The sequence below is a fragment of the Pseudophryne corroboree genome, chromosome 1, assembly GCF_028390025.1.
Source record: "Pseudophryne corroboree isolate aPseCor3 chromosome 1, aPseCor3.hap2, whole genome shotgun sequence".
Taxonomy (NCBI): Eukaryota; Metazoa; Chordata; class Amphibia; order Anura; family Myobatrachidae; genus Pseudophryne; species Pseudophryne corroboree.
The window spans coordinates 696,932,555-697,076,733 of NC_086444.1; the positions used below are offsets into that span (position 1 = coordinate 696,932,555).

Here is a 144,179-nt window from a genome sequence, read left to right on the forward strand (position 1 = left end):
ATTCATTTAACTCATCAGATGGGGGAAAAGTCACTGGCTGCTTTTTCTCCCCAAACATAATACCCTTTTTTGTGGTAACCGGGTTAATGTCAGAAATGTGCAACACATTTTTCATTGCCGTAATCATACTTCGGATGGCCCTTGTGGATTGTACATTTGTCTCATCCTCGTCGACACTGGAGTCAGACTCCGTGTCGACATCTGTGTCCGCCATCTGAGGTAGCGGGCGTTTTTGAGCCCCTGATGGCCTCTGAGATGCCTGGGCAGGCGCGGGCTGAGATGCCGGCTGTCCCAAAGCTGCGTCATCGAACCTTTTATGCAAGGAGTTGACACTGTCGGTTAATACCTTCCACATATCCATCCACTCAGGTGTCGGCCCCGCAGGGGGCGACATCACACTTATCGGCACCTGCTCCGCCTCCACGTAAGCGTCCTCATCAAACATATCGACACAGCCGTACCGACACACCGCACACACACACAGGGAATGCTCTGACTGAGGACAGGACCCCACAAAGTCCTTTGGGGAGACAGAGAGAGTATGCCAGCACACACCAGAGCGCTATATAACAGAGGGATATACACTATACACAAAGTGAATTTCCCCCCTATAGCTGCTTATATCACAATTTGCGCCTAAATTTATGTGCCCCCCCTCTCTTTTTTACCCTTTCTGTAGTGTATACTGCAGGGGAGAGCCTGGGGAGCGTCCTTCCAGCTGAGCTGTGAAGAGAAAATGGCGCTGGCTGTGCTGAGGGAGATAGCCCCGCCCCTTCAACGGCGGGCTTCTCCCGCTTTTTATAACGTTAATGGCGGGTGTTTCTGCACATATACAGTGTTAAACACTGTATTATGTGCTTTTTATTGCCAAAAGGTATATTAATTGCAGCCCAGGGCGCCCCCCCCCCCCCCGGAGCGTGTGGTGTGCTGTGGGAGCAATGGCGCACGGCTGCAGTGCTGTGCGCTACCTTATTGAAGACCGAAGTCTTCAGCCGCCGATTTCCTCCGGTTTCTTCCGTCTTCTGGCTCTGCAAGGGGGACGGCGGCGCGGCTCCGGGAACGGACGATCGAGGTCGGGCCCTGTGTTCGATCCCTCTGGAGCTAATGGAGTCCAGTAGCCTAGAAGCACAAGCTAGCTGCAAGCAGGTAGGTTTGCTTCTCTCCCCTAAGTCCCACGTAGCAGTGAGTCTGTTGCCAGCAGATCTCACTGAAAATAAAAAACCTAACAAATACTTTTCTTTTTAGTGAACTCAGGAGAGCCCACTAAGTGCATCCAGCTCAGGCCGGGCACAGATTCTAACTGGGGTCTGGAGGAGGGCATAGAGGTAGGAGCCAGTGCACACCAGATGTAGTACCTAATCTTTTCTTTAAAGAAGTGCCCAGTCTCCTGCGGAGCCCGTCTATTCCCCATGGTCCTTACGGAGTACCCAGCATCCACTAGGACGTCAGAGAAAACCCAGATGATTTTTAGTGTTACATGTATATTAAAATGTATTAAAAATGCATGGAACCACCATAGTTCAAACTTCAGTTAGTATGTAACAGCTCTCCCATTGTGAGAAAGGCGATGTAATTGTATGGCAAGTAGAATCATTATTCATTACCAATACTACTAATGACAATAATTTGGCATGAAATTAAGGGCTGTATCTTTGTCATTTACAGGTAATTATTCACCACCCAAGAAATGATTCTCAGAGACACAAAGTTGATCCTATATTATTCTTCAATAAGAATATGGAGATGTTTTACAAAGGATTCCGATTCCCAGTACACACAGTGTGCAAACCATCTGCATTAAGGCACTCTTGTACGCATCACAAATCTTTTCACACGGCCATTACAACTGAAAATGCAGCAGCTGAATGTTTCGGTCTATGGCCCTCATTCCGAGTTGTTCGCTCGCTAGCTGCTTTTAGCAGCTTTGCACACGCTAAGCCGCCGCCTACTGGGAGTGAATCTTAGCTTTGCAGAATTGCGAACGAAAGATTCGCATAATTGCGAATAGAAATTTCTTTGCAGTTTCTGAGTAGCTCGGGACTTACTCTGCCACTGTGATCAGTTCAGTCAGTTTCGTTTGACGTCACAAACACACCCAGCGTTCGCCCAGACACTCCCCCGTTTCTCCAGCCACTCCCGCGTTTTTCCCAGAAACGGCAGCGTTTTTCCGCACACACCCATAAAACGGCCAGTTTCCGCCCAGAAATACACACTTCCTGTCAATCACACTCCGATCACCAGAACGAAGAAATTTCTTCGTTAAGCCGTGAGTAAAATACCTAACTTTTTGGCAAATTTACTTGGCGCAAACGGACTGCGAACATTGCGCATGCGCAGTTTGCGACAAATCGCTCCGTTGCGAAAACCACTAACGAGCGAACAACTCGGAATGAGGGCCTATAGCTGAAGTCAGTATACAAATCTGCTCAAAAATCAGCAAAGTAAACAGGAATGTAAAATTTCTAATGGAGACGGTGCAGCAAATATTTTATATATATATATATATATATATATATATATATAAAATATTAGTTTGGGGTGTCCTTTATTGCAACTGCAGAGATGAAAACTGTATAGAAGCTAAATAATATGTATTTGGAATGTTTAGAAAAACAATTGTTGGAATGCTTTGCAAAAATAAATTAAATTTAGCATATTCCTCTTTATATTGTATGCCATTATTATAGGCACAGACATTTTGCTGGATTTAAGCAGCTTTGTGGCTATCATCTACCCAAGACATCACCTGAAATCACAATATATTTTGGCTCTTGCTCCAGATACTAATCTTGAGTTCGGCTTCTGGATCATGGCGAGGAAACCATTTTCATGAAATGTGATAATGACCCATGATGAGTTAAAAACGAATGTCTATGGTCCCAAGTGTAACATATAAATGTCTGCTGGTTGATAATATCAGATTATCAAAAGTATTTTAGGTATGCCATAATGAACTGTTATGAGGATCTTGAGTTAACAGTATTACAAGGAGCCACTGAAGATCTTGTAACTGTAAAAAACAGAAAAAGGGAGTTCAAGGCCACTGTCCACCTGCAGGATAGCTTGGCACTGTGGGGTACTGGGGCAAAGTGGGCCCATCAAAATTAGAATACTGCTCTTCACGGGTGGGTGGACTCTTCCATGTTCCGCTATGCCACTCATCTTGGGCTTTCTGGAAGCTTCCACCTCCTCCTCTGTACAGTCTATGCACCTTTGAGAAAAGAGTATTACAGGTAATTTTTTGCTTCTTCATGTTAATGCAGTACAGTACATTTTACTAAGCATTTCTACTACTTTAAATCTTTCAATATCATAATCTTTGCCGATGGACTAATCTTTATGTTTAGCCACATCTACAATTGTATTAATTTCTCTTCTGTATTTAAGCTCACTATGGGCAAAGATCCGTATAGTAAAGGCAATATTTATATCTTCAAACTGGCTGAGATTGCCACAAAAAAGGTGAAATCAAGCAATTTTAGATTAATAAAGCCTGGTGTGAAAATAATTTTTCTTTAGAAGTTTGTCAATGATGTATAAAACTCCCTTCCTATTTGTGCACACATCTACAGTACATAAACATTTTTTTTAATGTAAAGGATGAAAGAAAAAACTATTTGTCATGGAGTTGTAACTATTTTCTTCTGGTGCCCTAATTCCATGTTTGAGAGTTATACTATTTACACAAAGAGAGCACAGGCTGATGCTTTCAGGAGTTATGGCAACCATTCATGACATTTTATACAATGCCTATGGTTTTATATTTTATGTCCAGCTCTTCACTTACGTACAGCTCTTCACTGTAAAAGAGCTTGTAACTACTGTAACAGGCTATTTATCGATTGGCTGATAACTCATGAATTAATCCATCCTTTATTATATTAAGAGAGTACGGATGGGGAGAGGGGGGGAAGAAAAGCTATTGTGACTGGCAACATCAGTCAAAACAGCTAGCGACCCAGTGAATGATGGGTCTAAAAGACTAGTTTTTAAAGGATACATTAAAAGTACTGACATTAGGATATCAGTAAGCAAATTTAGCTAGAATTTACTTGTATACATTACCCAGTTGTAAAGCGCAACGGAATTTGCTGCGCTATATAAGAAACTGTTGTTAATAATAATTATAATAATAATATGCATTAAATTACCAAACGTGCAACTACTATGTTTTTTTTTCTCCAATCTTTCTATACCATTTTAAAATATAAATACTTTCCTCTTATGCTACTTAAATAGAACAGAAACAAGTACTTACTCGAATCAATACTAGAGCAGTTACCACAGCACTAACTGTAAACATCACAGCTGGGAATAACATCACTATTGCAGCCCCAACATTACTGTTGAAAAAGGTCACCGCAGCCAGCCAGCCACTGCAATGTGAACAAGAAGAGAGGTCAGACAAAAGAGATCAGAAGATTGGAACTTATGTACTGTAATACAAGAGAAAAAACAAGCCTGTGGTAAGTAACCGCAGATTTTATTATGACAACTGCACACATTAAAACCAATTATCGGAAAGAAGTGTTGGCGAGTTGTTAAATTATTACAGTATTAGGACTACTATTAGAAATACATAGGGCAATGTAGTGTAAACTGTAAAAATATAAGAAGTCATGGTGGAGATCCATGGATCCGTTGTCAGCGTTTGTGCTCACAGCCATTTACACATCTATCCATTGTGCGTTCCTCTACATCAGGCATGCCCAACTTCGGTGGTTAAATCAAAGTAACTGAGGTACCAATTAAGTCACCTGTGCTCAAGCATGGATATCACTAAAACGTGGACCTTTAAGTGTGCCTTGAGGACAGAGGTCGGGAATGCCTGCTATACATTGTAACTGCACAGTGTAATACCCCTTTCACACCGCCAATGCTGGATCCCACCCGGGAATTGGAAACGGGTCCTACCCGGGTGGGATCCGGCATTGGATGCTGCTGCTGGCTTCCCCGACTCGGGTTGTCATATCAGCGGGGGCGGAGCCGGCAGCGGGGGCAGAGATGGCGCTGGGAGATAAGATCATCTCCGCGCCGACCTCTCCCTGTTATAGTAAACGGGTCCTGGGAGCCCGTTTACGCTGCAATTGACCCGGTTTTTAACCCGGTATAACACTGCTTTATTCCCGGGATGAATTGCCGGGTCAGGCGACCCAGAATTTCCAACATGGCGCTTTCACACAGCACACTGACCCGCGTAGACCCGGAAATATGCCGGGTCGATACTGGGTTATTTGTGCGGTGTGAAAGGGGTATAAGTGGGGCTCAAGGTTCACCCATCATGCTTTTATGTTCTCTAGAAGGCGAGCACAGTTTAAGAGAATCAACCACTACAAGAAATACCTCATGTATACTATCAGGGAAGAGGACAATCTGAAAATGTAACAAAATGCATTGCATGTGCTCTATCAGACATTTGGTACACACTTTAACTTACATTAGGGGATTATACATTGCACTTCAGTATTAGAGTATGGAGCAGCTACTGGAACTCTTTGGAAGGGAAAGGAGGGACATGATAGAAACTTTCAAATATATCAAGGATTTTAGCAAGGTACGGGGGGAAAACACTTTTCAAAAGGAAGAGAAATATTAGGACAAGAGGACATACACTGAAACTGGAAGGAAGTAGGTTCAGAGGAAATATGAGGAAAAATAAGAATTTACTTACCGATAATTCTATTTCTCATAGTCCGTAGTGGATGCTGGGGACTCCGTCAGGACCATGGGGAATAGCGGCTCCGCAGGAGACAGGGCACAAAAAGTAAGCTTTTAGGATCACATGGTGTGTACTGGCTCCTCCCCCTATGACCCTCCTCCAAGCCTCAGTTAGGTACTGTGCCCGGACGAGCGTACACAATAAGGAAGGATCTTGAATCCCGGGTAAGACTCATACCAGCCACACCAATCACACCGTACAACTTGTGATTTGAACCCAGTTAACAGTATGATAACAACGAAGAAGCCTCTGAAAAGATGGCTCACAACAATAATAACCCGATTTTTGTAACAATAACTATGTACAAGTATTGCAGACAATCCGCACTTGGGATGGGCGCCCAGCATCCACTACGGACTATGAGAAATAGAATTATCGGTAAGTAAATTCTTATTTTCTCTAACGTCCTAGTGGATGCTGGGGACTCCGTCAGGACCATGGGGATTATACCAAAGCTCCCAAACGGGCGGGAGAGTGCGGATGACTCTGCAGCACCGAATGAGAGAACTCCAGGTCCTCCTTAGCCAGAGTATCAAATTTGTAAAATTTTACAAACGTGTTCTCCCCTGACCACGTAGCTGCTCGGCAAAGTTGTAATGCCGAGACCCCTCGGGCAGCCGCCCAAGATGAGCCCACCTTCCTTGTGGAGTGGGCATTTACAGATTTAGGCTGTGGCAGGCCTGCCACAGAATGTGCAAGTTGGATTGTGCTACAGATCCAACGAGCAATCGTCTGCTTAGACGCAGGAGCACCCCTCTTGTTGGGTGCATACAGGATAAACAGCGAGTCAGATTTTCTGACTCCAGCCGTCCTTGAAATATATATTTTCAATGCTCTGACAACGTCCAGCAACTTGGAGTCCTCCAAGTCGCTAGTAGCCGCAGGCACCACATTAGGCTGGTTCAAGTGAAAAGCCGAAACCACCTTAGGCAGAAACTGAGGACGCGTCCGCAGTTCTGCCCTGTCCGAATGGAAAATCAGATATGGGCTTTTGTACGATAAAGCCGCCAACTCTGATACTCTCCTGGCTGAAGCCAGGGCCAGTAGCATGGTTACTTTCCATGTAAGATACTTCAAATCTACCGATTTGAGCGGCTCAAACCAATGGGATTTGAGAAAATCCAAAACTACGTTGAGATCCCACGGTGCCACTGGAGGCACAATCGGGGGCTGTATATGTAGTACACCTTTGACAAAGGTTTGTACTTCAGGCACTGAAGCCAATTCTTTCTGGAAGAAAATCGATAAGGCCGAAATTTGAACCTTAATAGACCCCAATTTGAGGCCCATAGACAATCCTGCCTGCAGGAAATGTAGGAATCGACCCAATTGAAATTCCTCCGTTGGGGCCTTCTTGGCCTCACACCACGCAACATATTTTCTCCAAATGCGGTGATAATGTTGTGCGGTCACTTCCTTCCTGGCTTTAATCAAGGTAGGAATAACTTCCTCTGGAATGCCCTTTTCTTTTAGAATCCGGCGTTCAACCGCCATGCCGTCAAACGCAGTCGCGGTAAGTCTTGGAACATACAAGGTCCCTGCTGAAGCAGATCCCTTCTTAACGGTAGAGGCCACGGCTCTTCCGTGAGCATCTCTTGAAGTTCCGGGTACCAAGTCCTTCTCGGCCAATCCGGAGCCACGAGTATTGTTCTTACTCCCCGTAGCCGTATAATTCTCAGTACCTTTGGTATGAGAGGCAGAGGAGGAAACACATACACGGACTGGTACACCCACGGTGTTACCAGAGCGTCCACAGCTATTGCCCGAGGGTCTCTTGACCTGGCGCAATATCTGTCCAGTTTCTTGTTGAGGCGGGACGCCATCATGTCCACCTTTGGTTTTTCCCAACGGTTCACAATCATGTGGAAGACTTCTGGATGAAGTCCCCACTCTCCCGGGTGGAGGTCGTGTCTGCTGAGGAAGTCTGCTTCCCAGTTGTCCACTCCCGGAATGAACACTGCTGACAGTGCTATGACATGATTTTCCGCCCAGCGAAGAATCCTTGCAGCTTCTGTCATTGCTCTTCTGCTTCTCGTGCCGCCCTGTCTGTTTACGTGGGCGACTGCCGTGATGTTGTCCGACTGGATCAACACCGGCTGACCCTGAAGCAGCGGTTTTGCCAGGCTTAGAGCATTGTAAATCGCTCTTAGCTCCAGTATATTTATGTGAAGAGACGTCTCCAGGTTCGACCACACGCCCTGGAAGTTTCTTCCCTGTGTGACTGCTCCCCAGCCTCGTAGGCTGGCATCCGTAGTCACCAGGACCCAGTCCTGTATGCCGAATCTGCGGCCCTCTAACAGATGGGCACTCTGCAACCACCACAGAAGAGACACCCTTGTTCTTGGTGACAGTGTTATCCGCTGATGCATGTGCAGATGCGATCCGGACCATTTGTCCAGCAGATCCCACTGAAATATTCGTGCGTGGAATCTGCCGAATGGAATTGCTTCGTAAGAAGCCACCATCTTTCCCAGGACTCTTGTGCATTGATGTACTGACACATTTCCTGGTTTTAGGAGGTTCCTGACAAGTTCGGATAACTCCCTTGCTTTCTCCTCCGGGAGAAACACCTTTTTCTGAACAGTGTCCAGAATCATTCCCAGGAACAGCAGACGTGTCGTCGGGGTCAATTGAGATTTTGGAAGATTCAGAATCCACCCGTGTTGTTGAAGCACTACTTGGGTTAGTGCTACTCCGACTTCCAGCTGTTCCCTGGACCTTGCCCTTATCAGGAGATCGTCCAAGTAAGGGATAATTAATACGCCTTTTCTTCGTAGAAGAACCATCATTTCGGCCATTACCTTGGTAAAGACCCGAGGTGCCGTGGACAAACCAAACGGCAGCGTTTGAAACTGATAATGACAGTTTTGTATCACGAACCTGAGATACCCTTGGTGTGAAGGGTAAATTGGGACATGCAGATAAGCATCTTTTATGTCCAGGGACACCATGAAGTCCCCTTCTTCCAGATTCGCTATCACTGCTCTGAGTGACTCCATCTTGAACTTGAATTTCTGTATGTACAGGTTCAAGGATTTCAGATTTAGAATAGGTCTTACCGAACCGTCCGGCTTCGGTACCACAAATAGTGTGGAATAATACCCCTTTCCCTGTTGTAGGAGGGGTACCTTGACTATCACCTGCTGAGAATACAGCTTGTGAATGGCTTCCAATACCGTCGCCCTTTCTGAGGGAGACGTTGGTAAAGCAGACTTTAGGAACCGGCGAGGGGGAGACTTTTCGAATTCCAACTTGTAACCCTGAGATACTACCTGCAGGATCCAAGGGTCCACCTGTGAGCGCGCCCACTGTGTGCTGAAAATCTTTAGTCGACCCCCCACCGCCCCTGAGTCCGCTTGCACAGCCCCAGCGTCATGCTGAGGGCTTTGTAGAAGCCGGGGAGGGCTTCTGTTCGTGGGAAGTAGTTGCTTGCTGCACCCTCTTACCCCTTCCTTTGCCTCTGGGCAAATATGACTGTCCTTTTGCCCGCTTGTTCTTATAGGAACGAAAGGACTGCGGCTGAAAAGACGGTGTCTTTTTCTGTTGGGAGGTGACCTGAGGTAAAAAAGTGGATTTTCCGGCTGTTGCCGTGGCCACCAGATCCGATAGACCGACCCCAAATAATTCCTCTCCTTTATACGGCAATACTTCCATATGCCGTTTGGAATCCGCATCACCTGACCACTGTCGCGTCCATAAACTTCTTCTGGCAGATATGGACATCGCACTTACTCTCGATGCCAGAGTGCAAATATCCCTCTGAGCATCTCGCATATAAAGAAAAGCATCCTTTAATTGCTCTATAGTCAATAAAATACTGTCCCTATCCAGGGTATCAATATTTTCAGTCAGGGAATCCGACCACACCACCCCAGCACTGCACATCCAGGCTGAGGCTATTGCTGGTCGCAGTATAACACCAGTATGTGTGTATATACTCTTCAGGGTAGTTTCCAGCCTCCTATCAGCTGGATCCTTGAGGGCGGCCGTATCAGGAGACGGTAACGCCACTTGTTTTGATAAGCGTGTGAGCGCCTTATCCACCCTAGGGGATGTTTCCCAGCGCGCCCTAACCTCTGGTGGGAAAGGGTATAATGCCAATAACTTCTTTGAAATTAGCAGTTTTCTATCGGGGTTAACCCACGCTTCATCACACACGTCATTCAATTCCTCTGATTCTGGAAAAGCTACAGGTAGTTTTTTCACACCCCACATAATACCCCCCTTTGAGGTACCTGCAGTATCAGAGATATGCAAAGCCTCCTTCATTGCCGTGATCATATAACGTGTGGCCCTATTGGAAAACACGTTTCTTTCTTCACCGTCGACACTAGATTCATCTGTGTCGGTACCTGTGTCGACTGACTGAGGTAAGGGACGTTTTACAGCCCCTGACGGTGCCTGAGACGCCTGGACAGGTACTAACTGGTTTTCCGGCCATCTCATGTCGTCAACTGACTTTTGCAGCGTGCTAACATTATCACGTAATTCCATAATTAAAGCCATCCATTCCGGTGTCGACTCCCTAGGGGGTGACATCACCATTACCGGCAATTGCTCCGCCTCCACACCAACATCGTCCTCATACATGTCGACACACACGTACCGACACACAGCAGACACACAGGGAATGCTCTTATCGAAGACAGGACCCCACTAGCCCTTTGGGGAGACAGAGGGAGAGTTTGCCAGCACACACCAAAGCGCTATAAAAATGTATATAAACAACCCTAAAAGGTGTTGTTTCTGTTATATGCGCTTAATATATAAAAATATCGCCAAAATATGCCCCCCTTCTCTGTTTTACCCTGTTTCTGTAGTGCAGTGCAGGGGAGAGTCCTGGGAGCCTTCCTCACAGCGGAGCTGAGCAGGAAAATGGCGCTGTGTGCTGAGGAGAATACGCGGGCTCTTCTCCCGGAGTTTGCGATATATGGCAGGGGTTAAATACATCCATATAGCCTCAAGGGCTATATGTGATGTATTTTAGCCATAGAAAAAGGTATTATACATTGCTGCCCAGGGCGCCCCCCCCAGCGCCCTGCACCCTCAGTGACCGCTGGTGTGAAGTGTGCCGACAACAATGGCGCACAGCTGCAGTGCTGTGCGCTACCTTATGAAGACTGAAAGTCTTCTGCCGCCTGTTTCCGGACCTCTGGACCTCTTCAACTTCGGCATCTGCAAGGGGGGTCGGCGGCACGGCTCCGGACTCCATGGCTGGGCCTGTGTTCGATCCCTCTGGAGCTAATGGTGTCCAGTAGCCTAAGAAGCAAATCCATCCTGCACGCAGGTGAGTTCACTTCTCTCCCCTAAGTCCCTCGTAGCAGTGAGCCTGTTGCCAGCAGGACTCACTGAAAATAAGAAACCTAAAAAACTTTTTCTAAGCAGCTCTTTATGAGAGCCACCTAGATTGCACCCTGCTCGGACGGGCACAAAAACCTAACTGAGGCTTGGAGGAGGGTCATAGGGGGAGGAGCCAGTACACACCATGTGATCCTAAAAGCTTACTTTTTGTGCCCTGTCTCCTGCGGAGCCGCTATTCCCCATGGTCCTGACGGAGTCCCCAGCATCCACTAGGACGTTAGAGAAATTACTTCACAAAATGGGTAGGGGATAAGTGGAATAGCCTCCCATCTGTATGGGGCGTTTTTTGACTATGCTGAGACATTTTATATATACAGGTTGAGTATCCCTTATCCAAAATGCTTGGGACCAGAGGTAGTTTGGATATGGGATTTTTCCGTAGTTTGGAATAATTAGATGCCATAATGAGATATCATGGTGATGGGACCTAAATCTAAGCACAGAATGCATTTATGTTACATATACACCTTATACACACAGCCTGAAGGTCATTTTAGCCAATATTTTTTATAATTTTGTGCATTAAACAAAGTGTGTCTACATTCACACAATTCATTTATGTTCCATATACACATTATACACACAGCCTGAAGGTCATTTAATACAATATTTTTAATAACTTTGTGTATTAAACATAGTTTGTGTACATTGAGCTATCAAAAACAAAGTTTTCACTATCTCACTCAAAAAAGTCTGTATTTCGGAATATTCCGTATTTCGGAATATTTGGATATGGGATACTCAACCTGTACATACCTCCCAACATGACCCTCTCCAGGAGGGACAGAATGCTCTGCTCCTGGACTTCCCTCTTAATGTATGATTGCCATCACCTATGCTGAAACACCTTTCTTATCCATTACCCTGTTCCACACAGGTGCCAGCAATCATACATTAAGAGGAAAGTCCAGAAGCAGAGCATTGTGTCCCTCCTGGAGACGGTCATGTTGGGAGGTATGTATATATGTACTTTTATATGATATCCATGCTTTGCAGACACATAGGCACCAGCTAGAAATAGAACTCCACTTGAAGTAACAAGCGGTTTTTCACCTTTGACCTAGTGTGAAAATACATAGTGAGTGGGGAGTGTAGACAGCTTTTAGGCTGGCTGATTACAATAAATATATGTTCCTATTATTAGTATCGGAGATGGAAACCATCTAGTATGCTGTTTGTGGTATTATGTTCCTATGTGTGTGAAAGGGTAACATGTCAGGTTTAAGATAAATTAACCTACGTGAACGACTACTGCACCCAGCTTCACAGACACTGAAAGTAATATCTTTTAAGACTATGTTAGAGTGTTCCTAAAGTGCTATAAAGCCTATAGGTTTACACATAGCAAATCAGTTCCGAATGGAGCCAGTTCTGTCTGCAGCGGAATTATACCCCTTTACCACCTGTAGCAAGGGTCGCAGCCAGGAGCCTGACACGGCTGCGACCCGTGCAACAGCTCCCTTTTCCACAGCGCTCACCAACCCGGCATATTGCCGGGTTGGTGACGCTGCTAGTGATGCAGCAGGGGCGGCGCTGGGAGATCACATGAACTCCCAGCGCCGCCCTTCCATTCACTGTGAACGGGAGCCGTGTCACATCGACACGGCTTCCGTTCACACTACACAGCTTACCGGGTTGAACACGTGTTCAACCCGGCAAGATACCGGGTAGGATTCCTGGATCACTTGATCCGGGAATTTGCAGAGGGGGCCGTTTCCACTAGGAAAAAACACAGGTAAATGCGCGCCCCGCGCATTTACCCGTGTTTTAAAGCTAGTGGAAAAGGGGTATTAGTTTTCCTACAAACTGACTACAGCTTATTAACTCAGACGGAGTTCTAAAATGGGACCCTGAAGATGACTGAAACAAATTTATTTGAAACTACTTATAATCCATGACCATTTTCAGGGACAGTCCTTAAACATCTGAAAAACAGCTGCGTATTTCTTATTCTTTTAATTATTGTTACTGAATATAACTTGTTATTACTTGTATGTTTTCATTGTTGTAACTTGGATAAATATATTTTTAATCGTTTTGAAATGTCCTGTGTCAGTCTCCATATTTAACACACTGTGGGCCTAATTCAGACTTGATCGTAGCCCTGCAAAATTTTGTAGGGCTACGATCAGGCACACTGACATGCGGGGGGACGCCCGGCACAGGGCTAGTCCGCCCCGCATGTCAGGCCCCACCCCGCAGAAGTACAAACGCATCGGACAGCGGCGATGCTTTTGCACTTCAGGAGTATCTCCCAGCCAGCGCAGCTTTTGCGTGCTGGCTGGGAGCTAATCGTCGCGGCCTGGGTCGCAGCGGCTGCGTCTGACGTCACGCAGCCACTGCGGCGCACCCCCCGCACAGTCCAGCCACGCCTGCGTTGGCCGTACCGCGCCCACAAAATGGCGGCCAAACGCTGCCGTGCCGCCCCCTCCCGCCCAGCAACCACCTCTGCCTGTCAATCAGTCAGATGCGATCGCTAGGCAATGACAGCCACCGGCGCACTGCAGCGCCGGCGCACTTCTGACCTGATCACTGCGAAGAACGGCAGCGTGCTATCAGGTCAGAATGACCCCCTGTATCCCTGAACCTGGTTGGTTGAGTTTTTCAACCAAAAAGGATATATTATGTTTAAAGTGCGCTATAAATGTTAGGAAGGCAGCCGTCACATATACCAAAAGGGAACACCTTATCCCTAAATATTGAAGCAGCCAGAAGAATAGATGAATATGTGCAAAAAAGGCGCCTAGATAACAAAGATGAATGATATGTTTATGAATAAAAACATATATCTTTATTTATCACAATTAAAAAAATCATAAAATTACCATATAGAACCAAGTGTATATTATTGCACTATCCCAAATGAGTTTTTCAACCGACAATACCATGAAGAGTGGTACAGTAGAGCAATTTAAGCATGCTTGGGATAGACATAAGTATATCCTTACAAAAAAATAAAGATCAAATATGGTATGAGGAAAGAATATAGTTAAAAAAAAAAAAAGAAAATGGAAAGACTAGATGGGCCAAGTGGTTCTTATCTGCCGTCAAATTCTAGGTTTCTATGTCACATACATCCATTACCAATAAGGTCAACTTTCTATTGACCACATCAATACAATATTTCATCATATACTGTAGTTCTTCGTTCTTGTATGCTCTATGAGGATTCAATTAAGGTATATGTACTATAAGTGTAAGCTCTTTTAGTATAATATGCCAGTAAGACTCAAGGTGTTGGGTCACATGTGCTTAACTGGTTCTCCTGCATTATGTTTACTAATTTGGTAGTTCTAGTGTCTATTACATTTAAATTAAACCTATTTGGTTGCCTACAGTAAACTATTGCACATCCACATTCTGCTTTTTCAGTTGTAAGTAGAGCCAGGATCAAAGTACTGCTCTATGGGGGTAATTCAGAGTTGATCGCAGCAGGAAATTTGATAGCAGTTGGGCAATACCATGTGCACTCAGATGGGGGCAGATATAATATTTGCAGAGAGAGTTAGATTTGGGTAGGTTATAATGATTCTGCGCAGGGTAAATACGGTCTGCTTTAATTTTACACTACAATTTAGATTTCAGATTGAACACACCCCACCCAAATCTAACTCTTTCTGCACATGTTATATCTGCCCCCCCCCCCCCCCCCTCCTGCAGTGCGCATGGTTTTGTGCAACTGCTAACAAATCTGCTGCTGCGATCAACTCTGGATTATCCCCTATAATCACTTTATGTTCTGTTCGTTCGGATGATCGCACAACCTGTTGCCATCCAGATCAGCAATAGAGGGTATATATGCACTGATCTTGTGGAAGACACTGACCTCTCCAATAGGTTCAGTTATGAGTTGGTGTACAGGGTTGTGCTTCGGTTGTCCACATATTTATTATTGACAGCCACCAGCTCTTAGTTTGCCAATTACATTGACCATAAATAATTTGATTTGGTCCTGGACCAGCATCCTGTGGCACCCACTGCACCGATACATAATTATTATTTTTTTAAATAAACAAAGTTTTAAAGGCAACTACAAAGCTTATTTTCAGCCAAGGATTACATTTTTCCTCTCATGGGAATTCATTCATTGTTTTAAAATAGACAAGAATATGAAATATATACAGGAAATTAATTTAAAGGTATTATGGTTGATGAACACAGAGGTACTTTTGATAGAGTAGACTCACCAGGCTCCCCATCCTGAAATCCCAATGGCCTGGATAACTGATAGGACAAACTGTGCCCCACACACAAAGAAGAAAGCCATGAAGTTGAAGGAGCTGTCAGATCTGAAGGAAGTTACAAAACAATATTCTGACATTAAGAAGGAAATACATGAATTATGACATCAAGTACTCTAGTTTGCACATCATTATCAGTGGGGTTTACGTGGCGCACGGGATCCCGGCAGCAGAATGCTGGCGGGGGGCGAGCGCAGCAAAGCCCCTTGCCACAGGTTCTATTCCGACTCTATGGGTGTCATGGACACCCACGAGTGGGAACAGCCCCTGTTAGCCGGTATTGTGGCTGGCGGCATTGTCAGTGTTCGGTATCCCAGCGTCGGTATGCTGACCACCGGGATCCCCGTGTGCCGGCCACGTAACCGCATCCAATCATGGTGGCGTAGGACTGGCGCTATCATAAATTGGAATAAGCGTGTCACATTATTGCCATCTTATCATTCATATTTGGTGTCATACCCAAGTAAGAGCACATAAAATCAACTTTTATTTAATTGTGGAACCTTTAATACTTTGTTCCCTTATGTATTTGTAAGTCATTTCTGATGCTGAAATTTGGACAGTATTCTGAAATACAGACAGGATATCGCAATTCCTGATAGATGATACATTTGAAGTAGACTAAGGATTGGTTTTATTGTAAGGTCGAATACATGATTATAAGCACACAAACATACAATCTGAGATCACAAAAACAATGGCCAAAGGCCATTTAAGTAAAGAAATTCGGAAAGTTTTTACATAAAAATGTTAACATAATAAAAGAACACAAAGAAACATATAGAAAATAGGAAGAAAAAAAAAAAGAGAAGAAAAATGGCCATGGCCAGTTGGAAAAACTAGGAGTTGAAGCATAGTTAAACCACAGTTCCCAAATCTCATAAAATGTATCCAATCTGCCATGTAAGGATGAAGTAATCTTCTCCATTGTAGCTATGAACCAGATTTTAGTCAGAGCCACGTGCATAGGAGGTGGTGATGGCTGCTTCCTAGAGTTAGCCACTGCCCACCTAGCTGAATGCAGAATTTGAAGTATAAGGTTATTACTATATACACTTAGGCTGTAGACTGGTAGTCCTAACAAAAGCAGTCCAAGGGCTTAGAAAAACATGATTTAGGAGTATACTCCCTAAGAGGGACTCAATATTAGTCCAATATGGGCGGATTTGGGGGCAATTCCACCAGATATGAATGAAGTCCTGCTTCCGGCCACGCCCTTGCCAACACAGTGGAGAGGATGAAAGGAAAATTTTATTCAACCTAGAGGATACTTAATACAAGCCGGTGTAAATTTTGTACTTGTTTTCTTTAATCAATGAACATAAAGAGGACTGTGCAACATTTTGCCTAATAATTCTCCAAGCATCCACTCCTGGAGGTGGGCCCAGATCCTCCTCCCATTTACTTTAATGAGGAAGGATAGAATCCAGATTTAAAGAACAGAATAAACCATATAAAACTGATATAATACCCCGTCTCATTGAAGAATATAGACACACTCTTTCGAAAGGTGTAAGCTGCCGGAAAACCCATGTTTTAGGTAATGGACTTAAAAATTAATGTAATTGTAAATATTCATAAAAAGCAGGTCTTTGATACTTATGGACTAACATAAGTAAGGAGCACCAAGAGTTGCCTTCGATGAAATCAAAGACAAACCTGAGGCGTCCCAGCAATTGAAACCAAGAATGTGACCAAAGAGAGGAAGAGCCCAGAGGAAAATCCGGGTTATCCCAGATTTAAGGCATCAGAAGGAATATGCACCAGAAGAGTTTGTATCAAATATAAAATTGTATACAGATCCATAGGAATTTGTAATAAATATACCTAGATATTTAATTGGTGCGCCAGGTAAAGGTAAGAATTTTAGCTATCAGGGACTTAGTCTCTTCTCTAATATGCAAAGGGAGAGAGCTTCTGATTTTGAGTAATTAATACGATAACCAGAGAAGAGAGAGAGAATAAGAAGATAGAGTCTGAAACAAATTGGGAAAAGATGTAAGTGGGAAGGAAAGGCTAAGTAAGACATCACGAGCGAATAATGATAGCTTAAATTCAGTATCCCCAACCGATATTCCCTTTATATCTGGATTAGAATGAATTAGGAATGCCAAGGGCTCTATAGTCAGTGCAAATATTAGGGAAGATTGCTGGGTGGAATTACTAATTGTGAAAAGGAGGATTTTGGTAGTTACCTATAAATCCCTTTTTCAGAAGCCATAGGGGACACTGGCACAACTTCAAGACCGTGGGGTGATGATGGTGGGTTACAGGGAGCTGGCACTTTAAATAATCCAAGAAGTGAAACAGGCTCCTCCCCCCTCTATCCCCTATCATCCCTCAGTTATGAATTAGCCGAGAGGAGACAGGAACAAGAGAACAGAACTATACGAGAGAAGAGAGCACATAATCAAAACAGAACAGAACAACAATGAAGGCAAGAGAGCAGCAACGGGCAGGCGGCCAGTGTCCTCTATGGCTTCCGAAAAAGGGATTTATCGGTAAATACCAAAATCCTCCTTTTTCTGTCAGCCACTAGAGGACACTGGCACAAGTTCAAGACCGTGGGGACGTCCCAAAGTTTCCCCCCTGGGCGGGAGATCGCTGAGGAACTTGCAAAACAAAAATGGCCAAACTGTGAAGATGAAGCCGCAAAAGTATCAAACTTGTAGAACTTGGAAAATATATGAATACTGGACCAAGTGGCTGCTCTACAGAGTTGAGACATGGTAACCCCCCTATTAGTGACCCAGGAAAACACAACTGAGCGTGTAGAGTGGGCCGCAAAGGATAATGGAGGTTGCCTAGATTGACGTAGATATGCTTGATGAATAGTCAACCGAATCCAGCAGGCAATCCTCGCCATGGAAGATCATAAAGCATCAGTCTTTTGTAACAGTGATGTCCGTTCCACGTAGATCTTCAACGTTCTCACTACATCCAGAGAAGGTGTCCCAGAGTCCTCCTGTAAGGACGGTACCACAATTGGTTGATGGAGATGAAAACCCGACACGACCTTGGGACGAAAGGAAGAATGTGTTCTCAACTCAGTCCTATCAGGATGAAAAATCAAGTAGGGAGGCATACAAGACAAGGCACTTGATTCAGATACCCTTCGGGCTGAAGCCATGGCTAATAGAAAATCAGTCTTCCAAGTAAGATAGTTAATATTGTGTCTTCCAAGGGTTCAAAACAGGGTGACTGCAGATAATCCAGCACCAGATTCAAGTCACAAGGAGCTGTAGGGGGAACAAACGGGGGTTGTACCCGAAGGACCCCTTGTAGGAAAGTTTGCACATCCGGTAGGAGCACCAGGCGTCTCTGAAAGAAAATCAATAAGGTAGATACCTGAACTTTCCGGGATCCTAGACGAAGTCCGGAATCTAAACCTGCCTGAAGAAAGGGCAAGAACTGTGAGAGACGAAAATAATCTTATTGAAACCCTTTTCGGTCACATCAAGAGATATAAGAACGCCAGATGCGATGGTAATGGGCTGCCGAGACAGGTTTTCCTGCACGAAACATCGTGGGAATTACACATTCCGGTATACCTTTGCGTTTTAGGATGTCTGTCTCAAGAGCCATCCCATTAAATGTAGTCATGGTAAATCTGGATACACGAAGGGCCCTTGTTGGAGTAGATCCGTTTGCAGAGGTAGAGGCCAAGGATAGTCCGCTAGCAGAAGGTGCAGGTCTGAAAACCAAGCTCTCTGAGGCAAATCTGATGCTACCAAGATCACTGTGATTGACTCCCGTTTGATTCTCTTGAGAATTCGAGACAATAGAGGAAACGGAGGAAACACGTATACTAGGTCGTACGGCCAGAGCGTCTACAGCTTCCGCCTGAGGATCCCATGTTCTGGAGATGTATCAAGGAAGCTGATGATTGAGATGGGACGCCATGAGATCCACCTCCGGACACCACCAGCACTGTGTCAGAGCGTCTAACACCTCTGGGTGAAGTGCCTATTCTCCCGGATGTAGATCCTGACGGCTGAGGTAGTCTGCTTCCCAATTGTCTACTCCTGGAACGAATACTGCAGAGAGGACTACATTGTTGCGTTCGACCCACTGAAGAATGCGTGTCACCTCTCGCATCGCTTGGCGACTGCGAGTTCCTCCCTGTTTGTTTACGTACGCTACAGCAGTCGTGTTGTCCAATTGAACGCTTAACGCCTTGGATCAAAGAATTTGGGCAGCTTTTACCAGCGCATTGTAGATCGCTCTCAGTTCCAACACATTTATTGGCAATAGTGATTCCTGTGGAGACCAATGGCACTGAAGATGGAAGTCCAACACAACCACACCCCATCCCCTGAGGCTGGCATCCGTCGTTAGGAGCGTCCAGTCCCATACACCGAACCGCCTGCCTGCAATGAGATTGTGCAGTTGGAGCCACCAAAGAAGCGAAAGTCACGTCTCTGGAGTCAGTCAAACTAACTGTTGAAGGTGTAGATGATACCCTGGCCATTGCTGTAACAGATCCAGCTGGAAAGGATGTGAATGAAAATGGCCGAACTCCAGAGTTTCAAAAGCTGCTACCATTTCCCCAAGCAAACGAATACATAAATGGACTGATACCAGCCTTGGCTTGAGGACAGCTTGGACCAGTTTCTGTATACCCAGAGCTTTGCCTTGACGCAGAAAAAAAACTTTCTGGACGTTGGTGTCCAAGGTCACACCGAGAAACTGGATATGCTGTGATGGCCGAAAGTTGGATTTCCAAAAATGGATTATCCATTCGTGTTCCACTAATACATTGTATGTTAATAGAGCATGCTCCTGGAGAATGAGATCTGATGGAGCTTTGAGGAGGAGATCATCTAGGTATGGTATTATTGTGACTCCCAATGATCTGAGGTTAGCAATTTTCACTGACATGATCTTAGTAAACACCCTGGGGGCTGTGGACAGACCGAATGTTAAGGATCTGGACTGAAAATGATCCTGTTGAATCGCGAACCTGAGAAAACGCTTGGTGTGGTTCGGAATGTGGAGATATGCATCCTTAATGTGCAGAGATATCATAAATTCCTTGGGTTCCAGGCTCGAGATCACTGAGTTGAGCGATTCCATCTTGAACCTGTAATAAGACCGAAACTGATTTAACGATTTCAGATTCAGAATTGGTCGTACAGTACTGTCTGGTTTTGGTGCTACGAAAAGATTGGAATAGTAACCCTTCTTTCGTTGAAGCAGTGGTACCGGCATTAACACAGCCGATTCTACCAAGCACTGTATTGCACCTTGAAGGGCCAAACGTTTGTCAGGAAGTGGAAGTCTTGTCGTAAAATATTTCTTTGGCGGCAAAAATACGAAATCTAACTTTTACTCTTGGGAGATGATATAGTGAATCCACACATTGTCTGATATCTCGAACCAGGTATCCTGAAAGTTTCGAAGCCGCGCTCCCACCGTATTTGGGCCCTGGTGCGAGGGGAGACCGTCATGCCACAGTATTTTCTGCAGACTATGGGTCTTGACGACGAGCAGCAACTGGTTGCTTGCTGCGACCTCTACTATTATTATTATTATCCTTTATTTATATGGCGCCACAAGGATTCCGCAGCGCCCAATTACAGAGTACATATGCATATAATTGAAAACAGGAAGACAGTGACTTACAGTTGAAGACAATATAGGATAAGAACAGGGTAACTAAGCATAACTACACCAGTAGACGACATAGAGATAAGTTTCAAGGTGGCCAAAAAAAACTGCAGAATATGGGCAGCTGAGGATTATTAAAGAAAGAAAATGATAAGCACATGAGGGAAGTGGGCCCTACTCATGAGAGCTTACATTCTAAAGGGGAGGGGCAGACAGACAGGGGTGACACAGATGGGGTAGACCAAGCATGGGACAGATTGTTAGGATGAGATTTGGCTGGGTTTGGTAAAGAAAAAGGTCTTAAGAGCCCGTTTGAAGTTCTGTAGGGAGGTGGAGAGTCTGAGGGGGGAGAGGTAAAGAATTCCAGAGAAAGGGAGCAGCATGAGAAAAATCTTGGTGATAATAGTGGGAGGAAGTAATCAGAAGACAGGAGAGTCGGCGTGTATTAGCAGAGCGAAGAGGACAGGTGGGAGAGTAAAGGGAGATAACGTCAGAGATGTAAATGGGAGAGGAGTGGGTGAGTGCTTTGTGAGTGTGAGAAGTTTGAATTGGATTCTGAAAGGGAAGGGAAGCCAGTGAAGGGCTTGTAGGAAAGGGGAGGTGGATGTAGTGCGTTTGGTGAGGAAGATGATCCGGGCTGCAGCATTGAGGATAGATTGGAGTGGAGAGAGGTAATGGTCAGGGAGGCCAGTTAGAAGGAAATTGCAGTAATCCATTCTGGAAATAATCAGTGAGTGAATAATGGTCTTGGTGGCATCCTGGGTGAGAAAGGGTCTGATCCTGGAAATGTTTTTGAGATGAAAATGAAAGGTTTGTGAGAGGAGCTGAATGTGTGGTTTGAAGGAGAGGGAGGATTCAAGGATTACGCCAAGACAGCGTACTTGGGGACTAGAGGAGATAGTCGTGCCATCAATGGACAATGATGGCAAGAGTGTGGCAAGGGTGTAGTTCTTCCGCGTCCTCTAAAAGGCTGAGTGGAACGAAAGGAATTCCAGTTTAAGAGCGCTTAGGTGGTCGCGGAAGGGTTGGTAAAAAGGTAGATTTACCACCCGTAGCCTGAGAAATTAATGAGTCTAGTTCTTTTCCAAAAAGAATGTCACCTGTAAACGGAAGTGCTTCCGCCACTCTTTTTGGCTCCGCGTCAACTTGCCATGTCTGAAGCCAAAGAACTCTTCTGGCTGCAATAGCTGCTGCTGAGATTCTCGAGATAACTTGTCCGATATCTCTAGCCACTTCTCCTAGGTATATAGCTGATTCCTTAATATGTTCCACTAAGATCAATACTTCAAACGGAACTTCCTCTTGTAATTCCTTTATCAATTTAGTGACCCAATGCTCCACTGCCTTGTTCACCCAGGAACTCACCAAGGTTGGCCTAAGTGAGACACCTGCGGCCGAATAGATGGACTTCAACATGGTGTCCAGGTTCCGGTCAGACGGGTCTTGCTCCCAGAACAGGTAATGCAGTCTTTTTGGACTACCTGGATAGAGAGGAGTCCACTCGAGGTAACATCTCCCATTTATCAGTCATAGCTGATGGAAATGGATAAATACTTAGAAAACATTTAGGCATCTGAAACCGCTTGTCCGGGTGTTTCCAAGCCTCCGTCAGCTGATCATCCAGTTTCTTGGAAAAAGGATAAGTGACCGATGAACGCTGCTTTCTTCCAAATAAAGCAGTATATGGTGAATCCGGTGTCGTAGTCTCGGAAGTGTTCAAAACTTACCTTATAGCTAAAATAAGAGGTTCAACCCCCTGAGAAGCTTCCTGTGGAACTTCGTCTGGGTCAGTAATTTCGCCCAACTCACGATCGTCCTCTTCAGCTTCGTCCTGAGAGAGAAGACCTGCCACCCAGGGTGGTTCTGTAGCAATAGAAAGTACATCATTTTGAGGAATCTCCTTAACCGTATTTCGTAAAGAAGACACCTCATTATGTAATTGTGAGATGGTTCCTGTGTGCGCTACCGCCAAATTAGCATCTTGGGACGGATTAACTAACATAAGCTCTGAAGCACATGCTTCACAAAAGGGAGGAATTGTCTGTGTGAGCTTTTTTTTTTATTTTTACACTTAGCATAGATAAATAGTTTTTGTGGTGCCTTATTAGCCGATCCCTTGTCTGCCATTGTGACGGACAGAGTGAAGGCACATACAATTCACACCAGGAGAGAGAGAGAGCGAGAGCGAGAGAAGGAAAGAAACAGAGCTGATCCAAGAGGCAATGCTCGCCAAACTTTGTGCCTACCTGATGTCTTTTTATCATGTCTGTTATACTACTGAACTTCCATGTTACTGAAGTGTACCTGGTGTACTAAATAAAACTGCACTGAATCTTTTTCTGGTGTCTATCTGAGTTCTCAGGAACCCTGTTCCCTCACATTTCATTACAGGGACAGCGAGATCACTCTTTGACTAGGCAATGGGGAATATGAGAAAAATAAACCAAGGTGAGACACAGTAGCCAGGTATATGGAAGTACCCTAAGGCACTGCTTTGTGAGCAGCCAACTGAGACTGTCAAGATGTAGTCAGTGGAGTAAATTTAATGGTATGCTGTGCAATGCTGAATAAATATATCTAGAATGGATCTGGAGAAATTCTGTCACAACCAGGGGACTGTGTTTAGCCACACAGACCTCAAGAAGACACTGGCCCAGTAACTGATTCACTGGAAGAGAGAGGATCTTGATGAGCAGGAGGATGATGATGTTGAGTCATATGTAGAGGCATTAATTACTGTAGGTATTAAAGTTTGGAACCAGTTAGAGATCTCCAGGAAGAGGTGAAGAATTTTAATAGAAGCTAAAAATAGCAAAGTATATAAAAATAGGATTTTAATACCTACCGGTAAATCCTTTTCTCCTAGTCCGTAGAGGATGTTGGGGACTCCAAAAGGACCATGGGGTATAGACAGGATCCGCAGGAGACATGGGCACACTAAAAAGACTTTTACTGTGTGTGAACTGGCACCTCCCTCTATGCCCCTCCTCCAGACCTCAGTTATAGGAACTGTGCCCAGGGGAGACGGACATTTCGAGGAAAGGATTTTTGTTAAACTAAGGGCGAGAGACATACCAGCTCACACCACAAACACACCGTACAACTGGATCAGCAGGAAACCAGATAACAGTATGAACTAACAACAGCAACAAGCTGAATATAACTAATACACAACCCTCGTGTAACCGAAAATAACCAGTATCAATACAACTGCAAGGAACAGTCCGCACTGGGATGGGTGCCCGGCATCCTCTGCGGACTAGGAGAAAAGGATTTACCAATAGATATTAAAATCCTATTTTCTCTTACGTCCTAGAGGATGCTGGGGACTCCAAAAGGACCATGGGGTCTATACCAAAGCATCAGACCTGGCGGGAGAGTGCGGACGACTCTGCAGCACCGATTGAGCAAACATGAGGTCCTCCTCAGCCAGGGTATCAAACTTATAGAACTTAGCAAAAGTGTTTGAACCCGACCACGTAGCTGCTCGGCAAAGTTGAAGTGCCGAGACCCATCGGGCAGCCGCCCAAGTAGAGCCCACCTTCCTGGTAGATTGGGCCTTTACTGACTTCGGCAACGGCAGCCCAGCCGAAGAATGAGCGTGCTGAATCGTATTACAAATCCAGCGTGCAATAGTCTGCTTGGAAGCAGAATTTCCAATCTTGTTGGAAGCATACAGGACAAACAGAGCCTCTGTTTTCCTAGTAAGAGCCGTTCTGGCGACATAAATTTTCAAAGCTCTTACGACATCAAGAGGTTTTGGGACTGCCACAGCATCCGTAGCCACAGGTACCACAATAGGTTGATTTATGTGAAACGAAGAAACCACCTTCGGCAGAAATTGTTGACGAGTCCTCAATTCCGCTCTATCCACATGAAAAATCAAATATGGGCTCTTGTGAGACAAAGCCGCCCATTCGGACACTCGTCTGGCAGACGCCAAAGCCAAAAGCATGACCACTTTCCAAGTGAGAAACTTTAACTCAACCTTACTCAAAGATTCAAACCAGTGAGACATAAGAAACTGCAACACCACTTCAAGATCCCACGGTGCCACGGGTGGCACAAATGGAGGATGGATATGCAGGACTCCCTTCACGAAAGTCTGAACCTCAGGAAGGACGGCCAATTCTTTTTGAAAGAAAATAGACAAAGCCGAAATCTGCACTTTGATGGAACCTAATTTCAGGCCTGCATCCACGCCTGCCTACAAAAAGTGGAGGAAACGACCCAAGTGAAACTCCTCCGCAGGAGCTGCTTTGGTTTCACACCATGACACATACTTTCTCCAAATACGGTGATAATGTTTTGCCGTGACCTCCTTCCTAGCCTAAAGGAGAGTGGGGCTGACCTCCCCGGGAATACCCTTCCGAGCTAGGATTTGGCGTTCAACCTCCACGCCGTCAAACGCAGCCGCGGTAAGTCCAGAAACATGCAGGGCCCTTGCAGTAACAGGTCCTCTCTTAGAGGAAGCGGCCAGGGATCTTCTACTAGTAATTCCTGAAGATCTGGATACCAGGCTCTCCGTGGCCAATCTGGAACGACGAGTATTGCCTGAACCCCTGTTCGTCTTATGATCCTCAACACCTTTGGAATGAGAGGAAGAGAAGGGAACACATACACCGACTGAAACACCCATGGAGTTACTAACGAAGGAGAGAACGACCTGGCACCGGTATAAATAGTGATAAAGTGAGGGAGACCAAAAGTGGACAATTGTTTGAAAGGAAAAACCTTTCAATTGCAGTCCCTATTGGTGGTGCGCCCAGAGCTAGAAAGTACATGTACTTGAAAACTGGAGAGAAAGAAAGCTCTTGTGTGGGCGCACTCTTGAGAGAAGAAAGAAGAGAAAATTCTTCAGATATGAATCGAAAAGATATTTAAAACATATATTTATTTAGCAATTAATTAAAAAGTTAATAGTATCCCACTGAGATCAAAAGAACAAGATTTTTTATTTTTTAATGGTTATATCAAATGAGAAAAAATATGCGAAAAAATAAGTAATGTTCTGGTCTAAATAGTCACATGAGACGGATTAGAAAGGTTGCAGACACCTGATAGTCTGACAGCCGTTTCTCCTGACCAGCACAGAAATTCTGTGTTAATAAGACCAAACAGGGAGATCCAATTCTATGTCTTTGAAAGACCACTGAAGGGGTCAATACTGGACAGATTAATGGTCACCTGTTGTACATATGGCACAATTTATCAACATATCTTATACATTCCTGAACGTTCGATGGTAGACGTGAAATTGGAAGGGAAAGAAGAGAAAGGCAATGAGACAAAGAAAAACCCAGATTGGGTAAAAGAATGGGGGAAAGGGAAGGAGTGAATATTGGTGATGCTGCTGTTGGTGTCCACCCTTCAAGTGAAGGGGAATAGTATCCTTCTCTACAACACCAGGTATTCCCAGGGAGTCTCCTCTCAGGTACTGACCTGGCCCACCGCTGTTTGGCTTCCAAGATCGGACGAGATCGGGCATTAACGGCGTGGTATGATAGTAGAGAAGCTATCTACCAATGAGAGTGCACCTATATAAGAAAAGTGAGAGAAAAAGATGATAGAAAAGGATACGGTCTGGTTAGTGTGTGGATCTGCTTTCCACGTTAGGCAAGGTGAGTTAGTCACCACATGGTGACGTGATACACCCTGGATCGTGGATGAGAGTCCACTGAAAAGGGGTAGGCCAGTGAGGATGGGAAAGAAAAAAAAGAAAGAGAAAGAGAAAGTATGTAAAGTAATGAAAAAATATAATATATGACAGTCAGTTTATGTGGATAAACATAAGATGATTATCCCAAAAAGAGGGAACAAATATCTATATATATGGCAAAAAATGAATAACATAAGAAAAAACGTCAGGTAAATTTGTGAATCACAATGAAGATAACAGATATGTTTTGTGCATGGGCACCTATGAGTACAGTGATATAGATTCACTATTGATATGAGAACAGTGCAATACACTGTTCAGGTGAAATCTGGTGACGGAATGTGCAACAGGTTAGTTAACCTATATGCATAAGGATTGATAAATTGTGATATAAATGGGAAATCCCACAAGTTGTAATCACTAGTATATCTAATGCATTATACACATGTCACCATAAAGATTTAAATATTGAAAATGATACTCATGGTGTCAGATAGTGTCAAATTCCGGGAACCAATGGTAACCAGCAATCCTCCATGGAAGAATCTCCTGCTGGGGTCCGTGGAAAACGCGTTTCGCACGTTGGGTTTGTTCACTTCCGGGATCTCGCATTTCCATTCTCAGTGTGGGGTTTAAAAACCCTGTTAATTGATATAGCAGCCAATAGAAATTTTACTTCCTGATTGAGCATGGGGGCGGGGATGATACGTATGTGTATGCGGGCTATGGGAGCGTATTACCAGCGCTTTCCAGCCGACGTCAGCGGCACGTGATCGGATCGAGGTAACATAGGAAGCGGCGCTAGTAAGCATGCGCAATGAAAACCTCCCTGTCGCCAAGGTAACCCGGTGCATAGAGCGGCGCCATATTGGGAGAGGGTATTCCAGGAGTTGATGTGAAAGTCTCACTGTCGTCATGGTAACTGTGGTACGGAGAGCGGCACCCTGTTAAGAGAGGGTATTCAGGGATTGTTGTGCATGTGAATTATAGTATTGAGGTAAGTAGGTATGTTATATAACATGAGAATTCAGATATGAGTTTTGGTGCTCACTATAGTGTCAAACCGAGGTTGTGAGCAGGTATTATAACTTATATGGCAGAGGCTGTGAAAAGGAGAACACTCTATTGAGTGAGCTGATCTGGGCATAGGAGTGAGACGACATGAACATATGGCCCTTTAGGATTCACCTGGACCAAAATATGGATAAATGAGAGATAAGAATATAAAATTAGTATATCATACATGGAATATATGATTAAAAAGTGTATAATACATTAAGTAATGGGATCATATAAATTATAGGAAGCTAAATTGGGAAATACTGACATTAGTGATGTTGGGAATGTTAAATTTTGGAGATTAGGGTGCTATCAGTGGGAACGTATGAACGACGCACACCAGATCTTTTGAAGTGGGCGTGTCTGGAGTCCGCAATATGGGCGGACGGTGGGGGGAAAAGGGGTGGGGGGTTTGGGGGGGGTGGGTCGGGGTGGGAGGGGGTTGGAACAGGTGTGAAGGGCGGGGAAGGAAAAAAGAACATACCTGTGACCCTGGTGATCGGGTCACAGGGACGTGCTGAAAAGAAATTGTGCCTAAGGTGCAAGGGGGTAGTGTCATGAAGGAACAATTGCGGGGACAACCTGGGTTGGAAGAAAAGAGGGGAGAGTGGATTGGAGGGGGTTGTGAAACCAGGTTAGAGAAGCTTGAAGTGTGCTGATGATTGCAGCGGGGTCCAGTAGAATGGGGTGAGGGGGGCGGTGGGCGAATTTGCTGATGAGGTAGGGGGTGACAGAGAGAGGTGTGTGGGGTATGATGTGCATTTGGACCTGGAGGGTGGATATGAACTGGGAGATGAGAACTGCAGTGGATGGGGTGCCCCCCTAAATGAGGAGGCCTTGGGTGTGGTGCAAAGTGATATCACTGTGATGGGGAAAGTTATTGGTAGGGATGGCGACAATAAAAGGGAATGTGAAAAATGTGTATATACAATGTATCAAGATTGTGTATAGGAGAGGCGAAAATAAACTGGGAGACACGATGATGGTGGATGTGGGGGGACCACCTGCATGGGTGAGTGTGGGTGAATGGTATGGAGTAAGTGGACTGGGATTGAGAAAATGATTTGAGGGATTGGGAAGGGGGGGGGGGGGGGTTGGTTTAGAAACTAGGAGTAGCAATAAATTGAAAATGATTGAAGGTGTGTGCCCTTGATAAGGGGCGAGGCTGGGGGAGGGTGGGAAGGGATGCAGATAAAGGAATAATGAGTGATAGTAAAACAACCAATTGTGACTGATCTACGGGGTTGGCGTGGACCCTCTACATTGGCGGGGGTAGATGAAGTGAGAAGAAAGAAAATAGATCCATTTGAAATCCATGGACATAATTAGAAGTGTTTATAGAAAAGCGCCATAATTAATATTTTCATTCAGTCCATGGGGTCTTAGAGTGCCGAGGCGAAAGATCCATTCGCTCTCTTTTTTGTACAATTCTTTGGTCATGTCGCCTCCTCGTATGCCCAAGTGAATACGATCTAAGCCAAAGAATTTGAGATCCTTCATCAGACCTTTGTGTTGAAAATGAAAGTGTCTGGCAACCGTGGTGAGTTGTCTCATACGTGCCAGATCTTTGGATGCGTTTCGAATATTCCCCAGATGTTCTAAGACCCTCTCTTTTAGTTTTCGTGTGGTCATACCGACATATTTCATATTGCAGCTGCAAGTAATGCAGTAAATTACCGCTTGAGTATTGCAGTTGAAGAAATGTGATATTGTGGTTGATTGACCATACTTGTCTGTGACCATATTGGTTTGAAGTATGTGTGTACATGCCTTACATTGGCCGCACGGAAAAGAACCCGTTGTGGCCGGCTTCTTACGTGCTGTGGTCAGCAGGTGGCTGCGAACTAGTCGATCTTGGATGTTTTTTGATCTACGCCAGCTCATCTGTACCGAAGGGCCCACAGCAGAGGATAGATCCGGATCCAGTTGGAGTATGGGGAGATGTTTGGTTATAGCATTTTTGAGCAATCTCCACTCCGGGCAGAAAGTTCCTATAAATCTAACTGAATCCGCATCTTCTGAAGTTGTCTTGTTGGTCCTGAAAATTAGTTGATCTCTCTTGACAGATGTGGTGGATTGGTAGGCTCGTTTTAGTGATCGTTTGCTGTATCCTCGGGCAAGGAGGCGACTGGTGAGATCCCAGCTCTTGATTTGAAAAATGTGATCCTCAAAGCAATTGCGCCGGAGTCTAAGATATTCTCCTTTGGGTATATTCTCAATGGTCGGCGGGAAATGAGAACTGGTTTGAAAAAGGAGACTGTTGGTTGCAGTCTCCTTCCGATATAGCTCTGTTTCCAAATAGCCCGTGTGAGATCTATAAATGTAAACTTTTTAATTAATTGCTAAATAAATATATGTGTTAAATATCTTTTCGATTCATATCTGAAGAATTTTCTCTTCTTTCTTCTCTGAAGAGTGCGCCCACACAAGAGCTTTCTTTCTCTCCAGTTTTCAAGTACACCCATGGAGTTACCAGGGCGTCCACTGCACAGGCTTGGGGTCCCTCGACCTGGAACAATACTTCGGAAGCTTCTTGTTGAGGTGAGATGCCATCATGTCTATCTGAGGAATTCCCCAACGCCTTGTCACTTCTGCAAATACCTCTTGATGAAGAGCCCACTCTCCTGGATGGAGATCGTGTCTGCTGAGGAAGTCTGCTTCCCAGTTGTCCACGCCCGGGAGGAAGACTGCTGACAGAGCGCTCACATGTTGTTCCGCCCAGCGGAGAATTCTTGTGGCCTCCGCCATTGCCGCCGCGCTCCTTGTTCCGCCTTGGCGGTTTACATATGCCACCGCTGTTATGTTGTCCGACTGGATCAGGACAGGGAGACCCTGAAGAAGGTTCTTCGCTTGCAGGAGGCCATTGTAAATGGCTCTTAACTCGAGAACATTTATGTGAAGACAAGATTCCTGACTTGACCATTTTCCCTGGAAACTTCTTCCTTGCGTGACTGCGCCCCAGCCTCGGAGACTTGCATCTGTGGTCAGCAGGACCCAGTGCTGGATTCCGAACCGGCATCCCTCTAGAAGGTGAGAACCTTGCAGCCACCACAGGAGAGAAATCCTGGCCCTGGAAGATAGACTTATTTTCCGGTGCATGTGCAGGTGAGACCCGGACCATTTGTTCAGCAGATCCCACTGAAACACCCGGGCATGAAACCTGCCAAACGGAATGGCTTCGTAAGCCGCAACCATCTTCCCTAGCACTCGAGTGCATTGATGAATCGACACTCTTGTCGGTCTCAGAAGCTCCCTGACCATGGTCTGTATTTCCAGAGCTTTGTCCTCCGGAAGAAACACTCTCTGTAGCTCCGTGTCTAGGATCATGCCCAGGAAGGGCAGCCGAGTTGTCGGGATCAACTGAGACTTTGACAAATTTAGAATCCAACCGTGATGTCGCAGAAACGACAGGGAGAGTTCCACATTTCTTAACAACTGTTCCTTTGATCTCGCCTTTATCAGGAGATCGTCCAAGTACGGTATAATTGTGACCCCTTGCTTGCGAAGGAGTACCATCATTTCCGCCATTACCTTGGTGAAAACCCTCGGGCCGTGGAAAGCCCAAACGGCAACGTCTGAAATTGGTAATGAGAATCCTGCACCGCAAATCTCAGGAAGGCCTGATGAGGAGGATATATCGGGACGTGTAAGTAGGCATCCTTTATGTCGACTGACGCCATAAAATCCCCCCCTTCTATGCTGGAGATCACAGCTCGAAGAGATTCCATCTTGAACTTGAAAATTTTCAAGTATGGATTGAGGGATTTTAGGTTCAGAATCGGTCTGACCGAGCCATCCGGCTTCGGCACGACAAAGAGGCTCGAATAGAACCCTTCCCCCCCGTTGGGACGGGGGAACCGGCACAACGACCCTCTGTTGACACAGCTTTTGTATCGCAGCATTTACCACTACTCTTTCTGGAAGAGAAACTGGAAGGGCCGACTTGAAAAAGCGGCAGGAGGGTATCTCCTGAATCTCCAGCTTGTACCCTTGGGACACTATGTCTAAGACCCAAGGATCCAGGGCCGATTGAAACCAGACCTGACTGAAGAATTGGAGACGGCCACCCACCGTAACGGACTCCCACAGGGGAGCCCCAGCGTCATGCGGTGGACTTGGTAGAGGCGGGGGAGGACATTTGGTCCTGGGTGCCTGACACGGCAGGCGACCTCTTTCCCCTTCCTCTACCCTTTGAAGCGAGGAAGGACGAGCCCCTTCCTTTTTTGTATTTATTAGGCCGAAAGGACTGCATCTGATGATGGGGCGCCTTTTTCTGTTGTGTGGGAACATAAGGAAGAAAAGATGACTTACCCGCAGTAGCGGTAGACACCAGGTCAGCCAGGCCGTCACCAAACAAGACACTACCTTTAAAGGGGAGAGCTTCCATATTTTTTTTGGAGTCAGCATCAGCATTCCATTGATGAATCCACAGCGTCCTCCAGGCCGAGACCGCCATGGCATTGGCTCTTGATCCCAAGAGGCCAACATCCCTCTCCGCATCCTTTAGGTAATCTGCAGCGTCCTTGATATAACCAAGAGTCAAAAGAATGTTATCCTTATCAAGGGTATCCATATCAGAAGCCAAATTATCAGCCCACTTAGCAATAGCACTACTCACCCATACCGACGCCACAGCAGGTCTGAGCAATGCACCAGTATTAACGAAAATGGGCTTCAATGTCGTCTCCAGCTTGCGATCCGTCGGATCCTTGAGAGCAGCCGTGTCAGGAGACAGAAGCGCCACCTTCTTGGACAATCGGGATAGAGCCTTGTCCACATTGGGAGACGACTCCCATTTTTCCCTGTCTTCAGAGGGGAAAGGATATGCCATCAAAATTCTCCTGGGAATCTGCCACCTTTTGTCAGGCAACTCCCAAGCTTTTTCACAAAGAGCGTTCAGTTCATGAAAGAGGGGGAAACTTCACCTCAGGCTTTTTCCCTTTAAATAAGCAAACCCTTGTGTCTGGAAAAGCAGGTTCCTCAGAGATATGTAAAACATCTTTAATAGCCACAATCATGTACTGAATACTCTTAACTACCCTTGGATGTAAAGTAGCCTCATTGAAATCGACATCGGACTCAGAGTCTGTGTCGGTATCTGTATCTGCCATCTGGGTAAATGAACGTTTTTGTGACCCTGAGGGGGTCTGTACCTGAGACAAAGCGACCTCCGTGGATTTCCTCCATGTTTGTGTCTGAGAATCAGATTTATCCAGCCTCTTAGACAATAAAGCCACATTTGCATTCAGTGTACTCAGCATATTCACCCAATCAGCAGTCGGCTGTGCCAACAGAGTCATTCCCAAATCCTTTTCTGCGCCCCCAGTAACCTCCTCCGGGGAGGAACACTCAGCCTCAGACATGTCGACACGTAGTACCGACACACCCACACCTGGCCAAATCAAGGGGACAGACCCACAGGGAAGCCTGCACAGAGAAACATAGTAAGCTCACACCCCAGCGCCCATATACTGCAAATAAATAATATATGTGGTTTCCGCTGAAATGTAAAGATAACAAGCACCAAATTGCATGTGCCCGCCCCCCCTCCGTTTAGCTCCCTTTTACCGAATATGCCTTCTGCCAGTCAAATTGACCCTCAGTAACTGCTGCCCAGGGCGCTCCCCCCCAGTGCCCTGCCACCTGTGAGTGCCGTTGGTGATGTGTGTGGGAGCATGGAGCGCAGCGCTACCGCTGCGCTGTACCGTTACTGAAGTCTTCTGCCGTCTGATGTCTTCTGTTCTTCTAATACTCACCCGGCTTCTTTTTTCTGGCTTCTGCGAGGGGGGGTGACGGCGTGGCTCCAGGAACAAGCAGCTAGGCGCACCAAGTGAACGAACCCTCTGGAGCTAATGGTGTCCAGTAGCCTAAGAAGCAGAGCCCTTAACTAAGAAGAAGTAGGTCTGACTTCTCTCCCCTCAGTCCCACGATGCAGGGAGCCTGTAGCCAGCAGGTCTCCCTGAAAATAAAAAAGCCTAACATAAGTCTTTTCCAGAGAAACTCAGTAGAGCTCCCCTAGTGTGTGTCCAGTCACTCCTGGGCACAGAATCTAACTGAGGTCTGGAGGAGGGGCATAAAGGGAGGAGCCAGTTCACACCCAGTAAAAGTCTTTTTAGTGTGCCCATGTCTCCTGCGGATCCAGTCTATACCCCATGGTCCTTTTGGAATCCCCAGCATCCTCTAGGACGTAAGAGAAAAGAAAAGAGCTATAAAAGTATCCGAATATGTCACAGTATGATGAGATACGAGGTACGGGGTATGGGGCAGTGGTTAGCCTCTCATTTCATCGTACCATGTATTGAATTTCTGTCCCTGTGGACAACCAAAGTACAGTTTTTATCATTAATGCCTCAAAGGCATAGAGAAATAATAAGCAATATAAAAAGGGTTATATAGCAAAGAGACAGAGTTAGGAAAACCATGCAAATGTATTAAATAAAAAAGTGAATAACTAAGTGTGCAATATAATACAATGTCTAGTCACTACACATACAGCAAGTAGTACATGATCTGCATTCCTCACTCGCACCTAAATTAACAACTAGAGCTCACCTGAATGCTTTATATACTGGACGAAACCAGCATACATAACCACATGGGCTGAACATAACCAGCCACAATATAGCCAATCCAAAATTTACCCCAGAGCCTCCAGCAATCCACCACGCAAGACATGCAACCAGATTCACAGCAAGGGACAGGCAATAAACTAAGGGAAAAAAAGAATTCAGATTAATCGCTACACACCATAGGTGATCATCTATATTATTATATACTTACTGGGAACCTTACATTTATTTATAGTGCCAGCATAGTACCCAGCACTTTATATATTATATCGTACATAGTAATAAAACAATATTCGGAATAAAAGGTTTACGATATATAGGAAACACAGGTTTACGATATAGGAAGAGAAGGTGTTTGCTACATGAGGCTAAGGTGGTTATAAAGGTTTGTTAGCAAGCCAAAAAAGCACACCAATGGGCAAAACCATGTTGCACTGCAGGTGGGGCAGATATAACGTGCAGAGAGTTTTAGATTTGGGTTGGTTATATTGTTTCTGTGCAGGGTAAATACTGGCTGCTTAATTTTGACACTGCAATTTAGATTTCAGTTTGAACATACCTGACCCAAATCTAACTCTCTCTGCACATGTTATATCTGCCCCACCTGCAGTGCACATGGTTTTGACCTTTAGTGTGCTTTTTTGGTTTGCTAACAACCCTGAATAAGGTCTTAAGTCCTACAGACTACATATTGGTCCAGCCAGATTGCAGTGTGAAAAAGTGCTTAGTCCAGTCACACAGCAATTCTGGTTTGGGTGTCAGTTGTTGACAGTAGAAGGAGAATAAATGTAACTCTGACGTTAATAATATAGAGCGGTAGTAATCAGAATTCCCACGGTGGTTGAAAGTATGGTTCATGAATATCATGAGCTTTCCTAAAGAAGGATTTAAAAAAAAAAAAAAAAAAGCTTTAAGGTTTGTTAGAAGATGAACGGAAGTCCACAAAGTGGGAGCAGCACGAATAAAAGGGGTGTAGTATGTGTTGCCGGCGGTCGGGCTCCCGGCGACCAACATACCGGCGCCGGCATACCGACAGCTGGGCGAGCGCAAATGAGCCCGTTGCGGGCACGGTGGCGCGCTACGCTATCTATTCTCCCTCCAAGGGGGTCGTGGACCCCCAAGAGGGAGAAAAGCTGTCGATATGCCGGCAGTCGGGATACCGGCGCCGGTATGGTGGTCGTCGGGAGCCCGGCCGCCAGCAACCTGAAGACCAGCCGAAAAAAAGCTCTGTAATTGGAAACAGATGCAAGTAATAAATGTGGTTAAGAGAAAGTGGTTAATTGTTTTCTACTATAACAGCCAATAATTGGATATTGTGTAAGTTTTTTCTTTTATCATGCTTTACCATGTATTGTCTTGTCTCCCGCTACACTTATGTGTTTCCATTAGGTCACTGATGTGTATTTTGTATCCACGCATACTTCATTACGCTACTGGAATGTTCCTGTGTATATGTGGCCTCTACGGGAATGTCAGCGTATGGACTATTTTGCTGTTTTCTGACAATGGTCATGTTGTACATGCTTTATTTTAAGAAATAAAAAAAAAAAGTGTGTGAAAAAAAATAAATGTGGTTAGGAAGCGAAAAAAGCGAAGTAGTAAAGGTGAGAAATCTTCTGATATAAGAGAGATGTATGTTGGTGTACTTTTGTTAGTGCCGTTCTATGGGGGGGTCATCCCGAGTTGTTCGTTCGTTGACAATTTTCGCTATACTGCGATTAGTCGCTTACTACGCATGGTTCGCAGAGCGCATGCGCTTAGTTATTTTACACAAAAGTTAGGTATTTTACACACGGCCTAACGAGGATTTTTCATCGTTCTGGTGATTGTGGTGTGATTGACAGGAAGTGGGTGTTTCTGGGCGGAAACTGGCCGTTTTCTGGGAGTGTGCGAAAAAACGCTGGCGTTTCTGGGAAAAACGCGGGAGTGTCTGAAGAAACGGGGGAGTGTCTGGGCGAACGCTGGGTGTGTTTGTGACGTCAAACCAGGAACGAAACTGACTGAACTGATCGCAATGTAGGAGTAAGTCTCGAGCTACTCAGAAACTGCTAAGAAATTTCTATTCGCAATTCTGCTAAGCTAAGATACACTCCCAGAGGGCGGCGGCCTAGCGTGTGCATTGCTGCTAAAAGCAGCTAGCGAGCGAACAACTCGGAATGAGGGCCTATGTTAGAAGTAGTATTTACAGGGAAGCAAGAGAGGTATAGAGCAGAAAGTAAAGACAGCAAGGCGATTTGAGAGATTATGAATTTGCAATGGTTTGTGTTAGATGAGTGTATATTCTACAGACAGTTCCGCAAGCTTGATGTTGTAGGGTTTTTGGTCAATGGAAACAGATATCTGTCGGTCGCTGCTCATCTTACACACCTTGGGGATTGATAAGGCTCGTTATGGGGGAGAAGCAGTATCAGCGCCATTATGTGCACTGATACCGCTTATTCCCCATGTATGAATGCGGGGAAGTGTGCTTAGTGACAGGGGTGTTGTGCTACAAGACAGCACAATGATATGCAGGCAATGTATGAATGGTAAGTGGCAATGACCATTCCGACAACTGCAGCTATCGATTTTGACAGCTACAGGTGTCATTGACCATTCACCACAGTAGGGGCAGTGCTGCCTCTGGCTGTGGCAGCTGCCAGCTCTGGGCTGCATAGGAGATCTCGCGTATGTGATACGGAAGAGGGGGAGACAGAGCGCATCAGCGCTAGGCTTAGTAACTGTGGGGGGGTGGGGAGTGTCTGGCAACGATCGCTGGAAGGGGGAGTTTTCACCCTCCCCCCCCCCCCCCCCCCCCACTTCAGCATCAGAGATAATAATACATCTCCACTTCAATTTTCTGCTTATCAGGACTCTACACGGGATGTGCACCTATTCTTGTGCAGGATCGTAAGGTTTGGCAGTCGGACGTATACTGAATTTGCCTACACTCACCTACATGTCATCTTAATATCTCCTAAAAGGCCCCCATACATCTGCGATTAATTGGGGAAATCCTGCCTTTTGCAGATGATTGCAATGATGATCTGACATCCCCAGGAAATGGAAGGGACTCCACAGCCCACTTTGATTCTGCGTCGGCTTGCCAGGCCCAGAGCAAGAGGGCGTGGTGAGCTGCCACCGAGGAAGCCGATGTCCATGGAGGCATCTCCCGAGTAAACAGCCGACTCACAAATCTGTCCGGCAAGGGGGATCAGGTCGGCTTACAGAATATTTGACAGCAGGCCCTCGACCAACTGTTCCACTTACTTCTCAACTGCCTTATTTACCCATGCACCAACTAAAGTCTGCCTGAGTAAAACCCCCGCTGCCCTGTACATGGATTTCAGGGTTGTTTCCAACTTCCTAACTGATCCATCTTGCAGAGATGTGGCCCCCTGGACAGGCAGTGTCATCTTTTTGGAAAGACGAGGAACCAACTAATCCACCGGATGTAGAGCCTCCCACTTGACTCTATCCGCATGTTTCCATCCTGCATACTGTAAATCTGAGAGGGAAGCAGGAGAATGGACAGCCAGTCTCTTTTCTTACCAATTAATGTGTCCTGTGACTCCGCAGCCTCGGAATCCGAGATCTTAATGACTTGGTGGACAGCCTGGACGAGGGCTTCTACTACCTGGGTACTCGTATCTGCCTCCTACAGTGAGGAATCCTCCTTTTCCGATTTCTCCAACAGCTCACCCTCCTTGATTGCAGTACCTCCGGCCACAGGATCTTCTTTAATGGCAATCATGCCGAGCGATATCTGGAAAAGGACCTCATTACCTGTACTAACCCCTCAAAAGAGCGGGTTAACCTCTGAACCCAAAGCTGGCTCCAACACTTATGAAGAAGGCAACCTTCTTCCCTAGCAGACACCCAAGGGGGAGGAGATGGGAGGCCGCCAGCTTATGAGACAGCTCGTACTTGACACCTGCTAATGTAGCAATCCATGGCGGAGTATCGGGGTGGTCACATGACCTCCTCCATGAGCCAGACGGCTCACTATCCCGATGGTCGGCATGCCGACCAACAGGGACTATTTCCACTCGTGGGTGTCCACGACACCCATAGAGTGGGAACAGAACCCGTGGCGACCACAGGTCGCCACCGAGCCCGCAAGGGGCTTGCTGCACTCGCCCCTCCCCGCCGGGATGCCGGCGTCGGTATGCTGCCGGGATCCCAGCGTCGGTAAGGTGACCGGCGGTCAGGAGACCGCCGGTCACCCGTACTACACCCGAGTATCGTACAGGGCAGTCACAGCATGGGAGGGACTCTCAGAGTCACACAGTGCCCCGCAAGTGAGCCTATAGCAAATTTTTTCTTGCACTTAGTGCAAGCAGTAAACCTTCTTGGAAGCAACTTTGTCTGAAGTGGAACTTTTCCCTGCCATTGCGCCCACAGGCAACACTCAAAAGACAACAGGCTGCGTAGTAGCTAGCTAGTGTAGGAGTAAAACAGGCAGTGAAACAACAGCACACAGTGAGAAGGTCTATCACATAGATCTAACAGACCGGACACTGCAGATACTCAGTACATACAGCAGTTAATATAATACAGCAGTAGAAAAAAAGAGAAGCAGCTATATGGGGAGGGGGGGGGGGAGGGGTCGGGTACACAGGAAGTGATTCCCACAATGTAGTGGCAAAGCTCTGTGCGTCCACACCCACAGCACCTCAGTGCAACTCATGGCCCTTGTAATCTGTAGCCCTGAAGATGCTGTGTTGCTGCTCAGCAGTGTCTGCTTGCTGTTTCAGCGTGTTCGCTGGTGCAGTGTGCTGCCAGGGAGGAAATCGATGAATGCCAGAGGTCACACGAAATGGCAAGCGTCCGCATGCAGAAGCAGACTAGCAGGGAGAAGGACGTTCCTTCTTGAGCCTCAGGATGGCCAGGCCAATGGGGAGTTCTGAAACACCAGAGAATCCTCCCGCCACAGCAATCCAAACAGATGTTGAGCAAGCAGATATTGACTGCATTGCTACTAAGCCCCCATATAGGGGTAGAAGCCAGCTACACTTCTAAAGGATTACATTTTAAGTGCCAGGGCTCCACTCCACACCAGTCTACACCCCATTGTAATTGCTCCAGTGTCCCCTAGTGGATAATGACGATAAATATGTGGGTCCTTCTTAACTGCTTCTGAGCCCCATCACAATACCATGCCTCTCACGTAGCCAACAAGTGCAGTTGGGACAACAAGCGGAAGTTGGGACAGTGCTGGGGGGAAGGAGGGAGTGTCGGGTGGCAACTTGGGCAGAGCTGAGGGAAGGTAGCAGTTGGGGTAAAGGGGTTGAAGGGCAGGTAGCAGTTGGTTTAGAGCTGGGGACTGACGCAGAGAGCAGTTGGGGCAGGGAGGGGGTAGAGGGGGTTGAGAGCATGCGGCCTGTGGGGATAGGGAGGTAGAAATAAGGGTAGATAGCATTTAGGGTAGTACTGTGGAGCAAGGAGGTTGTAAGGGTAGATAGCAGCTGGAGTAAAGAGGTGGTTAGAGAACACCAATGCTGGGGACAGTGAGGGGGTAAGTGTAGATAGAAGCTGGAGCGAACTGATGCAAGGAGGTGATTTGGGGCACGCAGTACTAGGGGCAGTGCTGGGGGTAGGGAGGAGGTGAGGATAGAGATCAGCTAGGGCACTACAAGGGCAAAGACGGTGTTAGGGACAAGCAGTACTAGGGGAGGCAATGGTAAATAGCAGCTGGGGCAGTAATGGGGCAAGGAGGGCGTTAAGGGCAGGCAGTTCTATGGGCACTGCTGAGTGGTGGTGGTGGATAGAGGGGGGAGGTAGCATCTGGGTCAGTACTTGAACAAGGCAGGGATTGGGGCAGGCAGTGCTGGGGGTACGAGGGGGTAGGGGTAGACAGCAGCATGGGCAGTACTGGGCAAGGAGGGGGTTAGGTGCAAGCAGTGCTGGGGGTAGGAGAAGAGAGCAGTTGGGGCAGTACTGGGGCAAGGACGGAGTTAAAGTCAGGCAGCACTAGGCCCCCAGCCGGTTCACTACAAAAGGTGGCATCTGGCATACAGTATTCCACATCTAGCTCAGCTGCTGCAACCGGAAGAGTCACAGGGTGGCTAGTGGGGGAGGCATGCAGAGCCTGAGGGGGAGGATGCAGAGGCGCCACTGAAGACCTGGGGGATTTTACTTTAGCAGAATGGTACACTGCGCTGGCAGACAGGAAGAGAGGGAGGGATAGAGACAGTTCAAGACGCGATTGGCTGGAGAGACAGTACAGGTGGTGATTGGTTGGAGAGACAGTACAGATTGTTAATGGCTGAAGAGACAGTACAGGCTGGTGATTGGCGGGAGAGACAGTACAAGCAGCGAATAGCTGGGTGCTGGTACACACAGCCAAATAGCGCGTCCTGTCATCTTCTAAAAGGGGTCCTAGGAATCCGTTTCACTGTAGAATACTTGCTATAGCGCGTATTTGCAATCACTGACCATATGCTTCTAGTGTGGTCTGCCTCACAGCTTATTTAATGGTGGCTTTTGGAGGTGGTGTTTCTCAAATTGCTGCACAGAGAAGCAGTAAATAGAGAGGCTTTCAGGTTAACATTAATATTGACCACATTAGTGCAATGTCTGCATTGTGTTTGGAACAAAAGCCTGATTTAATAGTACCTAATAGGTTGTGTGAGGAAAAAGTACCATGTGAGGCGAATGTAGGCATGTCTAGTGTTCACTCTAGTGGCAAGGTGCTGATCAGTGATGAGAGCATATACCAATTTTGAAGAGCAAAATTTTAGATGTGATGTATCGCTACAGTTATAGTAACAATGCATCACATCTAAAATGTTGTCCTCCAAAATGTAAATATGCCCTCGTCACTTGTACCTTGAGTGAACACTACATGTACCTTAAGAAGCTTTGAGGCACATGGGATATGAGGGATGGGACAGTAACCTAAGAGAGGATCTTGAGGGAACACGTTCTACTGGACAGGTATTTTAGAGGGAGAGGAGGAGGAAGAAACATCTTCATTTGTAGTATCCAATGAAGAGAAGATTCTAGAGGATACAGACAATTAAATGAGGAGACAGTAATATTTCATATTTAATCTTGTCAACTTTAAGCTTGAAGGCTTTGTGTGAAATGACTGAGTAGAAATGTAATTCTAATAAAGAATTTTATGGGGTTAGAAGCTTAATTCTATATGTATGGCAAAGTTCAGAGCATTTACTGTATGTAGAAATAGTAAGTCTATTTGAGAAAGCCATGAGAAGTATAGTATAAAGATAGTATAAAGTATATAGTATTTGCCAATGGTGTTTTACTTTGAGAGAGAGGTTTTGAAGCCATGTTAGATTGTAGTCAATGCTGTGAACAAAGAGTAGATTGATCAGGGTCAAGGTCAAGGGTCAAGAAAAGACCACTTGATCAGGGTCTTTTGCTAGGGCATGATTAAGACGTTGTACTATCAGATAAATGTACAAAAACAAAAGAAAAAATAAGGGTACACGCCAATAGATTGCTCAAACCGAACATGTTCAATAGAGCTATTGTATTTGAACTGGGTTTATTGGCATTAAAGGCCCATACACATTAGACGATGTCGCTGTGTGAGCGACGTCGTCTAATGTTTCCCCCTCCCGGGCCGGCCGGTCGGCGGCCAGCTGTACACACTGAGTGATATGACAGCTCATATCGCTCAGTGACGTCACGCTTCCGCCAGCCGTGCATGCTGGTCATGGACGACTGTCCAGATCCTGCATGCATGCCCTACCGACAGCGACGATCGTTGCCGACCCGCGGGGCCGCGCATCGGTCATCGCTGGCGGCATACACACTTGCCGATACAATGAGCGCCGTCGCTCAGGGAGGGGGAAATTGAGCGACGTCGCTCATGTTATTGGCAAGTGTGTATGGACCTTTAGCCTTATTTATTTATACATTGTACTTGGATTTGAGGTGATCTGATATGGAAGTGCAATACCCTTCCTGAAGGGAGGTTTTGACTTTTTCCTTTGGACTACCAAATCAAGGTAGGAGAATGTAGACATCGGGATCAGCAGAGGTAGGCGATGGGGAAAATGATTAGAACTCAAATTTCTGTGGGCATATTTAGGGAGCTTAAGCTGAATTACAAGGTAAATGAGGTTAAAATGTAAGAGAGATTTGGAAGTGAACAGACTGCGGTCCAAGAGAGAGGGGGAAAAAAGTGTTAAAGAAACTGAACAGAAATCAGGAGAAAACAAGATCTAGGTACTGTCTATCACAGTGAGTATTGCCAAAGGCTGAGAGAGAAGGTTGAGAAAAGTATGGAGGCACAGGGATAATATGGTTAATCAATTGGGATATTAAAATCACCCAGGATGATGTCAGTGGATATTGCATGGATCTTAGGGCCTAATTCAGACCTGATCGCTCCTCTGCAAATTTGCATAGGTCTGCGATCAGATAGTCTCTGCCCATAGAGAGTGAAAACCCCGGCCCGTACATGCGAATGCATGTGTACGCTGTGCGAAAACTTCGCTAGGCAGCGGACATCTGCAAATCCGTTTGCAACTCACTCACCATCTAATGATTTTTCCAGTCTGTGCATAGCCCAGGACTTACTCCTACAGTGCGATACAAATAGGCTGATTGGGGCCGGAGCTGACGTCTCACACCTTCCCTGAAAACGCTTCGGAATGCCTGAGTTTTTCCTGACACTGCCAGAAAATTGGCAGTTACCAACCCCAAACGTCCTCTTCCTGTCAATCACCTTGCATATGCCTAGCGATCAAAATTTTTTCACCATTCTGTCATTGTTTGGGCTCCCGTCTGTGCATTGTGGTGCATACGCAGTCATTCGATAATCGGACGCTGTGTGATTTCGCACAACAGCAATCAGGTCTGAATTAGGCCCTTAAATCGATAAGGATTATCTACCAGAAAAAAAAAAAAAATAATAATCTAAAAAAGGTGCATCTCTGCAGAATTTTTAGCAACCAGACATTCACCTTCATTGTCTAACTTGCACTAAACAGGTGACAGCTGTATGGTTGCAGGTTTTAGTCTTTGGACTTTTGAGAAATAGGACCACTCGTTGTATGAAAACGACGATACTTACCTTCATACATAACTTAATTATATATTTCTAGTGCTACTGGACTATAGCATAAAACAGCCTGAACATAGTAAAATGGAACACATGTAAAAGTAAAATTCTATGAAATGAAACATTTCTGAGGAGGTATTTTCCAACATTTGAAAAAGTTAAACATGTATAAGTAGGGAAATTTCATATACAACAATGTAAAGAATATAAACCTAATAGTCTCTCTCATGCCACTATACACTTGCAGTACTTACATAACCACAAGTGATAGATCCTCCGCACCAAGGTCCTGTGATCTGCAGGGATCTCATCCTCAAAATTTTGGTAGAAACAGGGACGAAGAGGGATGAACTTTGGCAATGGAGGGAAATTATTGGCACTATCTAGAGTGAGGGACAGAAAGAAAAAAATTCAAACATGTCTGCATATCTTGGAAAAGAATGTCCTGAAATCCTGGAACACAAAAATACATCCTGTTAACTCATAAAGGTTTTCTGAATCTCATAATAGCCAATACAAAAGCAAAGAACATATGCACAAGCAGTTTGGATGCAATTACCTTTCCCCCACTATGCCAAAACAGCATTTCCTTAGCACCGACACTCCTTTTGTATCTCGTTATCATAAAACATTTTGGGGGAGTAAGGAAAGAAAGGGTATATGTATCATATGAGAATGGTATGTAAATGTTACTTACACTGCTCGAGTGTGCAGAAGTGGAAAACATGCAATATAAGTGCCCAAATACATTATCTCCCGATTGAAATTTCATTTTATACAACATCTGTATCAGACTTAGGGAGTAATTCAGATCTGATTGTTGCTGTGCGTTTTCGCACAGCAGGCGATCAGATCCGAACTGCGCATGCACCACAATGCTCAGGCGCGACGGATGGCTGCAAAGTGGATCGCCAGTCAACGTTTGCAAGGAGATTGACAGGACGAGGGTGTTTGTGGGTGGCAACTGACCGTTTTCAGGGAGAGTCTGGAAAAATGCAGACGGAACCAAGCATTGGAAGGGAGGGTGTCTGATCTCAAATTCGGTCCCAAACAGGCTGATGTGATCGCAGCGGCTGAGTAAGTTCTGGCCTGCGCAGAGACTGCACAAAATTAGTTTGTACAGCTCTGCTACACATGCGTTCGCACACTTGCACAGCGAAAATACACTCCCCCTGTAGGCAGCGACTATCTGAATGCAGTGCTGCAAAAATCGCTGCCCAGCAATCAGATCTGAATTAACCCCTTAAAAATTCAACCTTGACCCAACCTATTTTCATCCAAATACCTTGTGCTCTTGCAAAGATGCAATGATCACATGCACAGAGAAATAGAGCTCATTATTAATTGTGCAAACACAAATTACACGAAATGTAACGCGCCTCATAAATTTAGTTTCATGGTCACCTTGGTATACCCCATGGGAGGCACCCCTGGTCAGGAGATCACGAGGCTGATTCAATTGTTGCTCACCACAGCTTCCACTAGATGGTGCCCAATGGAACAATTCAATTGTTGACCCGTTCAGCGCACATACTGCCTGGGGGGACACATTTCAGCTCGCGGTCTCCTGAGGTATGAGCTGAAATGTGCTAAAACAACATGGTTTGGGCGCTCAAACCATGGGTTTAGCCATTTTGCGCAGCTTAACCGGTACTAATGGGTGCACACACTGGGCACGCATGCCTAACTAGGGGGAATACTACGTTTGGCAAAATGCTTACACCTTAAATAGATTTTCTCTAATACAGATGTAGTCACGCTTAACTTGTTGCGATGCAGGATGCTGCATGGCACGCCGGCCTGTGACTATTCACAGCCGGCAAGTGCTGTATTAATTCCATTGGGAATTAATGGAGCAATCTCCGGCTGCGCATAGTTGCAGCCTGGCATGCCATGCAGTAAGCAGTGTTAAAGCATGCTGCAGCAAAGATGAGCATGGCTACAGCTGTAGCTCTTTCCTTTCTACTTCACCCTGTTGGATGTTTAACTTTGCCGACGGGGATCTATAACAAAACAGTAGTGACACAAACCCACCACTCCACCCCATTTCACCTAACATTAGAACATTTGACAAATAAATGGTTTAATTCAGCAGATCTTGAAGACCTAAGTCATGTGCTGGGAGCCATTTATAAAAACAGTCAAAAAAAAAACCCACATGGATTACTGTATGTACATAATAAGAAATTATTTTAAGGTTGTTTTGCTTCGCTAATAAAATTGTGAGAGATAGCCAATCAGCTTTTGTCTTACATATTACAGGTTGTGTTTGAAAAAATAAGAATTTACTTACCGATAATTCTATTTCTCGTAGTCCGTAGTGGATGCTGGGGACTCCGTCAGGACCATGGGGTTTAGCGGCTCCGCAGGAGACAGGGCACAATAATAAAAGCTTTAGGATCAGGTGGTGTGCACTGGCTCCTCCCCCTATGACCCTCCTCCAAGCCTCAGTTAGGATACTGTGCCCGGACGAGCGTGCATAATAAGGAAGGATATTGAATCCCGGGTAAGACTCATACCAGCCACACCAATCACACCGTACAACCTGTGATCTGAACCCAGTTAACAGTATGATAACAACGAAGGAGCCTCTGAAAAGATGGCTCACAACAAGAATAACCCGATTTTTGTAACAATAACTATGTACAAGTATTGCAGACAATCCGCACTTGGGATGGGCGCCCAGCATCCACTACGGACTACGAGAAATAGAATTATCGGTAAGTAAATTCTTATTTTCTCTAACGTCCTAAGTGGATGCTGGGGACTCCGTCAGGACCATGGGGATTATACCAAAGCTCCCAAACGGGCGGGAGAGTGCGGATGACTCTGCAGCACCGAATGAGAGAACTCCAGGTCCTCCTCAGTCAGGGTGTGCCCCTGACCAAGTAGCAGCTCGGCAAAGTTGTAAAGCCGAGACCCCTCGGGCAGCCGCCCAAGATGAGCCCACTTCCTTGTGGAATGGGCTTTTACTGATTTTGGCTGTGGCAAGCCTGCCACAGAATGTGCAAGCTGAATTGTACTACAAATCCAGCGAGCAATCGTCTGCTTAGAAGCAGGAACACCCATCTTGTTGGGTGCATACAGGCTAAACAGCGAGTCAGATTTTCTGACTCCAGTCGTCCTGGAAACATATATTTTCAGGGCCCTGACAACGTCAAGTAACTTGGAGTCCTCCAAGTCCCTAGTAGCCGCAGGTACCACAATAGGTTGGTTCATGTGAAAAACAGAAAACACCTTAAGGAGAAATTGAGGACGAGTCCTCAATTCTGCCCTGTCAGAATGAAAAATTAAGTAAGGGCTTTTATATGATAAAGCCGCCCATTCTGACACACGCCTGGCTGAAGCCAGGGCTAATAGAATCTTCACCTTCCATGTGAAATATTTTAATTCCACAGTGGTGAGTGGATCAAACCAATGTGACTTTAGGAAACTCAAAACAACATTGAGATCCCAAGGTGCCACTGGGGGCACAAAAGGAGGCTGTATATGCAGTACCCCTTTTACAAACGTCTGAACTTCAGGCACTGAAGCCAGTTCTTTCTGGAAGAAATTTGACAGGGTCGAAATTTGAACCTTAATGGACCCTAATTTTAGGCCCATAGACAGTCCTGTTTTCAGGAAATGTAGGAAACGACCCAGTTGGAATTCCTCTGTAGGGACCTTCTTGGTCTCACACCACGCAACATATTTTCGCCAAATGCGGTGAAAATGTTTTGCGGTTACATCCTTCCTGGCTTCGACCAGGGTAGGGATGACTTCATCTGGAATGCCCTTTCAGGATCCGGCGTTCAACTGCCATGCCGTCAAACGCAGCCGCGGTAAGTCTTGGAACAGACAAGGCCCCTGCTGGAGCAGGTCCTTTCTTAAGGTAGAGGCCACGGTTCTTCCGTGAGCATCTCTTGAAGTTCCGGGTACCGAGTCCTTCTTGACCCATCCGGAACCACGAGTATCGTTCTTACTCATCTCCTTCTTATGATTCTCAGTACTTTTGGTATGAGATGCATAGGAGGGAACACATACCCTGACTGGTACACCCACAGTGTTACCAGAGCGTCCACCACTATTGCCTGAGGGTCCCTTGACCTGGCGCAATATTTGTCTAGTTTTTTGTTCAGGCGGGACGCCATCATGTCCACCTTTGGTTTTTCCCAACGGTTTACAATCATGTGGAAGACTTCCCGCTGAAGTCCCCACTCTCCCGGGTGGAGGTTATGCCTGCTGAGGAAGTTTGCTTCCCAGTTTTCCACTCCCGGAATTAACACTGCTGAGAGTGTTATCACATGATTTTTCGCCCAGCGAAGAATCCTTGCAGTTTCTGCCATTTCCCTCCTGCTTCATGTGCCGCCCTGTCTGTTTACGTGGGCGACTGCCGTGATGTTGTCCCACTGGATCAATACCGGCTGACCTTGAAGCAGAGGTCTTGCTAAGCTTAGAGCCTTGTAAATTGCCCTTAGCTCCAGTATATTTATGTGGAGAGAAGTCTCCAGACTTGATCACACTCCCTGGAAATTTTTTCCTTGTGTGACTGCTCCCCAGCCACTCAGGCTGGCATCCGTGGTCACCAGGACCCAGTCCTGAATGTCGAATCTGCGGCCCTTTCATAGATGAGCACTCTGCAGCCACCGCAGAAGAAAACACCCTTGTCCTTGGAGACAGGGTTATCCGCTGATGCATCTGAAGATGCGATCCGGACCATTTTCCCAGCAGATTCCACTGAAAGGTTCTTGCGTGAAATCTACCGAATGGGATCGCTTTGTAAGAAACCACCATTTTTCACAGGACCTTTGTGCAATGATGCACTGATACTTTTCCTGGTTTTAGGAGGTTCCTGACTAGCTCGGATAACTCCCTGGTCTTCTTCTCCGGGAGAAAACATCCTTTTCTGGACTGTGTCCAGAATCATTCCTAGGAACATTAGACGTGTCGTCGGAAAAAGCTGCGATTTTGGAATATTTAGAATCCACTCGTGCTGTCGTAGAACTACTTGAGATAGTGCTACTCCGACCGCCAACTGTTCTCAGGACCTTGCCCTTATCAGGAAAGCGTCCATATTTCTTTTAGGAAGAATCATCATTTCGGCCATTACCATGGTAAAGACCCGGGGTGCCGTGGACAATCCAAACGGCAGCGTCTGAACTGATAGTGACAGTTCTGTACCACGAACCTGAGATACCCTTGGTGAGAAGGGCAAAATTTGGACATGTAGGTAAGCGTCCCTGATATCCAGTGACACCATATCGTCCTGGTTCGCTATCACTGCTCTGAGTGACTCCATCTTGATTTGAACCCTTGTATGTAATTGTTCAAATCTTTTAGATCTCACCGAGCCGTTTGGCTTCAGTACCACAATATAGTGTGGAATAATACCCCTTCCCTTGTTGTAGGAGGGGTACTTTGATTATCACCTGCTGGGAATACAGCCTGTGAATTTTTTTCCAATACTGCCTCCCTGTCGGAGGGAGACGTTGGTAAAGCAGACTTCAGGAACTTGTGAGGGGAAGACGTCTCGAATTTCCAATGTACACCTGGGATACTACGTGTAGGATCCAGGAGTCCACTTGCGAGTGAGCCCACTGCGTGCTGAAACTCTTGAGATGACCCCCCACCGCACCTGAGTCCGCTTGTATGGCCCCAGCGTCATGCTGCGGACTTGGCAGAAGCTGTGGAGGACTTCTGTTCCTGGGAATGGGCTGCCTGCTGCAGTCTTCTTCCCTTTCCTCTAACCCTGGGCAGATATGACTGGCCTTTTGCCCGCCTGCCTTTATGGGTACGAAAGGACTAAGACTGAAAAGACTGTGTCCTTTTCTGCTGAGATGTGACTTGGGGTAACAAAAGTGGATTTTCCAGCTGTTGCCATGGCCACCAGGTCCGATGGACCGCCTCTTTATACGGCAATACTTTCATGTGCCGTCTGGAATCTGCATCACCTGACCACTGTCGTGTCTATAAACATCGTCTGGCAGATATGGACATCACATCTACTCTTGATGCCAGAATGCAAATATCCCTCTGCGCATCTCGCATATATAGAAATGCATCCTTAAAATGCTCTATAGTCAATAAAATATTGTTCCTGTCAAGGGTATCAATATTTTCAGTCAGGAAATCCGACCAAGCCCCCCCAGCGCTGCACATCCAGGCTGAGGCGATTGCTGGTCGTAGTATAACACCAGTATGTGTGTATATACTTTTTAGGATATTTTTCAGCTTCCTATCAGCTGGCTCTTTGAGGGCGGCCGTATCTGGAGACGGTAACGCCACTTGTTTTTATAAGCGTGTGAGCGCCTTATCCACCCTAAGGTGTGTTTCCCAACTCGCCCTCACTTCTGGCGGGAAAGGGTATACCTCCAATAATTTTCTATCGGAGGAAACCCACGTATCATCACACACTTTAATTTATCTGATTCAGGAAAAACTACAAGTAGATTATTCCCACCCTACATAATACCCTTATTTGTGGTACTTGTAGTATCAGAAATATGTAACACCTCCTTCATTGCCCTTAACATGTAACGTGTGGCCCTAAAGGAAAATACGTTTGTTTCTTCACCGTCGACACTGAAGTCAGTGTCCGTGTCTGTGTCGACCAACTGAGGTAAATGGGCGTTTTTACAAGCCCCTGACGGTGTCTGAGACGCCTGGACAGGTACTAATTTGTTTGCCGGCCGTCTCATGTCGTCAACCGACCTTGCATCGTGTTGACATTATCACGTAATTCCTAAATAAGCCATCCATTCCGGTGTCGACTCCCTAGAGAGTGACATCACCAATACAGGCAATTTGCTCCGCCTCCTCACCAACATCGTCCTCCTACATGTCGACACACACGTACCGACACACAGCACACACACAGGGAATGCTCTGATAGAGGACAGGACCCCACTAGCTCTTTGGGGAGACAGAGGGAGAGTTTGCCAGCACACACCAAAAACGCTATAATTATACAGGGACAACCCCTTATACAAGTGTTTTCCCTTATAGCATTTTCACATATGTAATCATATCGCCAAATAAGTGCCCCCCCTCTCTGTTTTAACCCTGTTTCTGTAGTGCAGTGCAGGGGAGAGCCTGGGAGCCTTCCTCACAGCAGAGCTGAGCAGGAAAATGGCGCCGTGTGCTGAGGAGAATAGGCCCCGCCCCCTAAAACGGCGGGCTCTTCTCCCGGAGTTTGTGAGATCTGGCAGGGGTTAAATACATCCATATAGCCTCAAGGGCTATATGTGATGTATTTTAGCCATAAAAAAGGTATAATACATTGCTGCCCAGGGCGCCCCCCCCAGCGCCCTGCACCCTCAGTGACCGCTGGTATGAAGTGTGCTGACAACAATGGCGCACAGCTGCAGTGCTGTGCGCTACCTTATGAAGACTGAAAGTCTTCTGCCGCCTGTTTCTGGACCTCTGGACCTCTTCAACTTCGGCATCTGCAAGGGGGGTCGGCGGCACGGCTCCGGGACGAACCCCAGGGTGAGACCTGTGTTCCGACTCCCTCTGGAGCTAATGGTGTCCAGTAGCCTAAGAAGCAAATCCATCCTGCACGCAGGTGAGTTTACTTCTCTCCCCTAAGTCCCTCGTAGCAGTGAGCCTGTTGCCAGCAGGACTCACTGAAAATAAAAAACCTAACTTAAACTTTTATTCTAAGCAGCTCAGGAGAGCCACCTAGATTGCACCCTTCTCGGCCGGGCACAAAAATCTAACTGAGGCTTGGAGGAGGGTCATAGGGGGAGGAGCCAGTGCACACCACCTGATCCTAAAGCTTTTATTATTGTGCCCTGTCTCCTGCGGAGCCGCTAAACCCCATGGTCCTGACGGAGTCCCCAGCATCCACTTAGGACGTTAGAGAAATGACAGTAAGGAGCTGATTGGTTGGTACTTATCTCTCACAATTTTCTCTCTCTTCAAGTTTTGATAAATACCCCCTTAAATCACCTACCAATCCAAAAGATGCATAAACTAAACAAACACTGTAGAAATAAAAGTGCTAGAATCACTATATACTAAAAAGACAACAACAAAAAAAAGTATAATGTAAATGTGTATTTTACTTTATTTGCACTTTATTTTCCTTCCAGGAAAAGACAGTACTTACACATGGTTTGTTCAGCCCAATAAAATCTGGGGGTGGGGGAAAAAATGACATGTGGGTCATCCCTTTTTTTTAGGGTAACCAGCACTGGGCACTGCCAGCCTGGACTTCTGTCACCATAGACAGGGTCCCCACAGCGTCGGAGTTCCCTCACCAGGATCCACACGTGTTTCTTGTTATTTCACTTGTGATTCGGCGAGGAGACCTGGAACCCATGCGCTGTGTCCTGAGGACTGGATTTGGGAAACACTGGTCTATACCATACTTGCAGGTGTTTGTTTGATTAAATCTAAACATCCTGAACTTAGATTAAATTGTTCTGTATTAAACATTTTCGAGTTATTTTACTGAAGGCCCACAACTGCATTTTTTCTATCTATATTCACACAAAGTTTCTGGGATAATAAGTGTTTTCAAGCAATTTTCAATTATAATAAACACATCTCTCTGTTAACACTCCTCCCTCCACCAACTAGCAAAATAGTGAATTAGAACCATGTGTTTCAAGAGGAATGAAGACCTACCATTTTCTGCATTCCCATGATGTTTCTGGGATAGCGGAATGAATGAAAGCTAGTGCAGGTGCATCTGTAGGGATTTGAGTTAACTGCAGAATGTGAATCTGAGTAGCAGGGGTACCAGCAGGAATGTATTTTATCTGAGTTGAGTAGGTGTGGGGCAAAGTAAGCCCAGGTGGATATGAGAGCAGGAGGGGGAAGTCATTTTTCATGAAGACAATGCTTCTAAAATATGTATTCTTCTATATAAATTCAAGTAAGTTTATTACATAGGGTCCAGTTTGCTTTACCGGCAGACAGGATGTCGGCTGTCAGTATACCGACAGCGGTATCCCGTCTGCCGGAATCCTGGCAGCAAGTACCCTCGCAAGCTCGTTGCGCTCTCCACGCTCTGGTCCAGTGGCTCGCTTCGCATTCCACAGGTTACATTCCCACTCAGTTGGTGGCGTGGACTCCCCAACCAAGTGGGTATACCAGGCTGCAGGTGGGATTTCGTGTGTCAGTATTTCACCAGCTGTCAGGATTCCAGCGTTGTGCTCCTGAACACTTGGATCCTGACAGCCGGCATTTTAACTGCATCCCATTATATAAGAGTGATCACATTTTAGATGATTAGCATGCCTTTTAATGAATATAGTGGGGAAGGATTTGTTGTTGGAAACTGAGCTGGTCCTTTAGTACTTGCTCTGTCAAAAAGAAAAAATCCAGTTTGGGAGATTGCAGCGGTGGAGTGATCAAACTCCAGGGGGCAATGATTAATGGCAGTGAGGATGCTGATGTACTGTCACTGATGATCAAGTGTAATACCTGGGAGAAAGATGGACAGTGGGGTAAATTAAGATGTGAGTTCTATTTAAGATGGGATGTTGCCCATAGCAACCAATCAAATTCCAGGTACTCTCTTGTAGAAGGTGCTAGATAAATGAGACGTAGAATCTGATGGGATGTTGCCCATAGCAACCAATCAAATTCCAGGTACTCTCTTATAGAAGGTGCTAGATAAATGAGAAGTAGAATCGGATTGGTTGCTATGGGCAACATCCCATCTTAAATCGATCTCCCATCTTAGGGGTCTATTCAATTATTCCGCCAAGTCGGAAAAACTGCCTTTGTTGGCTGTGTAGTTAATTGATGCATACCTGGTAATGTATTGAGATATGGGAGGCAGTGGGTAATCCCATTGGTGGCAGGTCTATGAGCATATAAGAGGCATGTGGGAAGGACTGCGGGGCATTTAAAGGGCATATGTAAAGGTAAATCATGAGGGTACCTGCCTAATTCTAGTTGTTGTGATCACTTATACAAATCCGTAGGGCAGGGGTAAAAAACCTGTGGCATGCTAGCTACTGTGGGACTACACTTCCCAGCATGCCATGTCTTTGCTGTTAGGGCATGCTAAAACTGTGACCGGGCAATAAAAGATGCTTAGTTCCAAAGAAGCTAAATTGCCGAACCCTGCTGTAGGGTATGTTCATGCTGCTAGGAGTCATTGCTAATGCATTACTAACCAAGTAAACACTTTATTAAACATAAGTGAAAAATTCATACCTGCCATTGTGTTGTAGTGTATACAAAGAGCTGGAACACCTAAAAACACACAGATAAAGACAGTTACCATGAGCAATTGAGCTAGGAGTTACATTCTGTAACATGCCTAATCTACCACAACTGTTCCTACTTTTGTTGGAATTTGTATGTGTTCATGTGCCAAGATGGCAGTGCCTATGCAAAAATTACACCGTCCAATGGGACCAGATTGGCAGATCAGTGGACTGGCTTGTTGAATACACTTACTTTTATACGAACATAGGGGGTCATTCCGAGTTGTTCGCTCGGTATTTTTTTTTCGCAACGGAGCGATTAGTTGCTAATGCGCATGCGCAATGTCCGCAGTGCGACTGCGCCAAGTAAATTTGCTATGCAGTTAGGAATTTTACTCACGGCATTACGAGTTTTTTTTTTCCGTTCTGGTGATCGGAGTGTGATTGACAGGAAGTGGGTGTTTCTGGGCGGAAACAGGCCGTATTATGGGAGTGTGCGAAAAAACGCTACCGTTTCCGGGAAAAACGCGGGAGTGGCTGGAGAAACGGGGGAGTGTCTGGGCGAACGCTGGGTGTGTTTGTGACGTCAAACCAGGAACGACAAGCACTGAACTGATCGCAGATGCCGAGTAAGTTTGAAGCTACTCAGAAACTGCTAAGTAGTGTCTATTCGCAATTCTGCTAATCTTTCGTTCGCAATTTTGATATGCTAAGATTCACTCCCAGTAGGCGGCGGCTTAGCGTGTGCAAAGCTGCTAAAAGCAGCTTGCGAGCGAACAACTCGGAATGACCCCCATACTACAAAGATGTAATTTTGCAGGATGAGATCATAACATTATAGAAGGGAGCTCAGCCCTTTTCTCGCAGCTGAGAAACTTTCTAAGTCCTACTCTGGAGATCAGGATTTGTTTTATTGGGATGCACTTCATCTGTCAGTTACACAACTGCTGAAAAATAAATTTCTAGCCTTCATTAACCAACACAATAAAAACACCAAGCATATAAAAGTGACAATTGAAATAAAGCCAGCTCCTCTCACGGGCACAGTATAAATTACGATCAACCATGCAATACGTTACCAGTAGGCACATGTGTCTCACATCACACACACCGCTAATAACTGCGCTGCACAGTGAAAGAATATTCAATTGAATAGCCTTTTCCCTGCACCTAATATCAGGGATTACCCCATGTGTGTGGGTCATTGGGTCAACTCCGTCTAGGACAACAGTCGCTAGGTCGACCACTTCTGGTCGACATGAAAAAGGTAGACACAGGAATAGATCAACATGAGTTTTTTTAATACTGTTTATGGTGTCGTTTTCTCCGTAAAATCTGCGGGAACCCCAATTAGGGCACCATGTCCCCTCACCTGGATTGCTTCGGGCAGGATACATTTCCCAATCGTATTCCATGTGGATCGTAAAGTATGATTTTTTTTTTTAAATGGGGGTGGGGGGGACGACGACTCATGTCGACCTTTTCCTGTGTCAACCTTTTGTCAACGGCAACCTTTGAACCATGTGAACAAATAGTCGCCGACCTACTGACTGTTGACCTAACAACCGCATACCAGAAACTCACGGATTTCATGTAAGCTGTGGGTTATCCCCGCAGGTGAACCTCCAATTGTGCCTTTTTGTCACTGATTTTTCCTTGCAGCTCCTGAAGTTGCGAGAAAATAGAACACTATCGGGGATTCATGCACGGGTGATTCCCCGCCAATTGGATCGGGCCGGCGCAGAAATTAACCACAGGGCTAATTGATAATGTCCCACAATGTTACAAGCCAAAGAATATTCCAAAGCGCCAACGTCATTACAACATATATAAACGTTTCCAAAAATTATAATAAGAATTTACTCACCGGTAATTCTATTTCTCGTAGTCCGTAGTGGATGCTGGGGACTCCGTAAGGACCATGGGGAATAGACGGCTCCACAGGAGACTGGGCACATCTAAAGAAAGATTTAGGACTATCTGGTGTGCACTGGCTCCTCCCCCTATGACCCTCCTAAAAGCCTCAGTTAGGACACTGTGCCCCGAAGAGCTGACACAATAAGGAAGGATTTTGAATCCCGGGTAAGACTCATACCAGCCACACCAATCACACCGTATAACTCGTGATAGGAACCCCGGTTAACAGTATGATAACAACGGAGCCTCTGAACAGATGGCTCGCAATAACAACCCGATTTGTGTAACAATAACTATTTACAAGTATTGCAGACAATCCGCACTTGGGATGGGCACCCAGCATCCACTACGGACTACGAGAAATAGAATTACCGGTGAGTAAATTCTTATTTTCTCTGACGTCCTAGTGGATGCTGGGGACTCCGTAAGGACCATGGGGATTATACCAAAGCTCCCAAACGGGCGGGAGAGTGCGGATGACTCTGCAACACCGAATGAGAGAACTCCAGGTCCTCCTCAGCCAGGGTATCAAATTTGTAGAATTTTGCAAACGTGTTTGCCCCTGACCAAGTAGCAGCTCGGCAAAGTTGTAAAGCCGAGACCCCTCGGGCAGCCGCCCAAGATGAGCCCACCTTCCTTGTGGAATGGGCTTTTACAGATTTAGGCTGCGGTAGTCCCACCGCAGAATGCGCCAGCTGAATAGTGCTACAAATCCAGCGCGCGATAGTCTGCTTAGAAGCAGGAGCACCCAGTTTGTTGGGTGCATACAGGATAAACAGCGAGTCAGTTTTCCTGACTCCAGCCGTCCTGGAAACATAAATTTTCAGGGCCCTGACTACGTCCAGTAACTTGGAATCCTCCAAGTTCCTAGTAGCCGCAGGCACCACAATAGGCCGGTTCAAGTGAAACGCTGATACCACCTTCGGGAGAAACTGAGGACGAGTCCTCAACTCTGCCCTATCCATATGGAAAATCAGATAAGGGCTTTTATAGGACAAAGCCGCCAATTCTGACACACGCCTGGCCGAAGCCAGGGCCAACAGCATGACCACTTTCCACGTGAGATATTTCAAATCCACAGTCTTAAGTGGTTCAAACCAATGTGATTTCAGGAACTCCAAAACCACATTGAGATCCCAAGGTGCCACTGGGGACACAAAAGGAGGCTGAATATGCAGAACTCCTTTGACAAAAGTCTGAACTTCAGGCAGTGAAGCCAGTTCTTTCTGGAAGAAAATCGACAGGGCCGAAATCTGGACCTTAATGGACCCCAATTTGAGGCCCAACGTCACCCCTGCTTGCAGGAAATGCAGGAATCGACCCAGTTGAAATTCCTCCGTTGGGGCCTTCCTGGCCTCACACCAAGCAACATATTTCCGCCAAATGCGGTGATAATGTTTTGCGGTGACATCCTTCCTGGCTTTGATCTGGGTAGGGATGACTTCCTCCGGAATGCCCTTTTCCTTCAGGATCCGGTGTTCAACCGCCATGCCGTCAAACGTAGCCGCGGCAAGTCTTGGAACAGACAGGGCCCCTGCTGCAGCAGGTCTTGTCTGAGCGGCAGAGGCCTCTGAAAGCATCTCTTGAAGTTCCGGGTACCAAGCCCTTCTTGGCCAGTCCGGAACCACGAGTATAGTTTTCACTCCTCGCCTTCGTATTATTCTCAGTACCTTGGGAATGAGAGGCAGAGGAGGAAACACATAAACCGACTGGTACACCCACGGTGTTACTAGAGCGTCCACAGCGATCGCCTGAGGGTCCCTTGACCTGGCGCAATATCTTTTTAGCTTTTTGTTGAGGCGGGACGCCATCATGTCCACCTGTGGTCTTTCCCAACGGTTTACCAGCATTTGGAAGACTTCTGAATGAAGTCCCCATTCTCCCAGGTGGAGGTCGTGCCTGCTGAGGAAGTCTGCTTCCCAGTTGTCCACTCCCGGAATGAACAATGCTGTCAGTGCTAACACATGATTTTCCGCCCATCGGAGAATCCTTGTGGCTTCTGCCATTGCCCTCCTGCTTCTTTTGCCGCCCTGTCTGTTTACATGGGCGACCGCCGTGATGTTGTCTGATTGGATCAGTACCGGTTGGTTCTGAAGCAGGGGCCTTGCTTGGCTTAGGGCATTGTAAATGGCCCTTAGCTCCAGAATATTTATGTGAAGCGAAATCTCCTGATTTGACCACAGTCCTTGGAAATTTCTTCCCTGTGTGACTGCACCCCAGCCCCGAAGGCTGGCATCCGTGGTCACCAGGACCCAGTCCTGTATTCCAAATCTGCGGCCCTCTTGTAGATGAGCCCTCTGCAGCCACCACAGCAGCGACACCCTGGTCCTTGCCGACAGGGTTTTCCGCTGTTGCATCTGGAGATGGGACCCGGACCATTTGTCCAACAGGTCCCACTGGAAAGTCCTTGCGTGGAACCTTCCGAATGGAATTGCTTCTTACGAAGCTACCATTTTTCCCAGGACTCGTGTGCATTGATGTACCGACACCTGTCCCGGTTTTAGGAGGTCTCTGACTAGAGATGACAACTCCTCGTCTTTTTCCACTGGAAGAAACACTTTTTTCTGGTCTGTGTCCAGAATCATTCCCAGGAACAGAAGACGTGTCGTCGGGACCAGCTGTGACTTTGGAATATTGAGAATCCAGCCGTGCTGTTGCAGCACTTCCCGAGAAAGTGCTACCCCCACTACCAACTGTTCCTTGGACCTCGCCTTTATCAGGAGATCGTCCAAGTACGGGATAATTAAAACTCCCTTCTTGCGAAGGAGTATCATCATTTCGGCCATTACCTTGGTAAAGACCCTCGGTGCCGTGGATAACCCAAACGGCAGCGTCTGGAACTGATAGTGACAGTCCTGTACCACAAATCTGAGGTACTCCTGGTGAGGAGGGTAAATGGGGACATGCAGGTAGGCATCCTTGATGTCCAGAGAGACCATGTAATCCCCCTCGTCCAGGCTCGCAATAACCGCCCTGAGCGATTCCATCTTGAACTTTCTGATATACGTGTTCAAGGATTTTAAATTTAAGATGGGTCTCACCGAACCGTCCGGTTTCGGTACCACAAACATTGTGGAATAGTAACCCTTTCCTTGCTGAAGGAGGGGTACCTTGACAATCACTTGCTGTGAATACAGTTTTTGGATAGCCACCAACACTGCCTCCCTGGCAGAGGGAGTTGCTGGTAAGGCAGATTTTAGAAAACGGCGGGGAAGGGGGGGGACGTCTCGAATTCCAGCCTGTACCCCTGAGATACTACTTGAAGGATCCAGGGATCCACCTGTGAGAGAGCCCACTGTGTGCTGAAATTTCTGAGACGGGCCCCCACCGTACCCGGGTCCGCCTGTGAAGCCCCAGCGTCATGCTGTGGACTTACCGGACGCGGGGGAGGACTTTTGCTCTTGGGAACTGGCTGTATGCTGCAGCTTTTTCCCTCTACCTTTGCCTCTCGGCAGAAAGGATGCGCCTCGAGCCCTCTTGTGTTTATGGGGCCGAAAGGACTGTACTTGATAATACGGTGCTTTCTTTTGCTGTGGGGTAGCCTGTGGCAAAAATGTCGATTTCCCAGCCGTAGCTGTGGAAACGAGGTCTGAAAGACCATCCCCAAACAGTTCCACCCCCTTATAAGGCAAAACTTCCATGTGCCTTTTTGAATCGGCATCACCTGACCACTGCCGAGTCCATAACCCCCTTCTGGCGGCAATGGACATTGCGCTTATTTTTGATGCCAGCCGGCAAATATCCCTCTGTGCATCGCGCATGTATAAGACAGCGTCTTTTATATGCTCTACTGTCAGCAAAATATTGTCCCTATCCAGGGTATCAATATTATCCGACAGGGAATCTGACCACGCAGCAGCAGCACTGCACATCCATGCTGATGCAATCGCTGGTCGCAATATAATGCCCGTGTATATATAGCTTTTAGGGTAGCCTCCTGCTTTCTATCAGCAGGATCCTTTAGGGCGGCCGTATCCTGAGACGGTAGTGCCACCTGTTTTGATAAACGTGTAAGCGCTTTATCTACCCTAGGGGATGTTTCCCAACGTGACCTATCCTCTGGCGGGAAAGGGTACGCTGCCAATAACCGTTTAGAAATTATCAATTTCTTATCGGGGGAAGTCCAGGCTTCCTCACACACCTCATTTAATTCCTCAGATGCAGGAAAAACTACTGGTAGTTTTTTCTCACCGAACATAATACCCTTTTTTGTGGTACCTGGGGTACTATCAGAAATGTGCAATACATTTTTCATTGCCTCAATCATGTAACGGGTGGCCTTATTGGAGGGTACACTAGTCTCATCGTCGTCGACACTGGAGTCGGTATCCGTGTCGACATCTGTGTCTGCCATCTGAGGTAGCGGGCGTTTTAAAGCCCCTGATGACATTTGAGACGCTGGAACAGTCACAAGCTGAGTAGCCGGCTGTCCTATGTCGTCAAACCTTTTATGTAAGGAGCTGACACTGTCACGTAATTCCTTCCATAAGTCCATCCACACAGGTGTCGACCCCTCAGGGGGTGACAACACATTTACAGGCATTTGCTCTGCCTCCACATCATTTTCCTCATCATACATGTCGACACAGCGGTACCGACACACAGCACGCACACAGGGAATGCTCTGACAGAGGACAGGACCCCACAAAGCCCTTTGGGGAGACAGAGGGAGAGTATGCCAGCACACACCAGAGCGCTATATAACAGAGGGATATCACTATACAGAGTGTTTTCCCCTATAGCTGCTTGTATTATATATATATTGCGCCTAAATTTAGTGCTCCCCCTCTCTTTTTTTACCCTTTCTGTAGTGCAGGACTGCAGGGGAGAGCCAGGGAGCGATCCTTCCAGCGGAGCTGTGAGGGAAAATGGCGCCAGTATGCTGAGGGAGATGGCTCCGCCCCTTTTTCGGCGGGCTTTCTCCCGCTTTTTGGGTTATTCTGGCAGGGGTAATTTACACCTATATAGCCTCTGGGGCTATATATGGTGTCAGTTTTGCCAGCCAAGGTGTTAAAATTGCTGCTCAGGGCGCCCCCCCCCCCAGCGCCCTGCACCCATCAGTGACCGAAGTGTGTGGTGTGCATGAGGAGCAATGGCGCACAGCTGCAGTGCTGTGCGCTACCTTGGAGAAGACAGAAGTCTTCAGCCGCCGATTTTCAGGACCTTCTTGCTCCTGGCTCTGTAAGGGGGACGGCGGCGCGGCTCCGGGAACGGACGACGAGGTCGGGTCCTGTGTGCGATCCCTCTGGAGCTAATGGTGTCCAGTAGCCTAAGAAGCCCAAGCTACCACCACTTAGGTAGGTTCGCTTCTTCTCCCCTTAGTCCCTCGCTGCAGTGAGCCTGTTGCCAGCAGGTCTCACTGTAAAATAAAAAGCCTAAACTATACTTTCTTTCTAGGAGCTCAGGAGAGCCCCTAGTGTGCATCCAGCTCGGCCGGGCACAGAAATCCAACTGAGGCTTGGAGGAGGGTCATAGGGGGAGGAGCCAGTGCACACCAGATAGTCCTAAATCTTTCTTTAGATGTGCCCAGTCTCCTGCGGAGCCGTCTATTCCCCATGGTCCTTACGGAGTCCCCAGCATCCACTAGGACGTCAGAGAAAGATGGTTACTAAAAATGTCTTCTCTATTGTGAATATTTTGAGTCTGGAGATAAAGACATGCTTCAAAATTTTGTACTGTTATTCAACTATGGGAAAGTCTAACTCTGCAGACGGGGTTCATGCTCTAGAGGCCTAAGCTTTAAGGGGGTATGCAGACAACATTCAGGTTATCCAGTTGGAGAAGGTCTCGCACCAATCTTATGAGGAAAGGAGGTGGAGCAAGAGGTAATGAGTAGTGTAGTACATGTACATGGTAGTTGTGACCATTCACAGCTCCCAACATGACCCTCTCCAGGAGGGACACAATGCTCTGCTTCTGGACTTCCCTCTTAATGTATGATTGCTGGCACCTGTGTGGAACAGGGTAATGGATAAGAAAGGTGTTTCAGCACAGGTGATGGCAATCATACATTAAGAGGGAAGTGCAGGAGCAGAGCATTGTGTCCCTCCTGGAGAGGGTCATGTTGGGAGGGTATGTGTAAGACCGCTTAGCTAATGGTGTTGGCAGGCTTTTGTCTCTATGGATGGCTTGAGACTAAAGGGTCTATTTACTAAGCCTTGGATGGAGATAAAGTAACAGCCAATCGGTTCCTAACTGTAATTTTACAAACCCAGCCTGTGGCATAGCAGTTAGGAGCCGACTGGCTGGTACTTTATCTCCAGCGACTTTATCTCCATCCAAGGCTAAGTAAATAGACCCCTAATTCAGGAGTGGCATGATTATGGACAAGCCATACATGCAATTACCTACCAAACAATATTTAACCAAATCAAATAAATAAAACGACCTGAATTACCCAGGAGAAATATGTAGCCTTGTGACCTTGGCTCTGGTCTCCTGACTGAGCTGACATGAGCCTAATTAATGCATTGGTGTACAAAGGACAGTTTTAGATTAATTAATTAAGCAAGCTCAGTCATGAAACAAGCACAATTGATGTCTCAGCAATAACGAATGTGCATTTTTGTCATGTACTCTTAGTTCAAACGATAGTTAAGCCAGTATGTGGACCATGAGGGTTGTGCTCCGGTGTAAGCAAAACGCATCTGTCATGTGTCCATGTCAAATTCCCAAAGACATTGGCCCTCATTCCGAGTCGTTCGCTCGGTATATTTCATCGCATCGCAGTAAAATTCCGCTTAGTACGCATGCGCAATATTCGCACTGCGACTGCGCCAAGTAATTTAACAATGAAGATAGTATTTTTACTCACGGCTTTTTCTTCGCTCCGGCGATCGTAATGTGATTGACAGGAAATGGGTGTTACTGGGCGGAAACACGGCGTTTCAGGGGCGTGTGGCTGAAAACGCTACCGTTTCCGGGAAAAACGCAGGAGTGGCCGGAGAAACGGTGGGAGTGCCTGGGCGAACGCTGGGTGTGTTTGTGACGTCAACCAGGAACGACAAGCACTGAAATGATCGCACAGGCAGAGTAAGTCTGGAGCTACTCTGAAACTGCTAAGTAGTTAGTAATCGCATTATTGCGAATACATCGGTCGCAATTTTAAGAAGCTAAGATTCACTCCCAGTAGGCGGCGGCTTAGCGTGTGTAACTCTGCTAAAATCGCCTTGCGAGCGATCAACTCGGAATGAGGGCCATTGTAAATAGTGAAATGGAGATAATCAACTACCGACCAAGCGGCACCATTGCGCTGCCTCCGCACGCTCATATAAACAGCAGAGAATGGTACATCGCAAATGAAAGTATACGCTCCGAATAATATGACACTGCATACTTTCTACATCACTTCGAAGGCGCAAAGCGCTTCTATACCATGATCATTGACATTTTATTATTGCTGAGCTCACCGATTTCTCAAGTTCCAGCACAGCAGCAGGACCACTTCCCCACCCTCCGAGCAATGTATGGTGGGATCTGTAGTGCAGGGCAAAAATAACAGGACTCCCAGCACCCTGCACTACAGCTCCCGGCAGGCCCTGCGGCGGCCGCTGTATGACATGTGACGTGAGGCTCTTGGCTCCGGGGTTGCCTGGATACAACGTGACACTGTCAGGGAGGAGGAAGGATGCGGATGATTTTGTTGCTGCAGAGCTATTTACTCAGAGAGGATGTGTTATGATGTCATCAGAGCAGAATCAAGTGTTTGTTTTTCCTGGAGGATGACTAAAGCAGGGTTGTTCTAAATCTTTATTAGACCGGCTGCAGGGCTTTGCCAGTCCAGTACAGCACACACATCTACTGTGTATTTCTCTGACGTCCTAGTGGATGCTGGGAACTCCGTAAGGACCATGGGGAATAGACGGGCTCCGCAGGAGGCTGGGCACTCTAAGAAAGAATTAGATGTACTGGTGTGCACTGGCTCCTCCCTCTATGCCCCTCCTCCAGACCTCAGTTAGAATCTGTGCCCGGCTCGAGCTGGTTGCACACTAGGGGCTCTCCTGAGCTCTTAGTAAAGAAAGTATTTATTAGGTTTTTTTATTTTCAGTGAGATCTGCTGGCAACAGACTCACTGCTACGAGGGACTTAGGGGAGAGAAGCGAACCTACCTGCTTGCAGCTAGCTTGAGCTTCTAGGCTACTGGACACCATTAGCTCCAGAGGGATCGAACACAGGCCCAGCCTCGGTCGTCCGGTCCCGGAGCTGCGCTGCCGTCCCCCTTGCAGAGCCAGAAGACGGAAGATTCCGAGGAGAAAATCGGCGGCTGAAGACTCCAGTCTTCATTAAGGTAGCGCACAGCACTGCAGCTGTGCGCCATTGCGCCCCATGCACACCACATACTCCGGTCACTGATGGGTGCAGGGCGCTGGGGGGGGGGGCAATTAGATTACCTTAAAAAGGCAAAAAACACATAATATAGTCCAGTGCCGTAACTAGACATTTTAGCGCTGTGTGCAAGAAATGGCATCGGCGCCCCCCCTCCATTATGCAAAATAGGGGCAGTGCGCAGCGTCGGCGCGCGCAAAAAATATAGGGGCGTGGCTTCACAGGGAAGGGGTGTGGCCACACAATAATACCAATTCAGATTACGGTGCACAGTAGTCTCCATTATTCAAATTATGCCACACAGTAGCGCCACTACACCAGGTAACATTACGGCAGACAGTGTCCACTTTTTACACATCACGGCAGACAGCATCCACTGTTTACACATTACGGCAGACAGCGTCCCCCTTTTTACACATCACGGCAGACAGCGTCCACTTTTTACGCATCACGGCAGACAGCATCCACTGTTTACACTTTCCGTCAGACAGCGTCCACTTTTTACACATTACGGCAGACAGCGTCCCCCTTCTTACACATCACGGCAGACAGCGTCCACTTTTTACACATCACGGCAGACAGCGTCCACTTTTACACATTACGGCAGACAGAGTCCACCTTTTACACTTTACAGCAGACAGCGGCCACTTTTTACACATTACGGCAGACAGCGTCCCCTTTTTACACATTACGGCAGACAGCGTCCCCCTTTTTACACATCACGGCAGACAGCGTCCCCAGCGTCAAGTGAGGGTATATATATACATATAGATATATATATATACATATATATATACACATATATATATATATATATATATATATATATATATATATATATATATATAACACAGCAGAGGAAGGGATTCATATTCTCTATACAGCCCTATGCAGTGCTGCCCAAGTCCACCCCAGCCGGTAAACTGTGTAGCCCTGTCTCTTGTTTTACCTCTCCACCTCCTGGCTCTTCGTCTTCTGTATCGTTTGGGCAGCTCCTGCTGCCGCTGCCTCCGTGGATCTCCTCCGCCCGGCTCCCGCACACACAGTCCCCGTTTTGGCGCAGAGCCGCTGACGATGCTGCAGGCACTGGGGGAGAGGGAGGGGGCGCACAGTCGCACAGTGGAAAGAGAGGGACGGCTCTGAGCAGCGCCACCACCAATTAGTGCGCTGCTGCGGCTCCCTCCTCCCCCTCCCTCCACGTCCTTCTCTCCTGCCTTCGGCGCTGCTGCTCTTCTCTGGCGGCTTGTAATGAGTCAGTTTGACTCATTACAATGCCGCTGAGTAAATTAACGGGGATGCGGCCAGTTGCGCCCCCAGGGCGACTGCGCTGTGTGCCAGGCACACCTGGCACACACGTAGTTACGGCTCTGATATAGTCTCATAAACTATATATGTGTAAAAATCCCCTGCCTTAATATTGATATAAAGAGCGGGAGAAGCCCGCCGAAAAAGGGGCGGGGCTATCTCCCTCAGCACACTGGCGCCATTTTCTCTTCACAGCTCCGCTGGAAGGACGCTCCCCAGGCTCTCTCCTGCAGTTTCCAGGCTCAATAGGGTAAAAAAGAGAGGGGGGGCACTAAATTTAGGCGCAATACTGTGTATTATAGCTGCTATAGGGAAAATCACTTTGTGTAGTGTAAATCTCTGTTTATATAGCGCTGTGGTGTGTGCTGGCATACTCTCTCTCTGTCTCCCCAAAGGACTTTGTGGGGTCCTGTCCTCAGTCAGAGCATTCCCTGTATGTGTGCGGTGTGTCGGTATGGCTGTGTCGACATGTTTGATGAGGAGGCTTATGTGGAGGCGGAGTAGGTGCCGATAAATGTGATGTCACCCCTTGCGGGGTCGACACCAGAGTGGATGGATATGTGGAAGGTATTAACCGACAGTGTCAACTCCTTACATAAAAGGCTGGATGACGTAACAGCCGTGGGACAGCCGGCTTCTCAGCCCGTGCCTGCCCAGGCGTCTCAAAGGCCATCAGGGGCTCAAAAACGCCCGCTACCTCAGATGGCAGACACAGATGTCGACACGGAGTCTGACTCCAGTGTCGACGACGACGAGACTAATGTACATTCCACTAGGGCTATCCGTTGCATGATTACGGCAATGAAAAATGTGTTGCACATTTCTGACATCAACCCAAGTACCACTAAAAAGGGTATTATGTTTGGGGAGAAAAAACAACCAGTGGTTTTTCCCCCTTCAGATGAGTTAAATGAAGTGTGTGAAGAAGCGTGGGCTTCCCCTGATAAAAAACTAGTGATTTCTAAAAAGTTACTAATGGCGTACCCTTTCCCGCCAGAGGACAGGGTACGTTGGGAGACATCCCCGAGGGTGGATAAAGCGCTCACACGCTTGTCAAAAAAGGTGGCACTACCGTCTCAGGATACGGCCGCCTTAAAGGAGTCTGCGGATAGAAAGCAGGAGGCTATCCTGAAGTCTGTAGATACACACTCAGGTACTATACTGAGACCTGCTATTGCTTCAGCATGGATGTGCAGTGCTGCAGCTGCGTGGTCTGATTCCCTGTCTGATAATATTGATTCCCTTGACAGGGACACTATATTGCTAACCATAGAGCATATTAAAGACGTAGTCTTATACATGAGAGATGCACAGAGGGATATTTGCCGTCTGGCATCTAGAATAAATGCAATGTCCATTTCTGCCAGGAGAGTATTATGGACTCGGCAGTGGACAGGTGATGCGGATTCTAAAAGGCACATGGAGGTTTTGCCTTACAAGGGTGAGGAATTGTTTGGGGATGGTCTCTCGGACCTCGTTTCCACAGCGACAGCTGGGAAGTCGACATTTTTACCCCAGGTTCCCTCACAGCCAAAGAAAGCACCGTATTTTCTCTAACGTCCTAAGTGGATGCTGGGGACTCCGTAAGGACCATGGGGAATAGCGGCTCCGCAGGAGACTGGGCACAAAAGTAAAAGTTTTAGGACTACCTGGTGTGCACTGGCTCCTCCCCCTATGACCCTCCTCCAAGCCTCAGTTAGATTTTTGTGCCCGAACGAGAAGGGTGCACACTAGGTGGCTCTCCTGAGCTGCTTAGTGAAAAGTTAGTTTTAGGTTTTTTATTTTCAGTGAGACCTGCTGGCAACAGGCTCACTGCACCGAGGGACTAAGGGGAGAAGAAGCGAACTCACCTGCGTGCAGAGTGGATTGGGCTTCTTAGGCTACTGGACATTAGCTCCAGAGGGACGATCACAGGCCCAGCCATGGATGGGTCCCAGAGCCGCGCCGCCGGCCCCCTTACAGAGCCAGAAGACTGAAGAGGTCCGGGAAATCGGCGGCAGAAGACGTCCTGTCTTCAATAAGGTAGCGCACAGCACCGCAGCTGTGCGCCATTGCTCTCAGCACACTTCACACTCCGGTCACTGAGGGTGCAGGGCGCTGGGGGGGGGGCGCCCTGAGACGCAATAAAAACACCTTAGATGGCTAAAAATACATCACATATAGCTCCTGGGCTATATGGATGCATTTAACCCCTGCCAGTTTTTCCTTAAAAAAGCGGGAGAAAGGCTCCGCCCCCTTCTCGGCGGCCTATCTCCTCAGCACACAAGCGCCATTTTCCCTCACAGCTCCGTTGGAGGGAAGCTCCCTGGCTCTCCCCTGCAGTCCTGCACTACAGAAACAGGGTAAAACAAGAGAGGGGGGGCACTAAATTTGGCAGATTAATAATACAGCAGCTATATAAGGGAAAAACACTTATATAAGGTTATCCCTGTATATATATATAGCGCTCTGGTGTGTGCTGGCAAACTCTCCCTCTGTCTCCCCAAAGGGCTAGTGGGGTCCTGTCCTCTATCAGAGCATTCCCTGTGTGTGTGCTGTGTGTCGGTACGTTGTGTCGACATGTATGAGGAGGAAAATGGTATGGAGGCGGAGCAATTGCCTGTAATAGTGATGTCACCCCCTAGGGAGTCGACACCTGACTGGATGGTCGTATGAAAGGAATTACGTGATAGCGTCAGCACTTTACAAAAGACTGTTGACGACATGAGACAGCCGGAAAAACAGTTAATACCTGTCCAGGCGTCTCAAACACCGTCAGGGGCTCTAAAGCGCCCGTTACCTCAGATGGTCGACACAGACCCAGACACGGACACTGACTCCAGTGTCGACGGTGAGGAAACAAACGTATTTTCCAGTAGGGCCACACGTTACATGATCACGGCAATGAAGGAGGTTTTGAACATTTCTGATACTACAAGTACCACAAAAAAGGGTATTATGTGGGGTGTGAAAAAACTACCCGTAGTTTTTCCTGAATCAGATTAATTAAATGAGGTGTGTGATGAAGCGTGGGTTTCCCCCGATAAAAAACTGCTAATTTCTAAAAAATTATTGCCATTATATCCTTTCCCGCCAGAGGTTAGGGCGCGTTGGGAAACACCCCCTAGGGTAGATAAGGCGCTCACACGCATATCAAAACAAGTGGCGTTACCGTCTCCGGATACGGCCGCCCTCAAGGAGCCAGCTGATAGAAAGCTGAAAAATATCCTAAAAAGTATATACACACATACTGGTGTTATACTGAGACCAGCAATCGCCTCAGCCTGGATGTGCAGTGCTGGGGTGGCTTGGTCGGATTCCCTGACTGAAAATATTGATACCCTGGACAGGGACAGTATATTATTGACTATAGAGCATTTAAAGGATGCATTTCTATATATGCGAGATGCACAGAGGGATATTTGCACTCTGGCATCAAGAGTAAGTGCGCTGTCCATTTCTGCCTGAAGAGGGTTATGGACGCGACAGTGGTCAGGTGATGCGGATTCCAAACGGCATATGGAAGTATTGCCGTATAAAGGGGAGGAGTTATTTGGGGTCGATCTATCGGACCTGGTGGCCACGGCAACGGCTGGAAAATCCACCTTTTTACCCCAGGTCACCTCTCAGCAGAAAAAGACACCGTCTTTTCAGGCTCAATCCTTTCGTCCCCATAAGGGCAAGCGGGCAAAAGGCCACTCATATCTGCCCCGGGGCAGAGGTAGGGGAAAAAGACTGCAGCAGGCAGCCTCTTCCCAGGAACAGAAGCCCTCCCCCGCTTCTGCCAAGTCCTCAGCATGACGCTGGGGCCTTACAAGCGGACTCAGGTACGGTGGGGGGTCGTCTCAAGAATTTCAGCGCGCAGTGGGCTCACTCGCAAGTGGACCCCTGGATCCTGCAGGTAGTTTCTCAGGGGTACAAATTGGAATTCGAGACGTCTCCCCCTCGCCGGTTCCTGAAGTCTGCTTTACCAACGTCTCCCTCCGACAGGGAGGCGGTATTGGAAGCCATTCACAAGCTGTATTCCCAGCAGGTGATAATCAAGGTACCCCTCCTACAACAGGGAAAGGGGTATTATTCCACGCTGTTTGTGGTACCGAAGCCGGACGGCTCGGTGAGACCTATTTTAAATCTGAAATCCTTGAACACTTACATACAAAGGTTCAAATTCAAGATGGAGTCACTCAGAGCAGTGATAGCGAACCTGGAAGAAGGGGACTATATGGTGTCTCTGGACATCAAGGATGCTTACCTCCATGTCCCAATTTGCCCTTCTCACCAAGGGTACCTCAGGTTTGTGGTACAGAACTGTCACTATCAGTTTCAGACGCTGCCGTTTGGATTGACCACGGCACCCCGGGTCATTACCAAGGTAATGGCCGAAATGATGATTCTTCTTCGAAGAAAAGGCGTCTTAATTATCCCTTACTTGGACGATCTCCTGATAAGGGCAAGGTCCAGGGAACAGTTAGAGGTCAGAGTAGCACTATCTCAAGTAGTGCTACGACAGCACGGGTGGATTCTAAATATTCCAAAATCGCAGCTGATTCCGACGACACGTCTGCTGTTCCTAGGGATGATTCTGGACACAGTCCAGAAAAAGGTGTTTCTCCCGGAGGAGAAAGCCAGGGAGTTATCCGAGCTAGTCAGGAACCTCCTAAAACCAGGCCAAGTGTCAGTGCATCAATGCACAAGGGTCCTGGGAAAAATGGTGGCTTCTTACGAAGCGATTCCATTCGGCAGATTCCACGCAAGAACTTTTCAGTGGGATCTGCTGGACAAATGGTCCGGATCGCATCTTCAGATGCATCAGCGGATAACCCTGTCTCCAAGGACAAGGGTGTCTCTCCTGTGGTGGTTGCAGAGTGCTCATCTTCTAGAGGGCCGCAGATTCGGCATTCAGGACTGGGTCCTGGTGACCACGGATGCCAGCCTGAGAGGCTGGGGAGCAGTCACACAGGGAAGAAATTTCCAGGGCTTGTGGTCAAGCCTGGAGACATCACTTCACATAAATATCCTGGAGCTAAGAGCCATCTACAATGCTCTGAGCCTAGCAGGACCTCTGCTTCAAGGTCAGCCGGTGCTGATCCAGTCGGACAACATCACGGCAGTCGCCCACGTAAACAGACAGGGCGGCACAAGAAACAGGAGGGCAATGACAGAAGTTGCAAGGATTCTTCGCTGGGCAGAAAATCATGTGATAGCACTGTCAGCAGTGTTCATTCCGGGTGTGGACAACTGGGAAGCAGACTTCCTCAGCAGACACGACCTCCACCCGGGGGAGTGGGGACTTCACCCAGAAGTCTTCCACATGATTGTGAACCGTTGGGAAAAACCAAAGGTGGACATGATGGCGTCCCGCCTCAACATAAAAACTAGACAGATATTGCGCCAGGTCAAGGGACCCTCAGGCAATAGCTGTGGACGCTCTGGTAACACCATGGGTGTACCAGTCAGTGTATGTGTTCCCTCCTCTGCCTCTCATACCCAAGGTACTGAGGATCATAAGAAGGAGAGGAATAAGGACTATACTCGTGGCTCCGGATTGGCCAAGAAGGACTTGGTACCCGGAACTTCAAGAGATGCTCACAGAGGACCCGTGGCCTCTACCTCTAAGAAAGGACCTGCTCCAGCAGGGACCCTGTCTCTTCCAAGACTTACCGCGGCTGCGTTTGACGGCATGGCGGTTGAACGCCGGATCCTGAAGGAAAAAGGCATTCCGGATGAAGTCATCCCTACCCTGATCAAAGCCAGGAAGGATGTAACCGTACAACATTATCACCGTATTTGGCGTAAATATGTTGCGTGGTGCGAGGCCAGGAAGGCCCCTACAGAGGAATTTCAACTGGGTCGTTTCCTGCATTTCCTACAAACAGGACTGTCTATGGGCCTAAAATTAGGGTCCATTAAGGTTCAGATTTCGGCCCTGTCGATTTTCTTCCAAAAAGAACTGGCTTCAGTTCCTGAAGTACAGACGTTTGTCAAGGGGGTACGGCATATACAACCTCCTTTTGTGCCTCCAGTGGCACCTTGGGATCTAAATGTAGTTTTGGGATTCCTAAAATCACATTGGTTTGAACCACTTTCCACTGTGGACTTAAAATATCTCACATGGAAGGTGGTAATGCTGTTAGCCCTGGCTTCAGCCAGGCGTGTCTCAGAATTGGCGGCTTTATCCTATAAAAGCCCTTACCTAATTTTTCATACGGACAGGGCAGAATTGAGGACTCGTCCTCAATTTCTCCCTAAGGTGGTTTCAGCATTTCACTTGAACCAGCCTATTGTGGTGGCTACGGCTACTAGGGACTTGGAGGACTCCAAGTTGCTGGACGTAGTCAGGGCCCTGAAAATATATGTTTACAGGATGGCTGGAGTCAGAAAATCTGACTCGCTATTTATCCTGTATGCACCCAACAAGCTGGGTGCTCCTGCTTCTAAGCAGACTATTGCTCGCTGGATTTTTAGTACAATTCAGCTTGCACATTCTGTGGCAGGCCTGCCACAGCCAAAATCTGTAAATGCCCATTCCACAAGGAAGGTGGGCTCATCTTGGGCGGCTGCCCGAGGGGTCTCGGCTTTACAACTTTGCCGAGCAGCTACTTGGTCAGGGGCAAACACGTTTGCTAAATTCTACAAATTTGATACCCTGGCTGAGGAGGACCTGGAGTTCTCTCATTCGGTGCTGCAGAGTCATCCGCACTCTCCCGCCCGTTTGGGAGCTTTGGTATAATCCCCATGGTCCTTACGGAGTCCCCAGCATCCACTTAGGACGTTAGAGAAAATACGAATTTACTTACCGATAATTCTATTTCTCATAGTCCGTAGTGGATGCTGGGCGCCCATCCCAAGTGCGGATTGTCTGCAATACTTGTACATAGTTATTGTTACAAAAATCGGGTTATTATTGTTGTGAGCCATCTTTTCAGAGGCTCCTCTGTTATCATGCTGTTAACTGGGTTCAGATCACAGGTTGTACGGTGTGATTGGTGTGGCTGGTATGAGTCTTACCCGGGATTCAATATCCTTCCTTATTGTGTACGCTCGTCCGGGCACAGTATCCTAACTGAGGCTTGGAGGAGGGTCATAGGGGGAGGAGCCAGTGCACACCAGGTAGTCCTAAAGCTTTTACTTTTGTGCCCAGTCTCCTGCGGAGCCGCTATTCCCCATGGTCCTTACGGAGTCCCCAGCATCCACTACGGACTATGAGAAATAGAATTATCGGTAAGTAAATTCTTATTATCAGGTACAGTCCTTTCGGCCCCAGAAAGGCAAGCGGGTTAAAGGCGCGTCCTTTCTGCCCAGAGGCAGGGGTAGAGGGAAAAAGCTGCACCATACAGCCAGTTCCCAAGAACAGAAATCCTCCCCTGCTTCCACTAAATCCACCGCATGATGCTGGGGCTCCACTGGTGGAGCCAGGTGCGGTGGGGGCCCGTCTCCAGAACTTCAGCGACCGGTGGGTTCGCTCACAGGTGGATCCCTGGGTTCTACAAGTGGTATCTCAGGGATACAAGCTGGAATTCGAGACGTCTCCCCCTCGCCGTTACCTCAAATCAGCCTTGCCAGCTACTCCCCCGGACAGGGAGGTAGTACTGGCGGCAATTCACAAGCTGTACCTCCAGCAGGTGATAATCAAAGTTCCCCTCCTTCAACAGGGATGGGGTTACTATTCCACAATGTTTGTGGTACCGAAACCAGACGGTTCGGTGAGACCCATTCTAAATTTAAAATCCTTGAACACTTATATAAGAAGGTTCAAGTTCAAAATGGAATCGCTCAGGGCGGTTATTGCAAGCCTGGAAGAAGGGGATTACATGGTATCACTGGACATCAAGGATGCGTACCTGCATGTCCCCATTTATCCACCTCACCAGGTGTACCTCCGTTTTGTGGTACAAGACTGCCATTACCAATTCCAGACGTTGCCGTTAGGTCTGTCCACGGCACCGAGGGTATTTACCAAAGTAATGGCCGAAATGATGATACTCCTTCGAAAGAAGGGAGTTATAATTATCCCATACTTGGACGATCTCCTTATAAAGGCGAGGTCCAGAGAGCAGTTGTTGGTCGGAGTAGCACTATCTCAGGAAGTGCTACAACAGCACGGCTGGATTCTGAATATTCCAAAGTCGCAGCTGGTTCCTACGACGCGTCTGCTGTTCCTGGGTATGATTCTGGACACAGAACAGAAGAAGGTGTTTCTCCCGGAGGAGAAGGCCAAGGAGTTGTCATCTCTGGTCAGAGACCTCCTAAAACCAAAACAGGTGTCGGTGCATCACTGCACGCGAGTCCTGGGAAAGATGGTAGCTTCTTACGAAGCAATTCCATTCGGCAGGTTCCATGCAAGGATCTTTCAGTGGGATCTGTTAGACAAGTGGTCCGGATCGCATCTTCAGATGCATCGGCTGATCACCCTGTCCCCGAGGGCCAGGGTGTCTCTGCTGTGGTGGCTACAGAGTGCTCATCTACTCGAGGGCCGCAGATTCGGCATATAGGACTGGGTCCTGGTGACCACGGATGCAAGCCTCCGAGGTTGGGGGGCAGTCACTCAGGGAAGAAACTTCCAAGGACAATGGTCGAGTCAGGAGGCTTCCCTACACATAAATATTCTGGAACTAAGGGCCATTTACAATGCCCTAAGTCAGGCAAGACCCCTGCTTCAAAACCAGCCGGTGCTGATTCAGTCAGACAACATCACGGCGGTCGCCCATGTAAACCGACAGGGCGGCACAAGAAGCAGGATGGCGATGGCAGAAGCCACAAGGATTCTCCGATGGGCGGAAAATCACGTGATAGCACTGTCAGCAGTGTTCATTCCGGGAGTGGACAACTGGGAAGCAGACTTCCTCAGCAGGCACGACCTCCACCCGGGAGAGTGGGGACTTCATCCAGAAGTCTTCCAACTGATTGTAAACCGTTGGGGAAGGCCACAGGTGGACATGATGGCGTCCCGCCTAAACAAAAAGCTAAAAAGATATTGCGCCAGGTCAAGGGACCCTCAGGCGATAGCTGTGGACGCTCTAGTGACACCGTGGGTGTACCAGTCGGTTTATGTGTTCCCTCCTCTTCCTCTCATACCAAAGGTGCTGAGGATAATAAGAAAGAGAGGAGTAAGAACTATACTCATCGTTCCGGATTGGCCAAGAAGGACTTGGTACCCGGAACTGCAAGAAATGATCTCAGAGGACCCTTGGCCTCTGCCTCTCAGACAGGACCTGCTACAGCAGGGGCCCTGTCTGTTCCAAGACTTACCGTGGCTGCGTTTGACGGCATGGCGGTTGAACGCCGGATCCTGATGGAAAAGGGCATTCCGGTTGAAGTCATTCCTACGCTGATAAAAGCTAGGATGTCACAACTGAGGGCCTGAGCTGACAGGAGGCAGCCTCAGTTGTAGGGGCTGAGATATACCGGAACCTGGGAGGTTGTATCAGACCCCTGGACATGTAAGTAACATGAATAATAACTGCCCGAAGGCGTGACCACGACAACTTGGATAAAAGTCAATGATGTTTATTATGACAACTCCGCAACACAGCAGCAGTAAAAGAAAACATAAAAGTCAGCAAAGAATAAATACAGTTCCTGGGTACTACAGGGTGGCAGGAGCCACAGGGCACTGGTAGTGTGAGATAGTTCTAATAATCTTCTAGATGGAAAGTCCTTACCAGGCCCGACTGTAGCAATGGAGATAACCCAGGATTGTACCAGCTGGTGTTCCAGGAAAAGCTGGGCTGCTGTAGATAAAATGGCTGCTGTGGATACTGGCTGGAACCAGACTGTTGTTAGCACGGAGTGGATACTGGCTGGAACCAGTTAAATAATAAATGAACTTGGGAGCGATGAAATATGAGCTGAAATGTAGAGCTTGAGAGCGGAGAAATAATAATACCGGTGGAGAGTGGTAAACTGTAGAAAGGACACCGGCCCTTTAAGAGAAGCTGTACTCTGCTGGAAGCTGGGCTGGAAGCAGGTAATGTTGTAGCTGGAAACAGATGAATCCAAAATGGATCGGAGAGTCAGGCTACACCGCAGGTGGAATGCTGGTGCGGGTGTCTATGGTGGAAGTCTTGAGACAGGAGCTGGAACCTGGAAGACAATCACAGGAGAGAGACAAACAGGAACTAGGTTTGACAACCAAAGCACTGACACCTTCCTTGCTCAGGCACAGTGTATTTATACCTGCAGCAAGGAAGGGATTGGCTAGGCAATTATGCAGATTAACAATACTGACAACAGATTGGAGTAAATGATCAGCTGACAGAATCCAAGATGGCTGCGCCCATGCAGACACTTGGAGGGAAGTCTGGTTTGTAATCCATGTGGCAATGAAAACAGTAATGGCGACGCCGGCCACTGGAGACAGGAGGCGCCAGGCTGACAGATGCACATCCAACCACGCGGACACAGCGGAGGCCGCGGCTGACGTAATCGCCACTCAGACACTCTGCATGCAGAAGTTCAGGGACGGCGGCGGAGGCCGCGGGAGACGCCATGCCAGGTGTAATATGGCGTTTACTGTGACAGCGTCCCAGAGTGACAGGAGAGGATACAGGAATGTACACATCAGGATAACAGATGGGATCCGGTCCTGGAGCGCTGAGCCAGCCTTAGGAGGCATCTGATGGGTAAGAAATGGCGTCCAGATACCCGGATCGTGACAGCACCCCCCCCTTTAGGAGTGGCCCCAGGACACTTCTTTGGCTTTTGAGGAAACTTGGAATGGAATCTCCGGACCAAGGCAGGAGCATGGACATCTGAAGCATTGGTCCATGAACGTTCCTCAGGACCATAACCCTTCCAGTCAATAAGATATTGTAGTTGACCGTAACGGTGACGTGAGTCCAGGATCTTGGCCACTTCATACTCAACGCCTCGTTGAGTTTGGACTTTCGGAGTTGGAGGAAGTGAGGAATGAAACCGATTCAAGATCAGCGGTTTCAACAGGGAAACATGGAATGTCCTGGGTATTTTTAAGAAATGAGGCAACTGGAGTCTGTAAGCAACAGGATTGATGACTTGTTCAATCTTGAAAGGACCGATATAGCGAGGTGCAAACTTCATACTGGGAACTCTTAACCTCAAATTCTTCGTGGATAACCATACCCGATCACCCACCTTGAGAGCAGGAACTGCTCGACGCTTCTTATCCGCAAACTTCTTGTACCTGAACGATGCCTTGAGCAGAGCTGATCGTACGCTCTTCCAGATATTGGCAAACTGATGCAAGGTGATATCCACTGCGGGAACAGAAGTTGCTGGAAGCGGTTGGAATTCAGGGACTTTAGGGTGGAATCCAAAGTTAGTGAAGAATGGTGTTGAAGCAGATGAAGAATGATACTGGTTGTTATGACAGAACTCGGCCCAGGGAAGTAATTGAACCCAGTCATCTTGAGAGGAGGACACATAGATGCGGAGGAAGGCCTCCAAGTCCTGATTCACCCTCTCGGTTTGACCATTGGTCTGAGGATGGTAAGCCGTGGAAAACTTTAGCTTGACTTGGAGGACTTGACATAAACTTCGCCAGAATTTGGCTGTGAATTGAACTCCTCGATCTGAGATAATTTCTTCAGGAAGACCGTGGAGTCGGAAGATCTCTTGTATGAATACTTGAGCCAACTTGGAAGCTGACGGAAGACCGGTGAGAGGAATGAAGTGTGCCATCTTGGTGAACCGGTCAACTACCACCCAGATGGTATTGAACTTGTTGCACATGGGTAAATCTGTAATAAAATCCATCGACAAATGGGTCCAAGGTCGACGGGGAACAGATAGTGGAACCAGTTGCCCCGCAGGCGACTGGCGGGATACCTTATGTTGAGCACACTTTGGGCAAGATGCAATAAACTCCAAGACGTCCTTTTTCAGAGTTGGCCACCAATAGGACCTAGAGATAAACTCCAGGGTTTTTTGGATACCTGTATGTCCGGCAAAACGGGAAGCATGGGCCCAATGCATGAGCTTCTTCCTTAGCATCGGTTTCACAAAACTTTTCCCTGATGGGGGCGTAGAGTCCATCCCTACCGTGGAGAATGCCAACGGATTTATAATAGGATGCTTGTCTGAAGACTCTGACTCATTTTCTTGCTCCCATGAGCGGGAAAGGGCATCGGCCTTGCGATTCTGAGAGCCCGGACAGAACTGGAGTTTAAAGTCGAACCTGGAAAAGAAAAGTGCCCATCTGGCCTGACGAGGGTTGAGACATTGTGCGCCTTTCAGATATAAAAGGTTCTTGTGGTCTGTAAGTATGGTGATTGAATGAGAAGCTCTCTCCAACAGATACCTCCACTCTTCTAGAGCGAGCTTGATGGCTAGCAACTCCTGGTCGCCAATGGCATAGTTGCGCTCAGCTGGAGAGAACTTCCGGGAGAAGAAACTGCAAGGGTGTAAATGGCCATCTTTAGCCCTCTGAGATAACACCGCTCCTACTCCAACGGAGGAGGCATCCACCTCTAAGATGAAAGGAGAGTCGATGTCAGGCTGTTTCAGAACAGGCGCAGAGATGAACCTTTGTTTTAAAAGATGAAATGCTTGCATGGCTTCTTCAGACCACTTGGACGGGTTAGCACCCTTCTTAGTGAAAGCAGTAATAGGCGCCACAATGGTGGAAAAGTCTCGTATAAACTTTTGGTAATAGTTGGCGAACCCTAAGAACCTCTGGACCCCTTTGAGGGTTAAGGGTACCGGCCAATTTTGGATTGCTTGTAGTTTCTCAGGATCCATCTCTAGTCCGGAACCGGACACAATGTACCCTAGAAACGGAATGGACTTGACTTCAAAGACGCATTTCTCTAATTTGCAATAGAGATGATTGACACGGAGACGGGACAGAACCTCTTTAACCCAAAAACGATGTTCCTCTAAATCGTTGGCAAAAATGAGGATATCGTCTAGATAGACCACGACATGACGGTATAGAATGTCTCTGAAGATCTCATTGACAAAATGCTGGAAGACAGCTGGAGCATTGCTCAATCCGAAGGGCATGACGAGGTACTCATAATGTCCGTCACGGGTGTTAAAGGCGGTCTTCCACTCGTCACCCTCACGGATCCGGATGAGATTGTATGCACCTCTCAAGTCCAGCTTTGTAAAGATGGTAGCTCCGCTAACTCTGTCAAAGAGCTCAGTAATCAGGGGTAAAGGATAACGGTTCTTGATGGTAATGTCGTTCAAACCTCTGTAGTCGATGCACGGCCGCAGACCACCATCTTTCTTTTTTACAAAAAAGAAGCCTGCGCCGGCTGGAGAAGAAGAAGGTCGAATGAACCCCTTTGCTAGGTTCTCTTTAATGTATTCCTCCATAGAATGCGTCTCAGGCAGAGACAACGGATAAGTTCGGCCACGAGGTGGAACCTTCCCTGGAACGAGATCAATCGGGCAGTCCCATTCTCTATGAGGAGGAAGGATATCAGCAGAAGCTTTACTGAACACATCCGTGAAATCTTGATATGGAGGAGGTGGAACATCAGACGACCTGGGGGAGGAAGAACAGACAGGCAATACTTTAAACAAACATGTCTCAGCACAGGAGGAACCCCATGCCAGGATTTGCGTAGTCGTCCAATCAATTGTAGGATTGTGAAGACGGAGCCATGGAAGGCCCAGGACCACAGGATGTGTGGCTCTTGGAATCACTAAAAAAGAAATAAGTTCGGAATGAAGAACTCCCACTCTCAGACGAACTGGTAGAGTCCTTAAAGAAATAACTGCATCAAAAATTTTGCTGCCATCCACGGCAGTTAAAGAAATGGACGAAGGAAGTCTCTCGGTGGGTAGAGACCACCGTTTAACATAGGCTTCGGTAATAAAGTTCCCAGCTGCTCCGGAATCAAGGAGGGCAATGACGTTCCGATAACGTTGAGCAACTTGAAGCGAGACTGGGAGATTACAATCTTGAGGAGATGGAGAGGAGATCATTACTCCTAGCCGGCCCTCTCCTTGGCGAGCTAGGATTTGGAGTTTCCCGGACGTTTGGGACAGGCATTAATGGTGTGAGACGGAGCTGCACAATAAAGACAGAGAGACTCGGAGAGACGTCTTCGGCGCTCAGCAGGCGTTAAACGGGAAAGGCCAATTTGCATGGGCTCATCTTTAGTTGGTGACAGTTGGCGAGGAGGAGGAGCAGAAGATTTTGGAGCAGATGATCTTCCACGCTCAGTTGCTCTCTCTCTGAAACGTAAATCAACTTTCGTGCAGAGTGAGATTAGCTCATCTAACTTAGAGGGTAAGTCTCTGGTAGCTAACTCATCTTTAATACGCTCAGATAAGCCATGCCAGAATGCAGCATACAGGGCCTCGTCGTTCCATGCCAGTTCGGATGCCAGGATCTGGAACTGTATCAGATATTGTCCTACAGTACATGACCCCTGGCGTAAACGGAGAATCTCGGATGAAGCTGAGGTTACCCGGCCTGGCTCGTCGAAGATGCGCCTGATGTTGAGACGAATGCAGTGTAAGAAGATAGCAGGGTGTCGGACCTCTCCCATAACGGTGATGCCCAATCAAGGGCTGACCCACTGAGAAGAGAAATAATGTAGGCAATTTTTGTACGGTCACTAGGAAAATTGCCAGGTTGTAGCTCAAACTGAATCTCACACTGGTTGAGAAATCCCCTGCAGAATCTTGGAGATCCGTCAAATTTTGCTGGCGTTGGAAGATGAAGACGTGGAGCAGAAATGGGTAAGGTGGGTGGGGTTATAACTGGAGTCACTGTGGTTGACGCACCAGAAGCGCCTGATCCACGGAGAGTTGTCTGAATCCCATCCAGCCGAGTAGAGAGATCCTGGAGACAGCGGATGATGTGGCCCTGTGCAGCCTCCTGATGTTCTAGTCGGGCTGCCAGTTCTTGCATCGGCCTGGCCGCTTGATCCTGGTCTCCGGCTGGATTCATTAGGTCAGTGCTTACTGTCACAACTGAGGGCCTGAGCTGACAGGAGGCAGCCTCAGTTGTAGGGGCTGAGATATACCGGAACCTGGGAGGTTGTATCAGACCCCTGGACATGTAAGTAACATGAATAATAACTGCCCGAAGGCGTGACCACGACAACTTGGATAAAAGTCAATGATGTTTATTATGACAACTCCGCAACACAGCAGCAGTAAAAGAAAACATAAAAGTCAGCAAAGAATAAATACAGTTCCTGGGTACTACAGGGTGGCAGGAGCCATAGGGCACTGGTAGTGTGAGATAGTTCTAATAATCTTCTAGATGGAAAGTCCTTACCAGGCCCGACTGTAGCAATGGAGATAACCCAGGATTGTACCAGCTGGTGTTCCAGGAAAAGCTGGGCTGCTGTAGATAAAACGGCTGCTGTGGATACTGGCTGGAACCAGACTGTTGTTAGCACGGAGTGGATACTGGCTGGAACCAGTTAAATAATAAATGAACTTGGGAGCGATGAAATATGAGCTGAAATGTAGAGCTTGAGAGCGGAGAAATAATAATACCGGTGGAGAGTGGTAAACTGTAGAAAGGACACCGGCCCTTTAAGAGAAGCTGTACTCTGCTGGAAGCTGGGCTGGAAGCAGGTAATGTTGTAGCTGGAAACAGATGAATCCAAAATGGATCGGAGAGTCAGGCTACACCGCAGGTGGAATGCTGGTGCGGGTCTCTATGGTGGAAGTCTTGAGACAGGAGCTGGAACCTGGAAGACAATCACAGGAGAGAGACAAACAGGAACTAGGTTTGACAACCAAAGCACTGACGCCTTCCTTGCTCAGGCACAGTGTATTTATACCTGCAGCAAGGAAGGGATTGGCTAGGCAATTATGCAGATTAACAATACTGACAACAGATTGGAGTAAATGATCAGCTGACAGAATCCAAGATGGCTGCGCCCATGCAGACACTTGGAGGGAAGTCTGGTTTGTAATCCATGTGGCAATGAAAACCGTAATGGCGACGCCGGCCACTGGAGACAGGAGGCGCCAAGCTGACAGATGCACATCCAACCACGCGGACACAGCGGAGGCCGCGGCTGACGTAATCGCCACTCAGACACTCTGCATGCAGAAGTTCAGGGACGGCGGCGGAGGCCGCGGGAGACGCCATGCCAGGTGTAATATGGCGTTTACTGTGACAGCGTCCCAGAGTGACAGGAGAGGATACAGGAATGTACACATCAGGATAACAGATGGGATCCGGTCCTGGAGCGCTGAGCCAGCCTTAGGAGGCATCTGATGGGTAAGAAATGGCGTCCAGATACCCGGATCGTGACATAGGAAAGATGTGACAGCAAAGCATTATCACCGTATATGGCGAAAATATGTTGCTTGGTGTGAGGCTATGAAGGCCCCCACAGAAGAATTTCAGCTGGGTAGATTTCTGCACTTCCTACAGTCAGGAGTGACTATGGGCCTAAAATTGGGATCCATTAAAGTCCAGATTTCAGCCCTGTCTATTTTCTTTCAAAAAGAACTGGCTTCACTGCCTGAAGTTCAGACGTTTCTTAAGGGAGTGCTGCATATTCAGCCCCCTTTTGTGCCCCCAGTGGCACCTTGGGATCTCAACGTTGTGTTGGATTTCCTAAAATCACATTGGTTTGAGCCACTTCAGACCGTGGATTTAAAATATCTCACGTGGAAAGTGGTCATGCTTTTGGCCTTGGCTTCGGCTAGGCGGGTGTCAGAATTGGCGGCTTTGTCCTGTAAAAGCCCCTATCTGATTTTCCATATGGACAGAGCAGAATTGAGGACGCGTCCCCAATTCCTCCCTAAGGTGGTATCAGCGTTTCATTTGAACCAACCTATAGTGGTGCCTGCGGCTACTCTGGACTTGGAGGCTTCCAAGTTGCTGGACGTAGTCCGGGCCCTGAAAATCTATGTCTCCAGGACGGCTAGAGTCAGAAAAACTGACTCGCTGTTTATCCTGCATGCACCCAACAAGCTGGGTGCTCCTGCTTCTAAGCAGACTATTGCTCGCTGGATCTGCTCCACGATTCAACTTGCACATTCTGCGGCTGGACTGCCGCATCCTAAATCAGTCAAAGCCCATTCCACGAGGAAGGTGGGCTCTTCTTGGGCGGCTGCCCGAGGGGTCTCGGCTTTACAACTTTGCCGAGCTGCTACCTGGTCGGGATCAAACACGTTTGCAAAATTCTACAAGTTTGATACCCTGTGTCACAACTGAGGGCCTGAGCTGACGGGAGGCAGCCTCAGTTGTAGGGGCTGAGATGTACCGGAACCTGGGAGGTTGTATCAGACCCCTGGACATGTAAGTAACATGAATAATAACTGCCCGAAGGCGTGACCACGACAACTTGGATAAAAGTCAATGATGTTTATTATGACAACTCCGCAACACAGCAGCAGTAAAAGAAAACGTAAAAGTCAGCAAATAATAAATACAGTTCCTGGGTACTACAGGATGGCAGGAGCCACAGGGCACTGGTAGTGTGAGATAGTTCTTATGATCTTCTAGATGGAAAGTCCTTACCAGGCCCGACTGTAGCAATGGAGATAACCCAGGATTGTGCCAGCTGGTGTTCCAGGAAAAGCTGGGTTGCTGAAGGTAAAACAGCTGCTGTGGATACTGGCTGGAACCAGACTGTTGTTAGCACGGAGTGGATACTGGCTGGAACCAGTTAAATAATAAATGAACTTGGGAGCGATGAAATATGAACTGAAATGTAGAACTTGAGAGCGGAGAAATAATAATACCGGTGGAGAGTGGTAAAGTGTAGAAAGGACACCGGCCCTTTAAGGGAAGCTGTACTCTGCTGAAAGCTGAGCTGGAAGCAGGTAAAGTTGTAGCTGGAAACAGATGAATCCACAATGGATTGGAGAGTCAGGCTACACCGCAGGTGGAATGCTGGTGCGGGTCTCTATGGTGGAAGTCTTGAGACAGGAGCTGGAACCTGGAAGACAATCACAGGAGAGAGACAAACAGGAACTAGGTTTGACAACCAAAGCACTGACGCCTTCCTTGCTCAGGCACAGTGTATTTATACCTGCAGCAAGGAAGGGATTGGCTAGGCAATTATGCAGATTAACAATACTGACAACAGATTGGAGGAAATGATCAGCTGACAGAATCCAAGATGGCTGCGCCCATGCAGACACTTGGAGGGAAGTTTGGTTTGTAATCCATGTGGTAATGAAAACAGTAATGGCGGCGCCGGCCACTGGAGACAGGAGACGCCAGGCTGACAAGTGCACATCCAACCACGCGGACACAGCGGAGGCCGCGGCTGACGTAATCGCCACTCTGACACTCTGCATGCAGAAGCTCAGGGACGGCGGCGGAGGCCGCGGGAGACGCCACGCCAGATGTAATATGGCGTTACTGTGACAGCGTCTCAGAGAGACAGGAGAGGATACAGGAATGTACACATCAGGATAACAGATGGGATCCGGTCCTGGAGCGCTGAGCCAGCCTTAGGAGGCATCTGATGGGTAAGAAATGGCGTCCAGATACCCGGATCGTGACAGCACCCCCCCCTTTAGGAGTGGCCCCAGGACACTTCTTTGGCTTTTGAGGAAACTTGGAATGGAATCTCCGGACCAAGGCAGGAGCATGGACATCAGAAGCATTGGTCCACGACCGTTCCTCAGGACCATAACCCTTCCAGTCAATAAGATATTGTAGTTGACCGTAACGGTGACGTGAGTCCAGGATCTTGGCCACTTCATACTCAACGCCTCGTTGAGTTTGGACTTTCGGAGTTGGAGGAAGTGAGGAATGAAACCGATTCAAGATCAGCGGTTTCAACAGGGAAACATGGAATGTCCTGGGTATTTTTAAGAAGGGAGGCAACTGGAGTCTGTAAGCAACAGGATTGATGACTTGTTCAATCTTGAAAGGACCGATATAGCGAGGTGCAAACTTCATACTGGGAACTCTTAACCTCAAATTCTTCGTGGATAACCATACCCGATCACCCACCTTGAGAGCAGGAACTGCTCGACGCTTCTTATCCGCAAACTTCTTGTACCTGAACGATGCCTTGAGCAGAGCTGATCGTACGCTCTTCCAGATATTGGCAAACTGATGCAAGGTGATATCCACTGCGGGAACCGAAGTTGCTGGAAGCGGTTGGAACTCAGGGACTTTAGGGTGGAATCCAAAGTTAGTGAAGAATGGTGTTGAAGCAGATGAAGAATGATACTGGTTGTTATGACAGAACTCGGCCCAGGGAAGTAATTGAACCCAGTCATCTTGAGAGGAGGACACATAGATGCGGAGGAAGGCCTCCAAGTCCTGATTCACCCTCTCGGTTTGACCATTGGTCTGAGGATGGTAAGCCGTGGAAAACTTTAGCTTGACTTGGAGGACTTGACATAAACTTCGCCAGAATTTGGCTGTGAATTGAACTCCTCGATCTGAGATAATTTCTTCAGGAAGACCGTGGAGTCGGAAGATCTCTTGTATGAATACTTGAGCCAACTTGGAAGCTGACGGAAGACCGGTGAGAGGAATGAAGTGTGCCATCTTGGTGAACCGGTCAACTACCACCCAGATGGTATTGAACTTGTTGCACATGGGTAAGTCTGTAATGAAATCCATCGACAAGTGGGTCCATGGTCGACGGGGAACGGATAGTGGAACCAGTTGCCCCGCAGGCGACTGGCGGGATACTTTATGTTGGGCACACTTTGGGCAAGATGCAATAAACTCCAGGACGTCTTTTTTCAGAGTTGGCCACCAATAGGACCTAGAGATAAACTCCAGGGTTTTTTGGATACCTGTATGTCCGGCAAAACGGGAAGCATGGGCCCAATGCATGAGCTTCTTCCTTAGCATTGGCTTCACAAAACTTTTCCCTGATGGGGGCGTAGAGTCCATCCCTACCGTGGAGAATGCCAACGGATTTATAATAGGATGCTTGTCTGAAGACTCTGACTCATTTTCTTGCTCCCATGAGCGGGAAAGGGCATCGGCCTTGCGATTCTGAGAGCCCGGACAGAACTGGAGTTTAAAGTCGAACCTGGAAAAGAAAAGTGCCCATCTGGCCTGACGAGGGTTGAGACATTGTGCGCCCTTCAGGTATAAAAGGTTCTTGTGGTCTGTAAGTATGGTGATTAAATGAGAAGCTCCCTCCAACAGATACCTCCACTCTTCTAGAGCGAGCTTGATGGCTAGCAACTCCTGGTCGCCAATGGCATAGTTGCGCTCAGCTGGGGAGAACTTCCGGGAGAAGAAACTGCAAGGATGTAAATGGCCATCTTTAGCCCTCTGAGATAACACCGCTCCTACTCCAACGGAGGAGGCATCCACCTCTAGGATGAAAGGAGAGTCGATGTCAGGCTGTTTCAGGACAGGCGCAGAGATGAACCTCTGTTTTAAAAGATGAAAAGCTTGCATGGCTTCTTCAGACCACTTGGACGGGTTAGCACCCTTCTTGGTGAAAGCAGTAATAGGCGCCACAATGGTGGAAAAGTCTCGTATAAACTTTCGGTAATAATTGGCGAACCCTAAGAACCTCTGGACCCCTTTGAGGGTTAAGGGTACCGGCCAATTCTGAATTGCTTGTAGTTTCTCAGGATCCATCTCTAGTCCGGAACCGGACACAATGTACCCTAGAAACGGAATGGACTTGACTTCAAAGACGCATTTTTCTAATTTGCAATAGAGATGATTGACACGGAGACGGGACAGAACCTCTTTAACCCAAAAACGATGTTCCTCTAAATCGTTGGCAAAAATGAGGATATCGTCTAGATAGACCACGACATGACGGTATAGAATGTCTCTGAAGATCTCATTGACAAAATGCTGGAAGACAGCTGGAGCATTGCTCAATCCGAAGGACATGACGAGGTACTCATAATGTCCGTCACGGGTGTTAAAGGCGGTCTTCCACTCGTCACCCTCACGGATCCGGATGAGATTGTATGCACCTCGCAAGTCCAGCTTTGTAAAGATGGTAGCTCCGCTAACTCTGTCAAAGAGCTCAGTAATCAGGGGTAAAGGATAACGGTTCTTGATGGTAATGTCGTTCAAACCTCTGTAGTCGATGCACGGCCGCAGACCACCATCTTTCTTTTTTACAAAAAAGAAGCCTGCGCCGGCTGGGGAAGAAGAAGGTCGAATGAACCCCTTTGCTAGGTTCTCTTTAATGTATTCCTCCATAGAATGCGTCTCAGGCAGAGACAACGGATAAGTTCGGCCTCGAGGTGGAACCTTCCCTGGAACGAGATCAATCGGGCAGTCCCATTCTCTATGAGGAGGAAGGATATCAGCAGAAGCTTTACTGAACACATCCGTGAAATCTTGATATGGAGGAGGTGGAACATCAGACGACCTGGGGGAGGAAGAACAGACAGGCAATACTTTAAACAAACATGTCTCTGCACAGGAGGAACCCCATGCCAGGATTTGCGTAGTCGTCCAATCAATTGTAGGCTTGTGAAGACGGAGCCATGGAAGGCCCAGGACCACAGGATGTGTGGCTCTTGGAATCACTAAAAGTGAAATAAGTTCGGAATGAAGAACTCCCACTCTCAGACGAACTGGTAGAGTCCTTAGAGCAATAACAGTATCAAAAATTTTACTGCCATCCACGGCAGTTAAGGAAAAGGAGGAAGGAAGTCTCTCGGTGGGTAGGGACCACCGTTTAACATAGGCTTCAGTAATAAAGTTCCCAGCTGCTCCGGAATCAAGGAGAGCAATGACGTTCCGATAACGTTGAGCAACTTGAAGCGAGACTGGGAGATTACAATCATGAGGAGATGGAGAGGAGATCATTACTCCTAGCCGTCCCTCTCCTGGGCGAGCTAGGGTTTGGAGTTTTCCCGGACGTTCGGGACAGGCATTGATGGTGTGAGACGGAGCTGCACAGTAAAGACAAAGAGACTCAGAGAGACGTCTTCGGCGCTCAGCAGGAGTTAAACGGGAACGGCCAATTTGCATGGGCTCATCTTTAGATGGTGACAGTTGACGAGGAGGAGGAGCAGAAGATTTTGGAGCAGATGATCTTCCACGCTCAGTTGCTCTCTCTCTGAAACGTAAATCAACTTTCGTGCAGAGTGAGATGAGCTCATCTAACTTAGAAGGTAAGTCTCTGGTAGCTAACTCATCTTTAATAAGCTCAGATAAGCCATGCCAGAATGCAGCATACAGGGCCTCGTCGTTCCATGCCAGTTCGGATGCCAGGATCTGGAACTGTATCAGATATTGTCCTACAGTACGTGACCCCTGGCGTAAACGGAGAATCTCGGATGAAGCTGAGGTTACCCGGCCTGGCTCGTCGAAGATGCGCCTGAATGTTGACACGAATGCAGTGTAAGAAGATAGCAGGGTGTCGGACCTCTCCCATAACGGTGATGCCCAGTCAAGGGCGGAGCCACTGAGAAGAGAGATGATGTAGGCAATTTTTGTACGGTCACTGGGAAAATTGCCAGGTTGTAGCTCAAACTGAATCTCACACTGGTTGAGAAATCCCCTGCAGAATCTTGGAGATCCGTCAAATTTTGCTGGCGTTGGAAGATGAAGACGTGGAGCAGAAATGGGTAAGGTGGGTGGGGTTATAGCTGGAGTCACTGTGGTTGACGCACCAGATGCGCCTGATCCACGGAGAGTTGTCTGAATCCCATCCAGCCGAGTAGAGAGATCCTGGAGACAGCGGATGATGTGGCCCTGTGCAGCCTCCTGATGTTCTAGTCGGGCTGCCAGTTCTTGCATCGGCCTGGCCGCTTGATCCTGGTCTCCGGCTGGATTCATTAGGTCAGTGCTTACTGTCACAACTGAGGGCCTGAGCTGACGGGAGGCAGCCTCAGTTGTAGGGGCTGAGATGTACCGGAACCTGGGAGGTTGTATCAGACCCCTGGACATGTAAGTAACATGAATAATAACTGCCCGAAGGCGTGACCACGACAACTTGGATAAAAGTCAATGATGTTTATTATGACAACTCCGCAACACAGCAGCAGTAAAAGAAAACGTAAAAGTCAGCAAATAATAAATACAGTTCCTGGGTACTACAGGATGGCAGGAGCCACAGGGCACTGGTAGTGTGAGATAGTTCTTATGATCTTCTAGATGGAAAGTCCTTACCAGGCCCGACTGTAGCAATGGAGATAACCCAGGATTGTGCCAGCTGGTGTTCCAGGAAAAGCTGGGTTGCTGAAGGTAAAACAGCTGCTGTGGATACTGGCTGGAACCAGACTGTTGTTAGCACGGAGTGGATACTGGCTGGAACCAGTTAAATAATAAATGAACTTGGGAGCGATGAAATATGAACTGAAATGTAGAACTTGAGAGCGGAGAAATAATAATACCGGTGGAGAGTGGTAAAGTGTAGAAAGGACACCGGCCCTTTAAGGGAAGCTGTACTCTGCTGAAAGCTGAGCTGGAAGCAGGTAAAGTTGTAGCTGGAAACAGATGAATCCACAATGGATTGGAGAGTCAGGCTACACCGCAGGTGGAATGCTGGTGCGGGTCTCTATGGTGGAAGTCTTGAGACAGGAGCTGGAACCTGGAAGACAATCACAGGAGAGAGACAAACAGGAACTAGGTTTGACAACCAAAGCACTGACGCCTTCCTTGCTCAGGCACAGTGTATTTATACCTGCAGCAAGGAAGGGATTGGCTAGGCAATTATGCAGATTAACAATACTGACAACAGATTGGAGGAAATGATCAGCTGACAGAATCCAAGATGGCTGCACCCATGCAGACACTTGGAGGGAAGTTTGGTTTGTAATCCATGTGGTAATGAAAACAGTAATGGCGGCGCCGGCCACTGGAGACAGGAGACGCCAGGCTGACAAGTGCACATCCAACCACGCGGACACAGCGGAGGCCGCGGCTGACGTAATCGCCACTCTGACACTCTGCATGCAGAAGCTCAGGGACGGCGGCGGAGGCCGCGGGAGACGCCACGCCAGATGTAATATGGCGTTACTGTGACAGCGTCTCAGAGAGACAGGAGAGGATACAGGAATGTACACATCAGGATAACAGATGGGATCCGGTCCTGGAGCGCTGAGCCAGCCTTAGGAGGCATCTGATGGGTAAGAAATGGCGTCCAGATACCCGGATCGTGACACCCTGGCTGAGGAGGACCTTGAGTTTGCTCATTCGGTGCTGCAGAGTCATCCGCACTCTCCCGCCCGTTTGGGAGCTTTGGTATAATCCCCATGGTCCTTACGGAGTTCCCAGCATCCACTAGGACGTCAGAGAAAATAAGATTTTACTCACCGGTAAATCTATTTCTCGTAGTCCGTAGTGGATGCTGGGCGCCCATCCCAAGTGCGGATTGTCTGCAATACTTGTATATAGTTATTGCCTAACTAAAGGGTTATTGTTATGAGCCATCTGTTCGTGAGGCTCAGTTGTTATTCATACTGTTAACTGGGCATAGTATTACGAGTTGTACGGTGTGATTGGTGTGGCTGGTATGAGTCTTACCCGGGATTCCAAATCCTTTCCTTGTAATGTCAGCTCTTCCGGGCACAGTTTCCCTAACTGAGGTCTGGAGGAGGGGCATAGAGGGAGGAGCCAGTGCACACCAGTAGATCTAATTCTTTCTTAGAGTGCCCAGTCTCCTGCGGAGCCCGTCTATTCCCCATGGTCCTTACGGAGTTCCCAGCATCCACTACGGACTACGAGAAATAGATTTACCGGTGAGTAAAATCTTATTTTCTCTAACGTCCTAGAGGATGCTGGGGACTCCGTAAGGACCATGGGGAATAGACGGGCTCCGCAGGAGATAGGGCACTTTAAGAAAGCTTTGGATTCTGGGTGTGCACTGGCTCCTCCCTCTATGTCCCTCCTCCAGACCTCAGTTTTACACTGTGCCCAGAGCGAGATGGGTGCACTGCAGGGAGCTCCCCGGAGTTCTCTGCCTAGGAAGCATTTTTGTTTGGATTTTTTCTACATTTTTACAGGGAGCACTGCTGGCAACAGGCTCCCTGCATCGAGGGACTGAGGAGAGAGGGGCAGACCTACTTAAATGATAGGCTCTGCTTCCTCGGCTACTGGACACCATTAGCTCCAGAGGGGGTGAACGCAGGTTCTTACTGGGCGTCCACCCCCAGAGCCGCGCCGCCGTTCTCCTCACAGAGCCAGAAGAAACGAAGTCAGAAGACGTCTCAGGCGGCAGAAGCCTTCAGAGCTTCACTGAAATAACGCACAGCACTGCAGCTGTGCGTCATTGCTCCCATACACCTCACATACTCCGGTCACTGTACGGGTGCAGGGCGCAGGGGGGGCGCCCTGGGCAGCAATATAACACCTCTCTTATGGCAAAAGACAATATACATGTACAGGTGGGCACTGTACATGTATATAAAAGAGCCCCCGCCATTTTTTAATAACTTTGAGCGGGACTGAAGCCCGCCGCCGAGGGGACGGGGCTTCTCCCTCAGCACTCACCAGCGCCATTTTCTCTCCACAGCACCGCTGAGAGGAAGCTCCCCGGACTCTCCCCTGCTTACACACGGTGAAGGGGTGTTTAAAAGAGAAGGGGGGGGGGGCACATAATTGGCGGATAACATATTATACAGTGCGGCTGGGGAAAAACATTTTGTGTTGGTCTCCAGGGTCATTGCGCTGGGGTGTGTGCTGGCATACTCTCTCTCTGTCTCTCCAAAGGGCCTTAAAGGGGATACTGTCTTCAGAAAAGAGTTTCTGTGTGTGTGTGTGTGTGTGTGTGGTGTGTCAGTACGCGTGTGTCGACATGTTTGAAGAGGAAGGCTCACTTAATGTGGAGGGGGAGTGCTTGAATGTCATATCGCCGTCGGCAGCGCCGACACAGGAATGGATGGATATGCTGAATGTCTTAAATGCAAATGTCAATCTATTGCATAAAAGGTTAGACAAGGCTGAAGCTAGGGATCAGTCAGGTAGCCAGACCATGCCTGTCCCTGTGGCGCCAGGACCTTCGGGGCCTCAGAAGCGCACCATATCCCAGATCGATGACACAGATACCGACACGGATACTGACTCTAGTGTCGACTATGAAGATGCAAAATTACAACCGAAGGTGGCAAAAGGTATTCGGTACATGATTATTGCCATTAAAGAGGTTTTGCATATTACTGAGGAACCCCCTGTCCCTGACACGAGGGTACACATGTATAAAGGGAAAAAGCCTGAGGTCACCTTTCCGTCCTCATTTGAGCCGAGCGAATTGTGCGAAAAGGCTTGGGAATCTCCAGATAGGAGACCACAAGTTCCCAAAAGGATTCTTATGGCGTATCCTTTTCCACAAACGGATAGGATACGATGGGAATCTTCGCCTAAAGTAGACAAGGGGCTGACACGCTTATTCAAAAAGGTGGCACTGCCTTCGCAGGATACGGCTTCCCTCAAGGATCCTGCTGATCGCAGACAGGAAATTACCATGAAGCACATTTACACTCATTCCGGTACTATTGTTAGACCGGCTATGGGGTCGGCCTGGGTTTGTAGTGCTGTCGTGGCATGGGCAGATTCCTTATCTACGGAGCTTGACACCTTAGATAGGGATGCCATTTTAATGACCATAGAGCATATCAGGGAGGCTGCCTTGTATATGAGAGATGCTCAAAGAGACATTTGTTTACTAAGCTCCAGAATAAACGCTATGTCTATTTCTGCTAGGCGGCTCTTGTGGACCCGACAGTGGACGGGAGACACCGATTCAAAGCGGCATATGGAGTCCTTGCCTTACAAGGGGGAGGAGTTGTTTGGAGACGGCCCCTCGGACCTTGTCTCTACTGCTACGGCTGGTAAGTCAAATTTCTTACCTTATGTCCCCCCGCAGCATACAAAAAAGGCACCTCATTATCAAATGCAGTCCTTTCGTTCCAATAAGAGCAAGAAGGTACGGGGATTGTCCTTTGTTGCCAGAGGAAAAGGCAAGGGAAAAAGGCTGCACACAGCTAGTTCCCAGGAGCAGAAGTCCTCCCCTGCATCTGCAAAGTCCACCGCATGACGCTGGGGCTTCCCGGGGGGAGGCAGATCTAGTGGGGGCTCGTCTTCGGTTTTTCAGCCACGTCTGGGTTCGCTCGCAGGTGGATCCCTGGGCATTAGAGATTGTTTCTCAGGGATACAGGCTGGAATTCGAAGACTTGCCTCCTCGACGGTTTTTCAAATCTGCTCTGCCGGCTTCCCCGTCAGAGAGGGAGCTAGTGTTGGCAGCAATCCAAAAATTGTATATTCAACAGGTGATTATCACAGTTCCTCATCACCAGCAAGGAGAGGGATATTACTCAACCCTGTTTGTGGTACCGAAACCAGACGGTTCGGTCAGACCCATTTTAAATCTAAAATCCCTGAACCTGTACTTGAAGAGGTTCAAGTTCAAAATGGAATTACTCAGGGTGGTCATCGCCAGCCTGGAGGGGGGGGATTGGATGGTGTCCCTGGACATAAAGGATGCTTACCTTCATGTTCCGATATTCCCCCCTCACCAGGGGTTCCTGAGATTTGCAGTGCAGGACTGTCACTACCAATTTCAGACGTTGCCGTTTGGGCTTTCCACGGCCCCGAGAATTTTCACCAAGGTAATGGCAGAAATGATGGTGCTCCTGCGCAGGCAGGGTGTCACAATTATCCCATACTTGGACGATCTCCTCATAAAGGCGAGATCTCGGGAGAAGTTGCTGGACAGCGTGTCTCTGTCCATGAAGACGTTGCAGTTACATGGCTGGATTCTCAATATACCAAAGTCCCAGCTAGTCCCTACAACGCGTCTGACCTTTTTGGGCCTGATTCTGGACACAGACCAGAAAAAGGTTTTTCTTCCGATCGAAAAGGTTCAGGAGCTCATAGCCCTGGTCAGGAACCTATTAAAGCCAAAAAAGGTTTCAGTGCATCATTGCACACGGGTTCTGGGGAAGATGGTAGCTTCATTCAAGGCCATCCCCTTCGGCAGGTTCCATACGAGGACTTTTCAATGGGACCTCTTGGACAAGTGGTCAGGGTCCCATTTACAAATGCATCAAAGGATCACCCTGTCTCCCAGGACCAGGGTATCTCTCCTTTGGTGGCTGCACAGTGCTCACCTACTAGAGGGTCGCAGATTCGGCATTCAGGACTGGGTCCTGGTGACCACGGACGCAAGCCTCCGAGGCTGGGGAGCAGTCACACTGGGAAGAAATTTCCAAGGTCTCTGGTCAAATCTAGAGACTTGTCTCCACATCAACGTCCTGGAGTTGAGGGCCATATACAGCGCCCTGCGTCAAGCGGAGGAATTGCTTCGGGAAAAAACGGTTCTGATTCAGTCAGACAATGTCATGGCAGTGGCTCATGTAATCCGCCAAGGCGGAACGTGAAGCAGAGTGGCCATGGCAGAAGCGACCAGGATTCTACGCTGGGCGGAAGGCCATGTAAGCGCACTATCAGCAGTGTTCATCCCGGGGGTGGACAACTGGGAGGCGGATTTCCTCAGCAGGCACGACCTGCATCCGGGAGAGTGGGGACTTCATCAAGAAGTCTTCGCACAGATCACGGGTCGGTGGGGGCTGCCTCAAATAGACATGATGGCGTCCCGTCTCAACAAAAAGCTAAAGCGATATTGCGCCAGGTCAAGGGACCCTCAGGCGGTAGCGGTAGACGCTCTGGTGACACCTTGGGTGTTCAGATCGGTCTATGTGTTTCCTCCTCTTCCTCTCATACCCAAGGTATTGAGAATAATAAGAATAAGCAGGGTCAGAACAATCCTCATTGTTCCAGATTGGCCACGGAGGACTTGGTATCCGGAGCTGCAAGAGTTGCTCACAGAAGATCTGTGGCCTCTTCCTCTAAGGCAGGACCTGCTGCAGCAGGGGCCCTGTCTGTTCCAAGACGAACGCCGGATCCTAGCGGAAAAAGGGATTCCGGAGGAGGTCATTCCTACCCTGATCAAGGCTAGGAAAGACGTGACGTCGAAACATTATCACCGTATATATGGCGAAAATATGTTTCTTGTTGTGAGGCCAGAGCTGCTCCTACGGAGGAGTTCCAGTTGGGCCGTCTGCTTCACTTCCTTCAAACGGGAGTGAATTTGGGCCTAAAATTAGGGTCCATAAAGGTTCAAATTTCGGCCTTATCCATTTTCTTTCAAAGAGAATTGGCTTCTCTTCCTGAAGTACAGACTTTTGAGAAGGGCGTGCTGAATATTCAGCCTCCCTTTGTACCTCCGGTGGCTCCTTGGGACCTAAACGTGGTATTAAGTTTCCTCAAGTCACCTTGGTTTGAACCACTCAAAACAGTGGAGTTGAAATACCTCACTTGGAAAGTGGTCATGTTGTTGGCCTTAGCTTCTGCAAGGCGGGTTTCGGAATTGGCGGCTTTATCATATAAAAGCCCATACCTGATTTTTCACGTGGATAGGGCAGAGTTGAGGACTCGTCCTCAATTTCTGCCCAAGGTGGTCTCATCTTTTCATATGAACCAACCTATTGTCGTGCCTGTGGCTACACGGGACTTGGAGGATTCCGAGTCCCTGGATGTGGTCCGGGCTTTGAAGATTTATGTGACCAGAACAGCTAGGATTAGGAAGGCCGAAGCTCTGTTTGTTCTGTATGCGGCCAACAAGGTTGGCGCTCCTGCTTCAAAGCAGACTATTGCTCGCTGGATCTGTAACACGATTCAGCAGGCGCATTCTTCGGCAGGATTGCCATTGCCTAAATTGGTTAAGGCCCATTCCACTAGGAAGGTGGGCTCCTCTTGGGCGGCTGCCCGGGGGGTCTCGGCACTACAACTGTGCCGAGCTGCTACTTGGTCGGGGTCAAACACCTTTGCAAAGTTCTATAAGTTTGATACCCTGGCTGAGGAGGACATCCTGTTTGCTCAATCGGTGCTGCAGAGTCATCCGCACTCTCCCGCCCGTTTGGGAGCTTTGGTATAATCCCCATGGTCCTTACGGAGTCCCCAGCATCCTCTAGGACGTTAAAGAAAATAAGATTTTACTTACCGGTAAATCTTTTTCTCGTAGTCCGTAGAGGATGCTGGGCGCCCGTCCCAAGTGCGGACTTCTTCTGCAAGACTTGTATATAGTTTTTGCTTACATAAGGGTTATGTTATAGTTGATCGGGTTTGAACCGAGGCTATGTTATTGTTCATACTGTTAACTGGGTAGTTTATTACAAGTTATACGGTGTGATTGGTGTGGCTGGTATGAATCTTGCCCTTAGATTTACAAAAATCCTTTCCTCGTACTGTTCATCTCCTCTGGGCACAGTTTCTCTAACTGAGGTCTGGAGGAGGGACATAGAGGGAGGAGCCAGTGCACACCCAGAATCCAAAGCTTTCTTAAAGTGCCCTATTTCCTGCGGAGCCCGTCTATTCCCCATGGTCCTTACGGAGTCCCCAGCATCCTCTACGGACTACGAGAAATAGATTTACCGGTAAGTAAAATCTTATTATTACTAGCGGAAGGATGACGTTTAGGAGTGAATTATTTCTATAATGCTGCTGTCTGAGCAGGGCACATAATATACCAAACCAGATCCAAATGTATTAAGCCTTACCAAGACATAAATTGGAGTCGGATAAAGAGTAATAGATGACCAGCCAATCAGCTCCTAACTGGTTTTGCTGGTGGTTTTGATGGAATCCTAGTCTGAACTGTAGGACCCTGAAATCACCCCCATCTCTTCTAGGGATAGACTATTCCACCCTGGGTAATCCTACGCTGTGCACCCAAGATGGCTGCCGCAACTGGTACCTTGTGAGGGTGGAATACACAACCCTTGGAAGTTAGTAGCCAAAATGCCTACACCAATCATGGATTATGCTTTCTGTGTGCTTAAGGTTTTCTTTTATGTCTGTGTTACTGATCTTTTGCTGTATTACTCATATCCTCTGTATTATGTGCATTGTTTTTGATATCGGTAAAGTGCCTTGAGTTCTGTTGGAGAAAGAGCGCTATATAAATATTATTATTATTATTAACTGTAATTTTTCAAACACAGCCTGTGACATGGCAGTTAGAAGCTGATTGGCTGGTTATTTATCACTCTTTATCCGTCTGCACTTTTTCTCCTGTTAAAGCTTAATACATTTGGGCCTAGGTCCGTAGATATGCAGAAAAATATCAACATTGTAATTGCATACCACCCCATACCTATAGCAAGCCGGTCTAGGTTGGGACCTTGCACGCCAGAGGCATCACCACGACTCAGAGCAGAGAGGCGGGACCTGGAATAAAGGGGTGGGTCTAATATAGAGGGGTGGGGCCTTACTTTCCAACCATGTTTTCATCAATTTGGGGGCGTGTCCAGCACTCCCTGAGCAGCTGGACAACCTCCTGCTCACCCCCTACACTCTTAGATGCCGTGCACACACGCACGGCATCTATTCAGTGATCACGGCTGAATGTTCTGCCCAGCAAACCTTTGCCTGGTTGAAACCAGGCACATCAGCTAAGTTTTGTAAATAGGAAACATATAGGGGTCCTATATATATATATATATATATATAACAGTTATTTTTTCTTTTTTTACTAATTGTATGTTGGTTCATGGGTCTTTTCACTTATTTAAAGCATAATATGCTTAAAGAAAAGTATTCCAATGGACCTGATAGTGAAACCCTAAAGATAGCTTCCTTTTAAGTGCCTTGGCTATTGCTGCATAATAGAAATTTAAAGGAATAAACAGAACAGGACACCTGTCCCTAACTGTTATTCTTCCGGCGCTGATAACAATTAGTGATTAATTAATAGTGCATCAAAAGCAGCTGAGTAAGACAACTAGCTAGGTTGCCAACTATATAGAAACAGAGAAAAAGTGTATACTCAGCGCTATATGTACACTGTATCAAGTTAAACTATAGTGTGCAGTCTGTCATATAGAATAATTGACTCAGTAGAACTAAAAAGATACGTATAAATGAATTCTTTATCCAATATCATTAAAAATGACACATTTCAAACAAACAAGCAGCATATAATTAGCAACAAATAATTAATAAGTATTAATGATAATTAATATAGCATACAATATGGTAGAATTTCTTTGTTATAATGTCGTATAAAATTGGCGTCCCAGTGTACACTTTTTCTCTATTGCTGCATAATAGTTTAAAACTATGGGCCTAATTCAGCAGCAAATTTGTTCTTTAATGGGCAAAACCAAGGGGGTCATTCCGAGTTGTTCGCTCGTTATTTTTTTCTCGCAACGGAGCGATTAGTCGCTAATGCGCATGCGCAATGTCCGCAGTGCGACTGCGCCAAGTAAATTTGCTATGCAGTTAGGTATTTTACTCACGGCATTACGAGGTTTTTTCTTCGTTCTGGTGATCGTAATGTGATTGACAGGAAGTGGGTGTTTCTGGCCGTTTTATGGGTGTGTGCGAAAAAACGCTACCGTTTCCGGGAAAAACGCGGGAGTGGCTGGAGAAACGGAGGAGTGTCTGGGCGAACGCTGGGTGTGTTTGTGACGTCAAACCAGGAACGAAACTGACTGAACTGATCGCAGATGCCGAGTAAGTCTGGAGCTACTCAGAAACTGCTAAGAAGTGTCTATTCGCAATTCTGCTAATCTTTTGTTCGCAATTTTGATAAGCTAAGATTCACTCCCAGTAGGCGGCAGCTTAGCGTGTGCAAAGCTGCTAAAAGCAGCTTGCGAGCGAACAACTCGGAATGACCCCCCATGGGCACTGCTGGTCGGGCAGATAGAACATTTGCAGAGAGAGTTAGATTTGGGTGGGTCATACTGTTTATGTGCAGGGTAAATACTGGCTGCTTTAATTTTACACTGCTATTTAGATTTCAGTTTGGACACACCCCACCCAAATCTAACTCTCTCTGCACGTTACATCTTCCCCCCTGCAGTGCACATGGGGCCTGATTCAGATCTTCACCTGGCTCAACTAGGACTCTAAACTTTAGCAAAGCAAATTTTGAAAAGATGAGGGTATTTTTCAGGGATATTGAATGGGAAGGTTTGTTTTTAGGAAAAAATACTACGGAGAAATGGGAGGTACTAAAATTCCTGCTAGCTAAAAATACACTCAAATTTATTCCTATGAGTAGCAAAAAAAGGAATAAAAATCATAAACCGATGTGGCTTAACAAAAAGATTAAGGAACTTATGGGCAAGAAAAGGCGAGCATTTAAAAAATACAAATCTGACGGGGTAGCAGAGTCATTTCAGCACTATAAGGAATGTAACAAAATTTGCAAAAAGGAAATAAGAGCGGCTAAAGTAGAAACTGAAAAACTAGTAGCAAAGGAAAGCAAAGCGAATCCCAAAAAATTATTTAAATACATTAATAGCAAGAGATTAAAGAAGGAGAGTATAGGCCCTTTAAAAGACAAGTTGGGAGTCTTAAGCAAAAATGATAATGACATAGCGGACACACTAAATGAGTTTTTTTCAACAGTATTCACTAGAGAGGACCCATTTCAGGGACTGACACACAATCTCAATAATGAGAATATCCCACTGATAGGTACTTATTTAAGCGAGGAAGTAGTCTGTGACCGATTAAAACATTTAAAGATTAATAAATCACCAGGGCCAGATGGTATTCACCCAAGGGTTCTAATGGAGCTTCACTCTGAACTGGCAAAACCACTATCTTTGATCTTTAAGGATTCAGTTATATCAGGTATGGTTCCCAAAGACTGGCGTATAGCGGAAGTAGTGCCTATATTCAAAAAGGGAAGTAAAGCTGAACCAGGTAATTATAGACCAGTTAGTCTTACATCTATAGTGGGGAAAGTATTGGAAGGTATTCTAAGAGATAGTATTCAGAAGTTCCTTGAAGTCAATAAGGTCATTAAAAGGAATCAACATGGGTTTATGAAGGACAGATCCTGTCAAACCAACTTACTTGGCTTTTATGAAACAGTAAGCGCAAACCTAGATCAGGGTAAAGACGTGGATGTAATCTTTTTAGACTTTGCCAAAGCGTCCGATACTGTACCACACATGAGACTTATCTACAAGCTACGAGAATCAGGGCTAGGAAGCACAATATGCACTTGGGTCAAAAACTGGTTAGATAATAGGGAGCAGCGCGTTGTGGTTAATGGATCTTTTTCAACTTGGACTGAAGTGCTAAGTGGTGTGCCGCAAGGCTCAGTATTAGGACCGCTATTGTTCAATATTTTCATGAACGACCTAACAGAAGGTCTAGAGAGCATGGTGTCAATTTTTGCAGATGATACCAAATTGTGTAAGGCTATAAATACAGAGGAGGAAGCCGAGTCTCTTCAGAACGACTTAGTTAAATTAGAAGCATGGGCAGCCAAATGGAGAATGCGCTTCAACACAGACAAGTGTAAGGTAATGCACTGTGGTAACAAGAACAAAAATTACACCTACCTACTAAATGGGGTAAAATTAGGGGATTCTGTACTGGAAAAGGACTTGGGTGTCCTCATAGATAGCAAGCTAAGCAGTAGTACCCAAAGTAGGACTGCAGCAAAGAAGGCTAATAAGATATTAGCATGCATAAAACGGGGTATTGATGCTAGGGACGAGAGTATTATACTCCCGTTATATAAATCACTAGTGAGGCCACACCTTGAATACTGTGTACAATTCTGGGCACCGTACTACAAAAAGGATATCCTGGAGCTTGAAAAGGTACAGAGGAGGGCGACCAAACTAATTAAGGGCATGGAGACGATGGAATACAAGGAAAGGCTTGAAAGACTAGGCATGTTTACATTGGAAAAGCGGAGACTAAGAGGGGATATGATCAACATCTACAAATATATAAGGAGACAATACACAGAGTTTGCGCGGGACCTGTTTTTGGTTAGATCAACACAGAGGACTCGTGGACACTCGCTCAGGTTAGAGGAGAGGAGATTCCGCACAATACGGCGTAAAGGCCTTTTCACGGTAAGGACAATACGTGTTTGGAATTCCCTGCCTGAGGGAGTTGTAATGGCGGAATCTGTCAACACCTTTAAGAATGGGTTAGATAAATTCCTAATGGATAAGGATATCCAGGGGTATGGTGCATAGTCATGCATTATAGTTACTATAAATAGGGATAAAATGCAACGGCTGACAGCAGCATCAGTCAGAAATTTTAGTCAAATCATCATGCATAGGAGACCACAAATAGGTTGAACTCGATGGACAATTGTCTTTTTTCAACCTCAGATACTATGTTACTATGTTACTATGACAGAAGCCCTGGCACAGCAGTGGCCTATGGAAAGAAATTAAGCAGGCCTCTGTTCTCCAGGTGAAGGCAAGCACAGAGGCACTAAAACTCTGGGTTGGTGACAATTGTCCTACCCCAAGTAAAGAATGCCACAAGCCCTGAGGTAGAAGGAAGTTGCTCACCTCAGGTGAACACAGCATGTATGGCTCTAGCTGAACCAGTACTGATTCTGCTGAGGACTCGGGATCAGGTAGAACCAAAGTGGGGATCCTTTGTTTACTTTTATTTACTATTACACTGTATCTCATTGTTAGTCACTAGACCTGTGGCCATAGAGTCCATTGGAACGTGACTGCTATTGTTATAAGATATATTATGCATTACGGTCTGGGCATCCATAGCCACTGATAAATGGAGAACCCCATGCTTCCACCTGCAAGGAATTCAATGAGACCTTACTACAGATAATACTGACTATGTGGGCTGAACAAATGCAATGTTGGCCCTAGTTGATCCTTGAGTTGGTTTAGACCTACAATAACCATTCCAGTACAAGATAAATGCCCTACTGTTTACTGTTCTTGAGGGCTGCAAATGAGATGGTAGACTTAGACTTGAATCTGTCGAATTATCTCAATACCTGCGAATAAGCACAAGGCAGCCCACCAACATGACTTTCCTCATATGTCAGGGCCCTAACACTAACTGGCCTGGTAGAACATTAATCACTGGATTCAGTGAATGGTCATCATTGGCACACTTGGCCTCAGACTTGCCTGGTGCCAAGCATCAGAGTTGTAGGGATAATCACACAGATTATGCTCACTGAGGGTACTTTCATCACATTGATGGACGAACAATCTCAATACCTGCAAATAAGCACAAGACAGCCCACCAACTTGGCTTTCACCATACGTCAGGATCACTGAGGGCATTAGGCACTATAGCAATTATAGTTGGCCCTTTGTTAGGCAGGAACTAGACCAGAGTCCCAAAGGCACTAGGCCTTATAAAGTCCTGTTATTGGCCCCTTGTTAGGCGCAGATTGTGGACCATACCTGCATGTATATATGACATTGTTTACTGTACATGCTTGTGTTGATAACATTGCTTGCAAACTGTACAGTTTGGGTTATAACAGTAGTGTGATGTTGGTACGCTTAGATTTGTAATTGAAATTCTACCGGGACAGTTAGTGTGGAAAGACATGTTGGTGTTCTGCCTTGTGCTTATTTGCAGGTATTGAGATCATTCGCCCATCAAAGGTGGTGAAAGTACACTTAGGGAGCATAATCTGTATGACTGTTATCCCTACAACTCTGATGCTTGGCACCTGGCCAGTGCTAAGTCTTAGGCCAAGTGTACCAATGATGACCATTTACTGAATCCAGTGGAAGCCACCAAGACTTATTGTGTTTTTCTTCATTTACAGGGTACATGATTGAAATTCTTTGCCTGCACTGTCCTCATCTGATGTGTTCCAGCACTGTCGACCGATGATTTATCAGAAGCCTGAAGATGAGAGCAAGTGCTGCGAGGTAAGTGCCTAACTACACATGCATGGCAGCAGGCTTCTCACCTATAGCCACCCCTCACAGCAGCAAAGGTCACTGAGATTGGAGGTATTACCAGGCATCCCCATCAGGTCCCTGATCCTGGCCAGCAGCCAACCAATGCCAGCTTTGTACAACAGTCACCCTCTCAGCAACACTTTGGATGATAGGACAGTAATGACAACTCCATCCTTCCAGATGTGGATCAGTTTTGGCATGAAAGGGAAGCTTAGCCGTCTGACCATAGAAATTACCCTATTCCATGGGAGTACCAGGAACACAGTACAGTTAATTTAAATCCATCGGCCACAAGCATGTAGTAGGCCCCATGTAGTAACTACTGCTTCTCCCATGCAAGGAGACCCAATCCTTGGAAGAACATGATGAAAACCTAGCTGGATAAGCCAATTTCCATTGCTAAGAATTAGTGTAAGTCAGTCTTGTTCAGGCATTGATTATTCATAGTTTCTGGATTGAAGTGCCCTTGCCAATTCTAGAGGCAACACTACTATACTAACAATAGAGCTCTGGCACACATGTATACAATGATCAGAACAAAAATCTGAGTCAACACATGTCAAAATACAAAAGGCACAAAAATGTGTGCGCTGTAACAGAGAGTAGAGTGTATGTAGAATAAAAATAAGGCTGGTATTGCTATATTACAGGGGTTCTTAACTCCAGTCCTCAGGTATTTCAAGTAACACCATTAGTACTGTCCCGACATCATCTGTGTCAGTGTAACCACTTACTCCCCCCAAAGGTAGCCTACGCACCTGTGATGGGAAAGTAAAAGGCCAGGGTAGAGGCAGTGACCATGCATGCCAAAATAAGTCATTGTTTGTTAATGTATAGTGAATTTTGTTATTGTTTATTTTCTGATAATGACCAAATGTTGAAATGTGTATTCAATACACATATCCAAAAACATTGCATCATTTTCTGCAGAAACTGACATATTTCAGTAAAAATGATATGTCAGACAAATTATGTGTTTTGGCATTCTTTAACATACACACAACAAAGTGTAAAATTATTAGTGAAATGTTTGAAATACAAGTTCAATTTTATCATAATATCACGATGGTGTATATAGGCTTAAACCAAATAATAAAATAATTAAAAAAAACACACACAGATATGTTTTCTACATTATTTTCTAAATATTACAAACACTAACTAAAACAGAGAATAATATATGTATGTCAGTCAACTTATGCCAGTATTTTTCAGTCATTACACAATTTCTGAAATAATTTTTTTAATGGAAAACAAACCTATCAAGTAAATAATTTAGTAAATAGTATTATTTAAAAAAAAAAACAATCATTCTAAGCACACTTACCTGAAAAATACTGGCATATAATTTTCTGATGAACCCCATACCTCCTGTGTATTTACCACATTCCCTGGTGTTATTGGGTCTTGCTCATCCACAACAGCTGCAATGTCCCCAAGGTCAGCATATTCCTGGCCTAAACAGCTGAACCACCTCCTGATCTGAGAAGGGAGTCCAAGTCCACCCTCTCTCCATAAGTATGCCTGGCACACATCCAGATAGGGACCTGGATTCTGGTGTTGCTCCTGAGCCATCCTCCTGCGCAACTCCTCCAAAGTGTTCAGACCACAGACATACAGCTCCAAAGAAGACTGCATCAATGCCATTGCTACACCCACACAGGTGCAATGACTGTGGATGTGGTAGATATAGGGGTGTCCAGAGCCGGATTATTCCAGGGGTGACAAGGGCGGTCGTCCCGGGGCCCCCACACATAAGGGGCCCCCACACACTGCGTCATAAATCGGAGCAGTTTCCCTCAGCAGCCGCCAAGGAGCTCCGTGTACAGAGTGTACACGGACCTCCTCGGCGGCTGCTGACAGAGACTGCTCCGATTTAAAACGCTGTCTGTGCGGGGAGCCCCTAATGTGTGACTCAGTAATGCACGCCGGCGGCTCAGTCAGTGTCTCGCGAGATTTCACTTCACTACCCCGCGAGACACTGACTGAGCCACCGTCGTGCGCTGCTGTGGAGCTGCTGCTCCGTACGTGGGTGAGTATGTATGTGTGTGTGAGTGAATATGTGTGTGAGTGTGCGAGTGCCTGCCGACCCGCCCACCAGCCTTAAACCGGCCTTGGGGGTGTCATTGTTGAATAATGGGTTCCGCTGTGCTAAAATGCTTGAGTTGTTAAATGTTCAAATATTCCACATCAATATGGTGTCAGTGCTAATTATGGGGTTCTGCTGTGTTTAAATGTGTTTTTGTATTCTTTAAAGTAATTAAAACATCAAACTCGCCTACCTGAACCTGATCTAAATTTGTTGTGATTTTCAGTAAGGTTTTGGGTGCGAGTTACAAACTGGCATTGCATTGCCCAAGATCTATCTTTTCTATTGGAAAACATTTGAATGTGAGTTGCCAAATGCCAGTTTATAAGCAAGGCTGAAAAAAGTTTTTTCACATACTCATCCTATTACATTTGCGTGATGGTTAAAGCATTTGAGTTTGGCGCTAAACTCACATTTCTCTTACGTCCTAGAGGATACTGGGGTCCACATTAGTGCCATGGGGTATAGACGGGTCCACTAGGAGCCTTGGGCACTTTAAGAAATCAATAGTGTGAACTGGCTCCTCCCTCTATGCCCCTCCTACCAGATTCAGTCTAGAAACTGTGACTGAGGAGACGGACATATCCTGAGGAAGGATGTAACAGAACAGTGGTGAGATTCGAACCAGCACACACAGAACAAGAGGAAAGACATGCTAACCAAACTTGAACAGGAACAGCAACAGCTGAACTAATAACATTACTTAATGAAGTAACAGTGCAGGAAACACAAAGCACCGGGCGGGCGCCCAGTATCCTCTACAGACTACGAGAAAAGGATTTACCGGTAAGTAATTAAAATCCTGTTTTCTCTTACGTCCTAGAGGATACTGGGGTCCACATTAGTACCATGGGGATGTACCAAAGCACCCAAACTGGGTGGGAGAGTGCTGAGGTTCCTGCAGAACTGATTGACCAAACTGAAGGTCCTCAGAGGCCAAAGTATCGAACTTGTAGAACTTAGCAAACGTGTTCGAACCCGACCAAGTAGCTGCTCGGCACTTTAAGAAATCAATAGTGTGTGCTGGCTCCTCCCTCTATGCCCCTCCTACAAGACTCAGTTTAGAAAATGTGCCCGGAGGAGCCGGTCGTGCTTAGGGAAGCTCCTGAAGAGTTTCCTGCATTTATTTTCTGTTTGTTGTTTTCAGGCAGGTCTGCTTTGCACCAGTCTGCCTGCTTCGTGGGACTTAGGGGGAGAACAGCCCAACTTCCTAAAGAGTTAATTGGCCCATTTCTCCTCTGACCGGACACTGAGCTCCTGAGGGAGTCATTCGCAAGCCCCACCATGGCGAGCATACCCTCCCACAGCACGCCGCCACCCGTAACAGAGCCAGAAGATAGAAGAGTGGTGAGTACAGCACCGGCGTCCCGGTTAGCGGGTCACCGGCGGGAATGGCAGCACAAGGGTAGGAGCGCAGTGCTGATGCAGGCTGCGCTCAAGGGGGCTCAGGAGGACATACACATAAGTGTGTCCCGCTGTGAGGAGTGAGCTGAGCCACCAATGATACCCACACTGGCCAACAGCCCTAACAAGGGTTTTAACCCTCTGTTAGGCACACTAATACCTCAGGCCAGAATAAACAAAATGGGAAGCCGTGCGCCATTACGGGGAGTGGATCCAGCAGCTCACCAGTGCCATTTTCCCTCTGCAGCTTACACTGACAGGAATCACAGGGAAGCACAGCTCCTCCACAAAGACTCCACGTCTCCTCAGCGGTACTGGGGGGTCTTAGAAGGGGGGAGTGTTGTAGTATACTAAGCCATATTAGGGGACCCAGCTGAGTTTTTACTTGGCTACAAGGGCGCTGTGGCTGGTTCCATTTTCTGTGTCTCCCTGCGGGCTCTGTTTGGGTTAAACTGTGTTTTCACCTTCTGTGTGTGGGTGTGTGTGTCCCTTCACGTTACCATGTCCAGGGACTGTGTTTCCTGCACAGCAGAGTGTCTGTCCTCTCCCGGAGACTCACTACCCTGTACTCAGAATAGTGCACCATATCAGGGTAGTGGGGCTGAAACCCCATGGTTAGATTCCATTAAATGGATGATATCCAGTATTTCTACGAAATTATCCCATAGTGAGAAAGAGACGCAATTCTTAAGACAGTCTATGGATGACCTGATGAATTCAGTTCCCATACGCAGTTCTTAAGACAGTCTATGGATGACCTGAGATTCAGTTCCCATACCAGCGTCTCAAGCCCCCGCCATTTGCCCACAAAAGCAGACTCTCGCCCAGCTCATGCAGACTGATACTGATGACGATACATCAGACCCAGAGGAGGATGAAGTGGATACGAGTGGGGGGGATGCTGTCCTGTCACAGGGGATACAGGCCCTGATAGAAGCTATCAGAAATGTCCTGCACATTCCTGACAGGGTGGCGGAGGTAGAGGAGGAATCTTATTTTAATGTAAAAAAGAAATCCTCACCCTTTTTTTCCTGCATCAAAGGAATTGAATGCCCTGTTTTAAGAAATTTGGGCTAATCCTGACAAAAAGTTTCAGATCCCTAAGTGATTAATTACATCCTTTCTCTTTCCTCTGGAAGATAGAAAGAAATGGGAAAACCCGCCAATTGTGGACGCATCGGTGTCTAGGTTGTCACGTAAGATAGTCTTACATGTTCCTGGGGCAGCATCCTTAAAGGACACAGCTGACCGCAAGATTGAGACCACTCTCAAATCTATACACTGCTGCTGGGGTGGCCCAGAGACCCACTATTGCTTGTGCATGGATCACTAGGGCCATTGCTAAATGGTCAGTTAATCTAATTGGCTGGTTAGATTCCTTAACCAGGGGAGAGATAATTTTACTCCTACAGCATATTCGGGACTCTGCTAACTTTATGGTGGAGGCCATAAAGGATATTGGTTTGCTCAACGCACGCACCACTGCCATGGCAGTGTCAGCACGCAGGGGCTTGTGGCTACGCCAGTGGACTGCGGATGCGGATTCCAGAAAAGGCATGGAAAGCCTACCATTCACAGGTGAGGCCCTTTTTGGAGATGAACTGGATAAGTGGTAATCCAAGGCTACGGCGGGTAAATCTACATACCTTCATTCAGCAGCACCCCCCGCTAGGAAAACCTACTCTGCTCCAACTCTGCAACGAAATTGAAAGGCAAACCCAAAGGTTCTTCGACAGCCTTCAAAGGCAATAAAAGTAAACCCAGAAAACCAGCAGCTGCAGGTTCTCAGGAACAGACCTCCTGATCTGCTTCCTCAAAGCCTTCAGCATGACGGTGGACTGCACTGCCTGGAAGACAGGCAGGTGGGAGCCTGGTTACTGTCACAACTGAGGGCCTGAGCTGACGGAAGGCAGCCTCAGTTGTAGGGGCTGAGATGTACCGGAACCTGGGAGGTTGTATCAGACCCCTGGACATGTAAGTAACATGAAGAGAAACCGCCCGAAGGCGTGACCACGACAACTTGAGTAAAAGTCAATGATATTTATTTATGACAAACTCCATGCATCACAGTAGCAGTAAAAGGTAACATAAAAATCAGCAGAGAAATAATAATACAGTTCCTGGGTACTACAGGGTGGCAGGGGCCACAGAGCTCTGGTGGTATGAGACAGTTCTTATTATCTGCAAGTTGGAAAGTCCTTACCAGGCTCAACTGTAGCAATGAGGAAAGCCCAGGGTCGTACCAGCTGGTGTTCCAGGGAAAGCTGGACTGCTGTAGATAAAATGCTGCTGTGGGTACTGGTTAGAACCAGACAGGTGTTGGCACGGAGTGGATACTGGCTGGAACCAGTTAAATAATAAATAAAGCTTGAGAGCGATGCAATGTAGATGAAATGTAGAATTTGAGAGCGGAGAAATAATAATACCGGTGGAGAGTGGTAAACTGCAGAAAGGACACCGGCCCTTTAAGAGAAGCTGTAGACTGCTGGAAGCTGAGCTGGAAGCAGGTGATGTTGTAGCTGGAAACAGGTGAGTCCAGTATGGATCGGAGAGTCAGGCTACACCGCAGATGGAATGCTGGTGCGGGTCTCTATAGCAGAAGTCTGGAGACAGGAGCTGGAACCTGGAAGACATTCACAGAAGAGAGACAAACTGGAACTAGGTTTGACAACCAAAGCACTGACGCCTTCCTTGCTCAGGCACAACCTATTTATACCTGCAGCAAGGAAGGCGTTGGCTAGGCAATTATGCAAATTAATAATACTGACAACGGATTGGTAGGAATGATCAGCTGACAGAATCCAAGATGGCTGCGCCCATGCAGACACTTGGAGGGAAGTTTGGATTGTAATCCATGTGGTCTGGAAAACAGTAATGGCGGCGCCGGCCACCGGAGACAGGAGACGCCAGGCTGACAGATGCACATCCGACCACGCGGACACAGCGGAGGCCGCGGCTGACGTAATCGCCACTCTGAATGCAGAAGCTCAGGGACGGCGGCGGAGGCCGCGGGAGACGCCATGCCAGATGTATAAGGCGTTACTGTGACTGCGTCCAGAGAGACAGGAGAGGATGCGGGAATGTGCACATCAGGATAACAGATGGGATCCGGTCCTGGAGCGCTGAGCCAGCCTTAGGAGGCATCTGATAGGTAAGAAATGGCGTCCAGATACCCGGATCGTGACAGCACCCCCCCCTTTAGGAGTGGCCCCAGGACACTTCTTTGGCTTTTGAGGGAACTTGGAATGGAATCTCCGGACCAAGGCAGGAGCATGGACATCAGAAGCATTGGTCCATGAACGTTCCTCAGGGCCATAACCCTTCCAGTCAATAAGATACTGAAGTTGACCGTAACGGTGACGTGAGTCCAGGATCTTGGCTACTTCATACTCAACGCCTCGTTGAGTTTGGACTTTCGGAGTTGGAGGAAGTGAGGAATGAAACCGATTCAAGATTAACGGTTTCAACAGGGAAACATGGAATGTCCTGGGAATCTTTAAGAAGGGAGGCAACTGGAGTCTGTAAGCAACAGGATTGATGACTTGATCAATTTTAAAAGGACCGATGTAGCGAGGTGCAAACTTCATACTGGGAACTCTTAACCTCAAATTCTTCGTGGATAACCATACCCGATCACCCACCTTGAGAGCAGGAACTGCTCGACGCTTCTTATCCGCAAACTTCTTGTACCTGATTGATGCCTTGAGCAGAGCTGATCGTACGCTCTTCCAGATATTGGCAAACTGATGCAAGGTGATATCCACTGCGGGAACAGAAGTTGCTGGAAGCGGTTGGAACTCAGGGACTTTAGGGTGGAATCCAAAGTTGGTGAAGAATGGTGTTGAAGAAGATGAAGAATGATACTGGTTGTTATGACAGAACTCGGCCCAGGGAAGTAATTGAACCCAGTCATCTTGAGAGGAGGACACATAGATGCGGAGGAAGGACTCCAAGTCCTGATTCACCCTCTCAGTTTGACCATTGGTCTGAGGATGGTAAGCCGTGGAAAACTTTAGCTTGACTTGGAGGACTTGACATAAACTTCGCCAGAATTTGGCTGTGAATTGAACTCCTCGATCTGAGATAATTTCTTCTGGAAGACCGTGGAGTCGAAAGATCTCTTGTATGAATACTTGAGCCAACTTGGAAGCTGACGGAAGACCGGTGAGAGGAATGAAGTGTGCCATCTTGGTGAACCGGTCAACTACCACCCAGATGGTATTAAACTTGTTGCACATGGGCAAATCTGTAATAAAATCCATCGACAAATGGGTCCATGGTCGACGGGGAACAGATAGTGGAACCAGTTGCCCCGCAGGCGACTGGCGGGATACTTTATGTTGAGCACACTTTGGGCAAGATGCAATAAACTCCAAAACGTCCTTTTTCAGAGTTGGCCACCAATAGGACCTAGAGATAAACTCCAGGGTTTTTTGGATACCTGTATGTCCGGCAAAGCGGGAAGCATGGGCCCAATGCATGAGCTTCTTCCTTAGTGTCGGCTTCACAAAACTTTTCCCAGATGGGGGCGTAGAGTCCATCCCTACCGTGGAGAATGCCAACGGATTTATAATAGGATGCTTGTCTGAAGACTCTGACTCATTTTCTTGCTCCCATGAGCGGGAAAGGGCATCGGCCTTGCGATTCTGAGAGCCCGGACAGAACTGGAGTTTAAAGTCGAACCTGGAAAAGAAAAGTGCCCATCTGGCCTGACGAGGGTTGAGACATTGTGCGCCTTTCAGATATAGAAGGTTCTTGTGGTCTGTAAGGATGGTGATTGAATGAGAAGCTCCCTCCAACAGATATCTCCACTCCTCTAGAGCGAGCTTGATGGCTAGCAACTCCTGGTCGCCAATGGCATAGTTGCGCTCCGCTGGGGAGAACTTCCGTGAGAAGAAACTGCAAGGATGTAAATGGCCATCTTTAGCCCTCTGAGATAACACCGCTCCTACTCCAACGGAGGAGGCATCCACCTCTAAGATGAAAGGAGAGTCGATGTCCGGCTGTTTCAGGACAGGCGCAGAGATGAACCTCTGTTTTAAAAGATGAAAAGCTTGCATGGCTTCTTCAGACCACTTGGACGGGTTAGCACCCTTCTTGGTGAAAGCAGTAATAGGCGCCACAATGGTGGAAAAGTCTCGTATAAACTTTCGGTAATAATTGGCGAACCCTAAGAACCTCTGGACCCCTTTGAGGGTTAAGGGTACCGGCCAATTCTGGATTGCTTGTAGTTTCTCAGGATCCATCTCTAGTCCGGAACCGGACACAATGTACCCTAGAAACGGAATGGACTTGACTTCAAAGACGCATTTCTCTAATTTGCAATAGAGATGATTGACACGGAGACGGGACAGAACCTCCTTTACCCAAAAATGATGTTCCTCTAAATTGTTGGCAAAAATGAGGATATCATCTAGATAAACCACGACATGACGGTATAGAATGTCTCTGAAGATCTCATTGACGAAATGCTGGAAGACAGCTGGAGCATTGCTCAATCCAAAGGGCATGACGAGGTACTCATAATGTCCGTCACGGGTGTTAAATGCGGTCTTCCACTCGTCACCCTCACGGATCCGGATGAGATTGTGTGCACCTCTAAAGTCCAGCTTTGTAAAGATGGTAGCACCGCTAACTCTGTCAAAGAGCTCAGTAATCAGGGGTAAAGGATAGCGGTTCTTGATGGTAATGTCGTTCAAACCTCTGTAGTCGATGCACGGCCGCAGACCACCATCCTTCTTTTTTACAAAAAAGAAGCCTGCGCCGGCTGGAGAAGAAGAAGGTCGAATGAACCCCTTTGCTAGGTTCTCTTTAATGTATTCCTCCATAGAATGCGTCTCGGGCAGAGACAACGGATAAGTTCGGCCTCGAGGTGGAACCTTCCCTGGAACGAGATCAATCGGGCAGTCCCATTCTCTATGAGGAGGAAGGATATCAGCAGAAGCTTTACTGAACACATCCGTGAAATCTTGATATGGAGGAGGTGGAACATCAGACGACCTGGGGGAGGAAGAACAGACAGGCAACACTTTAAACAAACATGTCTCAGCACAGGAGGAACCCCATGCCAGGATTTGCGTAGTCGTCCAATCAATTGTAGGATTGTGAAGACGGAGCCATGGAAGGCCCAGGACCACAGGATGTGTGGCTCTTGGAATCACTAAAAGTGAAATAAGTTCGGAATGAAGAACTCCCACTCTCAGACGAACTGGTAGAGTCCTTAGAGCAATAACTGTATCAAAAATTTTACTACCATCCACGGCAGTTAAGGAAAAGGAGGAAGGAAGTCTCTCGGTGGGTAGGGACCACCGTTTAACATAGGCTTCGGTAATAAAGTTCCCAGCTGCTCCGGAATCCAGGAGGGCAATGACGTTCTGATAACGTTGAGCAACTTGAAGCGAGACTGGGAGATTACAATCTTGAGGAGATGGAGAGGAGATCATTACTCCTAGCCGGCCCTCTCCTTGGCGAGCTAGGATTTGGAGTTTTCCCGGACGTTTGGGACAGGCATTAATAGTGTGAGACGGAGCTGCACAATACAGACAGAGAGACTCAGAGAGACGTCTTCGGCGCTCAGCAGGAGTTAAACGGGAACGGCCAATTTGCATGGGTTCATCTTTAGTTGGTGACAGTTGGCGAGGAGGAGGAGCAGAAGATTTTGGAGCAGATGATCTTCCACGCTCAATTGCTCTCTCTCTGAAACGTAAGTCAACTTTTGTACAAAGTGAGATTAGCTCATCTAACTTGGAGGGTAAGTCTCTGGTAGCTAACTCATCTTTAATACGCTCGGATAAACCATGCCAGAATGCAGCATACAGGGCCTCGTCGTTCCATGCCAGTTCAGATGCCAGGATCTGGAACTGTATAAGATATTGTCCTACAGTATGTGATCCCTGGCGTAAACGGAGAATCTCAGACGAAGCTGAAGTTACCCGGCCTGGCTCGTCGAAGATGCGCCTGAATGTTGACACGAATGCAGTGTAAGAAGATAGCAGGGTATCGGACCTCTCCCATAACGGTGATGCCCAGTCAAGGGCTGAGCCACTGAGAAGAGAGATGATGTAGGCAATTTTTGTTCGGTCACTGGGAAAATTGCCAGGTTGTAGCTCAAACTGAATCTCACACTGGTTGAGAAATCCCCTGCAGAATCTTGGAGATCCGTCAAATTTTGCTGGCGTTGGAAGATGAAGACGTGGAGCAGAAACGGGTAAGGTGGGTGGGGTTATAGTTGGAGTCACTGTGGTTGACGCCCCAGATGCGCCTGATCCACGGAGAGTTGTCTGAATCCCATCCAGCCGAGTAGAGAGATCCTGGAGACAGCGGATGATGTGGCCCTGTGCAGCCTCCTGATGTTCAAGTCGGGCTGCCAGTTCTTGCATCGGCCTGGCCGCTTGATCCTGGTCTCCGGCTGGATTCATTTGGTCAGTGCTTACTGTCACAACTGAGGGCCTGAGCTGACGGAAGGCAGCCTCAGTTGTAGGGGCTGAGATGTACCGGAACCTGGGAGGTTGTATCAGACCCCTGGACATGTAAGTAACATGAAGAGAAACCGCCCGAAGGCATGACCACGACAACTTGAGTAAAAGTCAATGATATTTATTTATGACAAACTCCATGCATCACAGTAGCAGTAAAAGGTAACATAAAAATCAGCAGAGAAATAATAATACAGTTCCTGGGTACTACAGGGTGGCAGGGGCCACAGAGCTCTGGTGGTATGAGACAGTTCTTATTATCTGCAAGTTGGAAAGTCCTTACCAGGCTCAACTGTAGCAATGAGGAAAGCCCAGGGTCGTACCAGCTGGTGTTCCAGGGAAAGCTGGACTGCTGTAGATAAAATGCTGCTGTGGGTACTGGTTAGAACCAGACAGGTGTTGGCACGGAGTGGATACTGGCTGGAACCAGTTAAATAATAAATAAAGCTTGAGAGCGATGCAATGTAGATGAAATGTAGAATTTGAGAGCGGAGAAATAATAATACCGGTGGAGAGTGGTAAACTGCAGAAAGGACACCGGCCCTTTAAGAGAAGCTGTACACTGCTGGAAGCTGAGCTGGAAGCAGGTGATGTTGTAGCTGGAAACAGGTGAGTCCAGTATGGATCGGAGAGTCAGGCTACACCGCAGATGGAATGCTGGTGCGGGTCTCTATAGCAGAAGTCTGGAGACAGGAGCTGGAACCTGGAAGACATTCACAGAAGAGAGACAAACTGGAACTAGGTTTGACAACCAAAGCACTGACGCCTTCCTTGCTCAGGCACAACCTATTTATACCTGCAGCAAGGAAGGCGTTGGCTAGGCAATTATGCAAATTAATAATACTGACAACGGATTGGTAGGAATGATCAGCTGACAGAATCCAAGATGGCTGCGCCCATGCAGACACTTGGAGGGAAGTTTGGATTGTAATCCATGTGGTCTGGAAAACAGTAATGGCGGCGCCGGCCACCGGAGACAGGAGACGCCAGGCTGACAGATGCACATCCGACCACGCGGACACAGCGGAGGCCGCGGCTGACGTAATCGCCACTCTGAATGCAGAAGCTCAGGGACGGCGGCGGAGGCCGCGGGAGACGCCATGCCAGATGTATAAGGCGTTACTGTGACTGCGTCCAGAGAGACAGGAGAGGATGCGGGAATGTGCACATCAGGATAACAGATGGGATCCGGTCCTGGAGCGCTGAGCCAGCCTTAGGAGGCATCTGATAGGTAAGAAATGGCGTCCAGATACCCGGATCGTGACAGTTACGTTGTTTCAGTCACATTTGGGAAACATCTTGCCAGGATCCCTGGGTAAAAGACCTTATCACCCAGGGACACAGACTGGAGTTTCTGGAACTCCCACCTCACAGATTCTTCAAATCAGGCTTACCAGCTTCTCCAGAAGAAAGTATGACCTTACAGGCAGCCATTCAAAAACTGGTACACACTCAGGTTATTGTCCCAGTTCCACCTCAACTACAAAACAGGGGTTATTACTCCAACCTGTTTGTGGTACCAAATCCGGACGGTTCTGTAAGGCCCATTTTAAACCTCAAATCACTGAACCTGTACTTGCGGGTGTTCAAGTTCAAGATGGAGTCTCTGAGAGCGGTGATCTCAGGTCTGGAGGAAGGGTAATTTATGGTGTCTCTGGACATCAAGGGTGCATACCTTCATATTCTGATTTGGCCACCTCATCAGGCTTATCTAAGGTTTGCACTACAGGACTATCACTACCAGTTCCAGGCCTTGCCATTTGGCCTCTCCAGGGCACCGAGGGTATTCACCAAGGTGATGGCAGAGATGATGTTTCTCCTCCGCAAGTAGGGAGTGAACATAATACCGTACCTGGATGACCTGCTGATAAAAGCACCATCCAGGGAGAGGTTGTTGGACAGCAGTGTCCTCTCAACCCAACTACTTCAGGATCACGGGTGGATTCTGAACCTACCAAAATCCCACCTGGAACCGACACGGAGGCTTCCATTCCTGGGGATGATACTGGATATGGAGGAACAGAAGGTATTCCTTCCGTAGGAAAAGGCATTGGTAATCCAATGGTGCGGGATGTTCTAAAACCAGCCCGGATATCTGTGCATCTATGCATTCGCCTACTGGGGAAGATGGTCGCCTCTTACAAGGCTCTGCAGTACGGAAGATTTCATGCAAGGCCCTTCCAGCTGGATCTGTAGGACAAATGGTCCAGAACGCATCTTCACATGCACCAGAGGATACTTCTGTCACCAAAAGCCAGGATTTCTCTTCTGTGGTGGCTTCAGACTTCTCACCTGACCGAGGGTCGAAGGTTCGGGATTCAAAATTGGATTCTGATAACCACAGATGCAAGTCTCAGAGGTTGGGGAGCAGTCACCCAGGGGGAACAGTTCCAAGGAAAATGGTCAACTTAGGAAACCATTCTTCCGATCAACATTCTAGAGCTAGGGGCCATATACAACGCCCTTCTACAGGCATCACATCTTCTTCAAGATCATGCCATTCAAGTTAAGTTGGACAATTTGACGGCAGTAACGTACATAAACCGACAGGGTGAAATGAAGAGCAGAGCGGCAATGTCAGAGGTAACAATAATTCTCCTCTGGGCAGAAAGACACGCGGTGGCGCTGTTGGCAATCTTCATTCCGGGAGTAGACAACTGGGAAGCAGACTTCCTCAGCAGACACGACCTCCGCCGAGGAGAGTGGGGCCTTCACCCGCAGATGTTCGAGTCCTTAATACGTCGTTGGGAATTCCACAGATAGACATGATGGCCTCTCATCTCAACAAGAAGCTAAAGCAGTATGGTTCCTGGTCGAAGGATCAGATGGTTTACGTGTTTCCACCTCTTCCATTGATCACAAGAATTCTCAAAAGAATAAAAAGGGAAAAGGTTCAAGCAATTCTCATTGCTCCGGATTGGCCAAGAAGGGCCTGATACGCGGATCTACTGGAGATGCTCCTAGAGTACCCGTGGTCTCTGCCTCTTCGAGAGGATCTTCTGCAGCAGGGGCCATTCGTCTATCAAGACTTACCATGGCTACGTTTGACGGCATGGAAGTTGAGCGTCAAATTCTAGCCCAGAAAGGCATTCCGGACAAGGTTAGTCCAACCTTGATCCAAGCCAGGAAAGGGGTAACATTTAAACATTACCACCGTATTTGGAAAAAATATGTCTTGTGTGAAAACAGGAAATTTCCTGCAGTGGAATTTCAGCTGGGACGTTTTCTCCTTTTTCTGCAGTCAGGTGTGGATGTGGGCCTACGTTTGAGCTTCTTGAAAGTCCAGATTTCGGCCTTATCCATTTTCTTCCAGAAACAATTGGCTTCCCTTCCTGAAGTTCAGACATTCTTGAAGGGTGTTCTGCACATCCAACCACCCTTTGTGCCTCCCACGGCACCTTGGAATCTTAACGTGGTGTTGCAGTTTCTACAATCGGAATGGTTTGAGCCTTTACAGGAGGTTGACGTAAAGTTTCTTATGTGGAAGACTGTTACACTGTTGGCCTTGGCTTCAGCAAGGTGTGTGTCGGAACTGGGGGTGTTGTCTCACAAAAGCCCCTAATTGAGTTTTCAAGAAGATAGAGCTGAACTCAGAACTCGTCAGCAATTTCTTCCTAAGGTGGTGTCTGTGTTTCATATCAACCAACCTATTGTGGTTCCGGTGCTTACTGACACCTCTGCTACCACAAAGTCCTTAGATGTTGTGAGGGCTTTGAAGATCTGTGTGAAGCGGACAGCTCGTCACAGAAAATCTGACTCGCTGTTTGTTCTCTATGATTCCAAGAAAATTGGGTGTCCTGCAGTCTATTGCTCGCTGGATCAGGCTTACTATCCAGCAGGCTTATTCTACGGCAGGATTTCCGGTTCCTAAAGTACAGGCCCACTCTACTAGGTCGGTGGGTTCTTCCTAGGCGGCTGCCGGGGGTGTCTCGGCTTTACAGCTCTGCCGAGCAGCTACTTGGTCGGCTTTGAACACGTTTGCTAAGTTCTACAAGTTCGATACTTTGGCCTCTGAGGACCTTCAGTTTGGTCAATCATTTCTACATGAACCTCAGCACTCTCCCACCCAGTTTGGGTGCTTTGGTACATCCCCATGGTACTGATGTGGACCCCAGTATCCTCTAGGACGTAAGAGAAAATAGGATTTAATTACCTACCGGTAAATCCTTTTCTCGTAGTCTGTAGAGGATACTGGGCGCCCACCCAGCGCTTCGTGTTTCCTGCACTGTTACTTCGTTAAGTAATGTTGTTAGTTCAGCTGTTGCTGTTCCTGTTCAAATTTGGTTAGCATGTCTTTCCTCTTGTTCTGTGTGTGCGGGTTTGAATCTCACCACTGTTCTGTTACATCCTTCCTCAGGATATGTCCTTCTTTTTAATCACAGTTTCTAGACTGAGTCTGGTAGGCGGGGCATAGAGGGACTTGCCAGTTCACACTATTGATTTCTTAAAGTGCCCAAGGCTCCTAGTGGACCCGTCTATACCCCATGGTACTAATGTGGACCCCAGTTTCCTCTACGGACTATGAGAAAATAATTTACCGGTAGGTAATTAAAATCCTATTTTTTGACCAAATCACATCCCACTACATTACAACCCTAGGTGTTTTTTTGTATTTTTATTTATTTTAAACTTTTTATAGTATTGGGGAACTGCAGTATTAATATCTTTACCCTACTTGTTAAAACTGTTGTGTTTACACAAATATTTCTTTAAAGTCTTTACTACCGACTTCCGTTGGGCGGAACAGAGCCGGATTAAGGGGGGTGGGGGGTGGGTGGGGGGGCAAAGGGGGTGAGTACTCCGGGCCCCCTTTCTCCATGGGCCCCCTGCCCGGAGCTGCTCCGACACAGCTTTTGCGTTAGCAGTAGCACACCCAGCAGCAGTGCAGTTGGCTCACTGCTGCTGGAGACAGTAGATTGTATAAATCTGCTCCGCACTGCCACAGAGGCCTGTCCGGAGTCTGCTCATGTAGGACTGCTGCATGGGTGTCAGGGACTGGGAAGGCCAGGCACCTGCACGGGCTACTGTGCGGACGCTTGCACCTGTTCGGAGCACAGAATGCAGCGGAAGCTATAATGTATTGGGTGAGCTGGCAGGGGAAGCTAGTGTGGCAGGCTCGAGGCCAGGGGCGTTTTGGCCCACCAGAATCTTAGTGGTAGTTTCCGCTGTGTCAGGAGGACATGGCAGTGCTACGCGTTCCCCTCCGACTCATCATTACTGCTACGATCGGAGCTCTGCTCCGGACAGGCAGCGTTTGGAGATTTTAGCTCACTTTACAGTCAGCAGGGGCGGGCTGCTACATGCTGCTGTGTGGAGGTTGCACTATTCTTTGCAAGTTGGCAGAGATTGCAGCCAAGAGATCTGTAGGGTATGCTCCCAGGGTCACAGGCAACAGGTGGTCCCTGATTTCAAACTTACTGCTGCTGTCCAGACTCCAGCATGAGCCAGCACCTTTTACCCAGTAGTGCTGTGCTTACAGTGGCTGACTCCTCCCCTGGGACCAGCCACTAATGAGCTGCACTTCTTTACAGGTCAGCCCCTCCTCTCCTTTCTCCCATCATTTACTCTATATTTACAGTACAGTCTACACAGCGTCCCTTCCTCTGTACTCATGGCTGCCTCCATGGCATTAACTCCAGAAACCAGGTAAGTTCTGAAGGGGGGAGAAGCAGTGCCCAGTACTTTATCCTCTACAGTATTTGACTGCACTGGTACACTAAGGAGGGGTATGAGCTTTTGTGTGTGCCATTGTTTTATCCTCAACAGCAACTTATTACACGGCTACTGTTCGGGCGGGGGGTGATCAGTTTGTGCGTGTGTGTGTGCGTGTGTGTCTAGGTCAATGCACAGAACTTGTCACTACATTTTCATCAACATTAACTTACTGCACTGGTCTGTATACATTTTGCCTCATATTTTGTTACTATATTGAGGGGTTCGGTATGATATATCTGTAAACAGTATGCTGGCTGTCAGTATAGCGACAGCAGCATCCCGTCTTTTGGAATTCTCAGCAGCAAGTCCCCTTGTGGGCTCGCTGAGCTCGCCACACTTCGGTATTGGTATTTCACCGGCTGACAGGATTTTTTTTTTCTATTTACTTGGCCCATACTTGATATAGTTGTAATACAGTGATTAACACATGCTTGTCTCATAATAATAATATGTGGTATTTTGGTTGAAGTGGGGTACACTGGGGTATATATGTATGGGGTATTTTGGTTGAACATGGGGAACACTGATTTAGCGTATGTAAACTCATCATACCTTTATCCCTTTGACCGTGTTACCAATTGCCAGTGACTGACTGTTCGTGAATGAGTGATAATGCTGATATTACCTTAGACCGCAAAGCTATACCTCTAGATACACTATTACCGTGGAGCCGCTATGGCCGCTAGACTGAATACACGTGCTACGCACTTTGTACGCTATTTGCGTACAGAGTCCCGCACGTGATACGTACTTGGCGTACACACGCCGCGCTGAGTGTACAAAGTACACACAGCGCACGGACAATTGATAACCTTTAAACCTTGTTAATGATACAATGCAATGATATGATTACACTTTAAACCCTTAGCAGCAAAGTACTGCAACGATGTTATACCTTAAACCTTAAGTAGCGCAGACGGTATTAAGTACCCGCAGTGCGTACACCTTATCAAGACTTATAAACCTTATACAGATAAATACACTTTAAAACCCTTACAGGAAAGTGAAGACACAACACCGATTTGTAGTTGCAACCACAGGGTTCTAAGGCCACAGTGGATTATTCCAAAAGGTAAAACAATACAAATCATACACTACAGGCTAACAAGATAAATCTAAACAGAATAATGGCTACAGAGAATGTACATACGTGAGAATGTTCGCAAGCGCAACCCGGCCGGTCCTCCGCTAGTCAGATAGAAAGCGTTCAGAGTCTTCTGACCGGCCAGGCAACAATGGGCTTTTTATACACAACATGCATACACAATACAATGGTCACTGTAATCTCATTGTCCATTGGACACAAAGATGTGTCTTTTCATTACAGAAGCGGTCATAGGTTGATTTGAATAGATGGGCGATGTCTTTCCCCAACTGCTCTTGTGGGTGGTATCCTCTGGATTCCCGCCGCATACATAATATACAGTAAATACAGTTAATGTTCATATTCTACTTTTGCACATAACTATACGCAGGAAATTGCGATCTTTCTCTAACCAACACTGGAATGTTACTCTCAAAATACCCTACAGCTGGATACTAGACATCACCTTCCAACCTTTATCTGACCCTTCCTATCATGCAAAGGCGAATCTCTTAGTCCAGGAACTGTTTAAACTATTAATACTCGCTGATGTGGTGTAGGGGAGTTATATCTAAAATGTACACTATTTGGTTAAATATGTAATGTTCTAATAACCCTCTACGCGCTCACAAACTCCGCCGTAAATACCCATATCACGCGCAGAGAGACCAACTGTCCGTGAGACTGACTCTCTAACTGTGATTGACTGGACTGAGAGTCCACCCCCAAGGTTTTTCTGCACATCGTTTTTCACTTACTGAGGAAAGGCAATGTTTATTTATTTTGCTGTGAACGACAATGTGTGTTTGTTTTTTCTTGTGCAATGTTTTTCATCTGTGCATGCGTCTGAGTTGCACCACGTATGCATCCCGATGGTGTTTGTACAGAGTCATGCTACAGAGTCAGACGGATGCACCAAGAAGTGTACATAAGCGTGCGCAGCAAATTGTATTAGGGGATGCACCGCAGGAGGGGCGTGTCTATCACCACCTCTTGGCCATGTCTAGCACTATTTTACATTCTCTCAGTAAAATCACATGGCTTAATTTAATTTCTCTAACGTCCTAAGTGGATGCTGGGACTCCGTAAGGACCATGGGGAATAGCGGCTCCGCAGGAGACTGGGCACAAAAGTAAAAGCTTGAACTAGCTGGTGTGCACTGGCTCCTCCCCCTATGACCCTCCTCCAAGCCCCAGTTAGATTCTTGTGCCCGAACGAGAAGGGTGCATGCTAGGTGGCTCTCCTGAGCTGCTTAGAGTAAAAGTTTATTTTAGGTTTTTTATTTTCAGTGAGTCCTGCTGGCAACAGGCTCACTGCATCGTGGGACTAAGGGGAGAAGAAGCGAACTCACCTGCGTGCAGAGTGGATTGGGCTTCTTAGGCTACTGGACATTAGCTCCAGAGGGACGATCACAGGTTCAGCCTGGATGGGTCCCGGAGCCGCGCCGCCGGCCCCCTTACAGAGCCAGAAGAACGAAGAGGTCCGGTGAAATCGGCGGCAGAAGACGTTCCTGTCTTCAACTAAGGTAGCGCACAGCACTGCAGCTGTGCGCCATTGCTCTCAGCACACTTCACACTCCGGTCACTGAGGGTGCAGGGCGCTGGGGGGAAGCGCCCTGAGACGCAATAAAAACTGAAATACCTTAGGATGGCAAAAGAAATACATCACATATAGCTCCTGGGCTATATGGATGTATTTAACCCCTGCCAGTTTTCCAGAAAAAAGCGGGAGATAAGGCCGTCGTGAAGGGGCGGAGCCTATCTCCTCAGCACACAAGCGCCATTTTCCCTCACAGTTCCGCTGGAAGGACGGCTCCCTGACTCTCCCCTGCAGTCCCTACAGAATCAGGGTAAAAACGAGAGAGGGGGGGCACTATTGGCAGCTAAATTATAGACAGCAGCTATAAAAGGGAGTAACACTTATATAAGGTTATCCCTATATATATATATATAGCGCTCTGGTGTGTGCTGGAAAACTCTCCCTCTGTCTCCCCAAAGGGCTAGTGGGGTCCTGTCCTCTATCAGAGCATTCCCTGTGTGTGTGCTGGGTGTCAGTACGATTGTGTCGACATGTATGAGGAGGAAAATGATGTGGAAGCAGAGCAATTGCCTGTGTTAGTGATGTCACCCCCTAGGGAGTCGACACCTGACTGGATGGTTGTATTTAAAGAACTACGTGACAATGTCAGCACTTTACAAAAAACTGTTGACGACATGAGACAGCCGACAAATCAATTAGTGCCTGTCCAGGCGTCTCAGACACCGTCAGGGGCGATAAAACGCCCGTTACCTCAGTGGGTCGACACAGACACAGATACTGAGTCCAGTGTCGACGGTGAGGAGACAAACGTAATGTCCAGTAGGGCCACACGTTACATGATCACGGCAATGAAGGAGGCATTGAACATTTCTGACACTACAAGTACCACAAAGAAGGGTATTATGTGGGGAGTAAAAAAACTACCAGTAGCTTTTCCTGAGTCAGATGAATTAAATGAGGTGTGTGATAAAGCGTGGGTTTCCCCCGATAAAAAAGTGCTAATTTCTAATAAATTATTGGCACTATACCCTTTCCCGCCAGAGGTTAGGGCGCGTTGGGAAACACCCCCTAGAGTAGATAAAGCGCTCACACGTTTATCTAAACAAGTAGCGTTACCGTCTCCTGATACGGCCGCCCTCAAAGAACCAGCGGATAGAAGGCTGGAAAATATCCTAAAGGGTATATACACACATACTGGTGTTATACTGCGACCAGCAATCGCCTCAGCCTGGATGTGCAGTGCTGGAGTGGCGTGGTCGGATTCCCTGACTGAAAATATTGATACCCTGGATAGGGACAGTATATTACTAACTATAGAGCATTTGAAGGATGCATTACTATATATGCGTGATGCACAGAGGGATATTTGCACCCTGGCATCAAGAGTGAGTGCTATGTCCATTTCTGCCAGAAGAGCGTTATGGACGCGACAGTGGTCAGGGGATGCGGATTCCAAACGACATATGGAAGTATTGCCGTATAAAGGGGAGGAGTTATTTGGGGCCGGTCTATCGGACCTGGTGGCCACGGCAACGGCCGGAAAGTCCACCTTTTTACCCCAGGTCACCTCTCAGCAGAAAAAGACACCGTCTTTTCAAACTCAGTCCTTTCGTTCCCATAAGTACAAGCTGGCAAAAGGCCACTCATTTCTGCCCCGGGGCAGAGGAAGAGGAAAAAGACTGCACTAGGCAGCCTCTTCCCAGGAGCAGAAGCCCTCCTCTGCTTCTGCCAAGTCTTCAGCATGACGCTGGGGCTTTACAAGCGGACTCGGACACGGTGGGGGCCCGTCTCAAAAATTTCAACGCGCAGTGGGCTCACTCGCAAGTGGACCCCTGGATTCTGCAGGTAGTATCACAGGGGTACAAACTGGAATTCGAGACGTCTCCCCCTCGCCGGTTCCTGAAGTCTGCTCTACCAAAGTCTCCCTCCGACAGGGAGGCAGTTTTGGAAGCCATTCACAAGCTGTATTCCCAGCAGGTGATAATCAAGGTACCTCTCCTACAACAGGGAAAGGGGTATTATTCCACGCTGTTTGTGGTACCGAAGCCGGACGGCTCGGTGAGACCAATTTTAAATCTAAAATCCTTGAACACTTACATAAAGAGGTTCAAATTCAAGATGGAGTCACTCAGAGCAGTGATAGCAAACCTGGAAGAAGGGGACTATATGGTGTCTCTGGACATCAAAGATGCTTATCTCCACGTCCCAATCTACCCTTCTCACCAAGGGTACCTCAGGTTTGTAGTACAAAACTGTCATTATCAGTTTCAGACGCTGCCGTTTGGGTTGTCCACGGCACCTCGGGTCTTTACCAAGGTAATGGCCGAAATGATGATTCTTCTTCGAAGAAAAGGCGTTTTAATTATCCCTTACTTGGACGATCTCCTGATAAGGGCAAGGTCCAGGGAACAGTTAGAAGTCGGAGTAGCACTATCTCAGTTAGTGTTACGTCAGCACGGGTGGATTCTAAATATTCCAAAATCGCAGCTGATTCCAACAACACGTCTCCTGTTCCTAGGAATGATTCTGGACACAGTCCAGAAAAAGGTGTTTCTCCCAGAGGAGAAGGCCAGGGAGTTATCCGAGCTAGTCAGGAATCTCCTAAAACCAGGCCAGGTGTCAGTGCATCAGTGCACGAGGGTCCTGGGAAAAATGGTGGCTTCTTACGAAGCGATTCCATTCGGAAGATTCCATGCAAGAACGTTTCAGTGGGATCTTCTGGACAAATGGTCCGGATCGCATCTTCAGATGCATCAGCGGATAACCCTGTCGCCAAGGACAAGGGTGTCTCTTCTGTGGTGGCTGCAGAGTGCTCATCTACTAGAGGGCCGCAGATTCGGCATTCAGGATTGGATCCTGGTGACCACGGATGCCAGCCTGAGAGGCTGGGGAGCAGTCACACAGGGACGAAATTTCCAGGGCTTGTGGTCAAGCATGGAAACATCTCTTCATATAAACATTCTGGAACTAAGGGCCATTTACAATGCCCTAAGTCAAGCAAAACCCCTGCTTCAGGGTCAGGCGGTATTGATCCAATCGGACAACATCACGCCAGTCGCCCACGTAAACAGACAGGGCGGCACGAGAAGCAGGAGGGCGATGGCAGAAGCTGCAAGGATTCTTCGCTGGGCGGAGAATCATGTGATAGCACTGTCAGCAGTGTTCATTCCGGGAGTGGACAACTGGGAAGCGGACTTCCTCAGCAGACACGACCTTCACCCGGGGGAGTGGGGACTTCATCCAGAAGTCTTCCAAGAGATGGTAAACCGTTGGGAAAAACCAAAGGTAGACATGATGGCGTCCCGTCTCAACAAAAAACTAGACAGATATTGCGCCAGGTCAGGGGACCCTCAGGCAATAGCAGTGGACGCTCTGGTAACACCATGGGTGTACCAGTCAGTGTATGTGTTCCCTCCTCTGCCTCTCATACCAAAAGTACTGAGAATCGTAAAAAGGAGAGGAGTAAGAACTATACTCGTGGTTCCGGATTGGCCAAGAAGGACTTGGTACCCGGAACTTCAAGAGATGCTCACGGAGGAACCGTGGCCTCTACCTCTAAGAAAGGACCTGCTCCAGCAGGGGCCTTGTCTGTTCCAAGACTTACCGCGGCTGCGTTTGACGGCATGGCGGTTGAACGCCGGATCCTGAAGGAAAAAGGCATTCCAGAAGAAGTCATCCCTACCCTGATAAAGGCCAGGAAGGATGTAACCGCAAAACATTATCACCGCATTTGGCGAAAATATGTTGCGTGGTGTGAAGCCAAAGAGGCCCCTACAGAGGAATTTCAACTGGGTCGCTTCCTACATTTCCTGCAAACAGGACTGTCTATGGGCCTAAAATTAGGGTCCATTAAGGTTCAAATTTCGGCCCTGTCGATTTTCTTCCAAAAAGAACTGGCTTCAGTGCCTGAAGTCCAGACGTTTGTCAAAGGGGTACTGCATATACAGCCTCCTTTTGTGCCCCCGGTGGCACCTTGGGATCTCAATGTGGTTTTGGGGTTCCTAAAATCACATTGGTTTGAACCACTCACCACTGTGGAATTAAAATATCTCACATGGAAGGTGGTAATGCTGTTAGCCCTGGCTTCAGCCAGGCGTGTCTCAGAATTGGCGGCTTTATCTTATAAAAGCCCTTACCTGATTTTTCACACGGATAGGGCAGAATTGAGGACTCGTCCTCAATTTCTCCCAAAGGTGGTTTCAGCGTTTCACGTGAACCAGCCTATTGTGGTGCCTGCGGCTACTAGGGACTTGGAGGACTCCAAGTTACTGGACGTAGTCAGGGCCCTGAAAATATATATTTCCAGGACGGCTGGAGTCAGGAAATCTGACTCGCTGTTTATCCTGTATGCACCCAACAAGCTGGGTGCTCCTGCTTCTAAGCAGACGATTGCTCGTTGGATTTGTAGTACAATTCAGCTTGCACATTCTGTGGCAGGCCTGCCACAGCCAAAATCTGTAAAAGCCCATTCCACAAGGAAGGTGGGCTCATCTTGGGCGGCTGCCCGAGGGGTCTCGGCTTTACAACTTTGCCGAGCAGCTACTTGGTCAGGGGCAAACACGTTTGCTAAATTCTACAAATTTGATACCCTGGCTGTGGAGGACCTGGAGTTCTCTCATTCGGTGCTGCAGAGTCATTCGCACTCTCCCGCCCGTTTGGGAGCTTTGGTATAATCCCCATGGTCCTTACGGAGTCCCAGCATCCACTTAGGACGTTAGAGAAAATAAGAATTTACTTACCGATAATTCTATTTCTCATAGTCCGTAGTGGATGCTGGGCGCCCATCCCAAGTGCGGATTGTCTGCAATACTTGTATATAGTTATTGTTACAAAATTCGGGTTATTATTGTTGTGAGCCATCTTTTCAGAGGCTCCTTCGTTTATCATACTGTTAACTGGGTTCAGATCACAGGTTGTACGGTGTGATTGGTGTGGCTGGTATGAGTCTTACCCGGGATTCAAGATCCTTCCTTATTATTTACGCTCGTCCGGGCACAGTATCCTAACTGAGGCTTGGAGGAGGGTCATAGGGGGAGGAGCCAGTGCACACCAGCTAGTTCAAGCTTTTACTTTTGTGCCCAGTCTCCTGCGGAGCCGCTATTCCCCATGGTCCTTATGGAGTCCCAGCATCCACTACGGACTATGAGAAATAGAATTATCGGTAAGTAAATTCTTATTTTCTTCCTAGTTCCTAATAAGAAAGTAGATATAATACACCCCAGAGAAATAAAATGAAACATAATGGTGCAACCACCGGCTGGTACTGACTGTCCGCTACAGCATAATCCTGAGTCCTAGCTGCCGCTGCTCCCTATCGCTGCTTACACTTCCCCAACCTATCCCTGACCCAGTGGCGGAACTAGAGAGTGGTGGGCCTAGGTGAATATGCATTCCCCTCCTCCCCACACACACACCACACACCCTGCACCCCCAGCACCTTGTCGAAGTCAGAAAATATTACAGTATACAAATCACGTACAAACACCACATAGATGGACTCCGTGCGCGTACTTATTCGGCCGTGCGTGCACATATTCGCAAATTGTGTATGATCGCTTACGCGGTCGTGCGTGTTAGCGCGTGGTATGAGTAATTACGGAGGCATTTGTACTCGCATGGAAAAGCCACAAAGACATATCATATATTTAATCCATATATTGCATAAATCACCCACTGTCTGCTCACCTTTCTAATAGCATGAAGATGGTTCTCACATAAATTATCCTCCCAGAAACTCTAAATACAGTGTACCAGATGGCCTTATTTACACAAAGCTTTGAAATCCTATGAAGAAGGCAAATGCCTTTGTTTACCCCTATTGTTCTAGAGTTGTCCAGTATCTGTTAAAGACAATAAATACTGGATTGTCATTGTCTTATCTGAAGACAGGACAAACAAGGAAGACAATATCCAGGAACCTAGGTTGACTGAAGAGAAACTCAATTAGCAATAGCTAACAAAATTACAAACCAGACATTTAGAAATCTGAGGTAATAACATTCATAGTCTAAACTCTTGGAGATATATATATATATATACACATATACAATTCCTAACAAATTGTAATAGCAGGAATGTGTGTGTATGTGTGTGTATATATATATATATATATATATATATATTGTGACAAGAACACTGGGATAGTGTTTGAGGGCAGGTATGTTTGTCCCAGGTTCTTGTCTTATATGTATTAGAAAAATGAAATCTTCTAGGAATATGTTTTGTTTTGTTAGAACCTTTTCAGTTTGTTGGAAAAGCTGGGTAAGGGCCCTGAAAGAGAGATGGGGCAAGTTCCAGACATTGGGCCCAGTTCAGGTCTTTGGCCTCACAGAAGGCTAATCAGGCTTTCAGCTGTGTAAGAGTGTTATAGAGCTGCTGGCCTGATTAGGGTGTGCAGACTGCCTGGGAAGACTGCAGGATCTCTGTGAGAGAAACACGCTTCCTGATACAAGTGAGCTATACAGTGTTTACTGGAGAACTCTGTGTTTTTGTTTAGTGATAGTTAGGAACATCTTGTGTTTAGTTAGTGCCGGACAGGCAAGGTATTTTCTTTTGCTGTTTGTTTTATTTTCTGTATAATAAAACTGGCTGGGGCCAGTTGTACCGGAAACTGGACTTGTGTGGTTCCTCAGCTGCTGCAGGCTGCCATTTATCCCAGGAAACGGCACCTTGTACCCTTACAGTGTTACAACATGGTGGAGAATGCGAGCATGCCGTTCTGCGCATAAGTGAAATCAGCAGCTTTGTGAGGCCTGCAGAAAACGGTGGTTACAGATACAGCCCAGTGTGAAGTTACTGAGACTAGCCCTGAGGATTTGATATATGTCCTGGGTGAAAGCAGCTACAAAGCCGCCTGAAAAATCTGTCGACATGAAGGAACTGCTTAAAGCCTTGCTGCAAGCTACAGCGGCTCAGCAGGAGGCCAACAGACAGCAGCAGGTGGCAATGGAGTAAAACAGGAGACAACAGCAGGCAACTGTTGACGAACTTTACAGGCAACAGCGTCAGGATAGAGAGGCCTTAACAGAAGTGGTGCAGAGCCTTGCAGCCCGGATTGGAGATGTGGCCGTCAGTGCTCCGACCAGCTCTAGTTCTATACGGGCCAGTCACTTCCTGCAGAAAATGACAGAGGCTGATGATGTGGAGGCCTACCTGACCACGTTTGAAAGGACTGCCGAGCGTGAGAACTGGCAGAAAGCACAGTGGGCCAGTCTGCTGGCACCTTTTCTGTCAGGTGAGCCCCAAAAAGCGTACTTTGATTTAAGCCCTGCTGAGGCTCGGGACTATGATAAACTAAAGACTGAGATCCTGACCCGCCTGGGAGTCACGCTGTCAGTACGAGCACAACGGGTGCACCGGTGGGTGTACGCCATGGAGAAGCCTCCTCGCTCCCAGATGCAAGACCTTATTCAGCTAACAAAAAAATGGTTACAGCCAGAGACATTAACTGGTCCCCAGATGGTTGAAAGAGTCGTCATGGACCGCTACTTGAGATCTTTGCCCATGGTCCTGCGCAAGTGGGTGAGCCATGGAAACCCGGGTACTGCTGACCAATTAGTGGACATGGTAGAGAGGTATTTGGCAGCAGAGGAACTACTGATGACCACCCAGCAACCCATAGATCCTCGACAGCGCCCTTCAGTAAAGACTGGTAAGACTGTTCCTTGGGAAAATGTTGCTGGGCGGATAAGAGAACGCAAGGATGGAGAGACTGTAAACACTGGCCCTGGAGACAGGCCAATGGGGCTAGAACGGTCTATGCTGCCCAAACGGGTTGATAATCGTGTGGTTAAATGTTTTAGGTGTGGTATGCCAGGTCATGTTATTGCCAATTGCCCAGTCACGCAAGAACCCATGCAATGTGATGCTGCCTTTGAATGTCGCAGAATGTCTTTCTTTGCTAGGTTAGCCTGTACTGTGGTACCTTCACCTGAGCTGGAAAAACAAATGTGTGATGTGTTCTTAGAGGGTAACCGGGTAGAGGCCTTGCTAGATTCAGGAAGTTTAGTTACCCTCGTGAAAGCTGGGTTAGTGAACACCTTAAAGGTCCAGCAAATACCTATTGGGGTAACTTGCATACATGGGGATACCCAACATTATGTCACTGCTGAAGTGAATATAGAAACTTTTTGTGGGTCAGCAATTGTTAAAGTAGGACTGGTCCCCACCTTGGTGCATGAGGCCATAATAGGGAGGGATTTTCCTCATTTTTGGAAACTGGGAATCACGGTTATCAACAGATGTGAGAAGTAAAGAGCCAGTTGATAATACCGGTGATTTTATGGATGTACGTGTGTCTTCGGAACTTTCTGACCCTTTGCCTTTTGCTAGTTTGGCTGGGGAAGTGACAGATGGGGAGTCCAGTGAGGACCCTCTTGCTGGGAACAGAGACATAGTAGTTAGAACTGAAAGCGTGCCTGACCTGGAGGTAAAGAAGGATCTGTTTGCATCTGAACAGTTAAAGGATCCTACCTTAATAAAGGCTAGGGAGAATGTTAAGGTTGTTAATGGGGAACCTGGGATTGTTTGTTGCCCTACTTGTTAATGGCCATCAGAGAAGTTCCTCAGTCCTCTACGGGGTTTTCTCCATTTGATTTGTTGTATGGTAGACACCCCAGAGGGCTGTTGGACATTGCCAAAGAGACGTGGGAAGGACAGCCCACTCCTTATAGAAGCGTTATTGAACATGTATCACAAATGCAGGATAGGATTGCAGCCGTGGTATCTATTGTCAGAGAGCACATGGAACAGGCCCAAAGTGCTCAACAGAGGGTATATAACCAGAGTGCCAAGATACGGGAATTTGCTCCTGGAGATAGAGTTCTTGTTTTGGTACCCACTGTGGAAAGCAAATTCCTAGCTAAATGGCAGGATCCATTTGAGATTAGGGAAAAAGTGAATGAGGTTAATTACAAAGTATACCAGCCGGGAAAGAGAAAACCCGAACAAATCTACCATGTTAACTTAATCAAACCCTGGAAAGATAGGTTGTCTCTGTCAGCGGAGCCTTGCCCTTCGGTGTCCTCACCTCGGTTGCTTCCCGCAGTAAAGGTGTCAGAGACATTATCAGCTGATCAGAACAATCAGGTTAAAGAATTTCTCATCCAAAATAGGGAGATATTTTCAGAGCTGCCTGGCCGAACGACCATAATAAAACATGACATTGTCACAGAACCAGGGGTCATGGTTCATTTAAAGCCATATAGGATTCCTGAAGCTCAGCGAGAAGCTGTTTCTAAAGAAGTTAAAACCATGTTAGAACTTGGAGTCATAGAGGAATCTAACAGTGAGTGGTCCAGTCCCATAGTTCTCATCCCGAAGCCCGATGGTAGCATACGCTTCTGTAATGACTTTGGTAAGTTAAATGAGGTGTCCAAGTTTGACGCGTACCCCATGCCCCGTGTGGATGAGCTTATAGAAAGGCTGGGAACAGCCAGGTTTCTCACCACATTGGACCTGAACAAAGGTTACTGGCAAATACCTTTATCTGATAACGCAAAAGAAAAAACAGCCTTTTCGGTTCCGGAGGGGCTGTACCAGTATAAGATTTTACCCTTTGGGTTGCATGGGGCTCCAGCAACCTTTCAACGGGCGATGGATAAAATTTTGAGGCCCCATAGAAAATATGCAGCTGCCTATTTGGATGATGTGGTAATTCACAGTACAGACTGGGGGTCCCATTTGGTTAAAGTACTAGCAGTACTGGTCTCAATCAGAGAGGCAGGGTTAACTGCTAACCCAAAGAAGTGCTGTCTCGCAATGGAGGAGGTCCTTGAGATATTACCTCTTGGGTAGACAATTCAGACTAGTGACGGATCATGCCCCTTTAAAATGGATGTATGTAAATAGAGGCAAGAATGCTCGTGTAACTAGATGGTTTCTAGCGTTGCAGGATTTTAAGTTTACTGTCGAACATAGACCGGGTACACAATTGGCCAACGCAGATGCATTGTCCCGCATCTTCTGTTTGGGGGCTACAAGTGTTCCGGCCCCTAGGTCGAAACAGGGGAGGGGGATATGTGACAAGAACACTGGGATAGTGTTTGAGGGCAGGTATGTTTGTCCCAGGTTCTTGACTTACATGTATTAGAAAAATGAAAACTTCTAGGAATATGTTTTGTTTTGTTAGAACCTTTTCAGTTTGTTGGAAAAGCTGGGTAAAGGCCCTGAAAGAGAGATGGGGCAAGTTCCAGACATTGGGCCCAGTTCGGGTCTTTGGCCTCACAGAAGGCTAATCAGGCTTTCAGCTGTGTAAGAGTGTTATAGAGCTGCTGGCCTGATTAGGGTGTGCAGACTGCCTGGGAAGACTGCAGGATCTCTGTGAGAGAAACACGCTTCCTGATACAAGTGAGCTATACAGTGTTTACTGGAGAACTCTGTGTTTTTTATTTAGTGATAGTTAGGAACATCTTGTGTTTAGTTAGTGCCGGACAGGCAAGGTATTTTCTTTTGCTGTTTGTTTTATTTTCCGTATAATAAAACTGTCTGGGGCCAGTTGTACCGGAAACTGGACTTGTGTGGTTCCTCAGCTGCTGCAGGCTGCCATTTATCCCAGGAAACGGCACCTTGTACCCTTACAGTGTTACAACATATATATATATATATATATATATATATACATAGCAACAGCAAGTGGATGGTACGGCACTCCTAGCGTCTCAATAATTCAAACTCAAACCAACATAGGGAATGACAACGTTTCAGTGCTTTTAATATAGCACTTTCGTCAGGTCAGCATATAAATAAGTGAATAACCGTACCTTATAACAGCCATAAATCACCCGGTGACTGGCGTCTTCCGGAAGGCGGGTCACCCGCCCGCTCCGGCCGGCGCTCAAGCGATGACGTCCACATCACTGTGCTCCCCATTACCAAGACAACAAGATACACACTGTTGAGACATAGTTGCGCAATCCTCCGTCAATGTAACAAATCATCCAATATTTGAACTAATACAATACTGGCTATTAACCCCATGTTACACATTAGAAAAATGCTTAATAACATATAAAAAAAGAGTAACACACTGGAAAACATATATAGAAAAAGTATTGTTCTACCTAGAGACTGCTAACAACCACTTTTCTATATAAGGGATAAAGACAAATGGCCACATTATTACTAGAAAGGTTTTAAAGGTTTTAAATATTAGAAGAAACACTTCTACTGCTGATACTTACCATGAATTATTACGTCTAAAGAGGAAGGAAATTGACTACCTATACCACTGCATCTCTTTGTCGAAATATCACCGAGCGAAAAAAAATCCCTAGAGGTCTACGAGTCCGTAATTCACCAACCATAGGACGTAATGATCCAAGCTTTTGTAAAAAATGGGTAGGAATACTCAATAAATGTTCGATGGACCTCATGCTGCTCATTATAGAGCAATCAACAAAAGAGATGAATACTCTAAAAGAGAAAATTGCCGTATTAGAAACTGCACATAAAGCTATTTTGGAAGCTGACAGCACAGTGAATTGGTACGAGAAATTGAATGGACAAATTCAAATCTATAAGAGAGACCTGATTAAGTTCAAGTCTCAGAAGAAAATTAAAGTAGATCAGGATTATGAAAACCACGCTGTGTACAGATGGTCTGATGCACCTAACAGACGTGATTTTAAACGACCTTTCTTCCATCGACGCCCTCAGAGGCAACGAGATCTGGAGTCCTCCAATGAGTTTACCTCCACTGGGAGTGAATCAGAAATTAAGAACAGCTCCCCCAGCAATATCAACCCTTTAGGTGTGGATACCAGGACAAAGGGTCCAGGAGGAGGCGCCAACGCGCATTCACGAGGAGAGGACAGCAATGCTAAAGGCAGAGGAAGAAAGGGCAGACCGCCCAAAAACAAGACACAGTAGTGGTGAATTTATCTGACTATGAGTTATCCTCCACGGAAATTAAAGTTCTGTCAAAAGGACTATCATTTGTTCCTACAGGCCATTGGAATTCTCTCCAGTGGCAGGTTGAAAAATCTAAATTACATAGATCTTTGAAGCTTAAGGAACATTTTGCCAAAAACCCTTCGTCAACTTCTAGAACATCTGAGATTCCGGTGAAAGTACAAAAAATATTGCCAAAGTCCACATTTGACCCACTGTCATCTAATGCATCAGTACGCACCTTTATGCGCTCTTTGGATAAGCAGACTGATGAATTCTTGGAAAATGTTCCTTGAGTTCGCAATAATCTGTCAAAGTTGGAAACACAAGCATTAAAACATCTAGCAGCACAATCGCAAACTATATTTAGACCTGCTGACAAGGGGGGAGCACTGGTGATCCAAAATCTTGAGCAATATAAACTGGAAATTAAATGTCAACTGGCAGACCAGATAACTTATAAGAAGCTCACACAAGATCCTACAGCTATGTATAAGAAAGAACTCATCACGATGCTAGATGATGGGGTGCGAGAGGGATTTATCTCTAGTAAGATTCGAGAGGCATTAGTTCCAGCTTTTCCAGTCATGCCTGTGCTTTATACTATACCCAAGATCCACAAATCTATGGTTAACCCCCCAGGGCGCCCTATAATTTCAGCCAGACAGTCTTTGTTTCAGCCTACAGCACTTTTTCTGGACTAATTTTTTCAACCATGCATGCAGGTACATGATAGATTTCTGTTGGATACAACCTCACTACTCAAGAAACTACAACAACTGCCAAAACTGGACAAGGATGTATTGCTTTGCAGCATTGATGTGGAAAGCTTATATACAATTATTCCACACCAAATGGGTTTAGCCTCCGTAGAACGGTACTTACAAGGACATAATGAATATAAGGGTCCGAATGTTCAATTTTGTGTGCAGCTTCTCAATAGGATTTTGACAAAAAATTTCCTTTTGTACGATGGGAGCATTTATCTTCAATGCATGGGGTGTGCTATGGGGTCCCCAGTGGCCCCGGCATACTCCAATATTTTTATGTTTGAAGTAGAGCAAAAAATTTTCTTTGATAATCCTGATATAGCAAATAAGATTATATTTTATTGTCGCTATATCGACGATCTGCTCCTTTTCTGGAAAGGATCCCGACAGGAGTTGATGGGTATAATTGACCAGCATAATAGGCAAACCCATCCGGTGAAATTGACATACACCACAGGTTCTTAAACTCGGTCCTCAGGACCCCACACGGTGCATGTTTTGCAGGTCTCCTCACAGAATCACAATTTAAATAATGAGCTCCACATGTGGACCTTTAAAAATGTGTCAGTGAGTAATGAATACACCTGTGCACTTATTGGGTTACTTGCAAAACATGCACTGTGTGGGGTCCTGAGGACCGAGTTTGAGAACCTCTGACATACACCATAGAGGATACCTGTATCAACTATCTTGATGTCAAAATCACCTTGGAGGCAGGTCACATTCAAACATCTATATTTTCAAAGCAAACTGATCAGAATAATCTTTTACATTACACTAGTTTTCATCCGATACCTCTTGAACAGGGCCTGCCATACTCACAATTTGTACGTGTCAGACGTATTACGTCTGACCCCGTTCTGGCTGAGATCCAAATGAATCAGATGATGTCAAGATTTATTGAGAGAGGCTACCATATTGATGCATTAGAACAAGCTAAAAGTAGGGCTCTTAATTTTGATAGAGCAGTCTTACTTGAGAAACAGTCCAGAACAGCTCAAGCGGGCCCTATTATTCCTTGGGTGGGCCAATATAATGCCGCTAGCAAGGAAATTAATCAGATATCGAAAAATCTCTGGCATATTGTTCAAAGTGACCCAGAATTAAAACTTGCTGACACGAAATTGATGTTGTGTTATACACGTGGTAGGAACCTTAGAGACATCTTGGTTCGTACCGACATAACGACCCGCACCTCTAGATTGGAAGAAAGACAGGGCTCCAGGAAGGGCTGCTTTAGGTGCATTTGCACCACATGCCAGTTCTTGATTGCTGGGAAAACATTCCAGCACCCACATTCTGGCCGAACATTTTACCTGTTCATTTTACAGAACATTTTACCTGTTCATCAAAATTTGTGGTATACCAACTTATATGCCCCTGTGGGCTGTCATACGTCGGTAAGACCGAACGAATGTTTAAGGAACGTATGGCAGCCCACAGGTCAGCAATCAAAGCCGCGATCAGCAAGGGGTATAGCGAACAGCCGGTGGCTAGACATTTTAGCCAGGCTCGTCACCCCCTGGTATCATTGCATTACCGAATGATCGATCAGGTCCAACCTCTGCCTAGAGGCGGGGATCGTGGCAGACGCTTATTACAGCTTGAATCGCAGTGGATTCATAGATTGGATACAGTATACCCAAGAGGCTTGAACGACCATATTGGTCTTAGCTGTTTCTTCTAATATTTAAAACCTTTCTAGTAATAATGTGGCAATTTGTCTTTATCCCTTATATAGAAAAGTGGTTGTTAGCAGTCTCTAGGTAGAACAATACTTTTTCTATATATGTTTTCCAGTGTGTTACGCTCTTTTTATATGTTATTAAGCATTTTTCTAATGTGTAACATGGGGTTAATAGCCAGTATTGTATTAGTTCAAATATTGGATGTTTTGTTACATTGACGGAGGATTGCGCAACTATGTCTCAACAGTGTGTATCTTCTTGTCTTGGTAATGGGGAGCACAGTGATGTGGACGTCATCGCTTGAGCGCCGGCCGGAGCGGGCGGGTGACCCGCCTTCCGGAAGACGCCAGTCACCGGGTGATTTATGGCTGTTATAAGGTACGGTTATTCACTTATTTGTATGCTGACCTGACGAAAGTGCTATATTAAAAGCACTGAAACGTTGTCATTCCCTATGTTGGTTTGAGTTTGAATTATTGAGACGCTAGGAGTGCCGTACCATCCACTTGCTGTTGATGTCGCTTCCTCGTTCAGGCACCCAGCGCATTACTACGATTCACGGGAGAGCTGGACCACCAGGTGTATGTATATATATATGTATATGGATATATGTATATCTTGAGGATGGAAATAGATAATCATATCATGTGTGGGATCATATTGTTCAGAGTCACATAAGCATTAATCTGGTGGGTATAAGTATATTATCATATATTGCAACATTAAGTTATTAATAATAATAGACTTCCGGTGGGCGGGGCATCTAGTATGGGCGCATTTTAACAGAGCTCCCAGTACCTATTCCTATAATCCTGGACCATCCTGCTTATTTTACCCACAAAGTCAGCTCTCTCTCCACTGTGGGAATAGCTCCAGTCTCTGGGGACATTTCAAGCCTACTATCGGCTGGGAGTGAGCTTTTTGTCACCGGAGCCAGGCCACCGATGCTGATGGCCCTCGTGGACGCCTGAGACACTGTGGGTGGCGTTCTTGCTGGCAACTCAATCAACCCCCAGCCTTGAGCTCATAATCTTCCCGGCTGCCGGCATCTGTGGCAGGGACGTATGATTGGTCTTGGCCGGACCCACCTGCAGTAGCGGCGATGGGAGTGTGAGGTGACGGCACCCGAGGGCGATCCTTGTCTCGGCTCCCTCTCTGCAGCAGATTATTTCCCGGCGGGGAGCCCATGCTGGACCGCGGACCTGCTGACTCTGCAATCACAGCTGACTGCGCTTGACTGGGCGGCGCGGTGGGGAAGAGTAGTGAGGATCTCTGCGGTGGAGCGGGAGAAACGCTGTCCGGAGCCTCTGCATACCGCTGCTCATTCACTGCTCACTGGTTGGTCTCCCCGGGGTGGCTTGTGGTGTATCCTGCAGCCCCTGATCGTGGACTGCCCTCCGGGTGATTAGTGGACAGGAGTGGAGGCTCTGCTGCCCTGGCCACAGTCCTAGCTGACAGCGGGGAACCAGTGTCTCTGATCCTGCCTGCAGCGGTGCTCCCATCCCCAATCCTCATTCAACTGGGACGTCTCCCTCTTTGTGGTGTGGCTGGTGCTCAGCTTGACTCTCTGCTCCCTGGTTTGCTGCCCCCTTCATTGCAGATACGCACCTGGATACAGGTGTGGATTCCCGTGTGCCTGTTTGATCTTGTGGCTGGAGTGTATGCGAGATGTCCACTGATGATGACACTATGACCCCACTAACATCAGATCACTCCCCCTCCTCTAGGTATTAATATTGTTTGTTGTTCCCTTCTAGTCTTTTAACTATATCCTATAACGCGCCTTATATCAACCTACCCAACTCTATTTACCTTCCCTCATCGTGTGTCACCCTCTTTACCCCTCCCTCCCTACCGCGCCTCTTATTCCTACCTCCGCTGCCATTCCTGCTCCTGCACCCTAGAGTGCTCATACCTGGACAGTCAGAGACCTTACTTAGGGGCTGCTTGTCTCCTTGAACTTACTGCAAAAATTATCATTTATTTCCTCCTGAAGGAGAAGTGGTGCCTTCCCTTATGGTGAACTTTTATTCGCTCAGCTCTGAGGGACTTTTTGTATGTGGCAATAATTGCAGCATTGTGGTATACATCTATATGTGTTTTAGTTTTATCTGACCATTTTATATGTTACAACAGCTTTATTTTATAGCTCTGCTGTTGTTATTTGAGCTATTCCTGCTCACTTTTGTATATTTCTCACCATCTCTATATATTTCATGTGATATATTTCTATTCCTCCCCTGCTGAGTATTCTTTGTGACGTTTGTTATTTTTCACACTCTCAGGGTTTCATGTGATATATTTCTATTCCTCCCCTGCTGAGTATTCTTTGTGACGTTTGTTATTTTGAAGATTAATGTATTTTAGTATGTTCTGAATAATTTGGTTGGTTTCGCACTTCCGCTCGAGCTCCAAACACAATTAATTTAGCTTAAATATCATTGCCTATACCTGCGGGACCATTGCCCACAGGAGACGCTGATTATTCCATATCTTATTCCCTGGGGTATGGACAAATACCTCGACAAAGCCATGCCTCCGAAACAATCTGCCAATTCTTGCAAAGCGGGGAAGGACGCTCCCCCTAAGTCGGGACCGCCATCCCCAGCTAAACATAGGTCGGAATCCTCTAGTTCACCTGGTGATAAATCCCCTCCCCTGACAGCTAAAGAAATTTCCGATTTTCTCATGCCCTTGCTTGATAAACGATTTGACGACTTACAAGCCCGTTTGGACGCAGGCTTAGATCGCATAGATTCCCATGCAACGCGCATAACCGCATTGGAGACGAGGTTGAGTGACACTGAAGACTTGGCTCAGTCTTGTCGGGAGGGGGTATCAGCCCAGGACAAATATATTCAACAATTGCAGGATAAGGTTGAGGACCTGGAAAATAGATCTCGTAGAAATAACCTCAGATTTATTGGAATTCCAGAGTCCTTGACGGACCGGCTTTTTCCTCCTATCTTAGTGTAGACCTCCCGACCTCATTGGGAATCGTAGATGATATTGAAGTCCCATATATCGAAAGAGCACATAGGCTGGGAGCAATGCAGAACGGGGCGCGAAAGCGTTCTCGACCAGTCATCGCCCGTTACTTAGACTACAGGGCCAAGGAACAAATCCTCGCAGCTTACCGTAAAAACAGGGAATTATTGGTCAAGGGCCACAAGATCCTGATATTCCAAGATTTCTCGGCAGCTGTGGCTCAGAGAAGAAAGGAATTTTCTGAAGTCTGCTCACACCTGCACAGTGAAAATATCTGGTTCGCCCTGCTATACTCAGCTAAATTGCGGGTCTTAGAGAATGGAAATAAGATGTTTTATACTGACCCAGAGGTGGCGCGAGCTCGCTTCCTGACTCACAGATCCCCGACAAGGTCATCTATTAGCTAGGAAAGCAATTAGCGGGGCGCAAATGGTTGAATGATTTGGGTACCACCGCCTCGGGCGCATATGTGTTAACCTGCCTTTAAAATTTTCTTTTCTATCCTCTTATTTTAGTTGATTCTGTATTAACCTAAAAGTACATATTCTTACTACTTCAGTGTTTATTTTTGATAGTGTTCAGTGTGCGCACCACTAGGCCTAGTTGGTGCCCACCATAGTTTTGGTTGTTAGGAAAATGTTAGAAAATAGGAGGTACGAGACATTATGATACACAATTGAATTTCCAAATGCTGGGACTGTGCATTGCATGTCATGTTATACTGATGTTACTGCTGTCGAAATATTTACTACCCTGGAGATCTTGGGTCAAGAGGGGAGCCGTCAATATATGCTTACTTATGTTGTTTATCCGTCAGATAATTCACTGCCCTGAGGGGATTGGGTAGCCTTGCCGCCAACAGATTCTTCCTCATCTGAGGTAATACCCTCGAAGCCACTACAATTCATCTCTTGGAATGTGGGAGGACTTAATTCCCCTGTCAAGCGACGACGTGGGATCACGCACCTTAACCGCTCTCACCCGGATGTGATTTTCTTACAAGAAACACACTGGCTGACGGGTGAGGAGAATGTATTGAAAGCTCCATGGCTTGGTTCTTGTATTGATGCTCCTTTTCGTACGAAATCCAGAGGGGTTGCCATACTTTTTCGAAAAAATCTCCCCGTCACTGTTTTGACAGAAATCATTGACCCTGAAGGCAGATATATCATAATGGACATAGAGCTCTTTCATTCCAAATTTACCCTTGTCAATCTATACGCCCCGAATGTTAATACACACATATTCCTTCAAGACATCACTCACATTCTTCTAGGCAGACCTAATTATTCTTTAATAGTGGGTGGAGACTTTAACATGGTAGATGACCCTACAGTTGACAGGTCACAGACTATGCCAAGAACCACTGACTCCCAGAGCAGACATTTACTGACATTTAGAGATTCCCTGGACATCTCTGATCCATGGAGATCGCTACACCCAACAGACAAAATGCACACCCATTTATCACTGGCACATGGAACGCTGTTCCGTATTGACAGGTTCTTAATTGCCGATGACTTAATATCTCAGGTTGCCGGGGTGGACATACTTGACATATTGATTTCTGATCATGCCCCTGTCACGTTGGCATTAACCTATCCCCATATGCACTCGACAGATCGTATCTGGAGATTCCCACAATACTTAGCAGACTCGGAGGATTTTAAATTGTATCTTACGTATCATTGGACCAATTATGTGGACGAAAATATAGATTACTGGGATAGACCTGACATCTTTTGGAACGCCTCCAAGGCAGTGATGAGGGGTCACATTCTTAGTTATGTCACCCGGAAAAAAAGGGAATCCAAACTGGAATACACTGCGTTAAAAGCTGCAATGTCCACAGCCTTCCAAACATACACCTCTACTCTAACAAAGCTCACCCTTACGGAGTACAAGCAGGCTAGGCGCCTGCTTGAAACTTATTTAGCCACACAGGCGAAACACTCCTTAGACTTTACCAAAAATAAATTTGATAGATGGGGCAATAAGGCTGGTCGGCTACTGGCAGCCATTTCCCGGCCTCCCAAAAAACGACACATTATAACTACTATACACCACCCCAGGTCTGGTCGTATTATCACCAACTTTCAAGAAATAGTGGAACAATTTCAATCCTATTTTCAATCCTTGTTTAGCTCGGCACATAAAGATACTGACATACAATCACAACTGCTCACAGACGAGGTATTGCCCGCTCTGACTCAAGACCAGAGAGAAGCCCTTGTAGGGAAAATAACGACGGAGGAAATTAATACTGTTATATCCAAATTACCTCATGGCAAGTCTCCGGGTCCAGATGGCCTGTCGGGAGACTACTACCGCATCTTACAGGACCACATTGTCCCCACCTTATTGGAATTGTTTCAAGCTATACATGAAAAGAGCTCTCCATCTCCTTTCTTTAATGAGGCATTTATTACACTTATCCCTAAACCTGGTAGGGACGCCAACTTTCTCTCCTCATACAGACCAATTAGTCTATTAAATGTTGACTACAAACTATTGGCCAAGATAATGGCGATGCGGCTTCAATCTATTCTCCCTGATATACTTACTACAACACAAATGGGTTTTGTAACTGGTCGACATGCGGTTAAAGCAATCCGCATGGCGCTGGCGGCGGTAGCGGCACCTCAGTCTCCATGTATAGATTCCAATATGCTTCTCAGCCTTGATGCCAATAAGGCCTTTGACATGGTCTTGTGGCCACATTTGTTTACTGTGTTGGAGAGAAGAGGCTTTGATACGGGCTTTATTAATTATGTCTGATACATCTACGACAATCCATCTGCCTCTTTATTAATAAATGGGATCAGGGGCCAACAATTGCTTTTGGAAAGGGGTACCCGACAGGGATGCCCTCTGTCACCTCTGCTATTTAACCTGGCCCTCGACCCGTTGCTTAGGACACTGCAGGATTGGTCGGTTTTTCGGGGCATAAAAGTGGGTGGACAGGAAATCAAGCTGTCCGCTTTCGCTGACTATATCCTTCTGTATATATCTGACCCTGAGCATACCCTTAATTTGATCCTAGACAAGATCCAATTATTTGGCCGCATTTCAGGTTTTAGTATCAATATGGATAAATCTAAAGTGCTACTGTTGTATGGTAATGTGACATGTCCGAGCTGGACCTCACACTTTCCCCTTCATTGTGTGTCCACATATATTATCTATTTGGGGGTTATGGTGCCACGCTATATGTCTGAACTATACAAAATCAATATAAGCAAGGCAATACTCACTCTAACTGATGATATTAAGAGATGGGAACGTCTTCCACTGTCATATCTAGGCAGGGCTAACCTGCTAAAAATGGTGGCTATACCGCGCATATTATATCCATTGCAAACACTTCCCATACTGCTGACTAAACAGAACGCCCAAACGATCAACAAACTAATCAGAACCTTTATATGGAAGGGAGGCCGGGCACGTATTGCTATGCGTAAACTTGCCCAACCTAAATCCAATGGAGGTATCAACTTTCCAGATGTAGTAGTTTATAACCACGCTGCACTTCTAAGACACTTGAGAGATTGGCTACAAAATACCTCTGTATATACGAACACATCCCTCGAGCAGAATTTTTTGGCACAGGTGGGTCTGACATGTTTTCTTCACCAACATGATTGGGAGATACCAGATCATATCAGGTCTAACCCACTTCTGTGGTCTACTAGAAAAATGTGGCACATACTGCGCCACAATGCGAAATTGAATCAATACTACTCCCTGCACTTGCCCTTAATTAAAAACCCAGAGTTTTTGGATGGCATGGCTGCCCATCCCTTCACGACATGGAGGGAGGCTGGTATAATATCAATTAGGTCATTAGTATCTGTGGAGGACCACCGTTTGCTTACCTTCTCAGAGGCTTCAACGAGACATGCTGAAGTCGTCTCGTCCTCCCTTCCATTCTTGCAAACGCAATTTTACATTAGGCATATTCTTACACATTTTGCGGAGGGGGATTGGACTAATCCACTAGATAGCCTCTTACTGCACCCAGTACCGAGACACAAGGCCATATCCATACACTACACTTTCTTGAGGACAAAACTAGACCATGCCGCTGTGACAGGTGGCATGTCCAAATGGTTGGCTCATTTCCCCGGACTGACCATACCAACAATGGAAAAAGCACTACTATACTCTCGAAAGGTCCTCCCAGCAAGCATGTACACTGAATTATTTCTTAATGTGCATCATAACACTTATCTATCCCCGTTACGACGCTACCATATGGGAACGTCGGAAACACACTCTTGCCCAAGATGCCACCAGAGTGAGGCTGACACATATCATTGTTTGTGGGCATGCCCAATTGTACAGTATTTTTGGCATCTCATTAGGAGATATGCTGAGGCTAACTTAATAATTTATGTGCCCTTTACCCCCGAATGGGCAGTCCTGGGTATTATTGATCCCACTCTTCGCATGCCTTTGGAATGTAAAAAACTACTGATAGCCCTTAGTGCGGCCGGGAAAAAAATGATTCTACAAGGGTGGATAGATAGCGCGCCACCACAGATACCATTATTTTTGAGTAAATTACACCATATATTCAGGATGGACTGGGTGGAGGCTATTGTTGATAGAGGTAAACAAGTAGACACTTTTTTCAATCTCTGGGAATCTTATATATCCACTTTGCCCCTCACCACACGGCTACATATTCATAACAGCCTCAAGAACACTACATGGTACTTAACTAGGCTGGCTGCACAGGACCAGCCTCTATCTTTGGTTTACGAATGGACAATTATGACGGCTCCCCCTACAGTTACGTCTATGATGTATAACACCATCAGTGTATCGACAATTTAATCAATTATCATGCAAAAGTTTTTATTGTTTGACGTATGTGAATGCGTTGTACGACCCCTGGCTATAATCCTTGTATGTTACTGTATACTACTTTATTTGTACATCTGTACTTTGTAATACGGTATCAATGATGTCTCAATAAAAAGTTTATTATAGAAAAAAGTTATTAATAATACCAGACTTATGTATGATTAATGTGATGGATTTAACTGGTCATGGGGCGGGAACTCAAATGCAAACAACAGAAATCACATCTCAAGTCTTAGCCATCACCCATCTCTTGAGCTGACCAATGATCCCCGGTGCACAGGATATGTCCCACCCCCGAACCAATGGAAGAAGAGCACACAGTGTCTATTGTATTATGTTTGGATCCACTGTATAAAAAGCCAGCTGCAGGCCAGGTCACTATCACAGAGTCTGAAGGTCATCTACCTTGATGACTGAGGACCAGACTGGGAAGCGCAGGCGAAACTAAAACGTATGTACCATTGATTGTAGCCATTTTACTATTGTATTGTATTGTTATTGTAACCCCCTTTCAGTAATTATATGTTGGTGTGTTGGAACCCGGCATTTTAAATACAATCTGGTGTCGTGTCTCCTTTCCCTGCTAAGGTTATAAGTGTATTTCAGTCACACGTGTAGCTGCTAAGTGCTCACGGCGTGTCTCTGGGTGTGTGCGCACTGTATGTACTTTGTACGGCCAGCGCGGCGTTAGTACGCAAACCACGTACATGGTACGGGGCTTTGTTCGCTAACGGTGTAAAAAGTACGTAGGCTAAGGTTTGATTACAGCTGCCGCAGCGGCTCCATTTTAAGTGTATTGAATGTCTTTTTTTAAAGTGTTGCTTTTAGTCCTGTATGTAAATCGACGTTTACAATCTACACCCTGATTTTGAGTGGGCCACTCTAAAAAGTGCAGGAGGTTTAGGGGCCAAACATTTGAGTTTTAATATAAAACAAGTTTATAATTTACACATGTGCCATCAGACTCCTCCTCTGTAGGACACCAGCATTTGTCACACGTCACCATACTCACCAACTACTAACAGTAGTGCCCCTTATTCACATTACACCACACAGTATGAACCAAACTTTGCAATATGTCACACAGTATGAGCCGAAATTCACATTATGTCACACGGTATTAGGCAACATTCGCTTTACACCACATTGTATGACCCGAAAATTCACATTATGTCACACGGTATGAGCCACATTCACATTACTCCACACAGTATGAGC

General features: G+C 47.0%; 1 protein-coding gene and 1 pseudogene across 2 annotated transcripts; both read right to left on the reverse strand.

Annotated features, from left to right (window-relative positions):
- Nucleotides 1–1,703: 1,703 nt before the first annotated feature.
- SCAMP4 (secretory carrier membrane protein 4) lies at nt 1,704–62,852 on the reverse strand. 2 transcript variants are annotated; one of them, XM_063914811.1, is made up of 7 exons: nt 62,706–62,852; nt 53,387–53,425; nt 43,489–43,617; nt 34,202–34,358; nt 15,268–15,369; nt 4,259–4,376; nt 1,704–3,211 (listed from the first exon to the last, which is right to left on the reverse strand). In XM_063914811.1, the coding sequence occupies exons 2-7, from the start codon at nt 53,391–53,393 to the stop codon at nt 3,035–3,037; spliced, it is 690 nt and encodes a 229-aa protein (XP_063770881.1). In that variant the 5' UTR covers nt 53,394–53,425; nt 62,706–62,852; the 3' UTR covers nt 1,704–3,034. The 2 variants fall into 2 exon arrangements, with proteins under 2 accessions (XP_063770881.1, XP_063770882.1); XM_063914812.1 differs by lacking the exon at nt 62,706–62,852 and adding an exon at nt 61,694–62,014.
- Nucleotides 26,326–26,443, reverse strand: LOC134939403 (5S ribosomal RNA; annotated as a pseudogene).
- Nucleotides 62,853–144,179: the final 81,327 nt, after the last annotated feature.

What these genes read in the sequence shown, in the direction of transcription:
- SCAMP4 (XM_063914811.1), bottom strand. An exon ending in GATCTATCACTTGTGGTTAT is followed by an intron (nt 34,359 to 43,488) that starts GTAAGTACTGCA and finishes TTTTTCCCTTAG; the next exon opens with TTTATTGCCTGTCCCTTGCT. An exon ending in CTGCTCTAGTATTGATTCGA is followed by an intron (nt 3,212 to 4,258) that starts GTAAGTACTTGT and finishes CTTTTCTCAAAG; the next exon opens with GTGCATAGACTGTACAGAGG.